General features: G+C 38.8%; 1 protein-coding gene across 9 annotated transcripts; it reads right to left on the bottom strand.

Moving 5' to 3' along the window:
• Positions 1–71,364: 71,364 nt before the first annotated feature.
• pbx3b (pre-B-cell leukemia homeobox 3b) lies at positions 71,365–127,917 on the bottom strand. Of its 9 annotated transcripts, none has more exons than XM_030143597.1 (11): positions 126,773–127,917; positions 126,119–126,198; positions 84,040–84,281; positions 82,923–83,113; positions 81,717–81,852; positions 80,880–80,909; positions 76,907–77,072; positions 76,239–76,316; positions 75,688–75,800; positions 74,673–74,762; positions 71,365–73,043 (listed from the first exon to the last, which is right to left on the bottom strand). In XM_030143597.1, the coding sequence occupies exons 1-11, from the start codon at positions 127,018–127,020 to the stop codon at positions 72,951–72,953; spliced, it is 1,467 nt and encodes a 488-aa protein (XP_029999457.1). In that variant the 5' UTR covers positions 127,021–127,917; the 3' UTR covers positions 71,365–72,950. The 9 variants fall into 9 exon arrangements, with proteins under 9 accessions (XP_029999457.1, XP_029999458.1, XP_029999462.1 ...); XM_030143598.1 differs by having other exon boundaries at positions 126,119–126,192; positions 126,773–127,916; XM_030143602.1 differs by lacking the exon at positions 75,688–75,800 and having other exon boundaries at positions 126,773–127,916.
• Positions 127,918–144,179: the final 16,262 nt, after the last annotated feature.

Raw genomic sequence — 144,179 nt, 5'->3', positions numbered from 1 at the left:
AGTTCATATAGGCTTCTTGCAATTTAGCCCGAGGATTTTTAGTGTCTGTTTTTTCCACACTGATATGATTCTGTATTGTGCTCTTCAGTGAGGAGCAAGGTCTTGTGATGTTCTCAAAATGAAAGCACAGTATTCTTTTTCCTCTGTCAAAATCTCATGACAGTGTACAGCCATAACCACTTTGAAGAGAAATCAACACCAGCCTTAGAAAACTTTCCATATTCAGTTTGCTTGTGTGAATTTTTAGGCATGGATTTACTTTTTTTTGCATGCAGTGTAAAAAGGAGATGTACTTCTGTCATTCCATTCTTCAGGTATACACTGCTCTGCAACAGTTAAAGTTAAAGTTTAGACACCCTGTCTTTCTATGAGGGCTTGTATTGCTTTCATAATATGTATCAGATATGTCACAGGAAATCAAACCTAGATCAAAACCAAAGCTGACTGTCGAGGAGAAACAGGGAAACATCAAAGAGCTTACAGTAGAAAGGCAGAGGGTGGTTGAAGTTGGGTGTGTGTGTGTGGTGGGGAGGAGGGTGAGGAAGGGGGGGCTTTCCCACTTCTTGTTAATTCTCTTCATAAGAGCTGTTAAGCACATTCAGCAGTCATTGAGAATTGTGTCCACTCCCGGGCCTCCGGTGGGACTGCGTGTCCTGAGGTTTACTGTTGCTAGCTTGTCATGTCCACGTCAACAGCACTTATCGCCTTCTGTCTGAGCGCTGAGACATTTCCCAGGCATTTAGCTGCCTGTTTGTCTTCTCTTGATTTCCCCTCCAAATCTGTCACATATAGTCTTCACCTGACACCTCACAGAGTGTTCCTCTCTGAAACACTGTCAAAACAGAAAGATCCAACAGGAAGAGATAGCAGCAGGGAACCACAGATTGCCAAATGTTATACACTGATCAGGCAGTGCAAATAATGACCTGTGTAGGCAAAACGGTCTGGGATGGTTTACTTCATCAACACTCTGACTGCTATCCAAATAAGAAAAAATGAACAGTTTGTGTTCACAGTTTTGCTTTTGCAGTTCTTTAAGGCTGGAAATTATAAAGTGCTGCTTTATGCAGTTCACACATTACGTCAATAACACAGCGTCCAGAGTTTTCACATCACTAAGACTTTCTATGTCCTTCTGTTTTTTGGAGTAAAAAGCACTGGCAAGAAAACAATGCATTTCACAGTGAAGGCCTGGCATAGAATCCAGTACTTCTCTTTGGTGCATTTTTCTTTCCTTGCCTTTCTTCCATGGCGAAAATCCTTCTATTATTTCAATAAGCTCTTGGTTTTAATACATTATTGATCTTAAGGTTGAACTACGGGCCATTGCATTACCAAGATTCTAAAGCCCATCATGGCATGACACTCATGTACTTGTGAAAAATTATACCAATTATAATATCAACCAACAAATACCTCAAAAAGCAATCAATTGTCACATTGGAAAGCATTTTGTCCCACAATGCTATTGGCTTTGTGGTTACACAGAAGGAGGGGGCGTTGGATGTTTAATGACTTCCAAACACTGATTTCTCTCTTTAAAAAAAAAACACTTATTACTATTCACCGGGAGATGGTTTTTCTCTGAAGCAAGTCTTCGATTATCTCTGATGCTGTATTTTGAGGGAGTGTGTGCCAATAAGACAATAGCATTTACCATTGATTGGCCTTTATGAGCAACGAAGGCTCAACACCATCATGTGCACTTAAAAGCCTACATTAAGGCAATGAATTATGATTAGTATACAACATACCAGTGCATTAGGAAAGGATATATTCATTTTAATTCTGCAAATGCCACAAAGCATGGGGCTAAGGGGCTGAGTGCTTGCGGGGTCAAGTGCAAGCCGTGTCTTTGACAGTGGCTGCCTGCCTGTGTTTCCATATCACACCGTTCAATCATGCAGTGCCCTCATGCAGAAACCTTTAACGCAATGCTCTTAAATGCAGAGGAGCTAAGCTTACTGCCTGCTTCACCACCAGCAACCTCTGAGGAAGTATTTGTTGTGGACAGTGGTGTAGTCTTTGTTTGCACACAGTGGGCATAAAGGAAAGAAAAAACAGTTTTAATCTGCTGATAAAAACTCACATTAAGGAAATCAGCCATCCAGTGCTATCTATGGAGAACTAGATGGTGTATGAAAAACTACAATTAAGGTCACCTTTATTGTTTCCAATCTAAATCATCTGTGTGACATCTAAATGACATTTTAATGAAAATTTTAGACAGGTTATTTTGAATTGTTTCCTAAAAGATGCAGAAGGTTGAGCAGTGGTGAATTGCAAGTGTCTTTGGGGGGACGGGTGGCTTGACGGGCGTACAAAATCTGAGCCAAATAAATGAAGTGGAGATGGTAATACAGTGTGTTATAGCGAAGAGTGACAAGCCCGTTCCTCCCATGAAGCAGCTGAGCTGGCATTAAACAGACAAGACATCCCGTTCAGTCAGTTATCAGCCCAGGAATAATGAAGGAACAGGCCAGCAGACCAGGACGAGTCACCCTAGTCAGCCAAGTGGAGAATTTAATTTCGTGCAGGTTTCTCTGCAGCCAAGCATTTCCCCATCGGAGGTCCACTGGTGCTTGGGTGAGCTTGGACAACTCAGTGCACCCGACTCTGAGTCTCTGCAGCACTGACAGAGATGTGTGGTGATGGATTTTGGAGAGGTTCGGGAGAGGGTGGACTTAAGTTTGGGTAGCACTGTTAAAGAGGTGAGAGAGCGATGACAAGCCAACTTCAGAGAAAAGTAAGAAAGCGATCCCTCGTGTTCCTCATTTTCCAGGGTATGGGTGCATTATTAAATCAAAGACAGTGAAATGAAAAATGGGTCCTGTCTAACCCAATGATATGTAGGAAGGAAATAATATTGTCTGTGCTTTTAATGGTACCCCTATGCAACCAACCACCCCACCTTTTGACATGGCCACTTGGTCACTTAACCTTAAATATTTTAATTAAATGTGATTGTTGCAATATTGAAAATGTAAAAAAAAAAAAAAACTATACATAATTCCAGCTATTCGTATCTGCTTAAAAGCTGTTTGATTTGACCAGTATCTTAATAATTCAATCTGTGACTAAATGGATTGCATGCAGGCTTTATTTCCTTTATCATGAACATCATATTTCTATCCAAAGCCTTGGTCTTGTTCTGACATTTGTGGTCACATGATCCTGTGTCGCTGAACTAGCTGACAACTGATGCCCGCGTTCCTCCCAGCACCTGCAGATTTCTATCCTCTAATGCTGCCACAGGGTGTGCCCTATGTACATCATATACATTCTTGCATATATGCAAGGTCTGCACGTCACAGTAGCCTTGCAGCCATGTGAATACACTGGTGATTTCTGAACGTAGACTGAAAATCTGCTTTTCGCTTCCAGTGACTGAGTTTGAGTATCATTTACATCAGTTGGACTTTTATATACAAGACCAGAAGTGAAAAATGTTTGTGTGCATGTACGAATTTAAAAGAACTTCTGTATGATAGAGTGAAATGCGGAAATGTTGGTGTATTTGTGTCCATGTATGACCTGTTTTATAAGTAGTATTTTCATTTGTCTCTGTAGAGATCCACATCAAATGTACCTGAAATGACAGTATAGCTATTTAGTTTGCATATGGGGTTTTGGATAGAATAGAATAGAATAGAATAGAATAGAATAGAATAGAATAGAATAGAATAGAATAGAATAGATATTTATTGTCACTGTCACAGGAACAATGAAAATCAGTTTAGGAGCTCTGTTTTATTTAGCAGCAAAACACAGAGCAAAAAGGACAGTATAAAAACATCACACAAAATACTTAAAAAAAAATATAGGCATGTGCAAAAGCTCCAGAATGAAATATTAAATACACATATGCTACGAAAGTACAACTAGAACTACTGAAATATACAAAGCTAACTATGATGAGATATATGTGGGCTATTCCACCGAATGGGTGCCATTTGCTTGTTATAACTCTTCCAAATTAAACTTCATTTTTTATCTTTTTTCAACACTGAATCTAATAACACATATATTTAATTATTCAAAATGTGTATTGGTGCATCTCAGGCAACTTTATTTAATTTTTTACAAGGTTTTTAAGCGGAGCATGATTGCATTTTTCTCAGTCCTGTTACCAAAACTCATGTGACATTTAAAAAGCACACTTAAAAGCTTGTCAACTAATTCCTTTGTTTTCCTCTCAACAAAGTGTTTATTTTAAAGAAATGGTTGATTACATGTTAAAATAATTAATATTTGTGACTAAAAAATCGCTATATATGCACGCAAGTTGTAATTTTCTTAAAACTGCAAAGTCATTTTTTCGTTTTAAAGGAGACCCAAACCTCAAATTTATCAAAATTTTTATGATACAATTCATTAAATACTTGGACAAAGAATGGACTGCACATAATTGAAAAAATCCGGTGGTTTATCTTTGTTTTTTAGAAAAAGTTATTTAGTCACAGGAATGAACACTGGGTAACAGGAATGAGTGTGAGTGTGTGTGTGTGTGTGTGTGTGTGTGTGTGTGTTAGAGTGGTCCAAAAAAATTTTTTTTCAGATTCTCTGGATTAGAACCCTGCATTTGGTTCCATATCAGGCCAAATTACTTCGGTCCAAATTTTATGCAAATTAATTAATATTTAGAGGTTGCACAGACACGTGCAGATTGCTCTATATACTATAACATAACTAGACAAATGAATATAATAATTTCAACTGTAAAACTTTAAAATCAAGTGGATAGTATTATATTGAGTAACATTCACTAATAAATCAATAAACCAGAGGATGCTACTCACTCCCGTTTCTGTTACTCAGTCCTGTTACTCTTTATTTGATTAACAGGACTGAAAGTAACAGGAATGAATTTTTAGCACAAAATTAGCAAGTTCATGAAATACAGCCACATGGCATTCATGGTAATAGCATGATGACACTGAGCACATTCTTGTGATTTGCAAAAAATATGTATTTTTAAGATAAACAAATAACATCTAAGAAATAATTTTGGTAACAGGACTGAGCATTGAGATTAACCTTCTCAGTCACAGTTACAATATCATCAAATATATAGAAAAAAAAATGAAAGAACTTTGTTTTGACCTTCCCATGGCCTTCAGAAAATCCAGCTGATGTAACTTCCTGCTGAACATGGGACTTGTGGAATATTCCAAATTTTTCAGAGGGGAGAATGTGTTAGGGTAACAGGACTGAGTGAGAACCCAGGGACATGACTAAAATGTATATTTTCAAAAAAATATTATGGATTTCTCATGAAAAAAATGTATTTAAAGCATAGATGGAATATGGAGCCACACAACAATGCAAAAAAAAAAAAACATTTCTGAAGTATTTTAATCATTGTATTTCATGGTAAAGTGTAGCATTAGAGAATGGGGACAGGCAACACATGCTATTTTTCAGTGTTCTAGGTAGTTTTTATTAATGTTTTCAAATAAATATTTGAAATTTGCAATTAGATCAATGTGCAGGACACTTTGCTTAACAGTAACATGTATTTTAGAGTTGATTTTCATGCACATTTATTCATATAATGTCCTGGGGACGGAAATGGCAGCCATTCGGTGGAATGGCCCATGTACAACAAATAAGGATATATACAGGTGCTATAAGGTAGATTAAAAAAAAAAACAAAAAAAAACAAGGTCCATATGTTATGGCTATTGCAAGTGGAAACAGCCATAAATACACTGCAAAGCTAGTTTTAAGCAAACATTTAAAGTAAACTACAAGATAAGTCTGTTTTTTGATTTAATGCCACAATTGTCTTTGTATAAACATTATTTTATAACTGAAACTTTTTAATGTTTTGCCATGACCATGTATGGCTCTCAGCTCTCCTTATCTGAGTCAATGCCCATTTCAATTCCATGCCAAATGAATAATTCTCTCCCATTGTGAAAATATGTGAAATGCCATATTTCACCTAACTGTGCCAGTTAACTGCCATATGTGACCTTTTTTATTTACACTATGTCACTTTTTCTTTCATTACTGTAGCTTTGGACTTTGCTGTATTGAAGTATTTTTCATATGATATGATGTGTCCTGGCATGTGTCTAAAAAACATTGAATTTCAGTTAAGAAATGTGACTATTACAATTTATTTGTATGCATAAATATTTTTGTATTATTAAAACAAGAGCCTCACTGGCACTTTCAATAGCGATTGTTCCTCTACAATAGTTTTTGATCATGCAGGATTTGCATCTTTCTGATGTCAGGTTAAATGTAATCTCAGACAACACAGAATCTTTCATAAGCGATTCTCTAATCTGGGATCGTGCTTGGCTTCAGAAAAGACTGTGGATAACATTATCACCTCTTTCATACATTCAATATTTCATCACATTGTTTGGATAAGGGAACTGCTCTGGCAAATATTGATCCTATCACAGAAAAATATCACAGGATTAAGGAAGTTACTCAGATTTGTTCTATTAGTAGTTATTAGACTTCTTTTTTTGTACGTGTAAAAGAATGAGACAGAAAGAGCCTTCTGTGCTGTGAATCTGTTAAGTGTTGTTAGAGCCAAGTCCAAGGCACTGCCAAGCTTTTGTATAACTGTTAAGAAATTCAGAACAATTAAAAAAATGTGTATACATATTATACATTTTTCTAAATATATACATCCTTATATGTTTCTTATTTGGTCTTACTATTCGTGCAGGTGAAAGGCTGATTTCACACCAACAGTGACCACTCATTTGGAAGCAAACCAAACGCCTGTGGCTGCAAAGACCTGCCCAGAGTTCAGGTTCTTAAAGCGGAAATAATTGCAGAGGTGCACGCTCCATTAAAAGCAACTATTTAATACAATAATCATTCAATTAAAAATCCCTTGTAGCAGCTGCCATAGCTGATTTGGATCAAGTTATTTGTGGTATGAGGCAAAGTGTTTAACCAACAGCCACAACCCAGTTTTTATTACTGAGAGTAATGCTCAATTTTACCTGCATTGTCTACTGTCAAAAATGTACCATGATAATTCTTTGCTTAACGTCTTAGGGAAAATAAATATAAAATGCAGAATACCAGTTCACACAATGATTTGGAGCAAGTTTCATCAGTGTAGAATCTGCATGCAGCAGTGAGATGATGTACAATAGAATGTATGTGCAATAACCATCTAGTCTGGATGACTATAAAATACAGTGACCTTATTATGATTATTATTATGATTATACCTGTAGTATATATATTTTAACTCTTTAAGTCTAGTTCCTACACTTTCTCTGTAGATCTTTTAGTGTGCAGATGTAAGCAGGAACACATTTGGCTTTCAACCAAATTAAAAAAGAAGATTCAATGTAAAAGTAAAAAAACTTAACAAGGTCAAGTGTACTCATGCACCTTTATGTCCACAAAAATATTCTCTGTCATATCAGTAATTTCTTTTCCACCAAGTAATGTCTCAAGTCATAACATTTATACATGTTTGATCATCTGGTTTTATACTTACTGTATTGCTCAGTTGAGCAAAAATCACTTTAAACTGGTTTATTTGTGTGGTTCATAAATACATCTTTTATCCATCTGTAGGACATCAATGACATATCTTTCATATCACTCACAAATGCTTAAGTCACAAATGTTTTTACCTACAATCAATGAACAATTAAACATAAATGAAGCCAAGATCCTAGTTTTTCTATAGGGGCACATCTTTTTTGTGGTGGGGACACATAATATAATATATAAATATATAATATAAAGGCCCATATTTTTAATCTTGATTGTATGTAACCAAACGGAGTGAAACACAGCACAATTGTCGGAAAAGTAAAAAGACTGTGAGGGTGGGGCTTTAGTGTATTATATTTACTAACAAACACAGGTAAATTGGAGTACATGTCAGTTCTAATATTGAAGTAGTTCAGGAAAACTTCAACTTCAAAAGAATGTCACTATATAAGTAAGATGTTTGTCAATATGTCATGAATAGCATCTTTAACAATCAGAACTACACAAAGTTTATACTTTTGTATGTATATGTATATAAAAATTATAATTTTTCTATTGGCTGAATATATGAAAATACATTTCACTGTGCATTTTAGTATGTATAACTGACCATGTAATGAACAAGTCTATCTTATGTATATGTGTATGTACTTTATATGTGCATGGATATTTACAACTGCATACTTACATTTTTTTTCCTTCAAATTAACATATACAGAAAATGCCAGTATTTAACTCGTGCAATTGTAAAAGGATAAAGTTGTTTATTATTAATATCACATTTCATATATCGTAATTCAAACAGGAATTTAATAGGTAAATATATATCATGTACATATGTCACCAACAGTATTTTCAAGAACATTCCTAAGTTTTAATGTCTTAGTACCATTATGACCTCATAAATTTACCTGGTGTGGTGTTATATTTACTGGCAGATTACCGTACAGCACAACGATACAGCATTTTATACGCCTGTGTTCCTCGCCTCTGTTAAACTTTGAATAAAACTACAGTACTGCCACCCCACGATCATATGTTTCATTTTACATTCACTATTTTGGCAAATGTAAATTGCATCCTGTGAAGTTTAACCTCTGCATCCAGAGCTTATGAATATGCATGCAAAAGTCAAATGTGACACGGGAAGTGGTTTCAGTATCTGGTGAAGGCTGCTGCAAGTCAAATGAAGTAACAACTTGTAGACCACTACTAACTCCTCACCCTTCTGTGGTTTTCTAATGTAGTTGCCAGATGTGTCCATGTGCCTCAAGACAATAGTGTCAGCTCACTAACTCTCCAGAATATGTGACAGCTGGGTTCCTTCTAGCAGTGTGTCCATATAAATAAATAGCAAACAATATACAGTTGTACTGTAAGTGAAACATATTTGTTTTTAAATCTCTACTTGATGTATGCTGGGGTATTATCTGTGCATGATGCAGTGTTTTATATGGGTTTACAGGGGTAAATTGCACAAAAGGACATGAATTATTTAGAGTGGGGGATAAATACAAAAAAGAAGTTTCCAAAACAAAAGAATGTTACACCCATTTTACTGTTACTAACCAAATGGCCTTTCAAATTGGAAACGTCAGACATTATGCAGTTGGTTTGCATGCGAGCCCATTCCTCATTACAGAAAGATGCCTTTGTATTTTTATCTTGTTGGGTGCCTTTTTGAGCAAAGGAGCACATTAAGTCGAGTCTTTGTTTTATTGTGTTCAGCAAATTAATAAATGGGGAGCACAGTGGGAAAAATAGATATGAAAATGTGTACTTTGCATTATTGAAAAGCCCATCCACTAAAGGTTACCAGCAGCTATTGTAGTACAATCTGTGAAATGTAATTAGAGTGTGTGAGAGAGAGCTGCACAGATAAAGCTGCCTCTGCCATTATGGACTCCCTCATAACATTTTGCTTCCCCCTGAAACTTATTCTCTCTGAACTAATTTTGCATGACATATTGCATTTCTGCTTCAGCTATCATGAGGCTACCTGTGAATTAAACTAGGTTTGCAATACAGCAAATTTCCAGATTACATTTTGGACATGCAGATATCTCATATTTGCTATGATTTATTAATTCAAGCCAGACAAAACTCACAACATTACTTTCAATTGTTATTGCTGGTGCCCTGTGTACACTGATATGTAAAAAATATCAGATGGATTGAGAGGAGGAAGAAGTGTTAGGAAGAGTTCTGAAATAATGAAAAGAAAAATGAATAATTTAATTTACTTTTAGGGTTACTCATGCTCTATGAAGTACATCTGCATGGATTGCATTAATGTCTTCTATACACAATTAAATAAATAATTAAATGCAGTGCAAGAAGTATACTGCACAGGGGCATAATGTGACACTGGGTAGCATATACTGATTGCTGAATCTTTTAAGAGTTATAGTTGTCTTTTTAATAGTGATTACATTAATTGTGATTTAATACATGCTGACTTTGCAGAGCTGTATGTATATTGTTTTGTTTGTCTGGACAAAAAGGCCCCTTTTATGGTTTGCATCATTTAATTTTGCAGTAAAATGTCAAACTGGAGTATTTAGAGATGTACCTCTCTGCTTTTCACAGTATATACACATAGAGTTAAATGCATGAAAATGATACATAATCACATTTGCATTATGGTAGGATTTGTGGAATTTCTATTGTGTAATGACCCAATGAATTTTTTGTTCCATGCATTTTGTTCTTAGATAAGCCAGCTCTTCCTTTAATGGTCCCTCTCCATGAAAAGGATGATAATAGAAGCCATCCAGGCCAAAAGTTGAGCAAAAAGGAGAAATGATTAAGGAACCTTATTAAAAGCAACCTTGTAGATTCAGACGCGTGATGGAGAGCACATTATGAGGCCTGATCCTTTTCAAATGACACCACGGTTTCCCGAACACGCCGAAAAACCTGATTAGGGTGACAAGCACTGAGTGATACTGCAAACCTGTTAATAACATGAAAATTAGAAGGGGCTCATGCAAAGAAAGGAGATTAATTTAGCTGGAGTCCATCTTGCGCAAATTGCGAAGTTGTGAATATGTTTTCAGATAATGAGCCTTCCTACTTGTCAGCTCACTTGTCATTTTCTGTAATTAATGTTAAGGAAGACTCCTTCCTGATGGTTCATATTACTCATGTACCAGGAAAATTTCTCCCCAGAAATAATTTACATTTATTATCATCAGTCTGTTTGTGTGGTTTATTTCACAGTGGAGTAATTTATTGCAGCACCATTTCGCTCGCCTTGATTAGTCACTCGTCAGACTGAGATGTAATTTTTTTTCTTCATATGTCTGGTCCATGGAAATTGAAAGTGTTGTGGCTCAGCATGGCTCCTTCTTTGCTTTACCTTTACCACTGTTTTCTTTTTATTTGTGTGCATGTATTTACCTCTTCAGGCTCTGGGTTTTAAAAAAATATTCCTTTTTCTTTTCATCCACATGCACATTCTTGTTCCCTGGAGAATACGACACAAATATTTAATGTTGAGATCTATTTCATACAAATGCTGACGAAGGTATTCATTTTATAATGTGCAGTGAGTGACCTGCTGAATACTTGCTGAATGGCATTATCTAAATTTTTCACTTAAGACTTATTTTGCCAGAGAACAGACGAGGTAAACGATGGCTCACCAGACAGTATAAGATTCTTTCCAAACACAGAAATTATATCCATGATTACATTGGCACCTAATATTTTAATTTATCATACATAACTTCCGTCTATGTAGAGTTGAGGATAATGAAATTACACATGTGATTTCTTTACACAGTGAAATGTATCCCCCTGAGTCCCCACAGATACCAAAGAAACAGATTTACCCCTCGGTGGTGTGACCATAACTCAAAGAAATATTCATTTAAGACAGATATTTAAATCAGCCTTGCTTTGCTACTAAGCTTTGCTTTTCTTTGTGCCAGTAAATTTATAAGCCCACTTCTTAAATGTATTATTCATCCAAGCATGTAAATAATGCATGCCTGGTTCCACAGTAAATTAACCCTTTACCTTACCAGGGATACAGGAGTCATTGTTTTGAAAGGCAATTATGTCATTTAATTAATGTTGTAATTAATACTGTAATTAGCTTAAACACCCTGCAACCGGGTGCCACTACTAAGCTGTCTTAATTAAATAGATTGAATGGTTTCATATCTTTTTGCACTGTCACGTTGCTGGGTGCGGAGAAATATGCCATAATGTGCCATTTGCACATTTCAATACAACTTTTTAAGTCAAACAAACAGAGAGAGCTCAGCAAATGTGATATGTGTGAAACAAGGGAAAGAAAGGTTTCTCTATTAAGCCTCGTCCTGCAAAGAAAACTCCTGCATTTGGATCGTAATTCTAAACTATCACCGTAAATTCTCCATCTGTCTATGTTACCTGCTCGGTCACAATTTGATAATCTATCACAGTGGGAGTCATTGTCTAAGAAAATTATGAAACAGAATAAATTCAATTCCCAATCCAGCTTTCAAACTAAAGGTAAGGGAGTTGTGTTTTATTGCTGCAGTACAGCAGCGGAGCAGGCAGACAACTAATCCGCTAGTAGAGAGTTTTTATCCTTGCCCAACCTGACAGTGATAGAAAGTGTTTTCCCCAAACTAGAAAAATAGTTGGGAGAGGATGAAATAGCAAAGAGGTCAGTGAATACTGAAGGATTTCCAGTCCACTCAACTCTACTGGCTGCAGGTCCAGCTTTGTATTCATGGGCTGTGAGCATCGGTACAGCTCATCTATTGTGCATGTGTATGTCAGAATCATTTTTGAAGCCAGACGCCTCTGCACTACTAGGAAGCAATAAGGAGGAACTCCCTGCTTGTAAAATTAATTCTCCTTAGTATGTCAGAGTGTGGCTGAAGATCCAGGAAGCTAGAGAGGGAATATAAGCTGCTTTAATGCCCAGGATTTCTTATTTCTGCTGGGGGATGTTTGCATTATATTTTCTCTCGTGATGTAAAAATTCAGATAGGATGAATAACTGTAAACATTTTAAGTGAATTTTCCCTCTGCATATGTATCATATGTGCATCAGTGGCACACGCAGGCTTTCTATTTAGTTGCATGTGATTTTATCAATGTCATTAGACCATTCATTGAACTAAGTGAGGAATCCATCAAAAGCTGACAGGAAGGTGTAGACTAATGGCTGTTAGGCTGTAATATTCTTTAATATGATTTTTATTTGCCTTAATTTCATCTTCTTTTACACAGGTCCCAAATCGGTAGAGAGCTGTTGAACACACAAACATACACAAATGGCTTTTATAGGAGGTTAAGTCTCCATGATGATTTATTCCGAGCAAAAACTACAGCTTTCAGTAAACAGAAGAGAAAAGCACATTGTGTGACAATTGTGTTTCACTGCGGGGACACATGAAACAAATTAGGACAAGTATATATTATGTCTATTGTGGCAAGCAGGACAGCAATTTGTGCACATGCGGAGCGTCTGCACCCTGTTTTTATCTCTTCATACTCCTCTGCATTTGGAGCCACCTTCATCATACACTCCAACACTCCAAATTAAAAATAGCTCAGCGGGTTTCAATTTTGTGCTGACACAAACCTAATTTTACACCTCCTTTCAGTAGTTTCCCCTGCTCTTACACTTCATATCCTCTGAAACAATCAACCGCGGCCCTGAAATTGCCTGAAACATAACAAAACAAATGAAATGGAAATTAATTTTTTGCAACAGGATTACCTACCCGTGTGACTATTATCTTTCCCTGCTGTTTATCTGAAGCAAAAGGAGAAGATAATTTTACAATTAATGGCAGCAAATTCAGAACCCTACTGTAATCATTAGATGACACATCTTGAAGAAATAGCCCTTCATATTGCCTTACCCTGAGCTTCAATAATCTTGACCCTGGGTATTAATGGATGAGTTAATGGCCTGCAGAAATCCTTTAATTTATGCCAGGGTGAATTAAGAATAAGTAATGGATTCTGCTTTTCAAAATGTCCAGACAAGGCATTTCCGTTCAGCCTATCTGAGAAATCAAATTATCATATTATCTCTTTGAATGGGTCTTCTGAAGCCATATTTCACAATATCTGATGGAAATAGTTTTGACATTCATTACAAGACTCCTGCTTTATTGTGGCTTGCTACTACATGCTATGACAAAGGGGGATAATGATTTTCCAGCCAGAGATGAAGAGAATGGAAGTGAAAAAAATAGATCAGAAATGACAAATCAAACTTTCAGTGTCCTAATGTAAATACAAATGTAATTATGGAAGTGTAAATTGGTTTGACTCTCTGGAGTGAGGCCACATAGCCTTTGCCCCTTTCTTCTCAATAAATTCTAGGAGCATGTGACACACATACACAGGGGATCTTAATAATGAAATGCGGGCATCTCATTAGTTTTGTAACATAATGTTTGTGTCTAAAGATGCACTGTGACTTAAATAAACAAAATGAATTATATGTTTTTCATAGCCACTGTACTGCCCTACTTTAGAATATTATAACAATTTATAAAATCAAGTTGGAATTCAGAGTAATTATTTATGTTGCACCTCCATATTCTAAATTCACTTTTAAACACTTTTTCTATGTTTTGCATGTGAATTAAAGATAGAGAAAGTGACTCTTTTTTTTGTCAAATAAAATTGCTGCTGTCTGTTCTGTGTGGTCATTGAAGTAAAATTTGATGTTTGTAGAGAGTCCTTGCTCTGAAAATGAGGGGAAAAAAGTGGCTCAAACTGATCCACAGGGAGTGTTTAACTAGGGCATTCATGCTCATACAATGACATCTGCAATGAGGTGCAACTGCAATACACGTGCATGAGTTTGATTTGTTGGGTGAAGCTTCTGAAAGAGCATTGAAGGACAGGGTTTGTTTGACTATTGCCACCAGTGTTTCTGGAATTGCGTACTGCACTGTTAAGTGATCCAAAATTCACCAGATATCGTGTTTAAGGTGGTGTAAAATTATATTAAAATTTATATTGTGGACGTTTGTTGTAGAAGTTACAGGTCAGCTTCAACATCTGCATAATTCATATTTTAAAAAAAATTCTGACACAGACTCTTAATTAGAGAAAATTTATAGCATTTCATATATTTTCCCTGTATTTTATCCTAACATTTACAACCTTTAAGATCCTGTCCTTACCTTTTTCTTTGTATCATAATGCTGCCTGTATTTGGATCAGTCTCTATTAGTCTCTGTGATTTGTGTATGATTATCTATTTGTTTTTAAGGTGAGGTATTTGCAGCAGCCATTTCTGGCTTCTAACCTCTATAATGTAATAACTTTTTTTTTTCATTTAAAATTGATATCATCACATTATATGTAATATGCAATGAAGATAAACAGTTTACAATACTATGGTTTCTTATGTAATCCAAAACAAAATACAATATACAAATATTAAATCATTCAGTTACCTCAGTAAAGTTGCTGTGGTGAACATTGAGAACACAAAAGTTCTTTATTTTTAATCTTTACACTCTGTGGAACATCGAAATACTCCCAAGACAACGGTGAAGAGTTACCTATAATCTGAACACTGGGAACATCTGTAAAATCTGATACAGTTTACTACAAAATAGGTTTCCTGAGAGCAGATAGAGTTACAACACTGACTGATCTTGCTGCCATGCAGTCCCTTGGTTCAAGTATGCCCTAGAGTTCTAAACTGCACTATGTTGTCCACTATGCAGTGCTAAATAGTAAATATTAGCCTATGTCATTTATGTGTATTTTAACTGCCTTTGCATTTACTGCATGTAATGTAATGTCAGTTTGGTATGTTTAGTGGCAGAGTGACAGTTAATTATCTTTATATCACTTTTATTTTCAAAGGGAAAGTAAACACACATATATCCCACATACATAAATATATCAAACTAATCTTAAATATAACTACCTAAGAGTCCAAGTTAACATTTTAATTAACACTATAATTTCATAATCTTCACCCCAGAAATAAAAAAATGTTTTCAAAAATTGTAGAGCCCAAGAGCTGCAATGCAGATCTGTGATCAGATCACATCTGTAATCAGTGTTTGCTTATTAAGGAGTGTTTTTGCTCATAATCTGTCACATCACCTTTAATTATACATAGTCCTAACCTACATCAATAAAAAAAAGTATTTTACCGAACATCATCAGTGAAATGGGAATGTTATCCTTCGTAGCATCCTAAGATACCTTACCGGTTATAACTGCTTCATCAAGATAAATACACACATTGACAGTGTTAAACACATGCAAAAATAACAGTATCTGATATAATACTGACAGTTAATGTGTCAAAATGTTTTAAAAAGCTGCCATGTTATGAACTTACCATTGACAGTTCTTGGTAAAATGTAGAAACAAATAGAGTTCTATGTCAAGAGCATCTGCGTTTGTAACTGTCCACGGTCCCCATAACCCAGAAACTGGCTGGAAAAAACATCAAAATATCTTATACCAGTCGATGTTTTCTAGCACTCTGGGCACTGCGAGACATAACATCAGCTCTTTAAACATCAGTGCAGTTTAATACAACAAACCCTCCAAAGCATTATGTGGGATTTATGCAGGGCTGTTGTAATGGATTGGATAAGATAATAAAGGTGGTCCTATAAACTAATAGCTGAGTGTACATTAACATGCTTTAACTTTTGCAGGTTCCCATCTCCTCTATTACGTCCCTGCCTGTTGTGCTCCCGTGAATTAAGGACACTCTTGGGGGCTTCACATGCAGCCTGTGCTTACAGCCAGGCCTGCATTTTTATTGGATGATGTCATACTTGTGTCACTGGGAAGAAGAAGTTTGATGTGAGCCGTAACACTGTCAGGGAGTTGTCCTGCGATGATGAAGTCATCTTTGCACTTGGGAGAGACACTTATTTTTCAGACACATGGGCTCCAAAGGTTGTTCAACATCTTGTAAGTGAACCCCAGCCATCATGACCCCCACATGCACACACAAACTCACACATACTCTCCTGTCAAACAGCAACACAACACTGGCAGTTATTTGGGGTTTGTTTGTAATCTTTTCGGGCGCTTTGTCAGGCAGGCGCAGTGATATTAGTGTGAGTGCACAAAAGCCCCCGAGTGGTGTCACGCACAATTAATGTCCCCAGGTAGCAACTCCATTAGTCTTATGAACTCAAGTCGCAGTGGGGAATGCTAATGGTGGAGGTGCCGTAGGGCATTAGGAAGGAGTGCAGCCTAAGCTACCACTTTACCCTTCGATTTGACCAGTGTGCACCTCCATCTCACTTTAGAGCCCTACAACCAACACCCCCCAACCTCGACACTTTAGCGAGACACACTGTCAAGTAGCAAGCAGCCTCTGAAGAGTCCATTGGCAATGTGTGCCACTCACTCACACAGCTGTGCGCCGTTTCGTTTTAATGATCATTTATATGTCTGAGGCATCTTATCCAAATGTCTCCAATTACATAATAGCACTGTGTATTGTGTCACGCCAATGAACCCTTTGAAAGTCCATATTTTCTGTTCTATGTGAAAACACTGCTACATGGTTAATCATTGTCAGCTTTCATAAATGTTGACTTCCATCTCAGCAGCCTCAAATCCCACATGGTCACGTGACCTCCTCCACTGCAGATTCCCAGCTTGACCTTGCTGGTGTAGAAGCATGGAGCGGTTCATTTGATCTAACAGGCCTACAGCTGAGCTAAACCCAGCGGTGAGGCCTGCCTGCTCCCCTGCTCCATGCCCGCTCTACCATGGATGTATTTAGGAAGCCTGGTAGCTACCTTTACATCACAGCTCAATAGCATCATGTTGCCTCCAAACCTACATGTCAATTCCGTGTCACACAGTCCACAGAGCGAAAAAAGAGGTAGAGGTGGTCTGTGATAAAGAGTGAGCTGACAGAAAGCAGAGCAATAGAGAGAGAAGCACTAGTAATTTTGGTAGAATGAACCCACATCTCCAAGCAACCTCCATCCAGGCATGAAAAACACAAGCCTGCCATGACAGTGACTGCAAATGGAGAGAAGTCACTCTGAGCCTATTCACAGCCTTTATTACATTATCAATTACAGATTATAAATGTACTCCACACCGTCTGGTTCTCTACGCCTTACTCCATCATGTTGTGCCGTCATCACTCAAACTGAGGCCCACACGGGAAGGCCGGCAGAGCTCTCAGGTTCCTAGGCGCCCTCTCACCGTTGCTATGGAATGCAGTGGCTGTTTTATTGCTTCTGGCAGTAATTGCACTTACATTTGACGGTCTTTTGTTGCGATAAACCCCACAGCTGGCTTTCTGTTAGCTCCTGCTACAATAGACTCGCAGAGCTCTTATAGATGTGACAGCTTACGAACCTCAAGCCAAATGCTCATCTTTTTACCTGTTGTGGCTTCAGGGTGAAGGTAATCATTTGCTAAAGTGTGTGTCTCAATAGTATAATGACTCCTCTTTGTTTTTATTCAGCAGCACAGGTCCTTGACCGCTGTATTAAAGTGTCTGCTGCAGTCATTTACTGGAAGGATCAGAAAGTGTCCGCAGCTGCTTAAAGTCCACATCTTTGATTTTATGGCCTTCCTATGAATGAGCCAAGCAAGTGTTCATATTGATTTGCACATTAAATATATTAGTAATAAAACAACATCCTGCTGCAAACCAATTGTAAAATCAATAGTAATTGGAACCAAAATATTATGAGTTCTTGGTCTGCAGTCTTATTGTCTCTGTAACTGACCAGTGAAATCCTGTATGTTTGCGCGATAAATGCGATAAATATTGATAACAATGTCAAATGAATGTATGGGTGTAATTCTGAGAGCCTAAATATAAATTGAATAAACCCTGGAAAAAAATGGTCTGTGATGGAAAAACAGGAGGTTAACAAAGCAAACCAGAGCTGAACCTGATGAACTTGTACAGAAACTGTTATCGATCCGCAGAAAATGAGAAATTTTGAGAGGGGCATGCAGTTTGGAGATGCTATGAGATCCTACTTTACACCAATTCACGCCACCCGCTGTTAGGACCCCAACATATTCCTTGAAATGTCCTGATGTTGGTTCCAGCTTCGTCTTGGACTTGAACGAGTATTTTGCACCAATTATGATTATGAGTACAAATAAACATCTTGCTCTTCTCAGTGCTAAAATATTACTAAGATTAACGGTGTCATAGAAATGTTATTCTGCTCTACCTGATTTCCTGGGACCTCTGTGTAGAGCAAAATTATGCAGACATTCATTAGAAATATTGTAGCCTGTCACAATCAATATAAGTATACAGAGAGCTGTTACTGAGAATTACGTAATAATTAAATATTTCCAGCATTTTGGGTAAGATAAGTAATTTAGTTATAATTTCACACATCGATAACAGAGTAACAGTACATGAAAAAAAAGTTTCTTCCCTGACAGAATGTGAAACTAGAGGTATACTTTTAATAGAAAGGATGAGACACTGCTCCTTTTATGCTGTGGCTCTCCTCTGGTGTGGGATCCTGTGGAGCAAGAAAACAAAGCATGAGGTGTGTCTTATTCTCCATAGATTGCCCTGGGGCCAAGGAGTGAGCTTGCTGCCATCCTGGAGGCTTTGAGTGCTTTATAACAGTGTACACAAAGGACTAGCTTCCCACAGCCCACTCATTAACAAGTGGGCAGCAGTGAAGGCAAAGCCGGAGAGGGGCCTTCCACTGTCCTGCCACCACACCTGCTTCCACATTCACAGAGCCAGACTGGCCCAGCATGAAGGATGACTTGCAGTGCGCTGAACTCCAGGGAAAGCAACCCGGCTCTCCTGTCTTGTTTGTTTGATAATTCAACAGTTTCTGACAACAGTCTACACCTCAGGACCACAAAAATAGCTGAATTCTGCAGCTTTGTCATCATCAGCAAGCAATGGAACTTAACAGGGAGTTTACAATCCAGAGAATACAGTTATTGCTTGGTTACAGTTTGGTATTTTTGCTTCAAACACTAGTAATAATTCAGGGAAAAATTAGCTAACTCAGCTTTATGGACAAAATGTGGACTGTGAGAGGTTTCTGATTAAAAACTCGGATAGTTTTATCCTTCATATTGTCATTAAAGGGACTTTTTAAGTGGCACAGTGAGGCCAGCTCAGTTCTAAACTCATGTCTAAGATGATGCAACTAGAGAACCAGCACATACTGTCACCCCCTTCTGGTTTCTCATCGTTCATTATCCTTGTGTATTTTTGTAATTTTTTCTTTTATCCTGTTCCTGTAATACATGCTGAAGACTCAAATATCAACATCATTCATAAACTTAAACTGACAAATATTTTCTAATCAGTATGAATGATTATGTTAAGTGTGGCAGTGCTTGGAATCAGATGCGATTTGTTAAGAAATAGTTTAAGTGTTGGTTTGGGTTGTCAAAGTTTATTCTTTAGATTATGTGGATTTGGTTGTAACACTGGTCTGGTCTGTGTCCTGAAGGTGTCTGTGCTGACCTCCGTCTACTGCAGGTCATACACTGATTTATAACCAGGATTTGACGTTTCAGGTGCACAAAGTAACAATAGAGTGAAATGTCATTTTTTTTTCTACCTCTCTCTATTTTTTTTGGCAAGACACTGAACCCTACATTGCTCCCAGTAGGGCCTGGCAGCGCCTTGCATGGCAGCAGTAACCCACTGGTGAATGAATGTGTGCATGAATGGGTGAATGTAAAGCTTTGTAAAGCGCTTTGAGCACCATGAAGGTGTAAAAACTGTGCTATATAAGTGCAGTCCATTTACCATTTAAAAATCTCTAATCTCTGTTGCAAACTAAAATGCTGTTTACATGTGGATGAGATGCCCAAAAATATCCATTTTGCATTTTAGTGTGGATGGGAACACAAATAACACAGAAACAAAAATCTTTAGAGCCTTGCATTTCATATCAGAAATAGCCTTCATAATAAAATTGCCCAAAAATCATATGTAGAGTTGATAACAATGTGAGCATCCAACTTAAAATTATACATACATTTTTTTACACTGCTGGACAAGGTAAAGTCTCCTGTTGATGAATAAACACACTATGTACACACCTCTACTCATGGCACAAGCAGCCTATGATGTTCTGTAAGATGACAGATGAGTATGAGTGGCAACATTTACTTTCCCCAAGTCTGGATCAAATACCAAACCTGCTATTTACCCGGTATTCAGTGTCAATGGACACCGACACATCACAGACTGGACGGGGCAAAATTTTGATGGATGTCAGTTGGGACTGCTAGACTTCAAGTGGAAGCAGATATGTGACATTTACTTACAGAGACTGCTTGTCGGCGAGTCACAGTGTTATGTAAATAGCACACCTGTCCACTCATTGACGTGCCTGGCTTATGGAAAAATCTGTCCTTTAGGTTGAAATATTTTATAAGCATACCATTTTCTGCCATCTGTGAGAATATTTGGGAGGTCGAATGAAAATAGAGAGATTGTGCTTTGACAGTTAAGCATAAATTTGCTTTGTATTTCTAATTATCTCCTATTAAAATGTGCAAATCTACCTCTCAGAATTCCATCTAGTTGATTTCAATCCCTGATACTCTGTGAACTTCTAAGCACATTATCAGTCTTTAAAATACCACTTGTGAGCAGTGGTGTACTCTGAGGTATATGGCGGTATACGGCATATACCTACTTATTTTTTCAGTCAGCATTGCGTATACTCACTTCTAACCCCCCCCCCCAAATGCGCACCATTCAGCTGTATCTGAGCCAGACTGCTAATTTTTTCTCCTAGGGTGGTGAAGCCATGACCCGCCCTACTCTGCCTCTAATTGGCTAGTACTCGCAACCTTCACTGATTAGATTGGTTAACTTTAGGCATGAGGACTGATGAGCCAATCAGAAGCAAAGTAGGGCAGGTCATGCCAAGGAAAATATTGCTAACTAGCACTGGCAACCTCTGGAAGCTGATTGGACACCTCAGGCGCTAGTGCCACCCCAGTTGATTGACAGCTCACTGCGCGTCTCATTGAAAGATGCCGGATTATCAGAAATGCAAATGAGAAGAACGAGCAGAATAAACATATTTCAAGTGAGTGGCATGTTTTGAGAGAACCTACTTTCATGGAATACATAATTCTGAGGTAAGTTTTAAGGTGGTTTCCAAATGAGTCACTGTTAAACTGCTGATCATATGACTGCACATTTAGAGGAAAAGAGATTTTGTCACCAAACTCTGTGAATAGGTTAATGTTATTTAGCCTAACGTTATCCTTTGTTTGTCTCATGTTGAATATATTTACATTCATGCAGCTGCTTGTGTGACCAGTAATATCTGCAAACTGCTCCTGATCAAGTCATGATAATTTTATAATAGTGAGCAAATACTACCGACAGATTTTTGAGTAGCCTTAACTAAATAGAGTAGTCTGACATGTCACTGTTTCTAAAACAGGGCATTTTTGCTGGACTACTAAAAAAAAAAAAAAAAGTTAAAAATTTAGAGTATACCCACTTCTCCAGGGACCATTACGCCACTGCTTGTGACTGATACACTGATTACAACCTCGACTAGTTCTTTTCTGTTTAGCTAAAATAATGGTATTAACAAAGACAATTGCAGAATTGTAGAGGATTCTTAAATTCCGCTACAGTCCAGGTTCCAGGTTAATGCTTGGGTTAGAATAGTGGAGAAAAACACTGACAAGATGGTGATGAATCATAAGACCATCAATTTCATGACGAGTCCCTTCACAAGCAGACCAGTCAGGGAAATTTACATAGTTAATATGTTGTAATAATCTACAGCACAGGCATGGGATAGCAGATAAAACAAGAATGGAGTTTTTACTTTTCAAACACACTGAGGTGTATTGGTTTTACTCCATAAACAATGAGCTCTCGTTGCTGTAATGGCTCTTAGGTGCCCCACTTGTGTCTTTCTAATTACTTTGGTTTCATCTGGTCCTACAGAAATCTGGCGAAGAGGAAAATCCATACTCGATAACAATGAAAAATTCATATTGTTTTTTTTCTCATCCCTCTCTGTCTCTGTTTCTGTCTCTCCCCCTCTCACTCACTCACATCTCGCTCTCTCTTATTCTGTGATATATTTAAATGTTAATAACCATTCATTCCTGACACCCTATCTACCAAGTCCCAAGTTTAACAGGAAATCTATTTAATCTGAAGAATCTCATTACACGATCATGGCAGCAGCTAAAGCCCTGACTATTGTCGATAGATGTGAGGTAGGGTGGGAGGAAAAAAAAAAAAAAAGGAGAGGGGTGGGGAGGGGAGGGGAGGCTCGCAGAGAAAGAAGATGATGCACAGAAAAAAATGAATTCAGGAATGGATATTTAATTTAATCATTGTGCATGAAGCAACATAAAGGAGGCATAAAGAGCCTTGCTTCTTCCTTCATTTGAGTAGATAATGATTAAATGTTTTCTATTGTGCTGTACAGCTGAAAGGTTTAATCATTCCCTGAGCCATAGAGAAGAGGCGAACAAGAAAAACATCACACCCTTTAGTGCATTTGACAATATTCTAAATATGAACTTCTTTTAAGGCCATTAAAAGATTATCACTGATTTAACAAAATGCCTGTTCAGAGCATTAGCCACAGACGGTTCCCCAAACCCCTCCGAACACCATGAGCTTCTATTATCTCATCCACCCAGCACTATTTAATTTCATTTCCATGAATATGCAATGAATTTAATTTTGAACACTATTTTCATCTGCTCCTGTAATCACAAAAAATGCCAGTGTAATTAGTTTCTAATTACTTGGTGTAATTGTTGTAGTAATCATTTTAATTACCCAAATGCAGAGACATTAGATGCTAAAAGGAAAATAATCTGCTTGTACCTCCTACTGTGTCTCTCATTCTCCTGAGTTTGATATCTAGATTTTGACATGGGCTGCTTCACAGTCAAAGACAGAAGCAATAGAGGGCTGCTGTGTGTGGATGTTTTATAGCACATGATAGGAAGGCATGTACTGTATAGAAGAGAGTGCGAGGGAGAGAGGGAGGGAGACACAGAGGCAGACAGACGGGACCAGACTTACATTGTAGCATCTCTGCAATCTGCTCAGTGGAAATTTGCATGCCCCGAAAAGCCATTAAGTTAAAATATACAGTTATTGTACCTTTCTGGGACCAGCGCCATACAAATGCTTATTGCATGTGCTTATAGCTCAGTCTACCAGATGGTAAATCATGAAATTTTATGAAATTATTGCACCAGTGAGGTGTTTTGAAAAGGAGCAGCTGTGAGGGAGATGGGACATTATAAACACTCACAGGTGTTCTGTCTTTCCCCACCGCCAGCCACAACATAAAAAATTAAATTATAAACAAACCAGCAAATGTTGTAATCTCCTTCACAGATACACTACTTACAGGAGAAATTGCTTAAACTAAGCAAAGAATTTAATTTTAATTTGCATAAAATATTTATTGTGGATAAGAAATTTCATAGCAAGGCCTACTCATCTGCCAAGTTTGGAAATTGCCAAAATGTACATTCCACTAGCATCTCAGCGCCATGGATGAAGATCCATTAGGGAAGGCTCTAATGGGCACTTCACCCAAGCACATATGGGCAAGTACACCTAATAAGAGGGAGCTGGTCAGTGCCAAACACCACAACAAGCTTGTGTTTCTCATTAAGATTTTATTCCTTCCTTAGTATTTAATTAGCCAGTCTAGCACAGGGACCAAGGAAGATAGCTTCACATCTACTATGTTGCCACCTTCCAAGTCTCCAAGATGTAAACTGGAGGTCTCCTGCTCCCTGACTTACAAGTAGTGTATTATAGGAGTACTTGTTGCTTGGAACAGAGTCTGTTTCTCGCCAGAAACCCTGTGGCTCCGAGGCACAATGTGCAGCCTTGGCTTCCCTCAGATTGTCTTATTGCTAACACTCAGCTGCATTTTCCTCTAGTGTTGAAGTGGGAATTGAGGTGATGACAGCACTAACATACTGATCAGAGAACGTTCATATACACGACTAAAGACAATAAACTAAATGTTAATAGGCAGGAGTAGTCAGTGTAGTCCTGGTATGAAACATAATGCTTAGTATCATATGTACGCTCTTAACTGAAGGCTTTCAGCGATTTCACGACTTCAAAAAACATGGTCCATCAAGTGTAGCTCTGTGACACTCGGAATTGTTTGGGGTTATTTCCCCATCATTTGCCCAATAAATATTTTTCACCGACATGCATTTATTGTGTTTGACAACCTGTAACATATTCAAATGAGATGCATGTGTATTCTTAGGCTTTCTGAAAAGGCTGGTGCCTGGGCATGGAGTTGTGCTGCGAGGGTAGCTGGGATAGTCATGCATATTCAAATCCACTGCTGGACATGGCTGCCCTAAATAGGCGAAGAGCGTGCAGCACTCAAGGGTGGTTTGTTTTCCGTGTGTTTTTTTCCCCCACGCTTCATTTTCTTTCACTTCTTGTAAGCACTTCGAATGCATACTGATCAGGGTCCTTTAATCTATCTATCTATCTATCTATCTATCTATCTATCTATCTATCTATCTATCTATCTATCTATCTATCTATCTATCTATCTATCTATCTATCTATCTATCTATCTATCTATCTATCTATCTATCCATCCATCCATCCATCCATCCATCCATCCATCCATCCATCCATCCATCCATCCATCCATCCATCCATCCATCCATAAACATACGTATATGCTGTGATTTCCAATAAAATTGAGATAATAAACCAAACACACATTAGGTTTGTCATCTTGAATAAACCAGGAGTTTTACAAGGGTTTACATCCTGCGATTACGCCGTATGAATCCAAACTCACTCTCAACTTATTCTTCATTTAATTGCAGCCACATTATTTTACTCCTGAAGGGATAAACAAGGACACAATTATTCTCTAAATAAACAAGTTGAAATGATGAATAGAATGAACAAGTGCACGGCTGATCCTTTAGGAAGAGAAAAGCACATTGTGGCATTTGTTTATGAGGCTTTAAACCCGAGCAGCTTCTCACACCACCAAACAAAGCCTTTCACCAGGAGAATCTCATTATGACTCGTAATGACAAGTTCACCCTTTGCAATTATTCGCTGCCATTTCAAAGCTATCTAGTGGGGTGAGGATTCAGTTTTGTGCTTGGTTGGCCATAAACCTGGCAAGGTAGTACAGAGGAATGGACAGTGATATACTCACAAACTGCAACGCTGCTGACAAATAAAACTGGACACGTAGAGAATTAGTGTTGACCTTGTCTTGGATGTTCAAGCAGTTTCTAAATTACAGTTTTTAAATCATATTGTAATTGTTGTTTTAATAGGACATTTTCAGATATTGTTCACAGTAACTGCAAATTTACAGCATACAATAAAAAATTCTTATGAAACAAAAATCTTTTAGGCTGTTGGCAAATGGCAGATAAAGAATATGATAATCAAATGTGCTTGCAAATTCCCTAAAACTCATCAACAAGAGCTTTTAATGAAATAACATCCTTAAATGAACACTGGGAGACAGTGAAAAGTGAGCAATGGCTTTTCAGGGTAGTTTGAATTTTTAATTGCCTGTCGGGAGAATATTAGATAAAGCTTGATTAGAAATAAATTGAAAATCTCTGCTGAATGCATCTGATAGAGGCACTAAAGGAGACAGGCAAGATAGGCAGGGCATCCATAAAAAAAGCCTTTGAAGACACTGAAAGCTGACTGATTTACTATCTATTAATGTCTGAAACCAATTAATGTGCCTTCAGTAAAGCCTTTCAGTCAAAACCATAGACTGTATGGTTGAAATAACAACGTCTAAATCCTGGAATTAGATCATTTCCCATACATTGATGTTTATTTGGTCGGGTGTTCCCTTTCTATACATGCATCTTCCATTTGTGACCTTTGACTTTTCATGCTGATTATGAGTATCTGTGGGCAAGGGTAACACTGTATTTGACCTGAAGGTCTATCAGAAGCAGAGAAAGAAACTGAACCACAGTGTAACAGTCACGGAAAATGTTCAGTTATTAGTAAAACATTTTGATTTTGCTGCTCAGTTGGATTGTTTTAATTTCTTCACATTATACACCAAATAAACATTTATTAGGTGCTACATGTATTTAGTAGTGAATAAGAAAAACATTACACCTACTATTCAATAAAGGTGGTCCGTGTTTTTCTTTACTAAAACATGCTTAAGAGCGATAAATTTAATGTCTTTGATGAGTAATTTTTACAGCAAATATTTACACTTCTTATGTGGCATCCAAGAAGTTAAATTGAAACAAAATATGTCAGATATTAATTTTCCATTGTCCACATTGTCTACAATGAAGTCAATACGTGCATAAAATGTCTTTTATATTCTGTATAATCTTGACATGTCTTTGTACATTTATTGTTATAAGATTTATGATGTATTTAATAGTTTCTAACACGATGAATTTACCTGGGCCTTTTTTCAACTCTGCTTTAATAAAATATTGAAGCTCTCCTTATTTTTGACTTTCCTTATATTGTATTATGTTCCCTATTGTTAAATATAGTCAAGGTAAAAATATTAAAAATATGGGTTGTTATACCTTTAACAGCCACTGGGTCGTATTTACCCCTATAAGAATGCATTGATTTTGGCACCTTTTACGTTTAAACATTGTAGATTTTTAAGCTGCAGCATTTGTTTGTGTATGAGCTGAAAAATTTGTCAAATCATTTATGAGTTTACAATGGAAAAGAGAACTGACCATTAGCAAACATGCAAATATTTTCTTCAAATACCCATTTTCACTGTCATTTTACATTGATTTGTACTGACTATGCAAAGGGATTAGCGTACTTAGAGACATTTCATTATATAACCAGACAATAAAAATACAGACAAGGACTAAATCAGTGGCAGAAGATATATTGAAGAAATGTTGTATGGGTAAATTGGACCTGTTCGGCCTTTTTTGGGGTGTATACAGCAATTTCTGTCTTTGGTCTGTTGTGTATGTTATGTGCTCATAGTCAACAGCCTGATATTTGTGAATGGACTGATATCGCAGGCGGTATAAACACTGAAAACCTACACCTGAAGTAAAATGTTGTTGTAAAGACGACTACTCAAGCTCCTCCTGAAGTAATGTTTTTAATGATTATTTTCAGAAAAAAGCCGGCAGTGAAGGAGACCATCTATATGAAATAACTACTTGCAGATAACAGAGGCCATCACAGTGACAGGCGGGTCAAGAGGTCAGCAGACTGCAGAGCATGTGCAGTGGGCTGTGTGAAATAAAGGACACTGGGGACAGAGCTCAGCTCATCTGACCAGCCTCAAAATACAGGCTGTTCTTTACTCACAGCACAGGAAGCCGAATAAACAAACCTGAGAGGAAAATACAGCGTCTACACAGTGTATTTCACTGGATACAACAGGATACTAATACTAGAGCATTGAAGAGCATGTAGGAAGTGAGTTATTAGTTTTCATCTTGTGTTGTTTTGCTTTGTTTATTGTATTGTGTGTCCTTTGGGTATTGGAAAAGAGTGGCTTTAGTGCAGAATATACAGGATTATCATTCAGAAATATTATGTTAGTAGTTTGTCTTCTTCAAGATGAGTTGTGGGCTCCATTGTTTGAGAGCCATCACAATTGAAGGAAGTCTAGTGAAAGAAAGCAGCTGTTTTATTTATTCGAATCACTCTAGCTACATTGTTTAGTGCTTGTTTTCTATCTATATTGAATTCTGCCTCAATCCAGACAGACGGGAGAAAAGCTACAAAAAAATGTAAACCTTTTTTTTTCTCGTGCGTGTGTGTGTGTTTTGTTTTCATCACAACAGTTGCATGGGCATGGGTATATGTGGAGAAAAAAAAAAGGACTATTGTTCAAATGTGTCTGCGCTGTTTCATATATCATTGATTAGACAAAATAAAAAAGCCATAACATTGGGTCAGGAGAACACAGGGCATGGGTGCTGACATTCTATCACAGCAGACACATATTGACTGGTGCTCTGAAAGTAGTCACTCACTCATCAGTGTGAGGCAGGCTGATTGAGTTGCCAGCAGCCACTAAATGAGGCCTCCATCCACTGTGGGTCGAAATGAACTGCAATCTTTTCAGACCTTGTTGCAGCCAAGAGACCAAGTGAGTGTGTGCAAGAGAGAAAGAGAGAGAGAAAGAGAGTGAAGGGGGGAGATTTTAAAACCCAGGAGGATTTCAAATAAGTTTACTGAAAAAAGAGGAGAGCTCGAGAGAAGAAAGCCATGAAAACAATGCAACTGGACTTCAGTCAAGATGCTCTGTGCATATTATTCCAACAATATTTTTCTGTCTGGGTGAACCGGAGCACTTTTTATATTTTCTCCTCAGCATCCTTACCCTCAATCTCAACTCGGAACTCTCTTGGTATTGCAAAGACAGAAAGCATGCAGTTAATTATGGCTAATGAAAGCTTGTTTGAGCAGAAGAGGAGGGGTGTACATTAGAGGAGAGAGAGTCAAGCGGCTTGAACCCGAGGGTTCCACGCACAATTTGTTTGAACCTGGGTCCTCCTCACTCTCTGCATGCTAATTTACCTTGGGGCTGCACCGCCTGTTTTTAAATATCGTTAATTGACTTAAGAGCTCATCAACGTGCTTCGTCTTCATTAGGTTAATGAAAAGGCCCAGTGTTTATTTTTCGTAACAGATTGTGGCAATGACATAATCTAATCCGTTACTTCCACTTCCTGAAGGATTGAGTCCTTCTGATGTGAGCTGTTGGAGCCATTCAGATGTTCTGTGTTTGTCGGTGTCTGTCTCTGACAAAGCAGAGACGGGGGAGGAATTAGAATAAACACATTTAGCCCTTGGCATGAATCTATGTTGCCCTTCTCTAATCGACAGTGTGAACTAACAAGAACGTAATGGTAGTTTTGATGTGTGAGTTGTCGGGGAGGCTGGGTGAAAAAGAGGTGACAGAAAATAGAAGGATTGCAGATTTGTCTCTGTAATCCTAATGGGTTGAAATAAATCAGCCATAGTGGAATGTCCATGACCCATGTTGTGAACCTAAGGGGCCTGGTAAGATCTAAGAAAAAAATAAAATATTTCCTGCACTTCTAGGGGCAAGTATGCACTCGAACACCGTGGGCTGAAATTATACAAGGATGCAAATAGCACAAACATTCTTTTTAGTATTTTTAGCAGTTCAGCTCAGAAAGCATCCAATGTTTTCTCATATTTTTGGCTTTACAAATTTGTATATTATACTTGCAATTGCTTGATGTCTTCCATATCAATCACTTGTATGATGTAGACCTCGTCCAGGGTTTGTGGTACTAAACCCCTGGTCTTCAGCAGAGGTTGTCAAAATTAATGCAAGTATTGAACAAAAAATGTTGTTATTGGGTCAAAACACATAAAATGTAAATGTGCATTAAGCTTTCAGGTGCTCATCAAGTGCAGGATAGAATGCATGAATGGGATAAAAAAGACTATTGCAAAGAAATCAATCATCAATGTGTTGTAAACAAACGGTATAAAAATAATAAATAAATAAAAATAAATCGAATAAAAACAGCCAGTCTGAGCCCAAGTGACAGACATCGCTAGTGCATTTCCAGGACAGATATGTTTGAGCCAAAAATTTTAGTGTGTCTAAGAATATAAAGGGGAGCACCAACCCAACACATTATTAGCAAACCTACATTTCTTTCTTTCTTTTTTTTAAATGATGTACACAAAGCTCAATCATGCTATAGCATTTATCCATGACAGAGATTTACTTAGCTACATGTCATTGAAACATATTGGCCCATTACCTTTATTATTAGAGACAGACAATGCCATATACATTAAAAATTAATAATATGTGTAAAAACATGTTGGAATGATGAGCATGTTAATAAATAAAAGAATGGACCATGGTCCAACACTGTCATTGCTACCCATATTAATTATTCTTTAATGTAGTATGTGGACTGTGCAGATGCTTATGGATTTACTGGCCTTTCCACATGTATATTTATAATTAGAATATGAGTAACATTAAATCTGTGACACATTGTAACCATTTTATTGAATGTGTGATGAGATATGTTTGTAATTCACATGGTCTGAGAGGATGTGAGACTTTTGCTTCTATTCCTTGCCTGTGTTTTCAAGTTACAAAGGCCCTGTCCATACGAAAGCAGTTTCGGTTGTATTCGCAAAAATTTTGTATCAGATAGGCCTTTTGTCCACATGAAACCGGTGTTTTCAGTCACTGAAACTGCAACTTTTTGAAACCAGGTCCCAGAGTGGATAACTCCGAAATCACTGCTTTCGTGTCTTTGTCTGTACGACCAAACCGCAACTTTTCTAACACGATGATGTCATAGCCCTAACCTATCACCCCGGAAAGAAGACGGCACTTCACAACAACAACAACAACAACAACAACAACAACAACAACAACAACAACAACAACAACACTGGTGGACTACAGAATAGTGCTTGTGCTACAACAGCTATTGAGCTTATTGGAAATATTGAATCCAAATCTTCGGCTACTCTTTCATTACAATGAGCAACAAGCAACCATAGCTAACAATATTCACTACATGCTCTTGGATCTACCGTGGAGAGGGGTAACCAGAAGGGCAACCAGGAGGAAATATTGGATCAGACCCGGTAGAACCAAGCAAGCTTTATGTGCATGCTCCACATCTTCTCCGTTTTTTGTGAGAGCATTACAATGCTACATACAGTCCAGGCATTTGTACATCGTTTTCAGGCATTTTCAGTGGTTTCATGTGGACGCAGATATTTCCTGAAATGACTCCATGTTTACGGGGCACTTCTTTGAAAATGACAAAGAAAAAGATCGGATAGGAAAAGATGCAGTTTCATGTGGACATGGCCTTAGAATCTACCCTTGTGATGCCCTGATTTGAGCGAATCTGATATTTTCATACAAATAATTTAATATATGATTGACAACTGTGATTGCCAATCACTGACCAGATTCCATCAGACATGACTTAGATGTGATTTTACCGCTCAACTCTGTCTGAATATGGAAGCTTGGGAAAAGGCCTTTGCTCTTCTATAATGACATGAAACAACTTCATGTTCACCTGCATCCATATTTTATCTTATGATACACAAGTCTGTATAATATAAATAGGGAGCCATTGCTGCCTGTCAATATCAGCAAACACTGAAGACCCCAGCCCTAAATAATTTGCAGCCACTAGAGGGCTTTTTCACCTAAATGTAAAAATCACAGGTATTTCACCATATGTTGTGGTTATGAATGCTCTTAATATCTCAAATGGACAGATTTTATTGGTGATATCAGTGTTCACATGATGTCGATCCAATGCAATAATTTAACTCTAAATGTCCTTCTGCTGTCTTTATGTCAACAGCCCCTAAACGGTGAACTGTGGACAAGTCAAACAAGCAAAGCCAACATTACCCCAGTCTGTCTGAGCAATTGTAACACTTAGGCAAAGCATGCTGATCTTTCTCCTGAGGCCACTAACATTTGAGACCATTTCTAGTGGTGTGGCCCATAAACACTGACATGGTGCTAAAATAAATCACTCCCCCAACCCGGGACCCCCCAACACCTTCTCCTTACTCCTCACTGTCTGGGACATGTGGTCATCAGAGAGCCGCAAAAGCTCATCAGTGAGAACTTGAGAATCCTCTCAGGAGCTGTTCTGGGGTCAGCTCGGCCTCTCCACGCCATAAACAGCTCCCATTGCAGTCAGGTTCATCACTAACTGTTTCCCCCCACACTTCTGCTCACTGTCCATCCTTGTACTCCCTTTCCATAACACCCAATAGCAGACGTTTCCAATAAATCATTTGACCCCTCCTCTTGCTTCTTGTCTAGAAGCCCCTGTCTGTCCCCGACTTGGCCTGAGATGATGCGTTCTGCTGAAGTCACTTAAATAAAAAGATCGCAGTGGGAGACATAATGTGTTAAAGTAATAAGATGGTCTCGGGCAGGTCACGGCCCCTTTCCTTGCTCCAGTGCTCCTGTGGAGGCTCTTTGAGTTAATGGGCTGTGGTCAGTGCACTGGTGAGCCATAAAGGCTGCCCTCCGAAACTACAGCCCTATTCAGAACAGGGGATCCTCCAAAAGCCACTAACTGGCCCATCTAGATAACAGCACACCCAGCACTATTTCCACAGTGCATCTGACACTCCCAGGACCTGTAAATCTCTTGTATTTATCATCTCCTCTTGTATCTCTCCCCCCTGACTGCCATCCTTACACAACTGTCCTTCAGTGTCAGCTGTGAGCTGGATTTCACTATTTGTCTGGTAAAATACAGCGACTGTAATGTACTTTTCTATCGTGTCAGAAATGTGTGTACTGGGACATCTTTGGGAGCAAGCCATGCTTAACAACCACTTTTCCATATGAAATAATGAATAAAATGACTGTGTTTACTAATTAATTCAAATGAAAGCATTAGGATTGGGAGCTATAGTAAATGATCCTTTTGCATTTCAGCAGCAGCAGGTCATTTTTGTGATGGCTTGTGTGACTGAACTCATGTGTGCAGGCTTGCTGAACAGAGGGAGTGACCGTTAATGAATGTAGCTTAGGGGATTAATGAGAAGAAGCAGAGGACGTGTCATGGAGAAGTGTTGTGGCATCATGACGACGACACCGCAGCCCCCATCCTCGTCTCCACTTACAGTGATTACATGTGAACCCCTGTCATGTGCTGTAAGTGGTTTTATGAAATTGTATTAAATGCTATTGTTTATGCCTCACTTTTCAGTTCCTCATTGGTCTTCCACTGTGGTTAGCTGTTTTTTTTTTTTTTTTTCTTTTAATGTTGACTGCTCTTAGCACGCTTCGTTTAAGTCTCACTTCAGGTTTCATCATCAAGGCGTTAGCATGTTAAGTCAAATTAACCAATTTTTCCTCGTGCCAGATTTGTGGAACCTTGCATTTTTTAGTCCAGTGAATCCCTTTGCTTGTGAATGATTAATTCGTATGGTTCTCATGGAGCCTCTATCAGTAACAACAGCAGAGGGTAACCAGCTTTTGCTGAGTTTACCCCCATGAAAACTTGGGCTAATAAAGTTTCTGTTCATTTAAGCCTGCAGAACAATCCAATTGTTGGCTCCATGGTGACAAGCATTAGAGTGGAAGGAAAATGAGGACCCACACCAATATTTTTTAATGTGTGGCTCAGGACAGCTGTAGAAGTTGGCTGATGAAGTTAAGTCAAATTCACCTCGGACCCAAATCAAACAAACATTTATTGCTACACTCCATCACAGTCTCGACCAATTACTGTTTTCTAATCGTACAGGAGGCAATTTGATGTTAGATCAAAATGCACTTTTTATGCTAAATCTCTACACGGAATAATCAATGTGTGAGAAAACTAATGCACTTGTAAAAAGCTCAGAAAAAATGAACTATGCTAAATAAATGGTTTATCTCACCCAAGTAAGTACTTTCTGATGGAAGACTCAGACTAATAGATCCTTATAGGCTAATAGATTCAACTAATATATTCTTTTACAGTACAGTGGAAATACTGGAAAAGTAGGGGAAGAGAATGATGATAACATAAATAGTTTTTCAAAATGATCAATTGTTTGTCAAGTTGAGAAACTCTTTAATCCAACCTGCACTATTATATTTGGCATTATTTGACTGATTATGTTTTCCATTAGCAAAAATATCTACTTCAAGAGACACTGACTGAATACAACCAGTGTATATTTTAATATTCAGTGTTGGACAAAATATATTTTATCCCAGAATACAGGATACATGTCATTATTACATGTAACATTGTGAAAGAAAGTGGTATTAACATAACACCGCCACCTAACTCAGACCCAGGAGTCTCTCTAATGAATGTACATTATATTAATAGTATAGAAATGTGATGTGTGTTATAAGGATATTTAAACACAAAGCAATGTGGTGTCTTGCCATTAGCATCAAATTGGGCTGAAAACCAGTCAAGAATCCATGTGAATTTGCATTTAACATATCCTCATTATGTTCCTGAGATAAAGTAATATCATTTTAGAATAAAAATATCACCACAAAATGTAATTTCTACCTTATCTGTTTTCCCACAGCATGAAATGTGTTAAAGAGATATAACCAAAACAGCAATATCATAAGTATACTGATGCACTGCTTGCATTCCCTACTGCGGTGCAAATATGCTTTTGCTTTTTTGCTTTGTTTAAATTAAGTCAGAGGCTTATGGGAAATTAGTGATGCATTTTAAATTAAAAAGCGAATAATACAGTAATCCATTCACATAATCTATTGATTTTAAGGATCTAACTGTGTTCTGTTTAACACCTATTTAAATAGTAGAAAACAGCTACGCATATTTTCTGTTCTAAATGTGTATGTATGTTGCATGTGTTTAGTTTTGCCCCCAACCTGTATGCCCATACTGTACAAAGATAAGATGAAAGTGGCTATTAATATGGGGAGGGAAGGCATCATAAGGAGCTTTCATTCAGCAGTTTTATGTTTAGCTTCATTTCTATACACCTGGACGAGTCTTTAACATTTTTCTTTCTGTTTCAGTCATGCACAGACAGAGAGAGAGAGAGGGAGGGAGCAGAGCAGCGCACTAGACAGACGGACTGCCTCCCCCCAGCATGGCTATAATAACCTCCTGGTGTTGGAGCAGACTCTCTGAGAGATATCCTTGAGCCTCACCTCCATCTCTCTAACAGGTCACGCCGAGATCCAGGAGATAGTGAGCTATAGTTAAGGTCCAGATCTGCTATCTAGACTTGAATGATGGAGGAAACCATGTGGCGACATGTTTATTGTCACCCAGATGGTCCACAATGCAGTGGCTTGGCGAGCCACATCCGTCCCTAATATAATTCATGGGGTGGCACCATTGTGGGGTGACTGATAAGGCCTTCACTTTGCCCTGCACTGGTCACTTGTCTCAAGGAGACTCCAAAGAAACTTCACTCTGTACAAATGGCGGCCAAAATATCTAATCCCACCAAGGGTTGCACTTTACTGCTAAAACTTGTAGCGAGGTTACATGGCTGAGAAAGGCCATTTATAATACGAGAATTCTCTCTTTAACATTTGGCTCCTTGGAAGGATTCTTATTTAGAGGGAAAAAGCGGTTTCTTGTGAGCAAACAGTGTAGGAAATGTAGAGTAGATGAGAGAGACTAGAATAACTCAGTGTAAGCCCACCCAAAGTGGGAGTTGTGCCTGTCCACACAAAATTAGGCCTCTAGAGAATTCCGGCCTAGCACGTCAAAACATTTTGGCACCTTCGGCTTCGAAGAATTTCACTCTGCAGTAAAGAGCTGAGAAAATGTTATTTTTACAAATGATCAAATTGTGTTGTGCTTGGTGACATTTTGATTGTGAAGGACACCAGTAAACATGGATTTCAGCAGGGAAAGCTAAATGGAACCAAATGCACAATCGTCCCAGAAGAGAGCAGCATGGTCACTGATGAGGAAGATCAGAGGAAATCAGCTTGACGCTGTGGTGACTCCTCAAATCTGTTTCCCATCAAACCACTGTGGGTCAGATTCTCTAGAGAAATTTTCTCTGACAGGGAAAATGAGGATAAATGCATAAAGATATTTAGAAATCTGCTCACCATTATCAAAGCCTTATTATTGCTTATTACTGTGAAGCATGACTCATAAATATATTATCTGCAAAGATCATTTCATCAGGTTGTAATTTTGCAGCATTAACATTGCAACACCACTTGGCAAACGATTATTTTGTCTTGGATATGACCAACCTATTTGGAGAGATGTCTGCAACCACAAAGCCCTTCATTGTCATCTCATATATTTTCAGATTCCTGATAAATATTAATATCCTCATTGTCTTTCTTTATCACCTTCTCCCCTCTTCAGCATCACCTTCTGATGGTTTCCAAGTTACTGCTGCGTTAACAAAACACAAAAACAAATCTGTGCAACTCGAAAAAAAAAAAGAAACACCTGTATGATGCAATGCAGTGCAATCCAGTTGCCCTGCAATGAATACTTGTTTTCATAAAGTGAACTCACACTACAACTGTATCTTAATTGTTTGGGCAATGACTTGACTCTGCAGTACCATCTGTGTCTGTATTCTGTGCTGATGATTCATTTAATTCTTACTGAAAGGTGTATTTAATATTTCTTTCTGCTTCATTACATAGAGAATGAAGGAGCAAAAACTGGCCTGTTAGAGGTCAATCAGGGTCATCATTGCAAATTTTCATATCAAACCAAAAAGATGATCTTAGAGACAGTATGCTGAAAAAGGTCAGTTGCAGACTGAGATTATTCAACTGAAATCAATTGAGCTTTTGAATGAAAGAGGACTGATACAATACAGGTGCAACCACAGTCATGAACCTATTCCTTGGCTCTTCTATTGCTGGTCTTTTTTGCAATATCACACTAAAATGCTTTTTATTTCTGTAAAACATCTTGTATATATGAAGAGTAGTAGTCCTGTTAGCTGCTCTGAGTGTTCAATCATCATGGTAAATGAAGGATTTTATGTCAATATAAGTTAAAAAAGTGACAGTGTTGTTTTTGACAGTGCTAAATATATGATAGTACTAAATATACATAGCAATGGATACTAGGTGTAATAAATCCAGTTAAAATTAAAAGTCACTCTGCATGCAAATATTTTGCTTAATTTGTAGTTAGATTTCCATACTGTCCAGAAATCAACTTGTATAAATTAGCATTACTATGCACTGTCGGGTAAACTATTTCAGATGGTCATTTTTACCAATCCCACAGTGTATTATGCAGCACAGATGTAAAAAAACAAAAACAAACAAAAGATTTAACTCAAAGGAATTGCTGTTTCACAGACAAAAACAGTGTGCACTAAAAATTCAAAAGGCATTCATAAGTGCACTCTGAATCTACATCAACAGCCCGGGCTTATTTCTCAGCAAGACCAATAGTTGGAGTTCTGCCTATCGAAGCAGCATCTTTATTCGAATGGAAAATGAATCCTCAAGGAACATGGCCAGGCGCTTTATTGTGTATGCAGTGTGTGGCCAGGTTCAAATTGGCAATCAATTATCCAATTAAGACTGACAGAAATGCACATCAGGAATTCCAGCCCATCAGTCCAAGCTTCTGATTGGAACACGATTAGAGGGACTTAATTAAACCCTAGGTGCTGGGTGTTTAAACATCATTTGTGCGGCATCAGAGGGCTTGGAAAATATAAATCTGAACTCTACATCCTCCACACCTATTCTCGTCCTGACCAGTAAAGACATAAAATCATGTAAAAATATCCCTTTTATTCCATCCTTTACGTGATCATATTGGTTACTCAAAAGGTGCAAGGAGCATGGAATTATAAAATTAAAATACATGCCCTTGGGAAGATCAGAAGAGATAGATAAATATTTGTGGAAATTGCTCAGTACAATGTAATAACAATAGCGACCATGATATTGTACCACATTAGTCTTAGAACCATTCCCACGGTTTAGCAGGTTCTGAATAATTCAAGGACATACCATACCATAGAGAGCAATATTAGTGTGATGTGTAGAATGAAATGCAGCTGGATTCTGAGATTCTTAGGGGTATTTTCTTACTTGGCCAACCTCTCCTTCTCCTGTGCGGTTGTTTAGTGCTTGTATTGATTTCTGAGCTGTTTCTTCCTCCTATGTCAGACAGTGTGAAATGGAAGGCACTGCATTTTAATATTGGGTTGTGAATTAATCATTTTTCCTGATAGCAAAGCTCAGCTCTGTCCCTGTAGGAGAACACCTTATCACAGCAAATAGGATTCAAAGGGAGAGGAGCAGTATAATCCACAGCTAATTGGATGAAATGGCTGTGCTCTCTCCCTCCTTCCAGGGGCTAGCGTCCATGCAGCCCCCTCCACAGGGATCTTGGAACCACCGAAGAGGTTATTACAGTTTGTCCTAAGGGAGCATTAATACCTTAGCCCTTGTTCAGACATGCAAATAATCTAATTCAAGGTCTAGCTAATTAACAACTTAGCTACAGTAAAGATAAAGAGGCTCAATAATAAGCCTGTGCTTTTTGTAGGAGGGTAATGTACCACCTACCTCAGATACACCAATGTCACAAAAACACAGGAGCTACGCTTAGAAATTAGCAAACAACCTTGTAGTGTAATGAAAAAGAGGGCTTTAAGCAAAATGTGGCAAAATGAATGGGAATGGTTATGTGGAAGTATTTAGCAAACCATAAAGGATGAATAGCCATAACAGGAAAACCAGCATTTCCCTACGAGAGACAGAAAACAAATGAGTTAAAAAAAAAAAAAAAATTATTCAGGTTTATTGCAGAAAATTTAATGTTACTGGATAAGTTATGCATTAGCCCTGGCTATTAACCCCTCACAGTTATGTGCTAACACCATGTAAAATGATATGCATGTGATGTTTCCACCAATCAGATGGATATGTCAACATTTTTTTGACACTTAGCATGCTTAAGTCTAATAAGAGTTTCTCCTTGAGTGCCCATGCAGCATACTATGGGCACTTATTTGAATAGCCTCTGTAGGCTGTTGTCTCATAATAAGCAGCAGAAAATGGAACATGTTTTAAGGCATCTCTGGCTTTTCCAGGGTAAAATGTTAATCCAGCTTTAGCAAGGTTACATGGTCAAGGTTGCCAAATTACAGACAAGCACTAATCACCCCTGCCTTGGAGGTAGTCTGGCTCAGAAGCAAACACTGTGGAACATTGCTCCCAGCCCCCGCTGTAATGCCTCGCCACTCACACAACCACTCTAACTGCCTTTCCTGTGTATGAAACAGTGATTTACAACATCAATTTACATCTGTCAATACCAAATAACTTTTCCTTAAATACATGAAATTTCTGCTCCAAAGGGCTGTATTTGCCCTCTAAGGATGTTACAGACAAGTAAAATGAGCTTATGGTATGTTCTAAGCCTAAAACAACACTGGGAAAACTGACCTTTAGAATTTAGCATCAACAGAGAATTAGCATCAATTAACATTGAGGCATTTCAGACTGGTAAACATGAGCTTATCTTTATTTGGATTGTTTTTAAATTGAGCATGAAAGTGTGTTCAACCAGACTAAAAACATTGACATTTGGAATAAAAAGGACCCAAAAAATATTAGTCTGAGAAGTCAAAAAAAATAATGCTATCCATGTATCATGCATCATTTTCATAGTTCCAAAAACATTCATTTAGTGATAATTTCCCCAAGTGCAGCATGTACAATGAGGCTAAAGTCAGAGTGTTCTCTGTGCCAGTAAACTTCAGCTGAAAATTATTAAAATGTTTGTGAGTGACAGGTTTCTTTATTACCATAAACACAGGCACTGTAGTCTTCTTAAATTAATCCCATATACAGTAAACTGCCCTAAAGCTCACTGGAGCACCAAGGGGGGGATTAATCCGAAGCTGAAAATACTCCCCAACAAATGCACTATCAATCTGTTTGTGTGACATCTACTCTACTTGAGACATTTTAAAACACGTGTATGTTCAGAATGAAACAATATATATGAGGCTGAAGTACTATGGGGTCATCACAAAGTAATGAAAGTCTGACTTTACTGTGGAAGTTGTTGCTTGGTATGAAAAATTTAGGGGAAAAAAATACAAATTATAACAGAAATTATATATTATTGGTAACATTTAGTATGTTTCTGCTAAAAAATATTCATGAAATTGTATAGAAAGAACACTAACAGCCTTGAAAATATATGACAAACTATAATACACACAATGCACACTATCTTGTACTCACTATATGTCTTTTAGTTCCTCTTGTTGAAAAAAGTATTATTTCAAAGGGTTAATGAAAGTATAGCATAAAATATGGTATACCAAGTCTTAGAGTCCAATCACTCTTTTTAATAGCTTTGTAGCGGCCAGAAAATCAAGTATTCATGAAGATTGAGGAAGATGATCCAGTGAACTTCAATTTAATTGGTGCAAATTAAAACAATCCATCTTTTGCAGCTGTCTATCTATCTGCTATCACCACTTCATTGCTCGTCTTGCACCTTGATTACAATTATCTTTTAATAGCAAAACTTGTCAGCAATTTCTCCCCCTTCTGATTTACGTCCCAGGCCAACATAGCATTGTTCCACTCTTATAATTCACGTTTTAGTGTAATGCAGAATAAGCCTCCACTGGACAGACCCAAGATGTATTGACACCATCACCTCATATCTGCTGGGTCCCATGACGTATGGTGAAGTGTCTCTCTGCAGTACAGGCTGCAATCGTTCCCTCATTCATACAAAATGTGCATGTTTGCATGGCCGGGATCTGGTCCCCCTAGACCAGACAGAGAGTGAAGTACATCAACGGATTACAAAATAAATGCATATGCAGACACAATTTTTTTTGCAGTGTCCAATAATGGTTCCAGGCAATTAGACCGAAAGATGACACTCTGACTTTTAATTTGGGGCAAAGTGATCTCTCTCTCTCTCTCTCTCTCTCTCTCTCTCTCTCCCTCTCTCTCTCTGTCTCTCTCTCCTCTTTTATCCTCACTTGCCTCACACCTGATATGCTGAGCTAAGGCCTTTCAAAAGATACATAGCTCTAGTCTTATTTTATCATAAAATGGGATCTTGCCATTTCCTTGGAATGACTGAATGTTGAAATGCATGTCTTAAGTGACTTAAGATTTCATAGGTGACACTGGTGGTGGTGCTTTGGGAATGGAAGGCATCAATAGCTGTTGAGCTAAGCAAAACACTTCAACATCACGTATTTGCAAGACCGACAAAACAACTGAAAGGTATTAAATACTATGAGATGTCAACAAGCTGCATTACAGCTGCATACAGCAATGATAGAGATGAGTGACGCTAAATATCTAAAAATGTTTTAATGAAACAAATTAATGCAAGTGATTATGTACATAAAAACAATTATGTAAAAATCTGCATTTTGTAGGTGAAAACAGCTAAACTTATCAATTGTGTTCTGTTTTCTGTATGAAAATATTAAAGCCTTCCCAGTCATTTCATGATATAAAGTTATACTCTATGCACCCTAATATTTTTTGTACAACTCTAAATTGTGAAATTTGCATAAAAAAAGAAAAAAAAAAAATCAATGTTACTGAGTCTAATGAAAGGTGTTCATCTTACCTGTCCATCAGTCACATTCTGTCAACATCTTTCATTTTGTGATGGGTCAAATTGAAGCCTTTTCATCACTCTATTCTGTACCAGGGCATTCACAAAAGCATACTCATTTTGTTTCATATAACTGCTGCTATGATAATTGGTCTATTGACTTGAATCTAAAATAACGTATTAAAACTCCACAGTGATATAACTACACAGGCTGCAGAAGTACACTAACTGATGGGGGACTTTGGTAGGTTTAAGAGCACTTCAGGGCTTTACTTCAGTGTGAGAAAAGACTCTATGATGGCAAGAGGAAACAGGAAAAATATACTAAATATAGCATACATGTAAATAGATATTTATTTCAAGGCGGGCCTTTATTAGGTGGCAAAATCAGTACAAGAACTAACCCTTTCAGAGTCTGGCATGGTTCTGCAACATGTCTTGTGATTCTCTGTTCTGATGTCCCTGAAGTGCTCCTGCCTCACATCCACACTTGCACATCAGACACTAATCACTTCCGTCTCAGCCTCTTTCATTATAGTAATTTTCACAATCATGCAGTTGTTGGGGTTGGACACAGAATTGTCATATGTTAAATATATAAATGTATTCATGCATACGTTCCATTAAATATGACATGTAGACCACATTGTGTACATTTCATAGAAATCAGGTGTTTGTCTGATAAGGCTGACTAGTTTTTACCTGTAGGTAGTGCTCTGGCTTGAGATATTGATATGTAGAAATCTTATCAGCATAATTTTTGCTTTCAGTGTTTTTGTCTGTTGCAACTGAAACCTAGGTATACTTCTGCAACAGTCTGAAATGTCCTAGTGAGGCCAGACTGAGTGTTAGAATAGCATTCATTAGAAAAAAAAAGATGTTCTCTATAAATCTTCCCTTCAAAGTATCAGCAGCAGACTCGTTGTTGCAGCAATAAAATATATCCAAGTCAAGAATTTCAGCATTTCAAACTGCTGGACGTTAAAGTAAATGAGCCATGCATGGGCAATAATCAGCAGAGAGATTAAGAAAAAAAACAGAGCAAATATAGAACTTCATATCAAGAAATGTGATCAATGGGAGAAAAACCTTTGCTCTCTAGTATTCTATTCCCAATAATTATTCACTTACCAAGCATAATAGATGCATTACACAAGAAGAAGTGCTAATAAACAAAGCCATTTAACAGCTACTGTAAGTAACTAAAATAGATAAAAATTATAAGATATATCAGTGTTGTTGTTTTTCACCCCTAACAAATCATGTGTGCTCTATGTTGGTGAATTCAAGTGTCCCCCAGTCTTTAAAAAAAAAAAAAAAAAAAAAATCTACCTGTGCTTTAGGGAATTGTTCGGCCATTTCCACAATGCCCCAAATAAACTTGGATGTTCTCCATCCATCAGGTGACTACATGGAGAGCTGACCTGTCATAAATTCACTCTGTGGGGATGATGACAGGGCCGGAGCCAATCTTCATGAAAGAATAAAAAAAAATGGCACTAGCGTCCCATCCCCCACTCCCTGGGCCCCCTTTGCAACCCCAAGTCAACCTTTACCCTCAGTACTGGAGAACCATCCCGCTCCCTATCTTTCTGCCTATCTCTCTCTCTCTCTCGCTCTCTCTCTCTCTCTCTCTCCACTCACCTGGCTTTCTTGCTCTCTCTCTCTCCCTCTCTCCCTCTTCCTCTCTCACCCCCTTTTCTCTCCATGGGTAAGCAGGTAATCATGAGCTGTCACAGAAAGGTGACCCATTAATGTGATGGATACGGTGTGAAAAACAAATGGTGTGAAACGTGTGGATTGCTGTCCTTACTGCACCTTGGCCTTTTGTTCTGTCATATCAATATCCACACAGGGCCTCATTACACCGCTGCACTACACAATGAGTGGAGCGCCAGGGTCAAGACTGCGCCACGCTCCCTTTGACTGGCTCCGACTGGGCTTTTCAGCTCAACCTCACCCCAAAGGACTCCCAGGTAAACAGGAAGAGGGCAGCCTCTGGAGCCAGAGACAGCGCACATCATTCCAGACTAAATAAGCAGCCCCCCAGCTTTCCTGTACCCATCAGGGGCCCTCACTCTGTTGCCTATACTGTATGCCTGCAACTGAAACTGAAAATACTGCAGCTACATGGACAAATAATTGAGTATTTGTCGATTCATGTTTTGATATATTCAAAAACATCAAATTTTTTCTTTGGGAGAGATCTGTTTTTTATTGTATGGGAGCCTTTACATAACTCATCTATGTTACAATTATATATATAGAATGCTGATGCTTCCTTGTGTTGCTTTTATGTAGAGTTTTTTTTCCTGCAAACTTTCAGATTCATGGCTATACATCACATTTTGCCAGACAATGGCAGGTCACATAGTGATAATTGAAACTCGACATTGCCAGACTGTGTGTGAACAGCAGCAGAAGAATCAATAAGTGAGACTTATATGAATGTATATGGACTCCTAAATTGCTTCAGGCATACTGTAAGATGGGCACTTAGATTTTCAAAGAACCATACTGCCAGTCAAGGTCAAAAGGGGAAACAGTGAGGAGCTATCACCGTCCTGGCCTCACCCTGCACTGTCCATTACACCTCTCCACTGGCTGGTCAATCACTTATTAAAGACTGAGGCTAATTCCACTGCCAGGACCTGTGATCCACAAAGTAACAGCTAATTGCCGATTAAGAAATATTATAGATTACAATCGACCCGTTTTATGTGCAGGATTCAGACTTATGGACCCTGGAGGACTGAAGCTGAAGCATCAGTTTTTCTGAGCAACCAACTGTTCAGCATACAAGGTAGTGTTATGCTATGAAAATAATTAACTTCAAAGCAGAAAAAAGCACTTTCGGAATTTTCAGAGGAGATGTTCTTAAAATAGAACCTGCGAATGGATTTGACTTGTTGACAGACCTGTCTTTGGTTACATCGTAGATCACAGTGAAGCTGAAAGTGCTACACATTGCAGCAGTCCCCTACGTGTAAGCCACTACAAGGCATGTCGATACACCCTCTGTGTTCCCCCTGAGGTCTACACTGGTGGTCTAGTGGACACCTCAGATGAAACGCTGGAGACTCTATTAAGGACAGTGGTTACGGGCCACAGACTAATCTACTATGACAAACTGGAGGTGTCCTGTTATTTCCAGACCTGGTGATGAATTGAGGGCTGTAGTCCCCCATGCTGTCATGTCAGAGTGGAGCTGAAACAGATTGAGAGGGAGCAGACAGCAGATTGATGTACCAGGCTTCTTTCCTCTCCTCTAAAACCCACAGAATCAGTCCATTAGCCCTCCTCCCATTTGCCTATCATTTTACACAGGCAGCTGCCCCGCACTCAAACCTGAGACTCAACTAGGACTTGGACCAAATGCATGGCAGTATGAAGTTAGCATTATTAATATAAGAAATATTATTTTATGAACATATTCAGAAATTTAAAATATATTTAACAAGACTGAAATAAATCCAAAAGTTTACATTGGCTCCTTTATATAATCTTTGTTCTTTTGAATTAAAATAATATTATACTTATATTAATTATTATATTACTTTACCAGCACTAGCAGTGTTTGCATCTCCCCTTTCTTCACCATTTACTGTAATGCTATGCAATGTCATTCTATGCTATGCCACTGTAATTAACAAAGTCTGCATTCTCAAATAGACCTCCTGTTGTTAATAGTGTGACCTGTAAAACCATTGAACTCTTAACTTTTCAACTTTGTAAATGTTAGTTAGCTATCATTCTGAATTATTTACTGTGAGACTAGAGGCAATCTTCAGCCATGAGGTTAACTATGGTTATCGTTAATGGAGGGATGAAGACAATGACAGTGCTCCATAGTGGGTCCTGGTGTGTCTATCTCCACTCCCCACCCTCCCCCACCCCCTCTTCCCGCGATGACCGCATCCCCACAGTAATGTACCTGTGTGTGTGAAGGACATCCCGACCGGCAGGGCTATCACAGACACAATCTCACAGCACTTTAATAACTTTGAGAGCGGTCAGCACCCTGCGCTTTAATAACACTCCCTGTCAGCTCACCCCACACTGCGCAAAATTGTCTCGTTGGAATTCTTTATGGTGGAGGCCAAAGAACTCTGGTGATGGGGATGGAATATAGCCACAATCAACAGCTTCTACCTCTAAATGGCTTTCCAAGAGTATGTTTTTATCTTTGGCTCAAAACAAACTGGAGAGAAGACAGGCACTTGCTTTATGACGCAGCAATAAGCTTTTAAAATCAGTACTGTCTTAAAAAAAAAAAAAAAAAGTTGGAATTTTCTTTGAAGGTGCCAAATGTTCAATCACTCTTATGGTAAATTGTCAAAACTGGCTCATCTGTCGATTACACAAAGACGGACACTGACGAATGTTAAAACACAATAGATGCAAAATCCCAAAATGGTTAAATACACAGAACTATGCATTGATAACTATCTAAAATTATTCAATATGCACTGCTACGTACTTCAAGAAATTGTTAAATAAAAAATGTAAATGTTTTGGACATTATTTGCATTTTCTGTATCTTATTGTTAAGCATAAATTATAAATTAAGAAAATGTATGCTAGTGTCTGAGTTTGCTGCAGTCACATTCAATGAGTTGTAGGTACTGAAGTTTAACATATTCACTTTCCTCTGACTGCCATCCGGAGCTGCCTACATGCAGAGTTGCCTAGTGAAGCTTCAGTCTTCTTATCAGTATGCAAATATTTGATAATCTGTTAAGGGAGATCACAGCTAGTAGCTTCACAAATGCATGTGTTTATCTCCAGTATAGATATTAAAGGAAAATTCAAGCTGAGCATGTGAAGTGTAAATCACCCTGTGCTGCACACAGTATGCAGTGGTTGTGTTTTAGAGCTAATGATGGGCTCGGGCTGTGTTTTTGTGATGAGTCTGAGATTATAGCTTCTCCTGCAGCAGTGTAGCTGCGTTTTCTGGTCATCACTGCCTAGTACTACTGATTAACATAATCAGCCAACATTAGTTATTCATGTGATGTGCAGAAGCGCTCGGGGGTCAAATCTTTGCCCTGTCTAATAACCTATGTTAAATATTAAAGAAGTACATGGGCTGCCTGATTTACATGCCTCTCATCCTGCCTTTAGATGCACAAGTAGTGAGAGAGAATTACTCTAGGCCTGTGGTCCATTACTTGGACCCAGAATAAATGTACAGTGTGCTGAAAATGCATTGCTTTGAAGATCTGAGGATGGTTTGTTGTGATTTCAGAAGGTACAACAGTATCCTATAATAGATCATGAACAAAAGCTTATGCTAATGTAAACTGAATATAGTATGCATATAGTCCATTCACATACAAACAAGTCAATAGTGCCATCATTGCCCTGCACAATCGCCCTGTACGTGTGTGTGTGTGTGTGTGTGTGTGTGTGTGTGTGTGTGTGTGTGTGTGTGTGTGTGCATTATAAGAGGCTTTTTCCACTTGGCTTCATCTGACTGTCTGACAAAAAGGGCCCCAGTGGGCATGCATGGACTGACTTGCTGCATCTTTATGCCTCCCTTTCTTGATTAAGAACAATGAGCAGAGAGGCTAGCCAAGCGTTGAGCTGCCCATGTTGGGTGAGCTGTGCACTAGTCGAGGGGAAGACCCTAGGCTACAAAGAAGGAAGCTGGTTATGAACCCTGAGGAAGTCATTAGGAGACCAGTGACCTCACTGGTGCAGAGCTGAAAAAGGCTGCCCACTGGCATGATGTCATACTTCACATGTCAACTTTCATCACAACGACATATTGAAAACTCCCAAACTGTTAAACACTAATTAATGCACCTGGAAGGTTTACCTCTATGTGATGTACAGCAGTGACCTCAGTTCCAAATCACAAACATTATCATCACCCACAGTACCTGTAACATATCTAAAATATTCCACTGTGCAGAATCTGAAGTAAGTGGAATATGAAGTTCATAAAATGCACTGTGTGTACAGAGTAAACTCAGTTTCTTGAAGGGTACATGTGGATGATGTAGCATTATGAAACCCATTCTGGATTTTCTGTTATTTTCCTTGTCTTTGTAAAACTTTAGAAAGCAAAATGATTTGCCGTTTCCAAATCCTTTTAAAGACTGCTACTGTCCTGGAAGTCCTTTTCTTAAAACTCAGCCATTCTCTGTGGGAGTTATAAACGTTTCCAGCACTACAAAATAAATACAAACACAGCTACTGTAGCAGTTGGATCTCAAATGTGGCACTATATTCCAATTCCAGATTGGCCCTTTAATGACATCTTGCACTGTGGAAGTGAATGGATGCACAATTTATCACCCATATTCCCTCACCCTGTAGGACCAGGAGGACCAAGCGTGTAGACTAATGAACTGCACTCTCTCCTCTAGGCTTCCCTTTGTAATGATGGAACTACTCAGGCTTTCTTTTTTCTTTCGCTCTTTCTTTTTTTAATTTGGTCCTTAAGAAAATAACAATCCTCCTTGGCCCAGCTCATTACTGCCGTGGCTGTGGTGACCATTAGGAAATGAAAATAACTTTGCTCATTTTGTGTAAAGTAAAGGCCTTTAGGCTGAGGGTCTGAGCAAAGAATTGAATTTCTAAATATAACTTCAGTGCTCACAGGCTGCCCTGTTCTCACATAAAGAAATGCTTTGATGGGCTAGTTTACAAGGCCAAATGGACTACATTGCAAATAGAATAATTGTTTGGTGCACTGTGATAAATAAGAGATTTAAATCCAAACATTAAAATCACATTGTACATTTCTTTAACACCCTGACTGGCGTGACTATGCACGTAAGATATGCTGCGTTGTAAGCTTGGGTGATCTCATCCAAAAATAATTGGGCACACATAGTGGGCCACTCTTGAAGCTTCACAATCTCCCATGCTCCTGTGACGATAAAATGTTAACCTAGCCGAAACAGTGCTCTCATCTGTAGCTCAGATCAGTCAGTCAGTCAAAAATCATCACAAAGAGGATGCCCAGTCATTGTGGATTTATTCTGTAAAAGTGGAAGCTCACACAGCCCAGGCTGCAAGTAGGAAAAGACTGATATCAGAGAAGGCAATACTAATTTAGCTTGACATTTGGTACAACACACTATCTTGTAATAATTCCGATAAACATTCCAATCCGATATCCTTTGGAAATTATAAACGCAAAATAATTAACATATATGGATCTGCATGCCAAATTATGTAAAAACAATAAACTGCTATTGACATTTAAACTGTTTAAAGGTTCAATGTGTAAGATTTAATGACTTCTAGTGGTGAAATGGTACATTGCAACCAAAATAAATACTCCTCACCCACCTTTATAATGAAAAATGTGATAGACCCATAGTCGAGCCTGTGTTTGGTTTGTACATTCTACGTTTTTTAGTTGAGGGGTATTATCTCACATCCACACATTTTGACCCTAATGTTTGACCCACATGCCATGAAACAAAAAGTGTCTGTTACAAGCTACTGTTTTTGGGACGGAGTATATTTTTGTTTTTTATAGGGGTATTTGTTATAAATTGGATATTGTTTATTTTTGATAAGTATATTACTGCTAAGAAATGGACAGTTTTTTTTGTGCATTATTGTTATGGAACGGATAGTTTACTTTTGTTTTTGATATGTGTATTATTGTCATGAAAAGGACAGAGTTTATTTTTGTTTTGTAATATGTGTGTTATTGTTATGAAATGGACAGAGTTTATTTTTGTTTTTGATATGTGCACTATTACTGCTACAAAAAGGACAAATTTTACTTTAATGGGAAATGCTGCTGCAAAGTCTAGACAATCTATCCTTGATATGTTTAGTAATTTTGTGTTTTGTGTAGGAATTTAGGAGGAGATTATAAATTAAACTTCATCCCACTCCTTTTTGAATGTAGGACTTTATTTTATATAATCCTTTTGTGTTTTGGTTTTAATGCAAATTCAAAATAAATGAACAAACAAGCTGTAGAAACATGGCAGCACAAGGTAACAGGCACACACATACTGGTATTATAAGGTGATTAAACACTAATGAAAACATAGTAACAGTGTATATTTTACTTTGTTATTGTAGTTAATTCCTCCAAATCTTTCATTGTTAACATTTAATGAGATAAAACCATAAAATATTCCATTTGTTTTTTGGTTTTTTTTGTTGCAGAGTAGTGCTACAGAGTCTACTCAAGTCAACATTTGTGTTAAAACTTGTTTGGTGCTTGGGGAACATGAAGCACAAGTCTCACCGCTCTCGTACAGCATCGATTCACTCACTCCAAACACAAATGTGGTGGCAAGCCCGATGTATTTGGCAGAGACCAATGTCCAGTGGTTACTGGATGAATGGGCCACAATATTGCACTGAGTGAGTGCACTCCCAGATCGAGGCTGGACTGCTGTTTAAATCAAGCGGGCGGTCACACTCGATGTGTACATCACCACTGAGGCATGGTGAGCAATGAGACGCCTGTACAAGGCCCCTGCCGGCCCATTGCAGGGCTGGAGTGCTGAGGCCCCTGGGCTGCCTAATCAAATCTGAAACCATCACATTCACTAGCCTCTCAGGCAAGAATGCAAGAAAAAAAGACATCACCAATCATACTCCCTTCCCCCACTGCTCTTAAATACCACCATTAGGAAGGCAAAAGAATATGGAAATCACGTAAATGCAGTATTTCATTTTATTTTACCCGTTTCTCATCAGAAAGCAGGTTTGTGGTTAAACAGAGTTTCGAGAAATTGCAGGGCACATGCCTCTGCTTGTTGATCTGGCCGGTGAAAAACATTTGTGATGTACAGTACAGTTTCTGTTTCATCAGCCATATGCAGCTGATAACCACAATCTCCCCTCAATCTCTAACTTTCCAGACCTATGAAATTGATGTGTTTATTTAGCGTGTCCAAGCCAAGGCAGAACCGTAATAGCCTTGTCTAGAGGGTGAAGATGGAATCCCGTCGCTTCACCATCGATGTAGGATAATGGTTTCCTTTGATGGAGATTTGGGCCATCTAAACATAATTAGGCAAGCGTGAACAATGATCTCCATAAAGTGCAGAGTACTAATTAAAACAGTTCAGCATTACAGCTTTTCAAACATGACAATAAAAATAACAAGAGGACCCAAATGGATTGCTCACTGTGCCAATGTTTCCAAGGAAAACACTGTATCACATATTCAAAGGCCATTGAATGCACACTAATGGAAATAAAGCTATGCAGAAAAAATGTAATTATAGAAATATGTGTGTGCATTAAAATAAGTGCTTTCTCTTGATCCCTGTTTCCCCCTGCTGTATGGGCATCTGGTAAGTTAAAACTAATTTTAAGATTAAATCACTGCTTTTATTAGTATAACTGTAGTGAGCTCGGATTTTAGTCTAACTGTGCTTGATTTAAAACATTAATGGATCAAACAGCATTTCATACATATGCTGTTTCATGGAAATCTTTACTTAAATAATATTAATGCACATTATTTTCATTCAGTTTTTGTTTTGTTCACCGCTTTTGTTTCTTCTTCCAATTAAAAGCTTCATAGGTGTTCGGCTAAGCACCATTCCATGAAAACATTCTGATTACTAAGTACCTGCAGTCCATTAATGCTCACTGTCTAAAAGCATTTAAAGCTCAGAAGATCAGAATAATAACCAAAAGGTTCCCACTTGTGTGTGTGATTCAAATAGCCAGTCTCTAGAGAGGCACATTGATTCCTAAATGAATGCAAGGCTAGAGAAAAATGGATTTCTTCCTTAAGATGTGACTTTATATCTCTTCTTTAAATCCCCGCAGCACTGTGTGCATTTGATTACACACTGAAAAGGAGGAAATCTTTGCATCTTTATAAAATATTCATCAGAGTGGATGGGTGAGGCAAGGCTCTGTGGATGGTTGCTTGGTGATGGAGGAAATCTTTGAAAGTTCAAGTGGATAGTAAAAAAGAATTTGGTGTCTGCTGCGTAAATCACATAAGTAGGTCAGAGATTTTAATGCCAAAAGTGCTCAAATCAATTGTAAACTTGTTTCTCTCTTTCAAAGACATGACCCAGCACTACACTCTGAAAAAATATATACTTTTCAAAAACATTTTCATTAACGCTGTGCACCTAGTAAATAGCCCAATTAATCGATTTACTGTTGCGAACCAGCCACAGATATACATACCTTGTTGATACAGCCTCTTTGTCTAACAACTGTGCAGTATCACTCTTTGTTTCTGCAGCACTTTGTTGATCTGATAATTGGCCTTCAAAATGAATGATGAGTAATGAGGTTTTAAAGTACAAACAGTAGGGCAATTAGTGTTGGTCCTCGAAGGAATGCATGCTGGTTGGTTTAATTTTAGTGCTGCCATGGATATGCAGGTATTTCTCTGATGAAGTGGAATTAACATATTTTTACCGAAGCAACATTATGATATTACACCTTACAATTAAATTATCCACAAAGAAAACCTCTTCTAGCTCATTAAGAATACTGTATGCATGCGTGTACCAGACTGAGCTCATCCATCTCTTTTGATAGCCTGCATTACTTCTAGATCTGTGAATATAATCATCTGTGTTGTCAGAAAACTACCTACAGTATACTGGTAAATGCTAGTCTCCTATACTGAAGATTTACTATAGGTACATTATTGATCATGTTGTCCTTGTGTAAATTTTGTTTTAGCAAGACGGCTGTATTTTGAAGGAGAAATAACCAGTGGCTGAAATTCTAAATCCAATGATCCTCAGCCTTTATACAGTGCCAGAAGGTGTCACTGTTCAGTGCAACACGTGCACTCTTTATCCTGGAAAGTTAGAGTCACCTTCATGATGCAATTATATTAAAAATGTACAATAAAACTAAATGAGGAGATACCAGTCATTTACACTTTATCTGTGTGTCTGTGAATTATTTGATGATCTTACTGTGATTTGAAGCAAATAAGGTAAAATAACATGAATAAATATAAAATACTGTTATTCTGAAATTTGATGCGTCATTGATAAATAAAATATGTGCAGTTCTTTCTACATACTCTACTACACATATCACAAAAAAGAAAAGAATAACTTCTAAATCACAAACTAGCATTTCTGAAACAACAGCCCCGTAAGTTAAAAGAGAGAGAAAGAGCAGAGAGAGCAGAAAAGACAGACGTGACATACAGAGACTGAGTGGAGGGCCTTCTTGTCAAAGGAGTAATACCCCTTGCCTGGTATCTTCAAAACTGACTGGATGACAAACATGTCTGTCAGCGCTGTGCCAATATAGTTTAGGGCCTCTCGTGATGGGGCACACACCCAATGACAGAAGCAGGTCATTTCCGCTCCCTGGCATCATAAATCCACCGTCTGGCCCCTGTCCGGCTGCTGATGCTGCAGAACACCACACACAGTGGACCTGTCGGAGTACCATGAGCTACTGCGCTGTCCCCATGGCACGTAGAGACACACACAAACCAACACACACACACACACAAATAGAAACGCACCAGCACAGTGTCCCATCTGCTCATGGATGGCATCTCACATGGTTGGAAAAATATTATCTATCTATCTATCTATCTATCTATCTATCTATCTATCTATCTATCTATCTATCTATCTATCTATCTATCTATCTATCTATCTATCTATCTATCTATCTATCTATCTATCTATCTATCTATCTATCTATCTATCTATCTATCTATCTATCTATCTATCTATCTATCTATCTATCTATTAATCTAAGGACATCTCTCAGATTTTACAAATTTATTTTTCTGCAAAATAACAAAGCTAACCTGCCACATTGTGGTTCACCTGTCCTTTGTGCACAACCTGACAGCTCATATTCCTGTCTACGGTAAAAACTGCACTTAATATACAATAGCATAGCAAGAATACAGCGTAAGCACGTCAGATGGGGGGTGGGGGGTGGGATGAGGGATACTGCATGTAATATATTCATGTTTGCTTAAATCAGGCTCAAGGTTAAAACAACACCTATTTCTCTTGGCGTCACATCTCTTTGGCAGAACATAGAGTTTCGATGTGCCAAACATGACACCTCCACTCACTAATACAAGAGAAATAAAGGATGAATGATAAATAAGTCTGCATTTTCACAACCTTCCACTATACCCCACCCGCGTGATCTTCTCCTCTCCTAGACAGAAATGCAAATAGGTCATTGAGCTTCATCCCCCTTTTGCCCTAACATGCAATGACAGTCTTTAAATTCCATTTTGAAGCCACTATCCAAAGAAGAAATATCGGAAACTCTTCCATTTAGCATGAAAAGGTATTAATGTTTCTCTGCATAAGGCTAGGGATCAAAATATGTGCTTTAGGGAAGCCATGACCGCTTTCAGGAAGCCATGACCGGGGTTGAGCGGAATGCTAAATGCCATACATCCTCAAGGTTATCTCTGAAGACAGAGCCCTTTTGGAATCTGCCTCTGCTTTATTTTCTTGAATGCATGCATCAAGTTAGCTGAACGGGAAAGATGAAGGTGACTCCTAGAACGAGTCAAATGCTTTCTCTCTGAGCACGCTGTCGGTGGTTGTAGGGTGTACACCTTGCTGTGTCCACAATGAATGGTAGTAATTTGGTGGATTTGTACCAGACGCTCTGTCTCAGTGCAGTGTGTGGTTTTGTGTCTGTGAACTGGGATTAGGCAGAGGTACAGTAAGCCAGGGGCTAATACAAAGCACTTAAATGTGAAAAGTGTCATTTCCATCCCCAAGTCCCTGAATATTGAAATTAGGTCATCAGTGCAGCAGAGGCCAATTTTCACCCTCATATATCATGGCTGCCCCTGCACCCAAGGTCTCATTACACCATACATGGTCAATAAGCCATTAACATGCAGCAGACAATGTGTAATGTTCACACAAAGACAATATATCCCCTGTACAGTAACAGTAGGTGAGTCAGTGTTTGTACTATACAATAATCCAGTAGCAATACCATATGGAAAACAGCAACTAACAACCATCAGCTGAAGTATTTCAGATTGTTCTGATGCTGGTATTGGTTTGGAAAGGCAGGGAGAAGCTTTCTTATGCAGCGTCTTTTTTTTCCAACATCAGTTTGCCAGTGTGATATTCATTTGTTGGATGCTGTGCTGCATAAACAAACAACGCCCAAGGCTACCACTGGCTGGTTCAACAACCACAGGCTGTTTTCTCTTTTCTCCACCAAAGCACACTGTAAATTCCTTGTTGGACCACAACATGCTCTGTTATGTTTATTTAACAAATAGCCTGCATGTACTGGCCTTAACCTCACAATATTTACACCCTGCCCCTTAGAATATTCTATTAAGAGTGACAATTGAATGCTTAATTAATTATTAGCAAATAGAAAAATGTGTTAAAATCACCAGATTATGATTGGGATGAAGTGTTTGGATAATGATTGGATGTTTTACTGTATAATACACATCCTGCCTAAGTCTCAGTGATGTAAACGTTCCTTTGTTTGTCAGCATCCTACATTTCTTCTTGCCATTACCCTGCAATAAACTGAAGACATCAACATTCTTCTAACAAACCAAAGGCAGATTGAGGCCCCTGGCTGCCACTGCTGTAACAAATGGGGCAAATCATTGTCACAACCCATGTTTCTTTCTCCTTTAACGTGGTTACATGACTGTGCAGGGACATTTATGGACTGCCTGATCCAGTGCTGGCAGATTAAAACAAAATCAAGCCAAACCCCTTTAAGCCTCTTGTGTGACGAGTCATCCAGCATATTGTACACCAAAAAACAAACATTTTATTAACAATAAAACATTGTTTTATTTTATTTTCTCCTTCTGATTCAATCTATTTTCCTCACCAGTTTTTTCCTGAGTACCTTCTTCTTGCTTGTGAAAATGGGGTTTGTATTGATGAGCTGTGCCCAATATTGATTTCCCATCATTCCTGGTGTGGACATTTTCTGGTCTATTATACTACAGTCGCAGCATATTCCCCTAGCAGCCGTAAAGTGGATATATGGACAACCTGACCTTGGCAATATGGAGATAATGAAATATCCTTAATGACCCTTCCTGAAAGATTTTACAGGCTGGACTATAGACTGCCAACCCATGTACAATAATAGTTAGCGGAGGAGGATTTTAGAGGCCCAACTAAATCCTGAACACATCACTACATGTACTGGGAGGACTGTTAACTTGTCGGTTTTACTAGGTTAATGTAACCATTAAGGGCACACAGTTATATGATAGGAGCTAATATGAAAGACTGCTTTATACTTAAGGGCAGTGTTGGCTATTACTCTCTGACTCACAGGACCATGAGAGAAAATATAGAAACATGGTGTTAGGATATACAAATGCATACAGTACAGTGCAAAGGCTATTTGGTTTGCTGGTTTAATAAAGATGTAATGACCTCATATATGAATTTCTCATTTTTTGTATGAAAATCAAAACTGGAGATGTAGGAAAATATGTACATCAATAAAACAAATAAATTTCTCTCTAACCCTTTTGTTTAGAGAGTTTGAGATTTATTGGATTCATTTCCTGATATTTTATACCATTGCTTGTGCTGCGTCTTGTCATGGGGTCAGAGGTCACATTAATAAATACATTAAAATTAATCATATTAAATAGTAACTTTAACCTTTAGAACCCATTTAGTTCAGTTTTGTTTGGCTGTGCACATATTCCATGTATTGTCTTATTGTATCTGAAGAATGAGAAGTAAATATGTATGCATATTTCAACCCTGCAGAGGTGGACTAAGACTTTTACACAGTATTTAGTAAGACATGGTTTGCACTTTAAACAAAAAAAGGCTGAAAAGGAGACTATAATGGAAATTTCTAAGGATAATAATTTTGAAGCATTTTTGTTTTTTAAAGATACTCTAAGTGCAGCAAACAACGAAATGAATCTATGAACTCTATTGTAGGTATTTAGGTGTCAGAGTTGGTTAGGCATCGGCAGGTGAAAAAGGGAGATCATTATTCACATGTCATGCTGACAGTTGTTTCAGAGATTCGTGCCGATAGCAGCTGATAATCATCCCCAGAGCGGAGCAACAATGAACTTGCCCTACCACTCCACTGTCTTCAGAACACTTCAAACATGCTCCACTTCAAACACAAAAGCAGCCATCTCCTTTGATGTCATTGTCAAAAAATGAGTTTTGTTCCATCGCATTTAAACTCCACCCCCTCCGCTGAAACCTAGACGGAGACGTGTGAGAAACAGATTTTGAACATGAAAAGAGCAGCTGTGTTGTCTGATACAGCCCTCTATCCTCAGGCTGCCATACTTCTCCTCTTGCCTCCGCTACATAGGAAATACAGTGAGAGCTGTGCATTACCACAGTACATAACCTTTATTCAGTTTTACACATGGAGCCACTCATGTTAATGCAAATCATGTTTATACAATGTATGGCGCGGAATACATAACAGACTAAGAAATGGCAAAAGATTCTAGTGTGTTCGAAGGTGTTCAGCAGTATTACATCTCCAGCCGACTCTTTGTACAGCTCCTTTACTAAACGGGACCTGGTTGCAGAGGCAGCTGGCTGAGCATGTCTGCTCCTGATGAAATCTCACTACAGACACGGCTGCTTCATAATGACTATAATCACAGCAGATAAGCAACTAGTGCATGGAAAGAGGGTGGAGATCAGAGGGTGAAAGAAATAGAAGGAGAGAAAAAGTAATTGAATCTTTTGGAGGCACATTCAGATGAAAGCCATTGGCTGTGTGGGAGATGCTTTTCACTGAATGACATTTAGATTACAGAGGTGCCCTGTTCACCATCATGGTCAATACCTCCTTCTTCACAATAGCACTCCTAAGTCTCAGAAAGGCTGCTCACAGAATAAAGAAGGTATTTCAGCAGTGAGGTGGATTACGGGTTCACTATGTGTGATTCTCTCGGGATTTAGGAGGAAAACACTGGTGCTGAATTAAAATACAAGCTCTACTGTAGGTTACTTCTCTGTTTTCATCGTCACAATGCACCTTTGCCATAGTTGTTATATCTGAATAACAGGACATTCAGTTCTTGGTTTGTGTGGCCATTTGAAATATTCATTCAACAGCCTTATCAAAATGTAACCCACGGGAACCCCCCCTCCTCCTCCAACACCCCCACCTGCTTTTATCCTTTCTATCTCCTGTATTGACACAGACCAGCATATTCCTAATATTAGAGGGATCACATATTGCCCCGGTGACACACTTCAAATGTATCTCAGATTAATGATATATCACGGTAAGGGATCTACAAAAACCATTAGTAAGCCTGACACTTTGACGTCAGATTTTAAAAAATTTCCAAGTAATCTTTTTGATTTATGAAAGTATGTCCAGGTTCATCGGGAGTGATTCCAGATTTATCACATCCTGGTTAGAATTATTAATGATTTTCAATTTGTAAATCTGATGCTGCCATGTTCGCAGGAGCTCCGCGGAATCACCAAAAGCTGATATCAGAGTCCGAGGTTTGCTCCTGAAGCATGATTACTTTATCAAAATATTGCTACCTATGACTTACATTTCACTTATTTTCCACTCTTGCAGAGCCTTTTCCTGTCGCCTTCATTTCTCTCTCCTCACGTACGAGTGCCACACACATTTTTCAAAAACGACTTCTAAACACCAGAGCAGCCACAGCTTATGTCATTGCTTGGCTAATCTTCTGAAGTTAGACATTGCACTATTAGTTCCAAGTTCCTGACACATGCACTTTTAAGGACCTACTGTGTCAACATGTCAAATGGGTGTAGCACTCAGAAGGCTGTACACTGCAATCTTTCTCAGTGTTGATGAGAAGCACAGCAAAGATCATCATCACTTTCCTAAGATAGCCAGATAGATATGTGTTGATGTTTGCTTTGATGTCATGTCAATGCAACTTTACAAGTACTTTACTTCTACGTACAGTGCATACCCACCGTGACTGGAATCCGTTGTGAGTGAGGACTCCTTTGTGTGGCATATGCCCACTCAGACATGAATAAGAATGGCACTTTGCAACTAAGCACTATGAACACATAACAAGATGTATGGCTGTGACACCTTTTGCTGAAATGTGCTTTTCCACTGGAACCATTCACAAGTAACCAGTTGACGTGGACAATAAAAATATAAAGACCTTACAGCCTGGCTCGCTTTGTAGAAACACCTCAGTAATTACTTTAAATGTTCGACTCCATAAATAATTACAGGATGTGGATTTTGCCAACGCTTTCTCGCTAGCTGTTGTTCCCCCTCTTTCTTCTTTATGTTGCATCTCACTTCAAAGGAGAATCAGTGGATGTGTGAAACTGTTGATAACCCTCTTCAGTCCCTGTCCTGTTCTCAGATAAATACAGCCCTTCACCACATCCATGATTCATGGCTGATAGTGCCAACACGAATGTGTTAGTAATAGTGTCTCTTTACTTATTCAAAAGACTCTGCCGCATTGTTTCCTCTGCTGAATACCACAGACACTGTGGTGATATTGATCTAATAAACAACATTAAATGAAGTAGAAAAAGATGTGTGAGACATACAAGTACATGCTTGGTAAAATTATACATTAGTCAGAGACTTTTAGGCTTAAGTGTTACATCAACATCACAAAAAATTACTGCAGGTGATTGTTCTTTTCATGTCTTGTTTGTTGAATCGAAGTGAAACCAGTGAAGAAAATCTTCTTGTCGCTGTATTCCACTTCTAGGTGCTCATTTCACATGCTGTAGCTGCATTCTCTATTTGTTATAAAGCCACGTAAGCGTACATTTATGCATGCAAAATTGCTGCAAAAATTAACAAATGATGAGTCTTTTCCATGTGAGAAAGAGCACTGAAATAGTTCTACTGTGCCAGAATCTATTTATCCTAATTTAATAGAACCTTTACTAAATTTTATACACTCCACAATAGTTAGACTGCCAAAAAATGAACTGCTGTGTAAAAAAAAGAAGAAAAATGAAATGTTTTCTCTATTGCCTCTGTATTGAATTACCCAAACCTGAGACAAAATAGCAAGCCTGAAATGTGAATAATGTGGAAAGTGAATAATCTAAAGCTAGAGGTTGTGGAAATTCTTTCTAGAAGACGTGATAATTGTCCTCAGCAGACTTTAAATTTGGTTACAGGTCTAATAAGATCAGTAACAAGCTTCAAATTGCTAATATGTTGTGGAAGAGAGTGCAGTCAGTGCAGACTACATTCACACACATTATAGGCTCACTAGAATGTGTGAGCACACATAATAACATGTAGTAGATGGAAAAGTATCAAGATTTAATCACTCAAACATTTTATCATTTTTAAACAACTAATACTGACTCCCACTTTCATAAACATATATAATACTCCTATTGTAAAAATGGAGGTCGTATGGAGGATTTTGATAATGTCCTGGGGTCACATAGAGCTAAGAATTATAATACTTAGACCAATCAGGGCAAATGGGTTTTCCTTTTAATTGTTTACTTTCATTTTTGTTTCTTTTGCTGTTGTTTGCCAATTGGTGAGTCAGTGTGATACAGTGTTTATTGCTTTTTGGTAAAAAGCCCAGGGGAATTTGTGTATTGCTGTGGAAGTAATTAACGGAGATGGAGGGGTGGCAGCAAAAAGAATTTCAAGGGAAATGACGGCTGACTCCCCACGATCAGACGTTTCCATTTTTCTTCTGTGCTGCTAATTTCTGTGTTTTCCATTAAAGCTGTCTTGAAGTGCTGGGCATCATTTTAACCTGTGTTGTGTACAGCTGTTTTAGACCCTTTATCTAATTTTCTCTTGTGTGGAATGTGTTACTTCCATTGGTCTGAATAATAAACGATGATATTACATCCTTCTTATCCCATGGACACTATGTGTGACTGACTGGAGGCATGCATTTGTCAGTTAACTCTCAGGAACTGACCAGAGTATTATAAGGTTTACTTTGATTTCACCAAGATTATCTAGAAATGACTGAAGGAATGTATCACCTGAGTTGTAAATTGTAAGTGTCATTTTCTGTGCTTTTTTTTTAAACTCTAACATTAGATTAGATTAGATTAGATTAGATTAGATTAGATGCAAGAAAAATATGCATGCATAAAGATCTGCAAAAAACAAACAATACAAAAAAAATATTATTAGTTGTAAATAATAAAACTCTCCATGCTATATATATATTTTTATAAGAAGTATAATTACCGCATGTCAGACCAAACATTGAGATGGGAGACAAACACACACATATTTATTGTCATGTTTATCCTACATGTAGATTTCCTGGGTGTTTCTGTTTAAGACACAGTTGCACTGAATTCGAACAGCGATGTGTTGTAAAAGCCAGATGCTCTGAGAAAAAACAGAGACAGGTTGATTCCTCCTGGGGCGTGAAAGATGGAGGAAGGAAATATGTTCTCACCATCAGAAAAGTTGTGTTGTGAAACACGGTTTCTGAAACCTCAAATCAAGAGTTTTCGAAATCCGGCCCTTAACTGCCCCCTCCTATGCTGACACGCTCCCTTAAAAATGCAGAGGTAAAAGGAGACAGAGCAGCCAGGACTGACAAGGACTTTATTTTACATTTTGGCTCAGAGGCAAACAAGAGTTTTGTAGATTTTCTAGGTAGGATCAGAGTGTGAAAATCGCATCGCTCTCTCCCTGCTCTGTCTGTACAGCCCTGACAGGCTTTGACAAAGGGAGCTGCAAGCTAACAGACTTGACAACAAGTGCCTGCGACAACCATACAAATTAAGGATGACTTATGATGAAGTATTGTGGTCTGAGAGGCAAGACAGAAAGTACCAGGACTTAATTTGTGTCAGACTAGCAATGATGGTAATGAATTCCTGCGGTTGGGCTGGACTCAGTGCCAAGGTCTTGAAATTCATGCAGTGAAGATGCTGCATGTACACAGAGTCCACATCCACAGCACAGTCATTTATTGTTGCGCCACCACTTATACACGTTCCTCTTGTTCTTTTATGCAAATCGATGCTTCGATTTTACGTCGCTGTCAATTTTGTAAATAAGACACAATTTTTGGTCATAACTCTGACCACAATTTTTAAGTTCATTTTATACTATAAGCTTCCCAGGCAATGGAGGCTGATCATTTTATCTATACAGTAAATGACCTTTTATTGAGAATGTCAATAGGAGGATCTGGTTACCTATGTTGAGGGAGAGGGAGGAACTTAATTGCTCCCAGTGAGTGCAGTCTGAGGACTTGATTAGACCTTGAACCACTTCTCATGTTTTTCATTTGTGTGGTGACGACCTTCCTCCTGACTGAAATCAGCCCGGGCTCATTCCATGTCCACTGCTCTCTGGAGATTCATACCCCAGTGACTCCGACTGACTGCTGATTTCTTTCTTGTGAGTCTAAGAAAATCTGTTAGCTCTTTAAAAAGCAGAAAGTTCATTAGACCCATTCAGGAAAATAAAATAATAAAAAAAGAAAACCTATTTTATTGTTTATTTGATGAGAAGTAAATAGCGTAAAGATCCCATCATCTAGATATTTTTCTATGAAAAGCTTAATCTACCTTTAACCCCCCATTATTGTTTCTTGGATTACAAGTTCAAACAATAAATGTGAAAATTTGTGATTTTTACTAAACTAAAAGATAATTTGTATATCTCCCCCATGATGGTAAAACAGTGTGTGAACACAGTGATGTCAGACAGTGTCTTTGAAAGCTGGTTTTACTTTTTTTATTAGATCAAGGTACTGAATCCATGGAAGGAAAAAAAAAAAAACGGAAATCACAATTATAGCGCTCAACTGACCCACCTGCCATTAGCAAGATGAATTAGCTGGGTCCATGCTAGTGACAACAGCTACAGAGGGAAAATGATCCTGGTGCCTCATAGACCTGGGCTCCCAGACACCACCAGGAAGCAGACAGGGGCCACATGGACCCTAGAGACCCGGAGACAGGGAAGGAGGGAGAAATAAACAAGATAAACACATTTACTAAGACTGCTATTGTGTGGAAGAGTGATAGAGCTTTACTTCTTGTGCAATAAAATGAATTATGTAGCATGGTGGTGCAGAATGTAGCACAGATCAGCATAGTGTATAGTGGCCACCACGCTTACACTGCAAACAGGGGGTTTCTGAAAGCATGTTCAAGCTTAATTCAGGAAGATATTAAATGTCTCCAAGGATTTTGATGGATGCACATATACACTGTTGTTAGAGCTTCACAGACGAGCATATAACTACTGATTTATCATGATTAGACACTTATTTAAAGGCAAACTAAACAACTAACATATGGAAATATAATTACATTTATGTCTCAGTGTCAAGTGATATTGCTAAATATGTTACTTGATAAGATGATATCCTCCTGATATATGAAAATATAAGTTTAGACAGACAGTACAGCATACAGACATACAGTGGTCATAATAATACTGGCTACTAAAGAATTAAAATAAGTATATATATATATTAGAAATGTATGTCAATATATAAAACTAGTCCAGTTTCTAAAAGTGTTCATACATAATTTGCTTCATGTATGTATTCACTACATACATTCTCACCTTTATAAAATACTTGGGTTTTTTTTAGTACTTTTTTTTTTTTTTTCAGGAAACGCAAAACACTTAACTAGAGATTGAGCATTTGAAACAAAAACAAAATGACTTACGTAATTATTTTAGGAAATTGACAATAAATAAGTGTATTTCTTGCAAAAAAAACCTTATATCCATCTATTTCATTTGTTGAAGTGGTAATCTACAAATAAATGAATACATAAATAAAACAGCTTTACCTTAGTTAATGGGCAGATTTCCTTTTCTTATTTGTCAGACAGATGGAAAAGGAGTTAATTTTTTTAAGGTAAAAGAATTAACTCTTTTTCCATCTGTCTGACAAATAAGAAAAGGAAATCTGTGTAAGTTCTTGTAGACAGTATGAACCTAATTGGATTTATTTACTGTGGTTTTATCTTTAGTATAGAATTTGCAGCAATGTTTTTCATATTTCCATCACTACATATTTGAAGAATTTGATTTAATCCTCTATTTATGTAGATAATGCCCCATTCATTGCAGTGAAACACTGGTGCAACACCTTGTATACCTGTGGTTAAAATTATAGAGACTTTTATGAAGGCCAAATACAGATTTAGAAATGTGGTGGAGGATTTTGCCCAAGAACTGTTTTTTTTTTTTTTTTAACACATCATCAAATCAAAATGACACAAAGCCAAAAGCCAGGAGATGAAAACTCCTATGATCAGTATCTGCAATCTGGTCAGGTATGATGGCCAGAGGTGGTAGGATGACTGATGGCATGCAAAATATGACATCATGCCAGTGGGCAGCTTTTTTGAGCTCTGCACCAGTAAGGTCACTGGTCTCCTAATGACTTCCTTGGGGTTCCTTCCACTCGGCACACAACCCTGAACACTTGGATAGCTGTTCTGCTCATTGTTGCCAATCACTGGTTTATAATAGTTAGTGTCAAATAGTATGTTTTCTCAATATTATCGTGCATTGATCTATGACCAAAGTATATTCAGATGTCAATAAGATGGTTATTTATGCAACCATCCCGAAGATATCAACAGCAGAACTAAAAGAATAAGATAATCACATTTTTGTGACTTTTAAGATTTAATATTAAGGATGTGAGTATGTAAATGACATGCATCTCGTTAGAAGTAAATCTCCCAATCAAACCCCTTGGAGGGAAAACAGTGTGATGGTGTTTGCTAGCTGAAGCTCCGGTTGTTGGACAAATATGTCCTCGATATAACCGCCTCACATCTGTATTTGTTCTGCTCTGAATCATAGGTGGCCCAAAGCTGTCTTGATAAATAGCTACTCCAGGCAAGTATGGTGTATGCTCTCTGACACTATAGGTCACATAACCTTGTTGTCGGGACTAAGACTAATGCAATGTGAAGTGTCAAGTTATTATACTGAAACTAGACTGTGGAGCGGAACCTGAGCCACTGTGGTGATAGCAAGTAGGTGAAACAAGGCAAGGTGAATGTAAAAAGGTCATAAAAGGAGGAGATACTGAGCAAATGAGAGGGTATGGAAGGGAAAATATTCGACACTAAGTGGGTCTTGTTGGAGGTGAAAAGGGGCACTGAGGTTCTTGGTAGTCGACGTAAATCATAATTGGCTGCTCCGAGCCAGAGCGATGCAAAACACAATGCTGACTTGGTAGTCGCACATGATGCCAGGAAGGGAATGTGTTTGTTTATTTCAGGAGAACTAAATAATGCAGTAATAATCCTCCTCACCATGTCTCCCGAGCAAATGCCTCAGCACCTGTCAAGAATTTGCAGTATGTTGTCTATTGAGAGAGTTGCAAGAAGAAAACATGTTATTATTACAAAGCCAAGTAAACTCAAGTAATTGTCTGCAGATGGCAAAAACAAGCCACAGCTGTTAATACAGTGTGAAACATAAGATATGAAATATAAATGTAGCAGCGAGGGACTGAGAACAAACTGCATCAGACCAAAAGCTAATGACTTCCCATTACACAACGTAGCCTATAGCCACACTGCACTAGACAGTGCATGGAGGAGGAAAATGTGTTGCAAAAATTAGATATTATTTCAAGTAATTACCACAATCAAAGCAGCTGGATGGTAAAATGAACATTTCACCAACTTGTTCTGAAATGCAATGTACAAAAGTATTTTATTTTATTATTATTATTTTTTTAATGATGATGATAATGATGACAGTGAACATGAGCGTTTGATTGTGCGTCACCATAAAGACACGCTTGCTAATTGTTTGCAATGTTACACTCATGAATGACACACTGATGTACACAAAACACAACCAGAACATAGCTCACAAGCTCAGGAGAGCACATATACAACATTTAGGAGTGTACTACTACTACAGTGTAAGTAATGATTGGTATCTGTGCTGCTGGGAAGAAGCACTAAGACAATGGTTTAGGTACAACTCCATAGTGTGCTCATTTCAGTCTAGTTGCACTAAGAACAAATGACTGCTTCAGCCTCTCTGTAGACTCTTAGAGGTAAACCTATTGCTGAAACAACTCTTCGTGTTGCAGCAGCAAACTGTGATGAGGGTAAACAATATGGTTCATCCAGGTTATCCAGCTTTAAAAACATCTCTTAGTGCACAGTTGCTTTACTGGCTCAGAACTGTTTTGAATACCTGCACAAGCTTTTGATAATCTTTCTCAGCATGTTGTCATCCTCCTTTGAATCATCCCACCTACAGCATGTAGCAGAAGATACTTAACAGACTTAATAAAAAAAATAAACATCAGAGACATCATCTATTCACAAACATGCCATCACTTTATGTAGACCTGTCATTTTATACCTCTGTGAAAAACCTGTAAATGAATTAAGTCTGTTGTCTTGTATATTTATTCAATGACCCACTTGACTAATCTTGAAAAACAAATTGGTTAAGCTGCTTTATCTTTTTTTTCCCCCTCGAATTTGACAAGACAATCATTTGTTTTCAGTTGTCAGTATATACAGAAGACAAGAGACAGAAACAAGAAGCTGAAAGAGAGAAAAATACATTAGACACAGGCACAGGACATTGAATTTACATGTTAGGAAACATACATTTGATCAGTATGTCCTACCAGTCACTGCATTTTTGTTGAAATAATGAATACAATAATAAATAGAATTTAAAAATGCTGAAAATTTCCATGATGCAATCAATATTTGCGTAGCGTCTGCATTTTCACTGGTATATTTTCGCTAATAAACGTACCACATGAAATCTGTCACCAGTCCCACTTCCTGTAAATCAGACGTCTGGGCTCATTTTAGCGTCTAACTCTCATGATCTCATTTACTTTTTTGATCGACCTTTATACTTCTTACCTTATCATCATTTAATCTGCATTACACCAACAGTTACTATACAGCCTTGCAGAAATATTGTGTTATTTTAGTTAATAAGAGGTTGTTTTTTTTTCAGTTAACAATTATACTCATGCAAAAATGTGTCAAAAATACAGAGAAGTACAAATAAAATTTAAACATATTTTTAACAATGACTATTTTGACAGTTGCAAGCAAACATCTTTTTTTTGTAATAGTATAGTTTAACTTAATATGAACAAGAACATGAAATATTAAAACCTGATGGGGTTGGTCTGTTCCTCGATCACAGTAGTCACTTTTCCGTTGGACATATGTGCAAAACTTTACCAATATTTACTAAATGTCAAAAAAACAGAAGTGCATAATGTTGGTTTTTCCATTAAATCACAAATGCAATGATTTGTTTATTTATTATCACGAGATGACAAGAGAAGTCATTCCATAAACATTGCAATAAATATAAATATCATGTTGATTTACAGATATATACATTATTATTATATATTACCCCTCTATCCTGTTCTAAATTAAAAAAGGATTTGGTTTCCTGATGTGTCCACACATACCGCATCATGTTTCTTTTAAAACTCTTCTTTGCTTGTTGTAACATCTGTCATTATCCGTTTTTTTTTTTTTTCACATGACTCTAGTTGTGGAAAAAGGTCTTTCCATTGCAGTTTTGTGTGATATACCATTTGCACAACGCCCAAAAAACCACCTCTTGTCAACGCAAAAACGTTTAATTGAAAAACAAGACTTTTGGCAAAATTGTCATTTTTCCATTAGGTCAATTTTTATGCGCAAGTTATATATTGAGGGTCAATGGAAACGCAACTACTGTCTCCGTCAAACCAGGATTCTGACTGGTTTGATGAAAATAAAATGATGTCAGTCACACACAGTCACCTGATCTAAACCCAACTATAATGGATTTTGCTCTATTGTGTTAGAATTCTTCACAACCATCATTAAAACACCAAATACAGTTCATCCAGTAGAGTTCACAGACTTATATGGTCAATGTTAAGAAGCTGTTTTCGAGCCATGTAGTTGTCCTGTTTATTTTCCTTTAATTTGTCATGTGTCTGTATGTAAGTCAACCACATATTTTAGACAACAACAATTTTTCCTATCACTTCATAATTTTAGAAGAGACAAAAATTTCAGCTCATTTTTCTCCGAGAAATTTTGTTAGCAAAGTTGTAAAACATTTCTGCAGCCATAACATTATTAAATAGTTCATATACTGCCATTAATGACAAGCAGTTATTCAGGAGAAGGTCTGCGTGTCACTGTAAAGTAATTATTTTATAGTTATTATTGTAAATTATTATTGATAGATGTTATATTGTTATCAGTATACGGCTTTTCATAAAAAAATCAGGTATAAAATAGACAGGAAACTATGAAGGAAAATTTAATCAAACACAGATGCTCTATATGTAATTATGGATCAAATGAATTTAAGAGCTTTCACTGTAATTATTTGAATATATTGGTACTTGAACCTTTTATGACTCTATATGAAACCATCCTCCATTTTATATATAATAGGTGTATTAATCATAAATGTTGACAGTTTTGGCATTAATGAAGTCTTTATCAACTTCATATACATGCAATTGTTAATTTAATGATTTTTTTTACATCACAGTGGAGAAAAAGAAGAAAGCAGAAAAGAAGAGACACAGGATATGTTTTCTATTTTCCGTGACTCGGTGTCAGTATTTCTGAGCAGCATAAAGGCAGCCCTTGCTTGCTGACACTTGTCTGCTAAGAGGTAAGGCAAACATCTGTCTCCTGTCACTAGTCTGCTTTTTCCCCCAACAACGCACGATAAGCCGCCATCGGCCCAAGAATGAGTCTGGGCGTGATCTTAAAGCAATCAAAATGGGTGAATGGGTCGAACTGAAATGGAAAATGAACTTCTAAAGATGTAAAGAGAGGTAGGATCAAATGTTAATTAACTCCACTGTTTTAAGCTCAAAGGCCACGACAGACTCATCTCTTAATAGAAGTCAGTGCTGCTAAAGAGATCAGTATAGTCTTCGGTCCATTATACTCCTGCTCAGTAAATCAAACTACTGTACACTACTCTAGATGTCTCTGGTATTAGGAGCATCCCATGAGGCCAGCTCTAACACTGCAGAGTCAGAGGTGGAATTCCAGGATTAGCAAATTAACCAGATCTATTACACGCATAGTCGTCGAAATCCAGGAAATTCTGTCACTAAAACATGTTCCAGAAGGCTGATTCGTTCAAAGTTAATAAAAGAGTGATGTTAAACCAACTTAGAGCACAATTTGCAAGTTAAGGTTAAATCCTAATCATATCATAATCATCATTTTAGATTATATTTGCAGTTGCCTTCTCTACATTGACTTGTTGAGCTGTGCAAAGATATAAAAGGATAAATCTGCCTTGTACAAACAATAGGAGTAAATTATTATATATTTGCACAGTATTTTTCTTTTCTTTTTGTTATGTCAGTCATTATCCCAACTTCCAAATACTGTTATAGTTCTTTTTTTGAGTTTCAAGCCAAATTTTTCTACATTTCTCAAAGTTGAAGCTTTAAACTTGTCAAATGTTAGTTGATAGCATACTAATTTATATATAACTCAAAAGTTGGGACAGTTGTTCACACATACACAATCTGTATAAAAACCTCACGTGTACATTTACATTTATATGTTTTATGCCAGTGCTGAATAAAACAGTGTTGAATACTTTAATACAAAGGTGTGCAGCCAAAGATATCACATGATGTATTAAAATTACATTTGTTCACACATCTTGTGTTTCCTTTCCTGGATTATTCACTGTATTGAAATTAACACAAATGTCACCCATTGGTGTGTATAAATGCAGCACAGTTTGTGTCAGTTTCAACATATTCTTGCAATCGAGTGCAGTTGTAATTCTATATTTATGTGCTGTAAATGCCAACACCGACATGTTATATTCCCTAACACATTATTTTATTTCTAACCACCATATCTCAATATGTAACTCTAACCCTAAAAGCATGTCTTACCCCTCAAATGTCATTTAAAGTTGTTAGGGATGACACAAATGTCCTCCCAAAGATACAGAAAATGACCACATTTGTCCATAAAACAATACATACTCAACATCTAAACTAATATGACATTACTCACAGTTTTATGTTACGTCCGTCTGTATGTATCTACAGTTTGATCTAAGACTGAGGCTACACAACAATGCATCGCTTTTTGTCTTGAATTTTAATCAAATACATTTATGCATAAGTATCACAGAAACAATCTATTATTCCAACATATTTGACTGTTTATGTTTCAGGGGGGCTATGTGTAAAATACATTTCATATAGAAACACATTTAAGAGAGAAAAACACACAGGCAGCTCATGAATATCAGTTTTTATCCGACTAACAATTTAATTTGGCAGCGCTGTGATGCAATTACAGCTTTTTTACATTTATAAACACTCTGTGCTTAAATATAGTATAACATGGGTCTGTGAACAATGCACTATAAGTAATAAATCAGACTGTGAAAAAATTACATTTTATATTTAATCTAATATAAACCCTACCTTAACAATATAAATGATATCTTTCTTTAATTTAATTGGCACTAGCTTGGTGTAGATTGCTAATATAATACTGGATTTCCATATTTAATGATGCATGCTTTTCATGGTAAATTTTACTTAGAAAATGTCGTCTTTAATGAACCTTAGAAAAATCTCTAATAGGCATAATCTCAGAAAATGTAAGTTCTTTATTTAAAAGGTTCTGAGGCCAATTTGGCCGAGTGCAGTACTTACAATTCAATAGTTGAAGTCTAGAAAGAAGCAAATGTATCTATTTGTAAAGGTAGAATGAGCAAATAGATTTTAATCCATATGGCAGCGTATAGTGGTACTGGACCTCAAACTGCACACGCTTTCATTAGTCTGTGAAAGGAAATATGTACTGTATGCATATGCACATTTCATTTTATTTGAGAAGAATGGTCATAAAGAACATTACTATAAACTAAGTAGTTTGTGTGGATGCACTAAATGTTTAATAAAACAAGACTTAAATGCTGCAGAATCTCCCTCAAGCAGTATTCAATCATTAATTGCTATAACAAAAACTAACACTATGCAAAGTAGTTTTGAAAATTCATAAGCTTCTTTCTTCTAATTAACTCAAAGGGAACTTTATTCATTGAATTTATATTGCTGTTTAAAAAAAAAACATCTACATCTGCGGCTTGGGTGTGTACGATCAGGATAAAGATATGATTTCTAGAAAAAGGTGTTCAATGAAGTTCTGCAGCGGTTGAGTGGGCAAATATGCTCTCCTGGGAAACCGTCTGTGCATTTCGCTTGATTTAAACTCATGCTACGCAGTTACATCTCTCTTTTCTTTTTCCTGTCTATCTACACTCATGTGTTGATATCAAAAACGTAACCACATACGGCATCATGGATGGGATTATTCTCCTTTTTATTGCCTTGTGCAAATAAAGTGTATTTCTACGCTCTTTACCCTGTCAAGAATCGGGGAAGATCCATGACTGAGAGACACAAACACTGGACACAAGCAGAGGAGGGAGACAGGAATGAGGAACTCTGCTGAGAAAATGAGAATAAATGGATGTCAATTTCCATGTGGAATTGGTAACCAATGATCCATTAAGGCAGCCTTTCCACAATAGACAGACAAAATAGCCTGAATTAGAAGTGCCTGACATTTCAGTTAATTGCACTAACCATGTCAGCTCCACAGTAGCTGCAAACCAGGTTAAGTCTTCACCTTCTTCTCGCTATATGAAAGCAACACAAAGGGTGGATATGAGGCCAGGATAACTGCATGCATATGATGAACAATTACCTGAAATAGGTGCCCAGTATTTTCTCAATTTATATAAAACAGGACTGTATAATTTGCTTAAATATGAAAAATATATGAAAAATGTTAAAGGAGGGTTAGGTTTTTGTTGAGTTTGTATTAAGGAATCCTGCATTTCATCAACACAAAAAACACCACTTAATTTCATGAAAGCAAAAGGTTTATTCATGTTTGAAATTACACAACTACCACAAGGAAGACTTTTCAGTCCAGGGTGTAGTCTGGTTAGAAAGAAACACTAAACATCTTTAATACATTAGAATCACTGCCACAAATCATTTGTCATGACTTTCAGTTTCAGAATCACATACAATAGAAAAAAGAGAAAAGAAGTTTTGAACCCTGTTGAACAGAGCTGGAAATTTACAGTTCTGAATACTGAAACCTCTATGCATTACACTTTTTATAGTGATTTTTTTCTTTTTTTGCATGGTTTAGTAACAAGATGAGCAACATTCAAAATGTTTTTTTTTTTCAATATTTACAACAGTTTTACTGTTTGGTGTTAATTTATCAACAATGTTCGTCGCATCCCTTCGTAAAAGCCACAAACCAACAACTTCTTCGCCCCCGCCCTCCCCATCTATTTTTCATGGTATTAATATTGTTATCATTTTCATTTTTTATTTTTGTCATTTTAAGTTGCGATACAGCAACAGCATTTTATTAAAAGATTAAAATATACATTAGATTACATAGAGAATGGAGAGTTTACAGTGTTACAAGATGTAATCAAAGTAACTACATAAAAACATTAAATAAAGGTAAAAGAAAAAAAACTATGGGGGTGATTTTGTTTAGAGGTAGTAAGTGAGCACGCTAAGCTACAGAAACGTTGGATATGAAATTGAATGAGGTAATAAAGCTGCGTATTGATTGGTGGGATGTATAATTACTCTTAAGCTATATTATGTACAACTTTTCCTGTGTAATGGGGGCTGCTCTTGTGTGCCATGAGGAAATGATCTACTATGGGGGCTTTGTTGATTTCCATAAGCAGTACAAAAAAAAATGTTTACATATGTACATACTAAACATCAAATTATAAAATATGGAATGGTGTCATGTTATAGTCAAGCAATCAATTACGCTTCTTTATGTTCCAGAGTTTGAATAGTCATTTCCTTGTACTAATGTATGTGGCTGTAAGGCTAAATAAATCTTGAAAGTAACTACAAAGCTGCCATTGAGCTGTCAACAGTAGCATTGTTGAGTTGCCGGACAAGATTGCAAGCACATTACAGTCAAAGAAACAGCTGCTCTGATCTACTATGCATTGTAAGAACTCAAAGAGAATTCAATTATCAAAATGGAAAATAGTAATTAAATCAGGAATCAAACAAATTGTCATTTAAAACATCATACAATGTCACTTTAAATATATGTGTGTCATCCGGTGTTTAAAGTTTAAAGACGAATATTGTCCTGAAAGTTTTTTTATGGAGAAACATCTGCTTTGTTTTTGTACATGTGTGTGCTTACCCCTACAACAAACAAATAAGAGCATGGAGATTACAGCTGGAGAGATTAATGAGGACAGAAAGAAAATGCTCAGGAAACATTAGGTGTCCATGATGGAGGATGCAATTTGCATGTGTGGCGTGATAGTGAAAAATTTAATGTACAGAAAAGCAAATCTGTAGTGAAAAGGTTTTGTTTATCCTCTGCAGTTGGTCAGCCAGTTAAAAGTCCACACCCAGCTTGAGGCTTAGATGCATTAATAGCGGATCAATTCGAGGTATCAGAGTGCACACTTCCAGGTCCTTCTGTCGGAGATATTACAGAAGACGGCGTCGTTGCATCTTGCCATCCCCCATTAGCCTAAGACACAAATGGTAAAGGTTGAGATTACAATCACATTCTGTGCAACATGAGCCTGGTACATTTTTATCCTCAAAGTGTAACAAAACACGCCCAGAATGGAAACACAGCTTCACTGAAGGGGGAAAAAAAACACATCTCGGTTGCACTAATGTGTCAGTTGATATTAAAATGTTGTGGATACCACGATGCTGCGTGATTAGTCCAGACTCTGAGCGTTCTTTGAATTACAGTAGCATCAGCAGAGAGACTGTTGGAAATAAATTTGTCTCGTGTCCCGACCAATGGGAGCAGTCCCTGAAATCAGTGTCTAAGCAGATTTCAGCAGCGGCCGACAGCTTGTCGCTACATATTCTCCTGTCAGTCAAGAAGAGGGAGGGCTCGGGCCGGGTGAGGTGGGGAGAGCTGAGTGAATGTGACAGAGCAGGGCCTCTCCAAGAAAGCCAGTCTTAGCCAGCCTGACTTTGCCTTGCTCCAGGCGTGACCTAGCCTTTACTGGATCCTTCTACGTCACCGCCAACAAAGCTAAAGGTTAGTCTATGCTAATACATCTATAAAGCATATTCTGGGTTGCTGCTACAAAATACAAGCTTTGTCTCCATTTGACTTATTGTACAATATTTTACTACATTAATTCTTTTCTTATTCTTTTCTTCTCAGATGTTAATGTTGCGCCGTCAGTGACAGTTTTAGTTCGGATCGCACTGTCCTCTGTTGAGCCACTAGGCACAGGTTTATACTGCACATGGAAGTGAGAAACCTTGTGAGAAAGTGAAAAACACTTGATCCTACTACGAGTTGACATGTCTAAAGAGCTTATAGCAATAAGGCCTTAGTCAAGCAAAAATGACACCAAAAGCACTGAGTGCTGGCATCAGTCTCCACCCTTTGTTTACATATATGTTATACTTAAACGTACATATTTTTACTTTGAGGTGGACATTTCTTTTTAAATTTCAAGATACATTAGCCTCTTTTGTGATTTGAGCTCATTTATGTCACACTATGGATATGTGTGTATATGAAAGGGTTTACAAAACACAGAGAGCAAATACTGAGTTTGTGATAAAGTGAAGGTAAAAGAGAGAGAGAGCTGTCTGATGGCGCCTCTGTCTCTCCCTCTCTTTTCATCCTCTCTCATCAACGAAATTAATCTTTACTCTGATAGCTTCAGATTATGCGCTGCTTTGCAAAAAGGCTCCATATCAAACCTCATCAAGGAAGATGGAATTCATGTCTGGAAAGAGCTGCAGGCGATCACATGTTCATATTTTATCACGAAGATAAGGCTGTGGAAAATTCTGTGAAGCATTTCAAAACAGCTAAATGCAACAGATACCGTACAGCGAGAACCTTTTCATCTCATTTCGGTTTGACTCAAAGTATTATAAGATGTTTAATAAAGTAAAAACTAGAGGTTTCCTTCACCTGTGCTGATATGAATTTTATTAAATGCAACTTGCATCCATTTCATCTGACAAATTGCGGAGGTTGTTTACATTGTTGTACATTTCTACAGCATCAACTAATCCAAAAAAAAAAAAAAAAGATAATTTAACAGAAATAACTTATTTAACACTGCTTTTTTCTGATCAATCTATACATGAAACCGTCAAATCCTGTACTTACATTTAAGCCATGTGGACTATACATCGTGTTTCCCCCAAGAGCATCATTGTATCCTGCCGTCTGACTGATAACATGGCGCAGGGTATCCACCTGAGGGGACAGACAGGGTGGACACGCTGGTCAACTCAGTGTCTCGCAGCAGGCCAACACTAACTGTAAACATGCTCAGTGAAGCAACAGATAGTGACTAGTGTGAAATCACAAAGGGAGTCCTGAAACAGCAAACGCACTAACCAGGTTTGTAACAGCTAATAGATTCTCTAATAAAGAAAAAATAAATAAAATAAAGGCATACTGACATTACAAGCATGCTTACAGCCATTACATTTTCTACAGTGGCTATGGATTTATAACCAAAAAATCAGGAGTGACAAAAACGAAAAGAAAAGAGAGGAGAAAACCAAACAAAACAAACCACTTAGATACTATGGCTACTTTAAATGAGCTTTGTTTTTACCTTAATCATGAATAGCATAGATTTTTTTTCCCTAAGTGCATGGTATCGATTGTGTGTTGGTTGTGTAGCTGCGTTAAACTTACAAAATGGAAGACATCAACAACAAACATTAACAAGATGAAACAGGAAGATAGCAATATAGAATACAGAAATAAAGGGGAAAACACGGTACCAAAAACCCAATACCAACCCAAGAGCTCAAGTCAAAGCCAAATGCATTCACAAAATGTTTACTTGACATGGTGCTCTGTTTGGAATAGTAACCAGGAAATTTGTCTGTAGCGTGATAGCAGTGGGGTGGGATTATATATATTTTGGCTGCCAAAATATTCCATCCAAAGCGAAATAGTCAGTAAACACTTGGTTTAGGTCAATCAGAGGTTTTGGAGGCCTCGCAGTGGCAATTCGAACTGCTTTCACATGAGCAGTATGTTTTTCTTGTTGTGTTTAATTTTTTTATGTGCTTCAGACTGCACTGTGGATGGCTCAGTACACAGGCAAGACAAGGACAGCTCTCTGCACTGGTAGTCAGGAACTGTCCCTGATTGTTGATCCTACCTGTGACTGTACATTGGCTCCGACTTGTGCCCCTTGGTAAGAATCCCCATTCAGACTCTGCATGCTCAAGAACATGTCCCCAGAGTTTGGGAGGTTAAAAGAACCTGAAGAACCTGGAAAGGGAAGATGTAAGTAGCTGAATACATGAGAGGGCTATAAAGGGAAAGCACAAACACACACACGCACGCACACACAAATAAAGCAGACACGCACCACGCACGTGTCTGCATACACAGACCTGACTCAAACCGACACCAAAGAAAACTCCCACAAAGCAAGCAACTACAAGGATAGAGAAGAAAAGGAAGGGAAGCAAAGAAACAACAGAAGAGGACGATATGCAGCAGGACTGAGGAGGATACGGACTGTTTTACAAATGCGGTGGACACAAAATGAAATGAAAATCACATGACACAAGGGACCGGTTCTACATGTGGTTGGTTGCTTAAGCTCCCAATTGTTCCACATCACCTACTTCCAGTCTAACGTTGGCGGGAGGTATCACATGGTAAATGACAAGGACAATAAGAAGCTTATGAAAAGACCAGTACCAGTAAACATGTTGCTTAAAAGAGTGTTTTTGCTCTCTGCAGAATCCAGCTGAAACTCTTCATCTTTCATCTGGAATCCTGGGTGCAAGAAAAAGGGACCACTTCATAAGCTTACCACATCCCGACGTCAGGTCAACCTAGTCCACACTCAGCATTACATTACTCATTATATCGGGGTAAACATGCCTTTTTTTCGGTTTTGTTTTTATATGACTGTTATTCAGTATGAATTGCATATAATACAATTTTGATTTAATATTACTACTGCAGGTAAAATGCTCCCAGCCATTATGTTCCCCTTTATTTAGCAAAAAAGCAGTACCATTCAGTGGAACTACATACCATTACATTACAAATGACAGGAAGTTGACAGAAAGTCTGGGGAAAACAAATCCCATGGCATCATTCTGAATTCTCGCCTTTTTTTATTTTGCCAAAAATACATGTGTTCTCGGTTCACAAGTCAGAAACGCTCTCTTTATGCATGAGTTTGCTTGGCATCAACTGTCTTATAGACAGGAGACACTGTGATCCCCAAGCTGGGAGCAGAGCCTGTCACTCTTGCCTGTGTGAATGGTGCATGAGAGAGTGAGGCAGGTAGTCAGCAGGTTAAGGGCTGATGTGGAGGGCAGATATTTTTTCTGTTGTTTTTTTTGTCTAGTGCCTACCGGAGTTAGGTGTGGTAGGGGAGTTGGCCTGGCTGTTCTGCACTGCAGCGGCTGCAGCGTGTGCTGCATTTACAGCAGTCTTGGCGGCATACAGGTTGGCTTCTTCCTGAAACTTGCCGATATTTTTCTTGTACCGGATCCTTTTGTTGCCAAACCAGTTGGATACCTGTGTGGAAGAGCAGAGGAGGAGGAGCAGAGGAGTCAGACGTCGAGAAGCCACAGCAGCGTGCACTGAGCAGTGTGATTGTTTCAAGATGTCATGTTTGGGTCCATCAAGTACCCAATTCCCAGCCCCTGTAGTAACGTCCACCGGGTACACAAGCTAATTAAGCTGTAATCAGGAGCCACTAGTGTCTTCTCATGGAAGGGAGCATGACATGCTCTTAGTTCTGTCTCCTGGCAAATGCAAAACACTAGGGGCTTCTACTGTACAAGTTATCATATTATATATGTATAGTATACATATGTCATATAAAGTAAATGGTAGAGACTTCCCTCAGAAAAATAAATGTGTGCGTGCTTTGTATTGCACAAGATAAATTAATAAGTCCAGCAAAAGAGACTAGGAAATTGACATCTCATGTTGAAAAATATGTACAGTCAATTATCATCCTTAAATATTGTAATTCAAAGAAACAAATAGAGCCCTTGTAATCTTTAATATTAACATGAAAATGAAAAACAGTGATTTACTGTGCTAAATGTTCATACTTTAATAAGTATATCTATGTATAAAAGCATAAATATCGACGTACCTAATATGATTAAATCACTTACGACTGGCAGCTTAAGTCAATAAAGATCTGTTTATGCAAGTGACTGTATGTGTAGATGGCAAAAAAGAGGGATTCATTGTCATTATTTAATGACAGGAATATAGGTAAAGACTGGCAAACATCTTAGCATATAATATCGGGACAGTCAGTGTTGAATGGTATGTAAAAAAAACTAAATATTCAATCAAAGTAAAATGCAACTCTCAATGCAGAAAAAGTGTTGAGTCTAAATAAAAGAAATAACAACAAATACAAATGCAATACTTCTGAATATTCAGAGCAGTTAGAAATGCTAATTTTGTAGTACTGAAATGATGACATCCAACATCAGTCAGCGACCGAAAAGTTGTATGAGGGGTGAACCTAGTGTGTGAATGCTGGCTCTGCAATAACAGTGGAATAATAATGAGATGATGCTTGCTTTTAATGGTCCTATAAATTAGAGTGTCTTGTCGCTGTGCTGCTGCCCCCCTCTCAGGCCCTGCAGCCCACGGCTGGACCAGCCAAAGAGCAGCTGCCCCTAATGACGCTTTATTTAATTTCCACCCATGTGCTTAAATTTTAATATCCCCAGCAGCCCGCCAATGCTGTGGCGTAAAAACTGACTGGATTTGCAGGACATCAGATCATTTCTATCCTGCACGTCTCTGTGCTCTAAATCTTTAATATCTAGGCAATTAAAATTAATGACCATTCAGGCGAGGCCCACTGTTGGCAGGGTTTCCTTGACATCAATTGTTTGATGGGTTTACCTAGAGGTTAAACTAACAAGCAAGGTTTAATTGGAAGCAATGAAAGCCCTGGCCATCATCCTTTTTACTTAACCTGCTTATAGTGGATTCTAGAGCCAAAGACGATGCAATATACTCGCTCTTTTTGACAGCTCACAAAGTGCCCACAAACCCATAGAAAACATTGAACATGTTTCCTAAAGCTCATCAGTCTGTTTAATTTAACAAAATATTCACATTAACACTATAGCAAACTGGCCAGGATTTGCTTAAAAGACAGTTTCAGTATTTATAAATGGAGGCATTTTTTCTTATTATGTGCAAAGGCTACCACAGATTTACTGTGCACTAGTTGACTTGGAACCATGAATTTGCTTTTGTAAATCAGCAGACAACTGCTACAACTTTGTAATGAAAAACTGATTATTGTAGAAGCAACAGTTAATCAAATTTGTATCATTTTAGCCTGTCCTGTCGTTTTTGATCAAGTTCGTTGTGACTGTGTTCTACCACTATAGGTTGTTACAAGCTTGGACGGACTTAGCTTTGTTGGCATCAAATCCTTTTACACCTCCCTTCTCTCTTCCACACACATTTCTCTCCTGCCCACTGAACTCTGGCTTTAGTGATTCTCGGGTTCAGCTAAATATTGAACAAATGCAGGCACTGTAAGGTGTGGAGCACAACCCAATCTACAGAACTAATTCCCTTTTATCTTGTGGCAGGCCATGCATTCAATTGACTCCTATGTGTGGTGAGAACCAGGTTGTGAGACTGAATTACCTGACATCAGCACCCTCAAAGGCAGCGATTGTATAATGACCAAGCAGACTCTTTGCAAGAACACCATACTGCTGTGTTTACTGTGTCCCACAAGAGAGACTGTGGAGCTGTAGTTAATAATTCAAACTATTTTACCTTATTTCAGGTCAGTACTTCTTGCAAGTCAATGAAATGCAATGCATGATGTGTGTATGATAGCAATACATGTAGGGTTATAATGCCCTAGGCCTTAAATACAAATACAGAGGTGGACCTACTAGCTGTATCATCAATTATACAGACCACATTAATAATGGATAACATCTCAAGTCATAGTTTCTCTAAATTCACTGTGATCTGAAATATTGAAAAGTGTCACTTAGAAAGAAGCCTATAAATTTTGTGTGGGTCAATTAATCTCTACTAGAATCTATGTCTGTAAATAATATCAAATATAACTTCTAAAATACCCCTAAATCCTCACAAAAACCATAATCATCCAATGCCATGGCTTCATTCACTGGCACATGCAAAGGACAGAAGAAATCAGACAGCTTGCTCATTGCACCCAAGCTATTTGCTATAAATAGTATAAATTGGTATCTTATGGAATAGTCTAATAATAAAGTATGCGTAAGAGGATTGCACTTGCATGTTTAAGGACTCGCACGTACACAAATCTCCTGAGGTATCAATGTTCTGGATTCGCTCCCGCTGACGCCGACCGTGCATCACTTGCATTTTAAATGATTGCTGTTCAAATGACGGCGGGTGTTTCGTCAGCTATGAACAATCAAGCAAAGCCACAGACTGATATTGGCATACCATTTATGACGGATGGTTTTTACTTAATGAACTGCTTGTGTAATCAACAAAGCCAGCACCATAGTTTGGGGTGTTTGAAAGATTACTTAGCTGAGCCCTCAGAGCGGCCACAGAGAGCGCTTACTGACTCTTTAAAGGCTGGGAAATGGTGAGGGATAACACACTTATGGTGCACTCGGCATCACGTCGTGCCTCAGACTTTGTTACTCACTTAAAATGAGCTAAAGCACTAAGAATAAGTCAATAAGAATGTCTGCCGTGGTCTCGACTGGTCGAGGAGTACACCACTAATGGGGCCTGAGATGAGTTCGAGTGAATTTTTAAAAGCCCTCTAATTTCTGCATAGACTGATTTGCTCTCATGGGAACTCATACTGTGGCCTGTTTAGCGAGGCACTCAGAAAACAGTGCAGCTCCATTTCTGAGGGTCGGTGCCCATTTCTTTAACCATTATGAAGCCAACGGCGACCAGAAGTGGGTAAGGGGGTGGTAGGGGGGTAAACTCAGAAGATTCAAAAGACAGTTGACGCTCTACAACAAACAAAAATAATGTGGTAAACAATAGCGGTAAAGTTCATGTGACACATTTGTACACACATAATATGGTGATAACATGGGTGTATATTACAATATACATTTATCAGAACAGTCTATGTTGTTTTGTGACTTAAGGGTAAGTACAAAGTAAGAAAATCTAAAAAATGAATTCATCTTTTTTCAATGTACAAGCTTTAAATACTGTAATTTATAACATTAGCATTGATCTGGTGGTGTGAGGGAGGGAGGGTCTGTGCAGTGAAAAACTGTGAGGCTATTAACATTCATAAACAAAGAAGATACAAAAAATGAAAACAGTGGATCAGGAGAAGTTATGACATACCTGTGATACTGTGATGGTGCTTCCCACCCCCTGAAGGCAAAAAAGAATGGGCTTTTACAGTATCTGACTCTTCATGACTACACTCAATATACCCCTCAACACCCCCTCCCCACACAGAAAAAACACTGCAGATTAATCGTTATTGTATGGATTAATGTTTCTCTGATATTGTCTCTCATGAGGACAAATATAGAACAATAGAGTATAAAAATCTAGATAGTAGTCACAATAATAGCTGGAAAAAAAGAGCACATGGTGATAAAACTTTGGACGTGGGGGTTAGGTGTGAGAGATATTGCCTTCAGGTTTCTCCTAAAAATGGCTATAATAAAAATGAAGTGGGAAAATCTAATTTATAAAAATATAACTGTAAATTATAACTGTGGCCATAAACAAGCCTTGTCAGACAATCATACAAATAGATACCCAGGATCATCCAGTGTTTTGAAGCACCAGACTTTAACAGCTTTTTCTTACAATAATGGATGATGCCATTTTTTTTCTTCCCAGCTTATGACCTGAGCGACTGACCGGGCAACAGAGAGAGCACACATGGTGGATGGGAATGAGAGGGAAAAATGGCAGGGGACCCAGCATTGGGGGGCTAAGGAAGGACAGCATAGTGCTTTGATTGAGGCCAAGATGATATAGGCCTCCCCTCCCTGTGGCCCTGCTCAGACTGACTGGGACCAGCCTTGACTGAAGCATCATTAGGCAGTCACAATGTCAAGGTTAGCTAAGGACATTGTGTCTTGATGGTGTGACCTACGGTAACTATCCCTCTAGGCTTTCCCACCCTGATTACCCACCAGCTACTGTTAGATGAGCACTACCCACCTGGGAAACTGTGATGCTGCACTTCTTAGCCAGCTCCTCCTTAGCCTCTTCGCTTGGATACGGGTTACTGAGGTGTGAGTAGAAATATTCGTTCAAAATTTCTGTTGCTTGCTTGCTGAAGTTTCTCCTTTTCCGCCTGAGTGGGAAGCAAAACGAGAGAAAGGCCGAGCAAGCCTATTAGTGGGGACCAGCATTAACTCATCCATTTGGATCGCACAAATTGCACAATCAATCTCACACATAAATGGTGAAAATAATGAGGAATGGGCTCTAAGGGCCCTCAGGAGCAGAATATCGTGTCCTGCTCCAAGACTCTCGTCAAGACAGAGAAGACCAGGCTCTAACCAATAAACTGACAAGGACACGTACACACACACGCACACACACACACACACACACACACACACACAAATAAACAAAAACACACACGCAAAGTCACAAAACACATACAATGTTTAATTTGGTCTGTTGGTCTCCAATCTCTAGTCCAAGCGTGTAATGTGTAGAGTTTAGTGCAGCGGATGGGTGGGCTTCGTGATGGAGCGCAAAGCCCAGTCGGAGTGCATCTCGGTACATTATAGAAATCATGGCATGCACAGTTGAGCATTGTTCCTGAAGTGCCACAGCCCCAGGGATCTCCAGTGGAAACAAGCAAACTCTAACTAGATCTGGGTCCCCTTCCCTCCCAAGGGCACTACTTATCATGTTGTTGAGCATTTGCTTATTTTGCCTTGTTTACTGCATTTCACACAGGCAGTGGGCAGCAAATGTGCTTCCACTTGGGTAGTTTGGCCCGAACTTGTGCCACTCTCCACAGAGCGCCACTGCACCACACTGTTAGTGATTAGAGTAATCCACAACACCTGCTGATGACCTCCCCTCCATCTATTATACAGGACTCGGTCCCCATTTTATTTGGTCTTAACTGCTCTCAGGTGTGAGGGCATGATTGTCTTGAAAATGGATAATATGTGGAACATGGACATAATTAAAATCATGCATCTCTGCAGTGCTCATACTGTGTGCTGTGCCAGAAAACTAAGAAAAAACAAACTTTACTCCTGCACGTGATCTAAAAATGACCTCGTCCACTGGATTTGCCTATATGGGTCGTATAGGTGCAATATATAAAAAAAACAGGTACAAAATACACACACACACACACACACACACACATGCACACATATATGCATGTAATCCACTGACCTGGCATCAAGGAATCTGGAGCGCAGGATCATGACAGCCTCACAGGTGCTCTGTTTCAGTTGCATCTGGATAGAGCTGAACTTACGGTGGATGATTCCCACCATGCGCTCAATCTCTTTGGGAGAGATGGGCCGTGTGCGAGACTGTTCCCTCAGCAGGTTCATCACATGGGTTGTGAATTCGTTACATGCCTGCCAAGAGAGACAGACACAAAAAACAACCCAAGTCAGTTTTGTAAATGTCCCAAGTCACAGCAGTGCAATTTTAAGAAGTTGCAAAAGCCAATGTTGTATAGATTTTTCAGCTAGGAAATGAGTTCTTCGCAAATAAGCTCTTTGTTGAAAGCATCAACAGAGTGCAGCACTTATATATTACATTGATGACATAATAAGTGAAGTCATCTATGAATATAAATGCAGATTTGCAATTTGGCTTGGCCCTAATGCAGAGCGAATTTAAACAGCTTTTTGTTAAACCAGTAGTTCATACATGATTAATTAGAATAACTCATTTACGTAGTGCACACTTTAGCTCATTACTCTGAGTAAAATTCGTTAAGTATTTACATTTAGATAATTAAAACCTGGAAACACCCTTAAGAAAGATGCATTTACTCCAGGCGAAGTGTTGTGTGCCCCCACATACCCACCTCCTTTCTCAGAGAGCACCAAGTAAATTAGTCTAATTTACCTCACTGGCTTGCTGAGGCATCACTGTTACACCTTCTATTTTCTCCCATAATGCCTCTGTGTTTAATGGCAGGCTCAAAATGCTAGGTGAACGGGCTGATCATACTTTCATTTAACACAGATGAGTAAGGCACTCATTGGATCTCTATAATCAACTACAACACTGTGAGTAATACTGTCATTTTTACAAAGCTCTTCCTGATTGTGCATATTCTCAGCAATTTTCTTCCTAATGCAGGGGATAAGCTACAAGTACAATGAGTAGCTCCATTAAACACAAACTTAGGTTTCAAATAGCTGGGGATCATGTGATTATTTCAACATATTGCTTGTTTTAAAAAAAAATGAAACAAAGTTGTGTGATTCACTTATATGTGAGCTAATCCTGGAGTTGTATCTTGGCGTTGTGGTAGCGTAGTCTCCCTTACCTGTTCATATTTCTCCAGCTCTGTGTGATAGATCTGTCTGATCTGGGTGAGTTTGGCTCTGTAGTCGGAATGTTCAATGGAGTTGTCGGCCGCCCCGCCCGAGGCTGCGGCTGCAGCTGCAGCAGCAGCCGATCCACCACCTTTCTCTGGTCCTGCCACGCCCTCTGCCAGCAGCATGTTGTCTAAACGCATGAGCTGGGGGTCTGGGGGGTCTTCCTCCTGAGCTCCTCGGATGCTGAGGCCTGCAGAAACATAGATGAAAATAGAAGGTCAGCTAATGCCATCCAGGAACATGTTCAAATACATTTACAAGAAGTTAAAAATAATCAAATGCAAGCTGAATTTTAAGAGCAGCTAAAAGCATTATGTTTCCACAGGCTGCTTGAGTCGATGTTTCTCCTGCAGGTATACCGGGTGCCTTCTGTGCATGTGCTGTGTTCCTGTCCCCATGTCTTTGCCTGTTCTCTTTTATTTACACACTGCGCTGCACACTGTGTGTACGGGAAGGCTGACATGACAGCAACATCCATAAACTGACAAATGCTCAATGGTGAAGTGGCACTTCTACTCTGTGAAAGGATGCTAAACAGAAAACTATACCTCTAGTAAGTGTCTCTGTCTTTGACACAGTGAATGCTTGGAACCCCTGAAAGTAACTACTGTTCTCCTTATTTTTATTTTCCTATATGATTTCAATCTTGTATTATTTCACAACCCCTATTTTCTAAAATTTTCCTTGCCAGTAATAAAATGTGTTTGGGGTAAATTGTATGTAAAGTGCTCATTCTTGATTTCTGTCTGTGCTATCAGACCCTGCTGTTTATTTCCTCTGTTTTCTACCTCGCTAGTCTTTCAGCAAGTCGTAATCACCCAGCAGATAGCACACATGCACACCTGGATGCATTGGCAATGTAACCATGATACAAGGCTTGACAAAGAACACACAAACAAAAAACCACTGCGGGTCAGAATTACACAAAAAAACAAGCATGGGCAATCCAGTCTAATAAGTGGATAAAAATGTGGCTCAATGGGCAGTAAATACTGAGTGGCTACTCGAACGTTATGATTACCAGAGTTGTTTCAATTCAATAATCCCTCCCGCAATTCAGAGATTTTCAACAGCTCATTACAGCTTCATTAAGATATGGCCAGCCTCTGGATTCTAAATAAGAAGATTAGTGGCTCTATTGTGTCAGCCAGTAGGCATGCAATCAGAGAAGCCCTTTTACCATGCTTTGACCGCCTGACCCTGCACACCACTCTGGAGTAAATACTAGAGAAAGAACACACTCCTATCTTTATTAAACACACAAAAATTAGGAAGCACATCATATTGTAACCACTTCTCTGATGTTTTCATCTCTGTTGGTGCTTTGTTCAGCTGCAGTGCCACTGAAAAACAAATTTGCCTCTATTTATGGATCGGCTGGCTTTGAGTCTTTTAGGTGTAATGGTGTGAGAGGAGTGGATGAATGTGGCTATTTGTGTTGGAGACATTGAGATGCTGGACAAGGCTCCATCAGGCTTGCAGAGCCAAGCCATCCATGTGGACAATATGCCACTGCTCCACTAACCCTCATCCACATCATACTGCATCTGCACCAACACCACCCAAAGCTCTCGTTCTGGACAGACTCTGCGGTTTCTATTCCAGTTTGTGCGGCATGAAATAAAATGGCACATGATTCAAATGTTGACTGACCAGATGCCTGGCTACATATCTCAACATGCTCTAATAGCTGGTGGTTTGTCCACCACTACAGTTCATATTTTCCTAATTCAGTATTTCCTCCCACTCTCTGATTCAACACAAGCTCAGCGGGCTGCACTTTCCTTTGTGCTGCCGGTGGTGGTAAGTATGTAGGCACGTTTTTCATGTCAGGTATATTAAATATAACTCTGGGACGCAGCGTACATTTCCACACCAAACCCAGTTGTCACTTTCACTCCACTCACTCTATATCCAGGGGAAATGCAGCTGAGGGAATTTACAGGGCTTTTCAGCTAAATGGGCATAAATCACTGGTTTCATTCAAACTAAATAATCACAGGCCATAAAGAGCTACTTGTCTCTTACCATATATTACCACAAAGTTCCTGTGTGCAATAATGCAGCCATTCACAGCAAAGGAAAACAGAGCGAGACATTAGAAAGTGACATGTAATCCTGTTAGTCCACTGACATGTGGAGTGGCCGTGACATTTTTATCATACGTGTCCATTTCTATTTGGGAAATCAGCAGGATAAAAATGATTACTCTGCTGCCCTGAGAAGCAGACGGCCCTGCAGGAGTCCACCAGGGTGTATTTGTGCCACAGCAGCTCCGGCTGGCCATTCATAACACACATGTTGGGAGGGATGATGCGTCTGTCTTGCACTCAAGCACATAAATACAGAAAATTAAAAAAAATAGGAAAACATAGCCTACAGAAAAAAAACATTTTAAAAAACAGTGCAATGCATCTCTGTCTGGATGTCTCTCCCGTGTAGCAAATACCTTTGTTGAAGGAGCCGAAGATTGCGGATTCACTGTCTAAGCTCAGCATCATCACACAACTTCCATAAAATAGGCTCGAGCAAGATAATATCTTTAATTTGCTCTGCGGTTGACAAATCTGTATAGTAACTTGCAAAGCCACAGTCGTATTCTAGCACTGCAATGCTGCTTGCCTTCTCAAATCTTTATCCTGTTTTTGTCTGATGATATGGGTATTAAAACAAGTTTGGGCACCCGAGTTAGCTCTAAGCCACCTCCACAGTCAAAGTGGGATTAATCTCTGTGCAAAGGAAAGTACGGGAATCGTGTCACCTTGGCAAAGCCTGCAAGCAATAGGAACTTGAGAATGAAAAATCTATATATGGCTTAGTTATTTCATATAACTCTAATAATGCCGGTTCACTTAATTACCAGAACGCATACAATAAAATGAGAAAAAAAAATTTCAGAATGCGTAATAGTAATGTAACATGTCCTTAATCGGCCTCATTTGTCATTCAACAATACAGGTGGAGTGGCTGAGAAAAGGCACTTGCCTTTATGATTGTTCCTCATTTCTCCTCTGTGGCTGAGACAAAAGAGACACTGTGATTAATCCATCCCTATCAGTCAGGGGTGGTTCTCCTTTTCATTTTTTACAGGTTCACCGTCAGTATCTGATCCGAGGAAGTAACAAATTTGACAGATAAAGACAATGCAGCCCTTTCTCTCATATACTCTCCCTGTTCTCTGTTTATAATCATTTCCGGTTTGGGGCTGTTGTCTCGTACATCATTCCCTGCTTGAAGCCCTGACAGTGATCTGAGCACTGCCTCGGGCCGCTCTCCTTTCCTCCCACCTCTTTCCCCCTGTGCCCTCTTTTATTCTGTGGGCTTAGCTGACCTTTGGCCCACTGCTTGTTTACTCTCATCACTGAAGTGTGAGCAGGAGAGCCATAAAGCCAGAGCCCTGCTGGGTTAATGTGGCCTGCTGAAGAGGGAAGGGGTGGCTCTAGGCTTCTCTACCTTATTCTTCTGCACTGTCAGACGCCAAACAATACACTAGAAGAGTAGTGCTTTTTGTAGATAAAACCAAACATTCTTTTTTTTTTCTTCTTTTTTATTATTATTTTTTTTGTTACAGAATAGCTCATCTTTTTTTGCGGAAGCTTAATGTTTTTCTTTAGATCACACGCACCTGTCTACTATAGTAAACCGGTCAACTGTTTGGCATGGTCACACTGTTATTTCCAAAACATCCTGTTCATTACAAGTAACCCTGACCTCCTGAAGCTCCTCTCCTCACCAGTGCCTCTAGTGAATGTCTCCAGCCACATATTGACACTCTGTTCATCTAATTGCATTGATCCACAAAGGTCTCCCAAAGCTAACTAATCGAAACAGAATTTATTTTCTGTCAATATTTGCAAAGGTCATCTCTCTTAAAGCCGTGCAGTAGACTTATGAGTAGGGAGGGGTGGGAGTCGGAGGAGGACTGTGGCATGTAGCCTGTTACTGAGGCTCGTCCAAGGTGAGCTTTAACTCTGGCTTGGCACTCAGGATCCAAGGCTTCTAATCCACCGTGTTATTAAAACCCGCTGCCAAAGCAACACACTAGAGACTACAGAGGGCTTAGAGTATCCATTTCACAAAGAGGCCAGTGTCACTACAGCCGCGTTCCACGTCTCCTTTGACTTCATATCATCTCTCCTTTGTCATGGTGCCTGGATCAGTGACTTTCAGCTCCAGAAGCGGGGAGCTGGATCAAATTACCATTGAAAATCTTTTGTTCTGACAAATGAAACATAAGGATCCTCTTTCACTGATGTTCTTAAAGTCTTTTTTAAGCTTGGCCTACATCCACATGGCACAAAGAATCTGAGAGAATGCCTGCGGGCTCTCTCTTGCATGTACAGTAATTAACATGCCATTAACACATTAATACACATTAACTATTCCCAATGTTAATGGCAGAGTAATTACCATACCTGATACCACACTGTGGGGAAGCCAATGCACATTTGCCACTTTTTGTTTCTTTCTTTGTTGAGGGAGCAGAAAAGAATAATTCAGAAGATTGTTCTTTTTGCTTTTCATCTAACAGAATAAATAGAATTTTGCCTGTGTTTGAATTGTGAGGTTGTGTCTCAATTTCAACAAGTAAATAATACTGTCACACATGTAATGCAACAGTTGTGATTTTATTTTAAAATCATGCCTACAACAAGAAAATGCATCATTGTGAACCTCTGAGGATTGGCTTCAGGGGGAAAGCTGAAATACTGGAGGGGACAGTGTGTCTAGTGATTAAATGCAGAGTAAAAGGAGGCAGGGAATAGGCCCTAAACTGGGGAATCCCTGTCTAGAATGATGATGTATTTCCTCCCAGTGCGGTGAGTGATAAGCTAATCAGCCGCGCTGACAGTGAAGTGTTACAGCCCCCCAGTGCTGGGTCAAGACTTCTCCCATCATACACCACCAGCACACACTAAACAGACAGCACATAGACGTGGTGGTCGGGTCGGGGTGGGGTGGAGTGGGGTGGAGAGTGACAAAAAGTGGCTCTGGTCAGAAAAGAAGATCTCTGTCAGTTCAGGTAGCCTTTGTCCCTCGATGATGATGCGCTTCTCTCCCACCAAAGAGAAGGCTGAGACAGTGGGCGCAAAAGGCAAGTGGGGAAGAGGGTGGAGGGGCTTGCCACTCTCAACCCACGACTCCCAAGACATGTGGGGAGTGGGGGTGGGTAAGGGGGAGGGAAAAGACAACCCAAACAAACATCTTGAAGACATTTTGCCAAGCACACCAAAATTAATCACTGTCCCACGGTGGCACTGACATTTGTGGGAAGTGACACACAACATGACAGACTAGAGGGAGAGGATGAAAGGAGAGTGAGGAGGGGTGGGAGGGCTGGGTAAACAAGAGCCACTGTCACTCGCTGTGATCATGTGTGCATGTGTGTGATGTGTGTGTGTTTATATGTGAACGTGTGAGTGCCCGCTTTGTTTCCTGCCCTCTAAGACTCGATGTGGGCAAACGGCCAAGTAGTGTAGTGATGGCTGACCAGGCCTGGCGGTCGGCCGCACGCAGCGGTTGGGGAGACTGGCCAAATGAGTGGACAGGACCTCCGCTACAGATCAGCACTCTGACTGACCCTACAGGACACATACAGCATGGGGCTCCAACATAGGGCGCACATGGTTCACATGGTCTGCTAGTCACAAATCGAGCCACATTCACTGAGACACTCAAGTGTTATTCAGTCGGACATCCTAAATCCAGGACAAACATAAAGAATAATTTATTCAATGCAATAGTCAAAGAATATTTTAATCTCCGTGCAGGAGCCTACATACAGTACAACCTGAGACACTTATTGCATCTTGTGCTTCTATTTATATTATGTTAGCATGTTTTTCTTATTTCCTTTCTTCAGTTTCATTTTATATTTCATGTATTGATGGTCTTTAGCTGCTAGCCTCAATTTGCTGCAAAGATAGGCTGATTTGTTATTCAGACCCCAAGCAAATAATGCAAATGTGGCACTGAAAGCCACTTACGAAATACCCAAAGGCAACTAATCACTCCTTCTCTCATTCCAGGCTTTCTGCAGCCTCCTAATTAGAAGATGGAGATTGCATGAAACCAGGTCACACAGCAGGTCCTGTACACACCGATAACCAGGCAAATACGTAGGCAAAACTTCATCCGCATCTAGCCAAGCATGCATTATTTTAAAGGCTAGAGGTGAAAAAATAATGCTATTCAGGTTATTAATCCCATATATTTCACTGTATGCTTCCAAAGAAAGGATTTGAGCTTGAAGCATTTTGTGTGGCCCATGTGTTTTGTAGTTGTGTGTTTTTCTGTGTGCATCTATGTATGCGTGCGTGTCTGTGAACGTGCATATACTCGTGTCTGCATGGGTGCGTGTGAAGGCTACATGCTCACATAAACAAAGAAATGGCATTGGTAGCATACAGCCAACCATGATCCACTGCCAGAGAGATTATTTTTTACAGTGGCATTTCTGCAAGAGAGTTGACAGTCCATCATTTAGATTTTGCAGTGTATCCACGAAAAGGCTGCATTGCCTGAAGCAGAAGGAGCTGCTCTTTCCTTCAGTGTCTTTTATAGAGAGAATTCAGCTCCAAATTGTAAAGCCGCAACCCTTTGCTAGCTGTGCTAGCGTGCAAGGACTCCGCTACAAGGAAACAGGTTATGACACTAGACTATGACTGCACTTGACATGCTGATTTTCACCGCATCCTATGTGAGGACTGATAAAGTTCACAAGAACACATCCACCTCCAGCGCCTAAGGTTGCACGCACCTGAACAAGAGCTCTGTCTTTGGAAGAATCTTGAGCCTTATGTTGCAGGTTACTGCTAGGTCTGCAGAGTGCAGTGGAAGGAGTGGCTGGGCAGATCAGGCCCAAGCCAAACAACAGCTTGTGACAGAAGCAGGCCAAAGCGGATGTTGAGACACGCAGAGACCTAACAGGCAGCCGGCTTGCCATCCACTCTTTTTCAGCTCTCCTTATACTCAACACATCACTTCAGATCCATTGCAACTGTCTCTTAAAGAACACAGCGAGAACAGAATAAGCAAACGAGTGAATGACTGCGGTGAGAATATCATCTCCCAACTGTCATTTCACTAGTTGCATATTTTGATAGTACATCTACTGATGATACTTCACTTTGTTGTGTGACATTCCGTGAACAAGGTAGCAAGAAAAGGTTATTTGGCACTAATTATTCCCAGCATGTACTTTACACACCATTTAATGAGTTGGACTGGAGGCGTGGCTATAGGCTGTAACTTGCTTCCCCAGTTATCCAAGATGAACTGTGCAATCTCCCTCACGTCACCCCTGTCATGTGTACCAGGTCCCCCTCCACATCCAATACTCTGCTAGGGCTTCACTGGAGCAGAGACAAGGCGCCACTGAAGCAACACAACATCTCCCGTAGCGTCTCTGCACACCGGCAGGGAGAGATTGGGGGGTTGGGGGGTGGGGGGATAAAGCTGGGAGCTCACTCTCATAATTACAATAATTAACAGTTGCAGATTTAATTGGAAGGGAAGGCATTAACAGGAGGAACATTGTGGCGGCGCGTGCAGAGGGAACCTTTGCTTGCAAGAAGCTTTTGTCTTCTCTGTACCTAATGGTGCCTTGGCTGCGGTTGGCGAGTGCTGACACAACACAACACAACACAACCAAGCTGAGGGTTCAGACGGTGGGGCTTGTCAGGACTCAGACTGGAGGCAGATAATTAGGTGCCAGGTTAATGAGAGCACAGGCTCTTGATGGCATTTGGTTACTGTATGTGGGCAATTAATGACTTTGTTTTTGTGTTTTTATTGCCCACTTGAGTGGAAAACATAATACATTATTCACCTCAGGCCTGTGTGTGGTGTTTGATGGAGTAGCAGTGACTCTGGCTAAATAAACTGTTTCATCCATTGTTGTGAATGGTTAATTCAAAACAATCCTGTTTGTATAAAAGCTAGCAAAATGCAATCTCAGTTTGCTTATGGCTACCTCACTGTCTGACCTTTTCAGAGCATAGCCTACTTCCTCCTGTTGCCTGTTATGATGTCAAGCAAACATAGACACTGCAGGTCAAGCATGGGACAATGTAACCACAAAACACACCACAACAAAAAAACCCAAACCCTTCGGCCATAAGCGTTCAGTTAATTCAGCGTATCGCATTTCATAATGTATTTGTGAAATTCCATACCCCTAGAAAAGCCCTGCTTCCATTCTAGAGGATTTATTGGCAATGAATCCACTGAGGGTCTTTAGACATCCTCTTCTTAACCCAACCACTCGACGGCTCCTATTTTGGAGTTAGTTGTTCTCTTGCCTGTGGTGGCCAATTAGAGTGCTATAAGATAAATGGGCACCCACAACTTTGATGTCCATCTTTTTAATAAGCTTTGGTTAAGATGACATCTGTGTGAAAGAGTTCAATATCTTCACAGTGGGAGAGAAAAGAGGTTTATTCTAAAATGAAATATCATGTAAATACTGCTGGAGGTTTAGGCTGGGTGGGGGGATCATGGTGTCGGCTGCGACTCTGGTGCTGGGATTCATTATCTTCTACTGCAGTTGCGCAGATTAGTCAGCAAAGGATGAATTTTAGAGCCTCGTGAAATCCGTGCTTTTGTACAAATGATTCAGATTGAGCATAAACGGAAAAATGTATATATATATATGATATTCAATATGCAGTATGAAAGCAGTGAATTTGTTTTTAGAGCAGAAAAAGACAACTAATTAGATGAAATAAATCAGATTCAAAAAAACAAAAAGGTGCTCCGTGTGTGGAATATGTAGTAATAATGGACGGAAAGCGCAGTGTAACAATATCTAAAATGGTGGGGTAACAAAATGGTGTATGAGTGTCTATGAATGTAAGAGAAAAAGAGTGGTGGAAAGAGAACATATATCTAACCTAGCCTGCGGACGTGCTCCTTTATATGTGTGTGTAACTCAGTCAGGAATAATGTAAATGTCTGGAGAGTCTTAAGACTGAGCAGGACCGTATAAAAGCACCCTGTTTCAGGCTAGTAAAACAAGTCAATAAATACAGCGGAGAAGCCGGTGCTGTCTGCTGCACTCTCCTGAATGAAAACAGAGGTGAACTGCTTATTTTCAGTCTGGCACCAGAGGTTGACAGCGGCATTATGGGTGCTCATACATTCTGACTATCACTCGTCACAAGCTATATCTGTCAACATTACCCTCAAGTGCATTTTAGATGTAAAACAAGCATTCCTTGGGAAGAGTATTTATGACTTTTCATGGTCAGCCGCTAAATGAGCTAAATGCTCTCTACAGCAACGACTGACCAAGGTTATGATGTTTCTCTTTGTCAGTTCGTTCATCAGTTTGTCTCTCTGTTGATTCGCACAGACAGAACAAACACACAAGTATTTTATGCTAAGCCTCAGCAGGCCTGCACTTACTAGAGAGGTGGAGAAGGCAGATCCTTCCTGCCTGTGCCTCAAATGCGAAGCCGATGACACAGACTCACGCAAAATGGAAACACCATTAGGTAGGCAAACACTTCACTGCGATAACTGCTGCCTGATTACAGGGGGAAAGCACAGCCATGGTTCTCCTTTTTTCATACTGTGTCAACACTTTGGGGAAGCAAATATTTCAGTGACTACCCTCCCTGTGCTTTAATCCATATGGTGCGTCCTGTTTGTCGCCGCAGATGTTACCGTTCCCTGGATGGGTTTTTCAGAATAGGAAGAACTCTTCTACAAGCAGGTAACAGTGGAACGCCTGCTCTGAACTACACAATGAACACACAAAGGTCACACACCGTATCACACCGGGGCCAGCATCAATCCTTTATTAAATTACCTAGCTATCTTATTTTCTGTCACAGGACTGATATGAGGGTTATCTTTTTCATTTATGTAGCGGATTTTCAGGGGATTATGCATTAAAGATTAAGGGTGTGTATACCTAACACCTCAGCACAACAAGATGCAATACCTCAGACAGTGCATGGCTGATGTGTGTGAGGAAAAGGGAGGTGCTATAAAACAAATCTTCAGCAGCCAGAAGTGGACAGGGTTTATTCTCCTCAGACAATACAAGCTGTGACTATACAGAATGTTTCAACCCTAAAATACTGTGGTAAGCAATACAAATCCCTTGGACAAAATGAAATGTATTAAACATGTGGATTTCATAAATCTCCCTCTCCTCGGTCTGGGTCAGAGGTATATTCACTGTAGAGCTCAGCAGGCACTTTTCCTCCAGCATTGTTACTCTGAGTAGCAAGTGGTAGCTCCGAGTGGTTTCAAAATGAATGTCAGCAAAAGCTGCACGTGTATGGCAAACAGCATATCCTCACAGTAAAATGGTTCAAATCACTTACCCCTGCAACTTTATAAGAGTATTTCAGCGGTGTGGGGCATAAAGGTCTGCTATAGAATATTCTTTAGTTGAAACACAGATCTACACTGTGGATAAACTGTTTCGAATATCGCATAATGTAAAATGTTAAATATTTCAGGAACAGTTGTGGATGAAGTAGTTTTCCAATTTTACTCTCCATAGCCCAGATAGTGTCAAAAAGGGGAAAAAGCCAGTCAGATCTGAGCACAACACTGTTAAACACCCAACTGGGATCCCTTTAACCTTGAGTAGCATACCAAAGGTAGAGGCAGCCTGGGGCTATGGGGGGACTGGCTACTACAACTCCCAGTGCCATGCTGTTCCACAGTGGGGGCCCAACATGGCCAGATTGCCAGAAAGGCCAGCAGAGGTGGTGCTACAGTGTTAGCAGAAGCTGATCATTCATCTGAGCCGGCTGTAACATTCATTTGAGTTGCTCCACTATCTATTTGTTTTGTTTATTCCGTTTTGGTCTCCTCACTGAGGAGAAAGTGCACCCATGTTCACCTTGTGGGTGTTACAGCATCTGTCGGTGGCTCGTTCATGAGACATTCCCACTAATTATTTAGCTGGCTTGATGGATAATCAGTGATAGTTAAAGATCAGAGGAGCTAAGAAAAGACTGTGTGTAATTATCATTGCTCTGCAGTTCTGACTAATAAGTATAGGACTTCTCAAACCCAATGAGGAAAGCTGCATGGGCACACATTTAAATACACTCTTTTAAATACCCTACCAAGTAAGGTCTATTTTGATTTCCAAACTGCACGCTAGTAAACAAAGTATGAATGATGTATGAACATTATACTTTGCTTTGTGTGTGGGGCCTGGGAGAAAAGATGAATAAAGATGAAAGATAAATTAGGGGGTGAAAAAGAAATTTGTTCCCTCAAGCTTAGGTTAGGGCTGAGGCAAAAACAAATAAGGCCTACAACCTATGAGTCACTTCTATCCCATTGTACACCTCAATCATTTTTCTGACAGCTGACGATTACTTCATCATCGCATAAAGACAGATTAAAAAGTTGTCAAATTAAATATTAAACAGGGACTGCAGGCAGTGGTGAATTTTTAAAGGAATAACACAGATTGGAGATGAAATGAGGCACCTATATGCATATTTTATGCCATAGGGAACAAATGCATATATTTTCCTCTAGGCCACCTACTTTGTAATAAAGAATAGTGAGTGTATAGATGTGGTAATGCAGCACGGCGGAAATGATACGAAAGAGAAATTGGTTTTACATAATGATGTCAAAAGGAATATGGCTCTGCATGGTCATGCGGAATAAAGATAAGATTCTCTTTCTCCGTGAGTGAATATTTTGCTAATGGTTTCTTCATTTCCTTTAAGAATAAAGAAGCCAGCTTTGTATGAGCCCTGAATGAGTTTCAATTGAATGAAGTTAACATTTATCTTTCAATAGCAGAAGAGATCTGTTGGAAATACCCATGTGTGAAAGAGAATACCGAATGTAAAAGCTTTGTCATCTGTTGAAATAAAGAGAAAGTGACAAGTGACAGTAATGCTATCACATTTTTAGCAGGAGGAAGATTTGAAGGAGAGAACAAAGCGGTAAAATGCAACGCAAGAGGGTTAAATCTCTGTAAAGCATAGAGAGGAGGCTGCATTTCACAAAGTCAGCATCGATTGGAGTAAACAATGACTGATCAATACACACATAAAAGGCTCCTTCTAACAAAGACTTACATGTAGATTTCATATATCATAACACACAAACAGACCGCCTGCACAAAGCACAGTCTCCTCAAGCCTGTTGAATTAGCAGCTGTACACCCTTTTCATTAGAACCTATTGCTGTTTTTTTTCTATTCATTACTAGTGCATAGATACACTCCGGTGTCCGTACACACTTACTCATGCAATAAGCATCATTGTCACAGAGCCTTCCGTTCCAAATGGTTCAGCCTCCACCATCTGCAGGCATTCCCAGACACACCGCTTTGAGTCTGCCATAATGATGCATGACTAAGTACAGTTAAAGTGTTGCAGTCTGTTGGCAAAAAGCAGTCAAGCACTTTGCTATAGTGTCACTACGGATAAACCATACAGCTGAAGGCTGACGATGGATAAAAGGCAGTGACAGGTCTAGTGATGTGACTGTGTGTGTGTCTGTGTGCGCATGTGGATTCACATGTATATGAGAGGTTAGAAACCATGGCACAGCACATTTGTAAGTGTACTTAACTAGAATGTGAAATAGGGTTGGACACAGTGAAATAAAATGCTGTGCTGGAGTCTGTTGAAACTGGGACACGGTTTTAAAAGTTATTCCTTCTGCCAATAAGCAGCCATCTCCCTCTGCTACTGTGGTTTTAAGGGAATCACAATCTCATGGATTTGCAAATATTGTTTGTTGTTAGCCAGCACAAGAGAAAATCTTCCAATGCGATACATGTGCATTATTTATAGAAACATATTTATTCCTTCTTGTTGCATTTGGACAGCGTCTCTGAAAAATTATCTTATTTTGGGATTTTTCATTTACAGACGATCCATGTATGTTCACTAAGTCAGTCACACTCCAACTCTTGTGAAGCACTATTTATTTATAACTCTTATTTGGCCTAGTACAACCAACTGAATTTAGCAATAAGGGACTCAAGCCTCAGCTCTCTATCCTCTCTAAGCCAGTCTCTCTCCTCATTTCACTGTCTCCTCCTGTACTCTTCAGGGTAGATATTCAGTGTACAGTGAATACAGAGAAGACAAAGAACTATCTATTATACTGTACTCTGTTTGCCAAAGTCTTTAGTGTCAAAACGCTCCACAGACTTTGTTGCTGCTTTGTCGAGTTCACTGCTGCAGCCGCTTTCATGTAAATGATCTTGAATGTTATTTTCTAAAGAATGCATTTTAAAAAGAAATTCTCATTTCTGCCTCTGCATCTTGTCACTAACCCTTTTCTCTCCTATCTCCTCCCCTCCTTTCCGCTCCCTCCTGCCGCAGCCGTAGACTGCATAATTGATGCAAATACTGTCACATGTGTCAGGAGTGGAGGCTCTTCTAGTTTACTTCTGTGCAACACTTTATCGAAGAACATTAAGTGGAGAAAGCAGCCTCATGCCAGGGGTGGAAAATCAGCTTGTCAGTGGTCTCATTCACACAGCCATCAGAGCCATTGCTTCAGGATTGTTTCATCAAGGTGATTGAGAACAAAAAGTACGGGAGCAAATTCCAGCTTATGTTTAAGAGCCCTGCCACATACATTATTTATATTTGTTGCCCACCCTGGTTTCTTCAGCCATCTGAATACATCATTGCCTAATTCTCAGATGTTCCTTCAGATTTCCTCTTATTTCCTTTCCACATCAGCCACACCAAACCATTAAGCTTGTAGAGCACACGTTTTTGTGTGTGTGACACAGACCTGAAATTATAGATAGCTGCTTTCAAGAACTGCAAGGACCTGATGGGAAAGCTGTAATGGGTGCTGAGTGACTGGAGTGCAGTCAGGGACAGAAACAGGATTTCATTTACAACAACGATACAGAAGGAATTATGTAAAATGGTAACATTCCATGCCATTTAATGAGCCATATTCACTAATGTCTAAAGTCTATGGTCTAGGAGTAATAAAACGCACTGCCTGCCAGAGCTCGGCTGCTACACTGTTTCTGTCTATTTCCAGCTCTGTATGAAACAATGGTGCATAACAGAACAGGCAGACATTTGCAGTTCTTTACCCTGCGCACTGAATGCTCAGCCTTCAGACAGAGTGAGGCGCTTGTCTGCTACCCTTTCCCCTCCTCCCTCTCCCATGCTCTCCCTGTCCTCTTTTTTCTGGCCCTAGTCTGTGCTACAGATTAAGTGACTTGATCCTGCAAACATCTGAAGAATTCAGCTCCACAAAGGGGTCAGACAAAGGCCAGGGGATTGCCTTACAGGTCCTCCTCCATTAGCAGATCCACAGAGGTGTCATCAGGAGGGCTCTGCAGGCAACAAAGATGCCTCAAAAAGATTGCCAATTGATGTTTATCTCCAGACTCATTATTAACACCCTCACAGCCTGCGCCATTTCAGACATATGATCTATGATTAATGGAAGAAATTGATTAACCTGGCACTGTGCACATTTCAAGCATGATGAGTGGTGTTACCAAAATAAATAGATATATTTTAAGGGATGGAAAATGGAATTCTACATCTTAGCTTTTTGTCAAATCTTCACAGTTTTTTGCACAAACAAGTTCTCGCTTGTGAACTGCAATACTCACGCCAAGTAAGCTGCAAGTGCTGACTGTCTCTTTGTTTGCATGTCTCTTGATATAGACAAACAAAAATACCCCATATTTTCTAGGCAATAGCATTTACAAAGAATATCTGGGGCTCCTAGAAAAACATTTCAACTGTAATAAGCTTTCTCCATGAGAGTCTGAAACATTTCAGAGGGCTGCTTTGAAGCTCTCACTATGTTGACTGTTCATATATAGACAGTGCTTGGAAAGCCTGAGCGCCATATCGCTGTAACCTCTCAGTGCTTCTGCATTAATAATTAATTGCCAATGTGAGTAAACACCACTGTAGATACAAGAATGCCCCTAACAACACAAACTCTGCTGCTCCCACTTAAAGCTGTATGCCCAACAAATTTGGCTGGGTTTATGGATTCATGCTAATATTGCATATAAACTATATTCTGTCACAGACATCATGGAGCAGATTCTAGCAGTGGCTTTTATTTATTTATTTATTTATTTTTTATCCCAACTTTGCATTTTAACTACTGAAAAAAAAAAAAAAAGGAAATAACTGTGATTTGCTCAATTCTCTCCTTCTATATATATATATATATATATAACTCCATACAGGAGGCTCAGGTAGGGGGCTTCATCTGTCTTTCTGCAGACTCCCATGTACAGTCAGACGTGCTCAAGAGGAAATTTGGAGGCGTTGCTCTTGTGCAGTTACCCTTTAGCTTACAGGCAACATGCTGTGAGTTTACAGCTAACGCAACCTCATTTATATTACTTATAGTGAGGAATGTATGTGCGGGGCCTGTAGAACATGCTGACCTTGTCACTGTAGCAGCATCCTCCTGCAATAGTGAGAAGCCTGCTGGTGTTCAGGTACTGTTACCCACACACTTTTACTCAGTGGCTTCTTGCTTGTGTTTTTAGTGAAGGGGAGAGCAAGGGCCTGTGAATATAACAGCAGAGTAGTTTCTTATTGAATGGCTGAGCCCTGCCGTAAAACAACATAACATGCCCATTGAGCTCTGATTAAAAGATTTTATTACATACACGATATGAGAGCAAAGGGCAATATCAGGTTTTGAACATCCAGATTGTTTCTGAATACAAGAGAGATCTGGGACTCTGTAATATATGATATAATATGTAGACTAATCATATTACTATGGCTGTGTATGCATCACCAATGATCCTTATTTAGCTTTTAGTGGTGGGATATGACCAGCTATTCAAAATTCAGAAAGCGTCTTTTATCTTACTATAAATCCTCATTATTTCTAATAGCACTTCTGAAGGCTAAAGAGTAGAGCAGAGCATGTTCTCTTTATTCTGCAGCCACTGACAGACATGGCCAAGCACTATGGGTTAATGTAATATCACAGTTGGATGCCTTCTCAACTCACTTACATTCCCTGTTAGCTTAAAAGTCCTCCTGTGAAAAAAAAAAAAGAAGAAAAAAAAAGTATGCACTGCATGAAAGGAGATGACAATTGTGGATGCATAAAAAATTGCTGAAGACCCACAAAAATTCCAAAAGCCATATATTACATTTAGAAAAAGCAAGACAAAGGCAAAAATGTGAATTGTGATGGATTATAGAGGTATAAAAGGTACATTTAAATGATTTTAATCAGGCCAGACATTATCATAATGTTGTACAATAGAGTAATAATGTCTGCAGAAAACAAAAGACAAAAATTCACATCTGTGATATCCATTGGCTCATTTTGTCATGAAGAAACGTTGGTCTAAGAATAGAAAAATGGACTGTAAAAAGTCCATGGTTCATCTACTGAGACTGGCATATCAATTAGGATTGTGAATAAGAGTGTAATTGAAAGCAACAGGAGCAGAAAGAAGCGGAAATTCATCAAGGCAAGCATGGAAAAGCACAAATGAGTTCCAAGCAAGACACGGAGAGCCTCGTCCCTATTCTTCTGCTCTGTCTTTGCCGGGAACACATCCACCTAATCTCTCTCCTGCTATTACCAAACAATGAAATCAGCAACCAAACAACTCTGCCCTGTGTAGTTTCCTTTAATAATTCTAAGGAGGCTAATTGTTTTATTAGAGGTACAAATAAATATTTCTTAGACTGTCTCTCCTTCCAGCCACAGTAGATTCATAAACTTAGTGTTAACGGCACATCGGGTGCTAAAGTGTGCAGCCTCGGGGCCACAATAAGTGGTAAATCTAGTTTTATAAAAGTGAGAAAAAACGGAGCTCAATGTGTAGCATTAACCAATTACTGTTTGCTCATCAGTCACAACCTGTTGAAGTGGTTCACTACCTCTTAACATGTAATTTGGAGAAAACTGAGAGATTTAAGCGCTGTTGAGGTTACAGGTCACCTAACTGGGACTTTTATAGATAGGTTTTATTGGGTGTGCACTCGGCTTTGTGCATGTGATTGCTATCCAGGCTTGAGTTGCCATAGAGAAGCTCTCTGTCCGGCAGCATCTGTGTCTGTCTATAGCCTTATCTTTGCTGGCAAGGAACACACTAGTGCAGGCCTGCCACAAAATCATTGTACCACAGCTCCACTGTCACTAAATGGCACGTTCTCTCAGCCCTAGTCCTCCCTTTCCTAGGCACGGGCTTCTCCAGCTGCAGCCTAATTTCCTGTGACTTGCCTAATTACTGTAATTAAGGATTAATTGCCATTAATTATTCACACATAAGCTCATCGCAAATCATGGGGTAAATGTCTTATGAAAGCTGCCATACAAGCCATGTATAAACACACTAGGATGCTCCAGGCGGCTGAATCGATCACTCAGCCCTCCAGCAAATCTCCATGCCACACTTAGGAAAACAGCGATAACTCTCCCCAAAATCAACAGCCTATCCAGGTGATGGAGGAATCAATTCACATGCTTTATTTGTCTCAACCACATACAGTTGCTTCTAGTAGTGCTTTCAGGTTCGCACAGACTCCAAAGCAGACAGAGAAAAATGAAATATGCTGCAAACAATGACTATTTATATTTTAAAAATGTGCGACGTCTACAAGAGCAACATTAAGACAATAAAAGTGAATTAAACTGTGAGAAAATACAAATAGGAGACTGCCTTCTTCTTCCTCTGTCATTTTATCCTTATGTCAACAATGTTCGATCTGCAAAAAGCAAAAACCTATGATAGATTACACACAGCTGTCTTTATTAAAGTCCTTTAAAAATACATCCAGTAATTTCACATTTTAGTTTTTAGTTTCTATAAACTTTTTGAGACTGTTTCTGAATCGTAGAGAAAAGATGCCTTTAACCCCGGGTTTGAGAAAAGCAAATGTTGATGTCTGAGTGTGGGACCTTCTGTCTTTCGGTGTGAGAGAAACTCAGACATAGTGGGCAAATATTTACACTTGCAAACACTCTGATGATTCCCAAGCACTTTTAGGGAAATAGCTGTTAAAGCTTCAACATCATAAAATCATAATAATGGCTATAATGTAAATCTGCTGAGTATGAAATGTCTTCCATGGGGCCGCATGCAAACAGTATTTAAAATCAGACATTTTTACAAGGCTTTAAATCAGTAGTGCAGCTTAAACATTCCACGTGTTGATAGAAAGAAAAAAAAGAAGAAGTAAACTGTCTGCAAGATCTCACATCAGCGCTGCAGACTTTAGAGAGAATGACACTTACATTCTGAATCTATAACTTTACTTTGGAAAGCTGCTGCTTCAGCAATGATTTCCCTCCTTCAGGTCTTTGTTTCTGTGAACAATGGTCACAGGGTGAGGGGTCGAATGCGAGGTGGATGAGATGAGAGGGCTGTAATTGACGAGCCAAAGGCAAATGTAGCAGATTAATGCAGGAAACATCTTCATTTCTGCTGCATAAGTTTGTGTGTCTGATTTAAACATTTATGTTAATGGGCCTTCTGGCAGCTCTTTAATGCTCTACACTCTCTTGTAAACAGCCTCTTTGCAAATCCATCACAGGGCCATCCTGCAAAATCCAAGCAATACAGCGAGAGGGAACAGATAACACCATTCCAGATCAAGACAAGGGGATAACAAGACTACAGACATACAGAGGCCGTTGAGCCAATGCTGGCAGAATTTCCCCTGATCAGCATTATTGCAGCCAGAGTTTAATTTATAGAGCTGAGCCAGTCCTGTTTTATGCGTTTGTTAGATTAATGTGCAGAGCCATACTTTTTTACAGCTATGGTCTTTGATCAAGTTCAATTTATTGGGATTAACCTGAGGTTCAAGCATGGTCTGTGAGTCCATGTTCAGTCATTATAAGATGCCTCTATTTTCTTTGGGTTTCTATAATTAAACACAAGTTTAAACTGTCAAATCTGTCTCCAACTTATGATGATTCTTTAATGACCCTTTCCAACATATTAATTTGCACTTGTTTTGAAGTTAGTTTTATACCTTTTGATTCGGCAACTTGCCCCTTAAATTAGTATGTGGTAATTGTTACTCTATACGCTGTAATGCTGTGATAAATACTACTTTTCACTGAGACACAAGAGAGGTGCCTGATTGTACCGTGGTGTTAATATGGAAATGTGTTGGACAGTCGACGTGTCACAGCGCAGTGTGTCAGCATGTGAGTTACAAGACCCCACAGCCTGTGTAACTTTCCGTGGACCCTGCTGCCCCCACACATTTCACACTCCCTCCTCCCTCTGTGTGACACCTCCCAGCACGCACATGCATCATCGCGTCATTGATGCCTAATTGATACTTCCCTTTTATTGTCACCTTCCCTCTCTGTTAGCTGACTTAGTTCTCCGTGTCGCTTTGCATTTATGGACTCCCGGCTGCCTTGATCTCGGTAATTAGAGTTTATGTGCTAATTGGTGTAAATACAAAGATGGGAGTTGCAGGCACACACTTCACACTGCGGCTATAAATTGTGACTCTGATAAGTGTAGATTGTTGTGCGAAGGGATAGCAGAGGTGTCGCAAGGAATTGATCATTCTGGATGTTTCTGACAGCCGCACATAGCGTGGCTTTGAAAGTCCCCCTTGCATGTCAGATGTTACACTATTTCTAGTTCGAAGGGTCAAATTCATTATCAAACCATGAGAATGTTTAACCTGTGTAGCTGTTAAGTATTACAACTCACATTTTATATATATTAAAAGTAAGCATGTACTTATCAATATTAATGACAAAAAATAAACATAAATTGTGAAATTCACTATGATAATAATAATAATAATAATAATAATAATAATAATAATAATAATAATAATGTTATCTGTCATATATTTCATTCATTGGGTTGAAACAAGGCTTGTAATATTAAACAGAGGATTAACCAACCATCTTTAATTACCTTAACAATAGCCTTTATAACAATACAGCAGGAACAACGTTCAGCCTTTTATGAGGAAATGGGTGGCGTACCTACTTAAAAAAATACATGATATGATTTTGATCTGTCACAATCAAAGCTACCTGAACCTAATGTTTAGCGATTAGATTCTTTGACAGCAAAAATAAAACAAGTTCAAAGCCAAAACATCAAAACCCCGTCTACACAAGTCTTCCTATTACTGTATAATACATTTCTTAAACCATCTGCTTCAAAATGCTCAATTTCAGTGAAATGTGAGACACAATTATGCAGATATCAAATAGCAAACTTTTGCACTGATTAAAATCAAGGTTCAGCCATGCGCTTTTCACATGCAAACACACAGATGTATGTTTCTTTCCCTCCTTTCATTTCCAACTTGGTTCTTTTTAAACTCTGTGTTGTCAGCAGATGTCCTTCTAACGGAGACAAAGAAAATGAGAGGGGGCTGGATATCATCAGCATAGAAATGAGCCTCCTCTCGATGCCCCTTCTAAGGCACAGCCACAGCGCCGCTCCAGCCACTGCACTACCTTTTCAACTTGCAAATGACAGTGTCACCAAATGCTATCCTTCCATCAATCAAGTCGGGGGGGTCATGAATATACAAAAGGCAAAGCGGAGACTGGCTGCCTCCCGCAGCTCTACTTGGCCCAATTATACAGGCTCAGCTTTCTCCTCTGAGCTTCCACTTTTTGTTTCAGTCTAAAGGGTACAGTCCTAGGCAGCCCCGGGCTTAATCAAGGTAGGTCACGCATACTGGACCTCTCAAGTGGACTGCAAATGCAAGTTAAATGTGGACACCAAATGTCATCTTTCTTTTACATCATTACTGCTGGGGGGTAAAGACAGCAGGGGTCAGTTCCGCACCCCTTTTTCCTTGCACACTCTGCCACATCCCATGTAGTGAAGTCCTCCTCTTTACCCAAACACAAGACCGGTCCTCTATGCCGCCGAAGCCCCCTCCTCCCTCCTCCCAAAGCCTCTCTGCGGCAGCCTGCTTGCCCCTTTCTTTACCCCAGCTGTCAGATCATAGTAGTGAATTAGCATTCTAACGGATACGCCTCAACCCAGGGATGAATTAGCACACAGGAGTAACTAATGACCTCCCTACTGAAAGTGGACCTTATAGTCAATGGCACAGCTGATCAATACCACCGCTTCAGCTCAGCTTACTCTCTCCTTTTAGTTTTCGCCAAAATCTTTCCACAGCCTTAGAAAAGACATTAAAGACATCTTATTTAAAACAAAATCAGGTTATCAAACGAGTCACATTTTTAATTGTTTATTTAAATTAGAAGTCACCACGAAACCCATCAATACAGGTAACCACTGAACACAAAGCCCATTGGTCAATAACGTCTCATTGTTGTAGTATGTATTCATTATGATGGAGAATGTAAACAAGACAAATCCATGTGTTAATGTAAGTAATGTTACCTGATAGCATCAATCACTGGATACAGCAATTGTGCTCCTGCTCTGTGTTGTGAAAGCTGACCAATCAATCATCTCATTAAAAGTGATGATTCTAATTGTTTTTGATGAGTGTGGCACTGATGCAAAGGTTAAGACCATTTTGTTCCATTGAAAGCCAGCTGGTTGAATGAATGCACTGTAAATTTGTCACATAAAACTGTGACGCTGATTAAGCAGGACTTTTTTTACCTGACCAATATACAATGACTTATTTCTAGATAAACAAATGCAAAATCATTCATTCATTCCAGAGGAAAAAAAAAAAGAACTGGCTGTCATTTTGTTTATAAGAATTTAAGACCTTCTAAAAAGTCGCACAAATAGCTGGTAAAATATGTTGTGTTTCAGAGTAGACGCAACGAGCAGTTCTGAACGAGCTTTGATCAGCTTTTTTTGATGTGTTAATGTGTCGGTGGAGGCGCGGCAATCAAATCACAATAAGTCTCAGAGGAGTGTGAGAAAGCAGAGGGTTAATGTGGGCCTATGGCTGAGAAAATAAATTACTCTAAATATGTAAGTGGACGTTGGAATGGGCCCTGTAAGAGCAGAGTGGGTTTGGGTAAACCAACAGTCTGTCTGCAGTAATTTATAGACAGCTATGATAAATACTATTTGTCCATGACAGTCACATGAAATAATAAACCATGGCTGGCTATAAACATTACTAAATCCTGACACTATTGATTTATAATGTCTAACAGTGACATCAAACCAAACAACTGACAGAAACAATGCCAGGGCTTTAGGAGCAGTTTGTCAACTATTAATTCTGTCAAAGGGGGTTTTCGCTCTAAGCCGAGAGAGCTTGTCTTGCAGTTGTCAATCCCTCTGCTGGAAATGACTGCAGCACGTCCGCGGGTAAGGGCCCTAGGCACTGCTCCGTTAGCCCTAATTACCCTCATCCTTGCTTTGGCAACGACAAGACCAGCCTCTATTTAAAATGCATGTTAATTATGCAAATTATTAATTGGGCTGGTGCTTGAGGATTTGTGTTTATGCCCAGATTAGAGTTAATAACTGTATCAAGCTACGTTTTAAGCCTGACCTATGACAAGTAATGCTGAGGTGCTGAAAGGGATATTTTCCAATACATTACCCTCTCTTCTCTTCCAAGTCCATAACCCATCACAGAAGGCTGAATAAATGACACACACATTCTCCAACCAGACTACATGTTGGATCGGTGCACTGTTTAACATCTAACACTGCTGCTCCACGGTGGATTGTTAAATATCTTGTGGCAGCCCAGCAGTTTATATTTGGTAGTAACTAGTATGCACACATAATCACACAAAAGCTGGCACCTAAAACACACACTCAGTCACATAAACAGTAAAGGGTCTTATTTCACGGCAATTCTGGACTAGCTGTCAGGCTAATTGCACACACCTGTGATGGGGACCACACATGCTCTGTCACCACCTGCCATGGAGAACAGTCAACAACAGTCTGCACTCTGGTCACCCAGTTATCAGCAAGTTAAAGCAGGGATCATAGGAGACCCGAATGTCATGTACTCGTTCCAGTCTTAAAATCGCTAATATGCACAGTGGCCATTCACAAGTCAATTATGAAACTGCACACAGCCCTGCACACAACATTAGCTGTTAGGGAAAAGCTGCAAGGCATTACAACCGGTGTATGTATATGTGCAGTATGTAACTGATGAAAACTCCGATTATAGCTGGTTTCAACTGTATGTTCATTAGGGATCTGTTTCAGCTCGGCTCAGTCCCCCCACATCCTTGCTTGAGCTCGGTAAACCTCTGGGAGCTCTGGGACGACTCCCTCAATGGGGTTAAGCTTGAGTTTGTGTGCCGACAGTCATGCATGAACGAGAAGCTGCTGCACAATACCCCAGAGATATGAAAGGAATATCAACTGCCAAAACCTTGGAATAAGGAGACCATATAAACACTTCATTTATCATTGTGGTTAGTTTTTTTTTTTACCTTTAAGGTTGCATCACTTTTTACAGGTCAAGACACTGAACACTGATTTGCAAACAGAATATCATTTGTGAATAACAGGCTATCAAATGACAAAAAAACACAAATAAAAATAACTGGCATCTCATTTATATGTATTATTTTCCAATGAAATGTTATTTTTTGTTGACTTTTGAGAGAACCTTACACTTGTTATGATTAAACAACAGACTGCAGAGAGTGTCAGCCCCAGTGTCAGCCAGTCAGCAGTCTTTCCACTTCCTGCCACGACTGAAATGGTTAAGGGCGCATTAAGCTGTTTTGCTCAATGGCCCTTGACCAATATAAAGAAGTACTGAGATAGCATGTTCTGATTTATGCCCTGTGAAGTCATTATGAATGCATGCACGCACATGTGTGACGACCAATACACTCAGTTGGGAATATAGATAGATAGATAGATAGATAGATAGATAGATAGATAGATAGATAGATAGATAGATAGATAGATAGATAGATAGATAGATAGATAGATAGATAGATAGATAGATAGAAGAAAGAAAGAAAGAAAGAAAGAAAGAAAGAAAGAAAGAAAGAAAGAAAGAAAGAAAGAAAGAAAAAATAAAACATTAACTAGCCTTTGTGATGTGAGATTAAGATGATAAACCTGATAAAAGACAAAATCTGGAAAATTGCAAATAAGTCTTTTCATTTATTTTTAACAGAACCTTTGTTTGTTGGATCTAAATTACAGCTTGATTAAAGTCTAACAGAGAGCTACAGTAAATCCTGTGTGAATGTTTGCTGCTGTTCCTCTAAAATGGGAAATATTGATCAGTATGATTTCCCTGGGTACTAGGGAGCTGTAGTGGAAGAGTAAGAGACATTATTTAAGGGACATGGAGCCCAAGTAAAAAAAAAAAAAAAAATACCCTGACATTATAGACTATGCCTTGAAACATGACTTAGTCTGAGTGGCCTTTGATGGCGAAGCAAAAAGGTAGTTCATCATTGTCTGCATGGGAACCAGGGGGGTGGTTGTCTTGTGTTGATTTTACATTATTAATTTGAGGCACACAAGGTCATGGGGGCTGCTATAGTCATGAGAACCAGTTGTTATCTTAACACAGCTGTCGAGCTGAATCTGCACTGAGTGATTATGCCATTGATTGGTAACCCTGTGAGAAGGTCCACTTTAAGATACTGCTCCAATCCACAGCCATTTCAATGTGTTTTGTAGTAAAAGCATTTTTTTTTTTTCCAGTCTCTGTTAATCAGACGTCGTAGCTCCAAGACTATTGTGTAGCCATGTCTTAGCCACTTTCAATTTGCTGTAAGCGAATCAAATGTAAATGTCAAATTGTTGCGAACATATGTTTATGCAGCAAAAACCTCATGTGTGAGGGGATGGGGGAGAAAGTAAATAGAAAATAAACATTACAAAAACTGTGAAATCTTAAACAAAGGGGTTGAATCCTGAGCAGCTGGCATGGAATGAACTCTTCTGGAGAGGGAATGCCAGTTTCAGAGCGCCCCGAGCATCGATTTGGAGCCAAGGCAGTAAACAGCTTTTATCAGCAATAATGATGGCATAATCCCAGCTAAAGAGGAAAGTAGCATATGGTGCAAAGCTTACAACTGCAATCCCAACAAAGTAGGGGGGATTTTCATCACTTTGTCCACTTGAAAGACACTCTGCCAATTCTTCTTTCCCCTCCTTCTACAGATCATAATCTACACAGCGAAATTAACATAACCAAGATATTTTTTTCATGTATTGACATTATGATTTATGTCATTACTTTTCTCTAAAATTGTACTGCAAATGTCCTGATCTTACATACATAAAGACTCAATAAAGGAACATCCATCGCCCTTAGAGCTAAGAGTAACTCTGTGTTTCTGCATTACAATCCCCCCCATATGCCTATGAAGTATAGCCATCAGCAGCAGATTAAAACCATTTTCACACAGTGCATATAGCTGCCACCTACACTGAAGTCAAACAGTCTTCGCTCTCATATCTGTATTTCACTTGTCACTTTTTTCAGATCCTCCTTCATTAAACCTATCAAGTTTTCCTTTAGATCAGACAACCTAGGCCCGCAGACAGCTCTTTTCCAGGAACAGTGTAACGCTGCCAAGTAGCACTCTAGACTGGCTTCAACCTCTGTCATTGATTTTCCTCCAAGCTGTGACCATTCATTGTTTGTGACATTCTCCTGTCGGCTCTTTAACACCCTTCAACCAAATCAATTTCATATTTTTGTCAATGCATTGCAACGGGATGAGCCAGATGGAAAGGGACGTCACATGATTTAGGATGTCGATTTTCTGGCAACAGTTTTATTTGCAGTTTTTACAAGGCTTAGCTGTCTAAATGAATTTATTTAAAGACATATAGCAGAAAATAGAGAAAATATGCATAAAATATACTCTGTAGAAAGTCATAAGTCACTATTAGATGTCAGTCTTACATTGACTAATCATCCAAGTATTTCTGTCTATTTCTGTTACTAGTTAATTACACTTTGAGTTTGATTAAGTTTAGAATGAAATCAATCTATTTTTCTCTAACTAACACAAACAAAGGTAAATATCAACCATTTCACTGTCTGAATCCCGACAATTGCAAAAATGATTTAATGTCTGTGTTTTCAGAAACTATTAGCACAATATCTATCAGACGTTTGCACTATTGTTGGTAATAACAGTGTTGGTTTTGGAAGTGAAGGTGATGATTTTCTTGGTATTTTTCTACAACACTTTTTTTTCTCCAAACATTAAACAGCTATTTATAAGCAGTAGTAATAGTTATGAACATGTCAAAAGGAAACCAAACTGCATAACATTTCCTTCTTCCACTCTAACAAATGACTAAATTTATTCTTTGCCTCTTCATAAGCCCAGAAGACCATATGGCTTTGCCCTCTATTATACTCTCAATATCACACACTAACAATGACAACAATAATAGCACAAGTGACCTTGACTTCCCGTCTGGACTCTAAGAAAAATATTTGATAGCAATATTAAGTGCAACAATAATGAGATGAATATTCCCTATTTAGTGTAGACAGCTTTAGGACAAATTCTGAAGGGAGAGCTGCCTGCTGCAGCTACATGCTGGTCACTCTTAGTTGTCAAGGCTGATTTATTGCCTCCTAGCTGTTCAATTTCACATTTTGTCCTCGTCATATCCCCGACTCATGATCATTCTGCACTGACCCTTGTAGGGCAAGCAGGGAATATTGATAAAACAATTATCTGCTTGCCGTTCATTTGATTTTCCATTTCAATTACGGATTGGAGGAGGCAAAAAGAAAAGATTGCAGCATTGATTTTTTTTCCTACCTTACAACAGGAAGGAGGCTGGCTTTGATGGGATGCTTTGGTGACATGAAATAGGGGAATGAGAACTGCTTACTAGCTCTAGGCATCCTGCTTCCCTTATACGCTTGTAAAGGCTTTGCTTTACAGACCATATTGGAATTAAATACGACTTAGTGTGGCCAAGTTATTTTTGTTTTATTTGAAAATGTAAAACGATAGCCAGACGAAGCATATGCAGACTCTGCAACTCTGTTCTTATTTCCTACACATCCATTTAATTTGGCTGGAGGTTATCTGACTTTTATTGATTTTGATGAGCACAGTAGGCCTTCTCTCCACAGGGGGACCAGCATGTTCACACTGCTGCTGACCTGAGGTAAACACTGTATACGCCTTGCACTCTGGAGGCCAAAGGACCCAAAGGTCATAGCAGTTTGTCAGTGACACCATTCCATTCTCTCCCCCTTTCTGATGGTCTGCCACTGTCTATTTGTCACTCTAAAATGACAACAGAGTTGCATCATAGTTGTTTTTCCTGCAGCACTGACACAATGCTGTACCACCTCTACACTCTGCAATTTTTACTGTGATGGAAAACTTGGAGTGAGGACAATTTATGCCTTCAAATTGTTTGGGGAGAATTTGAAGCTGCGAGTCAAACTTTACCTTCAAATTGTTTTGGACAATTTGTCTCAAACACTTTAAGACAAGTGTCACAAACACATATAAATAAACCCAAAATGTACCTAATGCACTAAGAGATTCAATTGGGGGAAGTTAAATGCTGAGTTTCTTTGGAGCAAGTCGTGTCAAATGAATCCATTACCACATAAAGTAAATAGATTCTTCTGTAAATGATTTGGAACACTGGTAATGGGTAAAGACCTAATGGGAATCCTGGTAAAATAGCCTTTGGGGAGCCTGGGAAAATCTGCCTCACTGAAGTGGCCGGCTCTTGGCCAAAATCCTGTGTAGAGGGGAAGGGGAGGGGAGGGGAAGGGATAGACTTCACAGAGATGACAGAAAGAGTGGGAGACAGAGCGAGAGAGAGAGAGGAAGAGAAAGAGAGCGGGCACTCTCAAGGAATCTCCACCCATGGATGATGTTAAGTTCCACTGTTGAGCATAATCGCGTAAAAATGCTGAAGACTTGAAAGGGCTGATGATAATGCTATTGCTGGCCAGTGATCCAGCACGGTCGCAGGCAGCAGCAGCAAGGCACAGTGCTGTACTACTTCCTATATCGCAGTCCGCTTCGGCGCACACAACGGCTCCCAGGGGATCTCACATGGCTGACCTTAAATAAGTTTGGCTTTGATCAAAGTTTAGTGCTAGCATGATTGGTCTGCTTGCTACAGATCAGGGGATCAGGGAGATGAGACCTGGGCTAGAAGGTCCTGGAAAAGACTCCTTCCCAAAGCTCCAGTGCCCCCTACCAACACAGGATTATGTTGGGCAATTAAGGTAATGAACTGGCTAACGTAACAGCACATAATGATCCTTTTGATCCCTGTTCTCTAAGGTGCCTCTTGGCGTTTCTTCAACACATCTTCTGGATTATTTTGTCTGTCTTTGTCTGGTTGATATCCACCGCTATATAAAATAATATCACAGGTGATGCAACAGCCTAAAGCAGTGGGAATAGTGGAGGAATTGTCCAGAGTTTAGCTAGCAAGAAGAGGCTTAGAGAAGTAAGCGTGGGCTGGTAATAGAGAAAGACAAGGACGGATGCTAAAATCATTGTATAGAAACGCTCATGTGCATATGTGTTGTCCCCTGCACTGTTTTACAAAGAAGTGAGAGAGTGAATAAACCTTGATTCTATCTGTGGGGCAGTGAAAGCCTACATTCCAGTTCCCCCAATCAACATCCCACCCCATCAGTGTGCAACTTGTCTGCCTGCTCCCTTTTCATTTGAACACATTTTCTAGCCAAAAATTTCACTTCAATCTCACCTCATCTCTCCATACTACATTAACCCCTGGCAATTGCCTTCCAAATGACCCCATTAAGCTGTAATTGCCTCAGCAGGCCTGCTCCCTCGCTTGTAATTCTGTGCAGCGAACCCACCAGACGTTCCCCCGGCATTGTTTCATGTTCTGGCTCCCATCAGCCAGTTCAGATGCTGACCCCCTCCCCATCCCCATCCCCACCTCTTCCCTGCCATGGCCGGAGCTGTTGGCGCTCACCCCTAGCAGTGCCACTGGCAGACTCTCCTCTTTTCCACAGTGAACTCACACAGGAGGCACCGTGCCCTCACCTCCTCCTCAGCAGACACAATCACTATCAGATCCACAACTACAAACATTCACTGCAAGAGACTTTTAACAAAAAAAATAAAAAATAAAATATATATATATATATATATATATATATATATATATATATATATAAATAAAAAAAGCATCCCTACCTTTTTATTATGTCATTCCAAGGCATTCATTTCAAAAATATTTCTTCAAGTACATGCACACTGCAGTCATCTAATGATAAAGGGAGGCAACAAAACAATTTACTTCTGGTTTAGACTTCACCTGTCAATTACAGAATTAATTGTGGCATAATATTTGTATGTTAAACCATCATTTCTCTCTTCAGTTGTCATTAGGATGCTGTTGGGTGTAGAACATACAGTCGGCGGTGACACCCGCCATAGCACCTCCCAGCACAACTTCACCTTTTCTGTTCCCACTAGGGAGCTGATGTCAAGACTGCTCAACTTTTTGACGAAGGCCTCCGTGGATAACTAACGTGCAAATGCGGATAGGTGGAGAAAGCGATCCTGACAGTGATGTATTGCAACTAGTTGCAGGTGTCAAAAAGAAGATGCTCTGCCAGCCATTGGTGTGCATGCAGTGTATATATGCATGCATGCACACGTCTGTGTCCCTGTGTGTGTCTGAGTGCATGGCTCTCTGCACGTCATGTATGTGTATATATGTGTGCGCTTACAGACATTAAATTGTGTGGGTGCACATCACTGTTCATGATGCCTTTAAGGCTTTACATATGACCTGGTATGGGGGGACTTGGACTAATAACCCATTCAACACTCCCTCTATCTCAAGCAGCACATCCTCCCTTCCGCCCGTAACAGATTGGTTAGCATATAAACCTCTCCTCTGCTGCAGATTCATACACTGCCTCTATCTACTATTCAGCCTTTAGTGTAATCTACTTTTGTCCATCTGTAAAGCCTTCTTCTACCATACATTTGTATGTGTTAAAAATGCTCCTCAGAAATATATAACAGCATATTGACAAAATACAGTAACATTGATTTTCCATTTTTATGCTGCGGCAATTTACTGTGATTTGAAGTGAGGATTCTAAATTAATTACAAACCTGAGATGCACAAGCTTTGTCTCAACATACAAACATTCTGAAATGCTTTAGATCATTTCATTCTCGCGTTGCACATTTATTTAAATTCATTCTTTTCCTAAGCAAATGTTCCCAGGAATATCAAGGTGTTTTTGTTGCAAAGCTCTAACTGATCCAGGGGGATTTACTTCCAACAGCCTGTCTCTCCCTCGCCTTTCAACACAAAACTCTGCGCTCCAATCAAAATGAACCACCAGGGACCCCTCTTCCCTCCCCCCTGAGCTACGCCTGCTCCGAGTGCTGTGATAGCAGCCTCTCTGCCATTGATCGCAGAGTTTAGCACAGAGCATGCATGCCACCGTTAGCAGAAAACAAAGACCTCTCTCCCTTTAATAGTGGCGCACGCTGTTAATGCAGCTAACGTCTTCTGTTTTCCTCTGCCCTGAAGAATGAATGAAAGAAAGCAGATAGCAATTAAAAAGGTTAACTAGGGTCCACGTCTAGTCACAACTCATCTTTTTCACACAAATCTTTTTACCTCATAAACAGATTGATATCTTTTGGGGCACACATTCACTTGCCACAAGTGATAAAAACATGCATTCATGTCCTACTCATAATTGTGTTTTACATCGCAAATCTAATTGTAGACACTGAATTCAAAAAGGAAACGCAGCTTTATTGATCCACCTAACACAGACCAGGAGGATCTCATGAATTAGGAATGAGATAAATCACCATTAACCCCAGAGAACCCAGCTTGTGGTCGACCACTGACATACCGCACTGATCTTTTTTTTTAATCTGGATAATTCTTCCTGGCAAAGTATAAATATAACTATTCAATGAATACAGCATGTGTCTGTTTATTTAATCAAGGGCTGATTTACTTGTGACAGAGAATAAATTCTTCTATTTTCTGGGAGCCTCTATAAAATTGCCATCATTTTTAATTAATTCTTAATTAAAATATATTACACCACAGCTTCTACCCATCTCTCTTGATATTCTAACATAATCAATTCAGAACCATTTACATATCATTAATTAAAAGCTTTCCTCTTTCATCCTTAAAATCATAATGAGGGCCGATTCCTCATTAGTAACCTATAAGGGAGAAAATAACAATACAGTAGAGAATGGATGGCGCATTCCACTGTGAGCCCTTTGTCTCAGAGTTTCTAAAAAGCTTTTTTTTCTACTCAATTGGATTTAAGAATTACCGAGTCAATTTTGTAGACTGAATGAAAATAAGTGAAGCAACACAGACTCACTTAATATTTGTTTGTGCCTCCATGCTGCTTTGAAAAGTGAAACAAAGTCAGACAATGTCACCAGCTGAATCTACTAGTAGCACCAAATTATATTTAATCTGCACAATTTCAAAGCTGAATAACTCACAGGTTTTCAGCTTTTAATGATAACAATACACCATTTATTCAACAAAAACTAATTAAATTGTATCTTAATTTAACCAAAAAAATCTTAATTTGACATATTTTTGTGTTTTCTCAATAATAAACTTAACACAAATCATGCTGAATTAGAATTTTTTAAAATATAATATTTGGTTTTCTTTGCAATGAGCATATAAACAAAAACATGGTAATTTAATGAACAAATCTGCATTAATAAAGAATACCTAATTTATGCCATCAGACTGCATAATTTAATTTAACAGTAATTTCAAATGCAGGCAAGTAAAACATGGTCTAACATCATTTATTACCTCAACTTTAAAAAGCCAACACGTTCATGCTATCTTTCTATCTTGAGCTCTCTCTTAAAGAAGAGTAATAATATCAAGTAATGATAGGTATTGTTATGCCGAGGATCAGGCATATCCTGATTTTTATCGCTCGTCTCTCACAGGTGCTCTGGCGTTACTTGTCAGGACTGCATGTCTGGGTCTTCCACATGTCAGATAAAAATCGCTGCACTTGGTGTTTCGGCAGCCTGACAGCAATTTATTTGAATGTTTTGTCACACTGGTGTTGGTGCATTTTGTGTGGGCTGCTCACCGGAATGGCAACAGCTCGTAGCTTCCTGACACTCCACAACACACACACACACACACACACACACACACACACACACACTCACACACAAAACACACACAAACCGACTAGCACAAAATCACAGATGCATACTGTATGTGCTGTGTGTCTTCTTTGGATAATTAAAACTCATGTATGTAAAAATAGACAGGAAAATTGAAAGCATTCATTAATATTTTACACTACAAGCAGGTGACACTATGTCATTAGCACTACCTTTTTTAAAACTTACATTTTCATTTACACCTACATGACCACACATCCAAACAAACCTAAAATAAAATATAACAGCAGCCCATATGTTCAAATAAATCCACAAATGGTCTATTTATACATAAAGCTAACCTTTTTTTTTTTTTTTTTTTAATTGTTTTATCTATATTTTATATCTTATTTTTTCTTTTCTTTTTCTACTGAGTGTAAACACTGCAAGGCAAATCACAGGCAACTCAAAAATGTTAAACACAAACCTTACTGCAATGTTGTGATTCTTGGAGCTGACATGGAATATTGAGTAAGTTAATGAAATCCTCTCAAAGACAGGAACTCTATTTTTACACCATGATAATTAAAGTACGACACAGTTATAATTTACAGCCCTAGCTTAATTGCATAGGAAAAGTAAAATGAGAGAGGTCTATGAGAGGAGATTAAATGTGTGTATGTGTGTGTATGTGCATGTCACTATGTCACTATGGGAGTGTGTGTGCATGTGTGTGTGTGTGTGTGTGTGTGTGTGCATATGTGCCTCTTCACTCAAGAAGAGAGAATATCAAAGAGCTCCCTGTGCATCTAGACAACAGGATTGTATCTTTTAGCATCATGCAGTGTATCAAAGATTAGGTAATGAAATATGCACTGTCCTATTTTTCTGCTACCAGGCCCTTTGACAAATCGAGTACAATCCAAAATCTCCATAAATCACTATTAAAGACAAGTATATCATCACCAGCGCATATATCTTCCCCAGCCTGACCTGTAGACTAATGAGAAAAGGCCCAGACTATCTTGTCTGATTAATTAATTCAAAATGTCGGCTGTTATTCAAATGTGAGGCTGGTGTTATTTGAATAACACTTGACAGCGACGCCTGAAGAAATAATTTCTGGTTTGTGAGGCTGCTGCGGCATTACTGATGATGGCTCATGGAAATGTTAGAAGCCGAGGAGTATTTTTTCCCTCTTCGCCAGTCCTCTCGTTTTCCCTCCCTCACCTTCTCAGTCATTATAGCTCCAAGAAGTATTTCATTACTTCAACCAACCCCCCCCCCCCCCCTTCACAATTATGGCTCTTACGGGTTTTTTCCACTGTCTGTCCTTTCTCTGTGTTTGTATTCCCTCCCACAGCCAGCCCAGATCTACAGGGCAGCGCTTTGGCTCTGCAAGAGACATGCTGGCAAAGAGGAAGGTCATGGTTTTTACAACTGCAGCTCCCCAATGCTGACAGCCCATGCTGCCAAAGTGACACACTCTGTTTGGCTTTCCCACGTTCATAGAGCTCCAGAGCACTTCGTCTTTATCACAGAGCATGCCACACACACACACACACAAACACACACATTTAATCAGCCACTGCGCTGCATTTCCTCTCAATGTGCAAGAAAATCATCACAAGTACAGGCATAATCACAAAGTATGCAGATCTGGAAATTATCCTGTTCATAGATGCATTTCCCTTTTTCTTTCTTTTCTTTTTCTTACAAAACCCTGTGGAATGGGGGTAGGGGAAAAAACCAAAGAAAAAGAAAAGCATGAATGTACGTGCTAGGGCCTAGGGGCAGTGCACACCCCTCTATCGCTTCCCTCATCAAGCATGGATTCTAATCAGGGCTGGGGAGATATAAGATGCTCAGTCATTAAATAAATTAACTCTGCCACTCCATGCTCTCCTTCAGCACCCGCGAGAGGCCCGCCGTGCTCTGCATACTTACAGAGGCTCCGAGCATTACGCACCTCACCTTCACGCCACAACCTAGCAAGCCTGCCAACACACACACACACACACACACACACACACACACACACACACACATACACACACAGGTTAAGAACTAATCTTGAATATTTACAGATAGAACCAAACCACACCTCCTCTGCCTCTATAACTGATAACAAGCTTCACTTTATTTAATTGCATAAAGAAAAACACTCCATGTCATCCCCTGTAAAGAAAACAGGTATGTCCTGCAATTTTGCATGTGCATTTAAAAAAAAAAAAAAAAAAAATTCCAGGTGTACATGACTGATAAATAAACTCCGAAGACCAGCGCTGATTCACAGCATTTGTGAGACAGCGTAGACATGAGTTTTTTGTGGATCTGTGCTGTGTGCTGCCATTCATCAAGAGGAAGCAAGTGCAGTGACGAACAGTAAGAGAGCTCAGTGTCGGCTCGGATCACTGACACAAACAATCAAAGCTGACACAGTCTTCGTATAGCACCTGCCACTCCGGGAACACAAATAGATCAATATGAGGGGGAACTCATTCAGTGTTTAAAACTCATATCCTTGCACCCACATCATCTTCCAGAACCCCATGATGTAAAAAGTGCATGCTTAATACATATCAATCACTTTGACAGAGGAAATGCTTATTTGAGAAGCCAACATGAGGCAAATACACCGTGTCAGCAGAATGTCCGTTGTCAAAACTTGCTATTTGAATTTCCATCGCATTGTGCAGAGACAAATGTCCTTAGAAATCCCTTACATTGCAATTTATATCATTTTAATGCACGCTTTAATTCTCCATTACTTAGAGAGGAAGTACCTGGGAGCGTAGAAACACATTAGAGAAAGTAAGAAATGAACAGAAGGGTCTGGGGATCTCTCTAGCAGACACAATTAAATATTCATGTGTCTCCTCCTAGGACACAACAGATACAGATCATTATCATGGCAACAGCACACCACCATTTTGTTCACATGTTTGGCTTTGAATCAATGTGTGTGTGTATAAAATTTCATATGAAAACATGAGCGTCAGTTGCAAAGTTTATAATTATTAAAATTAGAAATGCGTCGTTTTTTCAGCAAAATAAAATGGATAATTTTTTTTACACAGGTTATATAAATGTGTTTGGAATTATTATAATGAGACGTGAAATTATTCAAATCAGAATCATGGATTTTTTTTTATTTTTATTTATGTGGGTTAGTGTCTCTCAGCTACACACCACAGAACAATACACTACCTCTCCATGTTAGTGAATCATTCCAAAATTCATTACAAACACTCAGTCCTTTCCTGACTCCCGCTTGAGGAAAAAGCCAGAGAAGAATAGCAGTAATGTACTCTGGATGACCTCCACTTTCTAAAGAGAGGAGAAACCAGCCTTTTTTTGCTTTTCAGTCCCCATCAAAGAGGAGTAAAAGGAGGGACAGCATTCCCCTGCTCGGCATCATTAATCATAGCTTTCTGGGAGCAAGCGCATATTAATTTCTGTCATCCCAAACATCATTTGGTATTGTTATGCCACAGCTTAGTCCTCATTCACCAGCAGACGCCGGCCGTTCCTCCTGGTTGAGGGAAGACAGGGCCTGTGTGGCTGTGTTTCAGAGCAAGAGGCCTTTATCCCTGGGGCTCTGACACCAATTAAGCCATTTCACCGAGAGACGAAAACAGGGCCCGCCGTTTCACTGTAACATGAGCCAGCACCTAGATCCTGGCCCCTCGCCATCTTTCCATTACTTCAGACACAAAAATGAACTTCAAGGACTTAAGAAAATAAAAGATGATATGCTTAGTAAATGGTCAAACTTCACTGACCTCTGAAAAAATTACAAACAGTTGGATATTTGTTCACCAGGTAGCAGCCTGTACGCTTTTTCTGTCATCAGTTCCAGAAATACAATTAATTATATTTACTCTGCGTATACTCTTAGATTCAAAAATATCATCAATAAAAAATGTTGGTATCATGCCATAACTGATAAAGAAAAATGCTCAGTGTGCAGTTCCTTTTACATCTTTTTCCCCATGGTTGCCTTTTGGCAGGCAGCAGAGTGGAGCTTGTCTTAGGGCAAAAGCAGAATAATGCAAGGTTTGTTATGAATTAAATATTAGAAATCTTAACACAGCAGCCAATAAGAATTATTTGCCTTATTAAAGCAGCAGAAGACGCTGATTAAATTTTCATTGCATTGCAGTCTTTTTCCCATTTCTGCCTTCAATATATCATTCTAATGTATGAAACATGTGGAACAATGGCATATGGAACAATGGGAAGAGGGGCTTCATTTTCAAGCTTGTAAATGAGGAAGAGACAGCGCAGATTTCCCTTTTTTTTGGTTTTTATAGAACGTTCTCGTGAAAAGAAAAGAAAGGTGACGACAATGTATTATTCTGTGTTGGTGAACAAACACTGGTAACAAGTGTCAGTCTGCAGGGCTGTCTGTCTCTACACTGTGAAATCTTCAAATTGAGACTTAAAATGCATATATTTACACACTGCTGCCTCCGTTGCTAATTCCTGCATCACTATATCTACAAAATCCATCACCTGTAGGAGTTACACCCCCACACACGCTAAAGGATCGTCGAGAGTACAGACATTTAACCGTCTACAAAACATTTAAGTAACAGTATATCTATCAAAGGGTTGAATTACAGAAAAGGCTACCTGAACGAAAACAAAACGAGTGGCGAAAACATGACTGTTTTCATTGTTCCTGCACTTACAAATGATAGGTCATTTAGTTGTCCACATGTAATGTGTACAGAGTAAATGAACATCATGGTGTCTATTGTCCCATGAGGAAAACTCTTCCCTGAAACACTAGAGCTAATGAAATAGGGACCTATAAATAGCAGAGTCATTACTGAGAGAGGACTTGCTTTGCACCAGTCTTTCACTCTAACCCTTTTTACACTAATAACCAGCTCTATGGCATTACATAGCTTGGCCATCTAGTGACACAGTAATGAACATCATGACACTGGAGACTCACGGAGGGTGAAAAAAACAAATCTTTTAGTCCTGAATAAATTTGAGGCGGAGTTGAAAGCAAGCATATCATGCACAGTGCTAAATACATACTGAAACAAAAGGCCATTATATAATATTACATCCTAATCATAAGTGTATCAGAAGTTAATTTATTTTTGTTGCCGTTGTTTTTCACTGTTAAGATTCACGAAGCACAAAATCTGACATGTTTTTACTTGTCAGATGAAAAGTGCAGGATATCGAAAGTCACTTAAAAGTAGTACAAAATCCAACTTTTGAAAAAGGAAAATTTGGTTGGAGTATGTCTGGAAGGTCAAAGGTCTTTTACTGCTTTGACAAGAGCACAGCTCCACTGATGCATTAAAGAAAAATCTTGCTAACTCATGCCAGAGCCCTGACAAGAGAACAAGTTTAATCGTTCACATCTCTGTTTTCATCAAGCATTTCTTCAAATCAACACAAGAGTGCAATCTATTTCTACAGCGGGTCAACGTTCAAACTAGCTTCTTCCTGGCTTCCTCATGTTTTTATTTTTATATTCAGCGACAGACAGACACCATAAAAAGGAAGAGGGGCATGCAAAGAGTCTCCAACAGCCCTGCTCCTTCTGCTGTAAACTAATTTCAATCAATCCTTCCTTTTTGCATCCCAAGCAGCCTCTGCTGGCTGCCACCGCCTGAAGATAACTATTTCACCACCTCTGTCATGCCTAATTAACAACTCAGATGTACAATTCAGAAATTTCGCAATTAACCTACTAAAATATTGTTGGAGGATGCTAATTGTTATGCCAGTTGCCATAAAGACTCATTTGCATAACGTATGTGCAAAAAACAATTATGAGCTGTTGATCGTGCAGGAGCCCGCAGAAAACGCTTCAAGCTATGCAGGGGGAGCGGGAGAGACATGTGCAAGATGGGTTATCCTGTGTGCAGATGGAGGGACAGCACTGAATCATGGTACAAAAACCAGATTTGAGGAGCTGTACAGATACCAGACAGCACCGGCACAAAGGTATCTATCGCCACAACAAAAAAAGCATTTAGCCTTCCAAATGAAACTGATATGTAGGCTTTGTTTCTTTTTTTTCTCCCTTTCCTCTTTGTCTGGCTCTCCCTGTTTTCATCTTAACCGATGGGAAATGGTGGGTATTTGGGAGCTTCTTAGATAATAGGCACATCTTCCCGGTCCCTCTCGTGCTTTAGAGGAGGAAGCACTAGTGGCCCTGCCATTGAGCCAGTCAGGAACCCAGCTGTGTGTGAGCCATTCGGCACAACACTATCTAGTCACTGCAGCCGCATCACTGGGGCTCTCTGAGACAAAAAGCAGCCAAAGTCAATTGTCTCTCCTGCTGAATAGCTTTCTGTTCTCTGTCAGGCGTTTACTGGAGGTTTTTCAAAACTAATATATACATATGTAGTTTTTTACACAGGCTACATTAGCTTTATATATAAGGTATTTTTAATAAATGTGTGTATTGAATAAATGTTGACCTCATAAAAGCTTACATTTAGCTTATATTTATTAGTACTAATAATAATTGTGTTAATAATAATAATAACCCGTTAGGAATGAGAGGGCTCATTAACTATGTCAGGGAACATTGAAATTAATGTTCCCAGTAGATTTCAGAAATGCTTACCTCCTCAGTCCTAACTCTATTTACTCCAGGTAATGCTTTTAGTCAGCCTTGCATGTGGTTAATTACAGGCTCATCCTGAACTGTATTTAGTTAACACGGTCTTCTCAGCTCAACATTACATATACCATAGGCAAACTAATAAACACAGATGAAAGCATGTTTAGCGGCTGGCAGAAGACAAATCAAATCTGTGCTCCAGGACGCCGACATTGGCTCGGACTGTGAGAGTAGTCCCTCCCTAATCCACTGTTTTAAACACTGGATCGGAGCATTTATCAGGCTGAATCTGCCACACTCTCTCTCTCTCTCTCTCCTACCTCTCCAGACCCCCCGTTTCTGAACCTGACGAGTCAAAGGTCAGGAAAACAACAAGTCAATACGCAGCCAAAAGAAGCGCCATGCAGCTGAGAGAGCTGTGGAGAGGGCTAAGCCTCTCTGTGGCACTCCGTGATTTAGCCTGTAATAGTTTTCTGTAATCTCTTTCTATTGATTAAACCTCACATCAAAGAGGAGTCTTGCTACAGAACCTCTCTTTTCCTGGTCAGAAATACCATATGGAGGTAATCTTTCACCTTTGTTATTCTTGCCGCTCCCACTGCTGCTGCTGTGAGCCTCTCTTCCAAGCATGAGAGCAAGACAAGGGAGTAGCCAGCAGGATAAAACAAACCCAGCACAGAGGAATAACTGCAAAACTCATCTGAATTGTAGGCAATTTTCACTGAATGCATCCATTGTCTTCTCATACAGCCCAAGGGAAAAAGGTACAACATGAATGTGTCCTTTGTGCTAAAACGGAAAGGAAAATGATCGGGAATAAAACAATTTTAATTGCTTTTTTTTTTTTTTTTTTTTTTTTTTTACATATATAGCTAAAGAAAAACACATCACAGACTGAAGGACAAAGAACACTACTTGTCATCCAAATCTCACATTTAGCTTATTTAAATGCAAAACCAAGGAAATTTAGGGGAAAAAACCCTCCTGCTAAAAACACTCAATTTAGTGACAGGCAAATGACTTCATGCTGCCACTTAATCTCATTTCTTGCATAATGCTCTCTAATTAGCATATCAAAGTGAATTAATACTTCTAGGGCATTAGCAATGCAGAAATATGCTGTAGCTCCACAATAGCAGTCAGAAGAGTGCCAGAAACTTCTTAACAGCCTTAAAAGTCTTCAGAATATCTTAATATCACTACAAAATGCACTTGTTTTCCTCTCTTTCAAAAGACAAAGAAAATCAACTCTCACATTGTTCTCATCACCTAGATTTGGCCTCACCATTGATCGCAAAATAATACTTTCATGAAAAATGTGTAATAAAACATCTAAAGCTTTGAAGTCGAACCTTAGCCTCACTATTCATCCGCTCACTAGACAATGCGTCTCGATAACTGATACATGCGCACAGTAATTACACTGATGATTCTTGGACTGCTTTCAAATTTATTATTAAAAGTAATTTTCATCCCCAGCGGATCCCATGGCTAAAAGACAGCAGCCCCTGTGCCATATGAGGGGACATGAAAGGACCAAGGAAGCCCTCTGAACGATGCTACAGGAGCCAGTGAAAGGCTCACTGTGTGCTGGAAAAACAGGCCGGTCAACAAGGCCACCAGACCAGCTGAGCTCTGTCAATGGCTAAGAGGGGGAGGCTGTGACTCTAAACCACAGGTTAACCATGCACACACACACAAACACACACACACAACCTCGTTCTCCCTCTCTTCCTCTGCCTCGTCTCGTTCTCAAACCCTCACACTGAGACACATGCACTCACTCACATCTACATACATATTTTATACTACGGTCACTTATGTCTACTTTTTAATGTTAATTTAAGTGTTTAAACTCCAGAGCCTGTTTTAAAGCAGAGACATTCCCACTGGAGCCGTCAGAAAAGTTTCAACAAACAAACCGAGATAATTTAGGTCGCTCATGCAAAGACACAAATTCCAACTTTCCTTAAATGTAAAATAAATTTAACAATAAAAAAAAAAGTGGGTCGCTGCACTTTCACGCTGGACTACATTTAACATATGCACTGATGTAAAAACATTTTCACATGGAATCAGTGACTGCACGCACATATAGAACCTGGCATCATGTGCGACCTGTGTCCTCTGTTTCTCTTGCTCTATTTCTTGCTTTGTCTGAACTCAACAGGCTCAAACAGCAGAGCAGCTCGGATACACTCTGGACCCTCTCCTGCCTCTGCAGACGCCACCTGTGTTGGGGAAGTTCATAAACTTTTATGATCTCCCCTAAGCCTATTTCCTCATAAAACGCACAAAGGTCACAAATCTGACAGACCATCAGGTTTACTAAATTATACAGCATTGTTTTCTCCTTTTTGTTGCTTCAGAAATTATTCTTTTGAATTATTTTCAAAATTAAAATATGTAACGCTCCACAACATGAATATATGAAGCAAGTATTTCCATTAACACTAATTGCACGGACATGTAAATACAGTACAAAATAAATACAGACTCTAAAAAATATATTTTTCGAGAAAACATAATAAATTTGATCATTTAAATGTATGTGTCTTGCAAGTATTTGGAAAAAAAATTGACAAAACATCTTTTTCCACTGAAGTGAGCACTTGATATTACACTATGAAGTTTGAGTTATTAAAAATAACTACTACAGGAAAAAAATAGGTGGAAAAAAAACAGCTGTAAATTAATCTGTATCTTAAACTATATCTTATATGTGTATATAGTACTATTATATAAATTTGCAGGCATAAAGTTTCCAACCTTGTATGGTCATAAGAAATTGACAGACTTAAGTGTAATCATGTCATATGCGTCAATTTAAAAAATTTTTAAAAATCTAAAAATACTAATCTTTAAAAAAAAAACAAAAAAAACTCTTCTACAAGCTTCAATATTTGCATCCTCTCGACTAAGTGTTTACAATTTTAGAAAAGCAGGAGAGTCAGGTTGCAATTTCATTTACAAGTGAATTATTAATTGAACATGTGTTTGCCATTATACTCTATATTAAATGTCATAATTGTTTGGTTATAAAGCATGAATTCTGTGTGATCTGAACTATGCAAAGCATATGCTACGGGATTTCCCCATCCTGTTCAGTGCCAGAGTAGTGGGGTTGAAAGCTGGAGCTCCCTTTCTGTTTAAATTCTAACATACAGTGATGGAAAAGATGCTCCTGTAAAAACACAAGCACCTTCACTTAAAAAATCACCTGCGCTCTGACAACAGTACTGTTTCTGTAGTGCACAAAGGCATGTTAAAAACAGTGATTGATTGATTTGGGCAGAGGTCCCCTGTAACCTGGATGCTGGCTGCCATAAGATCACTGGGAGGTAAAATTGTACATAAGTTCGGATATTCCCTCTTTCTTTGACTTAAATATTTCTCACACACTTGCACATGAATCTTACCTGTTTTTTCTTTGATTTCACAGAGAACGCTGAAGAGTGCTGGTTTCATTCTGTGACAGTTCAGTCCATGTTTCCTGTTTCAGTATAAGACAAAATAAAATAGTGAAATAAGTTCACTGCTACACATTTTGAACAATTACAAGGACATAACTTAAGACATGAAGTTTACTTATTCCTAGTGTTCCAGTCTATCAGCATCCCTCAAATCTTATTTACTGTAGGTTTCTCAAACTTTAAAAAAAGTCACTTTCTGCTGATTAGACAAATTTTTTTTCTTGCATTTTAATTTACAGTTGTAGTGATGAAATGAGTCTGTTGACATTTTATTTTTAGTACCACTTGTAGTTTTGCTGATTTGTGGCATTTTTTTTTTTTTTTTTAACAACTACAGGACATTTATGCACAGCAACTTTTAACTCAACCTCACTCTGGTTCACATTTAAATAATCAAAAATGCTCTGGTTCCATCACAGACAACTTTCTCATGTTTGATCCCTGTTGAGGCAGTAAATGCACCTCAGTGTGGGATTATCATTAAAGACACTCGACCCTATTGTTATGCATGAGGGAGTTAAGTTAAACGGGCCACATCTCTATAATGATGCGTTCAGTGTTTTGGAGTGCGAAGTTAATAAAACATATAAATCAACCAACTTTGCTTGCGCCTCGTCCAGACTTTGATCAGTTATGGTCATTATTTGATGCAGAATGTCACCAATGTCTTGTTTTCTTCCGTCTCCGTCTGTCCCATCGTGTCCATGTGGAGGCGGCAGTGCCATGCCTCCTTGTACCGAGTGGCCAGCAAGACTGACACCGCCGATCGACTGCATGATCCGGGCTTGATCGTCCATATTAGCCGCTAAAGAGTCTGTGCACTGAGCCACACAAATTGAAAAACTCATATACGAAATGGGCTATAGCATATGCCGCAGACAAGAATAGATGTACGGGATGTGTGGTTCTTCACCGATGTGGACCAAACACGTTTTTTTTTTTTTTTGTTTGTTTTTTTTTTAAAAGATGCAGACTATAAATGATGTTTAGCGTAATTCTTGTGTCCAAGTTGTTGCTGTCCTCTCGCTTTTTTACGCACGTTCCAAAGTGCCAAAACGCGTAAACGTGTTTGTAGAAAAATGCATAAATCGTTCTTTTCTTATTAAAACTTCTTTGTCAAAATTGACGGTCGGTGTCCATCGTATCCCGCACGAATCCTCATGCCAATCTGTCTTTTCTCTGGGGTTTGACGGGTGATATAGACAGAAACGCTCCTTGGTGATCTCTCATTTATTAGCGCTCTTCTTGGGATTCCCGGCGCATTTCCTCTCCAAAATGTCCAAAATCCTCCTCGCGAATCACCGGCAACAAAATATCCAATGTGGAAACGTGTAAACAAATAAAAAATCTTAGGCTTGCAGGTGTTGCCAACTATAAATGTGCAGAAATGATTCCCGCAACAATTGACAGTATTTCAAAAAAATACACAATCTGCGGCATAGGTGTCCAAATGTGACTATAAAAATATGAAATGTACAAAAAGTTGGGATTTTTTCTTTTTTTTTTTAGAAAAAAAGCAAGCGCGACAAGAAATTAATTAGGGTACAACGCTGTATAAAGGCGATGCGCAAAAAATATCTTGCCCTGCTGAAATTTATGAGCTCCAGCCTCTGCCTGTGTGTGTTTTATGTTGTTTGATGGCAGCGGTAGTGAGCGATTGACAGTGTGCCAATGCCACTCACTCAGTGCAGACGTGTCAGAGCAGGGAACAGGGGTAAAAAAAAAAAAAAAAAAAAGAAAAAAGAAAAAAAAAGAAAAGAAAAAAATTTAAAAAAAAAAAAAATACAAAATACGAAATGAAAATGCACGCTCCGCCCTGCAGAGGAGGGGTCTATATTCTTGTCACTTCTCGCCTGAACACCGAAAAACAAAATGTTAAGAGCTAGTACTTAGGATGGTGATTATAATGATGAAAGCACGGCAGAGTCCCCTCTCTGTTTCTTGCAGCAGCGGTTGCAGGGTATCCTCGTTTCCTCACGCGTGCACGTGCAGCTATGTGCATATTCTCTACAAATAATAAAGATTTACCCCTGCTACAACACAGGCAAATACATAATGAGAGTTTTTATACAGTTTGATGTAGAACTGCATAGTCCCTTGTAAGCCTTGGTTCAAGCCAGGCAAGCAGTAGACATGTTTATATTATTGGAAAGTAAAGGTCCTCGACCAATCCCAGGCTAGAATGACGAAGACTGACGATCCGTGTGTCCTATTACTGGCAGATGCATGATGCTGAAAGCCCACCCACTCCATCCCTCCATCTTCACACCGCTCTTACAAAAGGATGGGAACTTCTGATTGGTCGTTGCTACGAGTGACATCCATTGCACAAACAGGCGGCGCTGCTCAGTGCTGCTCCGCAGTTGCTATGGTAGCAGACAAGTTGTTGAGCTGGATGCAAGGCAGCAAATATACTGTGTACCGCTACAATATGCAACTAGATCCAGGATTTGTAAAGAAAAAGAAAAAGACCATTGTTGTTGAGTTCGTCTCTATCATGGGGTTATTCATGATAAGTGTGTAGAATGTTTCTGTGGGAGTATGGAACTGCAGATGGTGTTAGAGGGGGTGATTTGTGCAATACATTTCTATTGTAAAGAACTTTTTTTATTTTATTTTTTTTACACAAAACATGTTTGGCTGTAACCTTAAGTTAAAAAGATAACACTTCATGACCACTGTAAAACACAGTTTCCATCTACTCTATCTATGTTTATGTTGTTGCTTATTTTCATGCATTTATAAAAATCTCCAAGATCATTTCAAGAAATGTGCAATGTTTTCATCACTGCAATTCCATGTGGACAGTCCTAGACACATTTTGGCCTTTCTCTTATTCGGTGACATTTCTTTTTGTGGGGTTGTGCACTGATGAGCCAAACAGAAACTGGAGTCCTGACAACTTTCATCATCATGGCCCAGGGTTTATTCTAAGGAACAGAATCTGCTGAGAAAGCAATAAGTTTTTGCACAACAGGTGTTACTGGTGGTGGTGAACAATTCTACTGCAAAAGGTCTATAAAAAAAAAATAAAATTCACTAGTTCCTCTTTTTGGGAATAGCTGGTTTATTCAGCCTGTTGATTATTATGCTGCTACAAAAAGTGTTCTGTTGTTATATTACTGTTAAATCATAACTTTTAAAGACACACTGTAGAATTTTCTTGATTAATGCTTAGATTTTTGACATAATACTCTGGACAAATAATCACCTCTATCAACATGAACAGGTCCCTGCAACTTTTAGTGTTTAGTACAGGATGCCTTTGGGTCAGATTTAGAGAGAAGAGTTTTATGGCAAAAAAAAAAAAAAGAGAGAGATAATGCCTGTTGGTATGAAATAGAAAAAGACTAAAGTGGGATAAAAGAGCAACAGCTACAGAGATAAAATGTCAAATAAAATCCTTGTCATGCTCAGTAAAAGTAAGCAGAAAACCTCTGCAGAATGAGACATGGATTAAATGAAAGTGGAGAATCCTTTTAAAAACCAATAAGGAAGCTGTTGGATTATTTCTTTTATTCCAGTGGATGCAAATTTGTGTAATGCTGACATAATGTTTAAACAGTGAATGATTCACTTAACCTGTGCATTTCTAAAGAGAACAGACAAAAGCTGCACCATGTGACCAGTGTGAATCCTAAAGCATTTCATTATTTGTTGCATATCAGGACAAATATGTTACTTCTGAGCACAGTGAGTAAAGATGGATATTAACATGTTGCCATTATAATAAAGTAAAAAAAAAAAAAAAAAAAGACTCTCAAGTATGACGTGGTCTTTTCCCAGGAAATGAGTCGGAGCTGAGCAACTGAAGGAGGTACATTTTATTTTAAGCCATGAACCAATCAACCAGTGTTCAGTGCCCTGTTGTCACCTGTCTGGTTTTCCATTTGCACTTCAGGGTCTGGGATGATGGTGTTTCAAGCTGTCTCAGAATAAAAGTAGAAAAAAAATACACTTAAATTTGGAAAACTGCATTTAGTTAGAACAAAAATTAGATCACACTTACAGATATTTATTGTAATGAATAAAAACATCACTGCATAATGTGCCATGATTAAAATTAAAAAAAATCTGTCACTGAAATTTATTGATGTTTACAACACATCAATGAATAATATATTAGACAATTTCAATACGTAAAAAAAAAAAAATCTAAAAAAAAAAAAATCACGTGTCCGAGGGCTGTGTGGTTCTGCTCATTCATTTGACCTTGAAGTACCGGAGCGACACACTCTTGAGTTTAGTGAATGGGAGTCCCAGGACTACTGCATTTATCATTGAAATACTGAGCTGTCAAGTCACACTACATACCTGTCAAAAAGGGCTCAAAGGTACAGCTCCGGCTCCTCTCCTCTGTTGCAGTGCATGATTCTTCATTGTATTGCATTGCAAGCCTATTCACTGTTGTTTTCAGTCATATGTCAACATAATTCATTTCCATATATGACAGCTCTTCACAGTAAGACCAAGGAGTTTACATAACTGAGGAGTGAGTCTATGCACTGATTTTTGCTTTTCCTTTTAACACTTCTAAAAGCACAAACATGTCCTAAAAATGAACCAGGTCAGTTTGTGAAAAAAAAAAAAAAAGAATAAATATTATGTGTGATTTGACAAGTTGTCTCCACATGTACTGTTCATTAGGATAAATCAAATGACAATATTTGCACAAATGAGCTAAGCAAGGCATAAGAATAAGCACCTAGGAGTGTAGAGACAACACTTTGTCATCATGCTTCTCATTGTAACATCTGAAAAGACCCACAGGTGCTGTAGAAAGTGACTGTGTTGTCATATTTCATTTAGGCATCCTTCTGCAAAGCTGTAATTGCCTAATTAGCTTGTTAATTAGGAGATTAGCATTTACTGATAGAGTGGCTTGCTCTGTTGTGATGAGAGTAATACAGATTAAGTGAGAAGTTATGGGTGCATGATTTCACAATTTCGCTGTCCACAAAGGGGTCACAAATCATTAAAAGATTTGTGAAATCGCTTCGTGTTGTACATCCGAAGATGGGGCTCGTCTTTCTCTGAGCTCGGTCCCTCTGTCAGAAATGGCGTTGATGATGGCAGAGTCCTGATGAAAGAATGCAGCAGCGTCGTGAAGGCAACCTGTCACACGGCAGCGAGATACCTCCTGGTCTGAGTGTCGCCTGTATGATCCCCTGTTGCTCAGGCAGATTGGAGGAAATGACCGAGCAGACGGTGCCAGAGACATTACTAACCCAATTATGAACCGTCTTTCATTTGGTTTGGATACTTTATTCTTATTTATTTCCTGGTATTTGTCGCTGGTATTCATGCACTTTGTCTTCATTACTGAGATACCAGAGAGATGAAGCCTGAATATTTGTTGGATCTGCTTCTTTGTTGTGGTAATGAAACGCGCCTTTAAAAATTCCCATATATGTGTCAGAGCTGATAATCAAAGGTCAAAATATCAAGCGTCTGCTTCACACAGAGTAGTCTGCTTTATAGGTAACAATGTAGGCAATGATATATCTGCTAATGAGTTGTTAACTCCCCCTGTGGTTATTAAATGATAAGTGTTAGTTTGGGAGGTAAACTAATAAACCATTAAGAATGTTAAATGCACAGTTGGAGAGTTGATTCATCTCATGTAGTGTTTGCTGGACATGAGTAAATTAAGCGACTTTGTGCTTTGATAGTCTGGACTGAGAGGAAAAATGTTGGTGATAAACATCCCAAAGAAGCAGCTCCTCTTCATAAACAACAAAAATCAAAGTGGCCTCAATCAATACACTTACTGTAACTCCAGCTTTCTCAAGAGGCAGCGCTCCGTGTCCCACCACGGTCATACCGGACAGGTCTTCAAGCTGGATGTTGCATAAAAGGTCAACCTTTTGATAAAGTTGTAATCCCAACAGCGCAAAATATCATATCTAAAGAATCTGTTTCTTTAGGAAGTCAAGACAGATGTGAGAGATCAGAAGCAGGCAGTAATCAGGAGGGGAAGGTGAGAGGTACACAGCTATACTGCTCACTGCGATCAATCATACTATACTTGTCCTCCCTCGACTCTCGCTGTTACTGTCTCCACTGAATGCACTTCTCTCTTTGCTTAAAATTATTACACAGGCCATAAACCCAGAGAGGTGAGTGTCCTGTTAATGTGGGTACATGTAGTGGTTGCAGTAACCTTTAAGATTGGCCATCGGTGGTGGCTTGGACACGGGCCATATATTCTAGTCAATACCAGACACAGATTGACTTGAGGAGGCATTTTAAGGCTTTACATTTTAATTGTCATCCAGGCTGAAGCCCAAATTGATTCCCAAGAGAAGAATAACATCAGACGTTGATTGCAAGACTTTCGTCATAAAACTTGCAGATTTCTAGAACTTTTATGCAGTAAAAAGCCAGAAGGAGGTGGGTCACATAGAAGAAAATTAATGTTAGAAGCAGTAATTAAAAAGCATACTTTTAGTAATATTACAAGGACTTTTATTATTTATTTCTCTGCAAAATCTTAAGTCTCCACTGAACTTTTGCATGTCCACCACACTGACTTTGGATTTTATCTCACTTGCTTTATCTCCTTCATATATTTAATTGTAAAGATTTAAACATTAAATTTTACAACTTTTTCTCCCTTCAACATCAATTTGCCTGGTAATGAAGAGAAAATCTCCAAAGAGGTCATAGTGTAGCGTGTCTAAATCACTGTGGCCAGACTGCCCTCAACTCAGCTTGAGTATTGACATTATGCCAGCTATGACACCATAACTCAGCCCACTGCGATGGTCATTTGATAAATGGCATCATAAATTGTTGACAAAACAATTTGTGATGTATTATGTTACCGATGGGTTGTACTGCTTATCAAATCAAGTAATCTGGCAGGGCTCTCCATTCATCAGCATAATGCAAGCGCGAGCTGTAGATAGTGATGACTTTGTTGCTTTGTCGACATACAGTTCAAATGTAGTGTTGCTGGAAGCAGAAAGTGCAGCCAGCATCACAGTTTCATTATTTTTATGAGGCTCTTATGGAGGTGCAGTGTTACTATCTTTTCCCTCAATTGAAGAGAAGGCTGTAGTATGAGCAGTAGATTGTGCATTGTTCAGAAATAGCTTGTCTTATCTAAAAGAGTTATCATATCAAAACTCTTCAGAGCTTGAAAGAATTACAAGGTGCAAACAAACACTCGAGCTGGATAAAAAATTAATGAAGCTCTACCAAAAGAAGGCAAAAATACATTTTTTTTTTTTTTTTTGCACATGACAAAATTTCTCTGTAAACCCTGAAAATACATTCAGTAGAGCCAGAGCTCAGTGTTACTTTTAATAAATGATGCCTTTACTTCTGCAGCATAAAAATGACCAGATTACATGAAATGAAAAAATTATGAGCTATGCGAAAAGGCACTCTTTTTAGAATTAGTTCCAGATTCTGGAAAGTGGAAATTCATATGCATATAGAAATGGCCACAAGCTTAAAATCCCCTTTTATAGCAGTAAGCAGTGTAATAAGGTTTACTTTAAATATCGCAGTTTGACATGCTATGACACCACTTGCCAGAAAGCAGTTAAAACAGTTGTTTTTTTTCTTCTTGCCAAACATTTGTCATCCATTATTTCTCTTAAAAACATGCCTGGCAGAAAATAATCCTATTGCACCTAACAACTCATTGGTGAGTTCATTAATGTCTGACTAGTGACAAGCTGTGACCATTTGCACCAATAGCTGTCTTTTTTTTTTTTTTTTTTTTTTTTACATGTCTTGTATGGAGAGCTCAAAGAAAAGATAAATGAAAACAAAAAGAAAGAACAAGAAAGATCAGGTACATCTCAGCAGTCATCTTAGTTTGTGTAATCAAGAGAAATCTAATAAATGCTCAGAGTTTTTTTTATTATTATTATTAATATTATTTTTAGCTTCTATGAAGTCTCTAGATTGTACTTTTTTATTGTCAGCTTTCTTCAAACATGTTCACGTGAATATGTCTGTCTGTGTCCCGTTCGTCTTGTTAGGAAAACATTCATTTGAAACATAGAGCACAATATTTATGAAGTACACCAACATACAGTCTGTGTTGGAGCCAATTTCCCTCTGAAATATTTGATCTTAAAAGCCAATGCACAATAGAAGCCTCCTGCTCTTGATCAAGACGCAATGTTGTGTCTTTTCATCATGCCGTTCTTTGCTGGAAGTCGCCTGTCCATCCTTTCTCTGACAGTGCCATTTCTGTTTGGTTGGCAGTGGGCGACCCTTGGGCTTCAAAGATACATTGAAGTTCTGCAAATAATCTGTCAACCATGAAGACCAGTGTCTATAACAACATCTGTCCACCACATCTCAACAAACCTATTCATGAATGCACCGTTTGTTGTTGACATGATGGAAAATGTTTTTTGTCATCAGAGTGTTTTAGCGCGGTGAAGCCCCCCCAACGAAACCGCTGCTTCTTCCTTATCATTGTTTTAATGCAGTTTGTCGAGGAAAAGGGATTAGATGACCCACTGGTTTGTGACATTTAGTATCCACTATCTCACCGAGGAGGCGCTGGGATTTATGAAATGGGTCATACACATGCACATGAGTCTTACTTAAGCCTCCTGTTAAAGCCACATGACCTTAAGAGAGAGGGAAACGTATCACTGGAAAATGCTAATGTGGTGCATTTGGTGCACATTAATTCTGTGCATGAATTCGACACATATTTCACTCCAGAAAAAATAAAAAAAGGAGCTTTAGAATGATGCTTTCTTTTTTATATATTAAACATTAAGGGAATTTGCTCTTTAGCAATTAGGACTATGTGTAATTTGTCAACTGATGATGTCACCGTGGCTGTAATTATTTTTCTTGCGATGATATGCGAATTAGAGAAAACTGCTGATTTGAGAGGTTTTCAGTGTGTCAGAGAGTGCACCTAAAAATTCAGTAATTACTGTGTCAGTCTCCCAGAGGGTTGGTAGAAGGTTAGTGATCATAAGAGAACGTGTCGAGGTTTTGTTTTAACTGGGGAGCGCGGAGGGATAACATCAGCAGCACCTCGCTTGCCATGGTTGGTGAAATTTCTTCCACATTTTGAGTCTCGTCTCTTTTCTCTCCCCAACTCCGACTGCAAAATTCTCTGGAAAGTGTGCTGCACTAAGTTCTCAAGGTTAATGTTTCTCTGGAGCCTTTACCTTTGGCCTTCTGCACAGATCACTGCAATTAGGCCTTTCACTTGTGAATTAAAACTGTTTGAAATGTAGAGGTCTGCTTTCATCATCTGACCCTGTGCCCTGAAAGAGGCAAAAAACACAGAGTTCAAAGGTGTCATAATAAGGGGCCGGTATTATAGTGAATTCTGAACGTTGCATAATTTGATGTGACATTTTTGCCTTTTTTTTTTTTTTTGGCATATGTGCACATATTTGGTGTGTCTGAGGGGGTGTTTTGCACTAATTTGTTGACTTGAAGAATGCAATGAGTTCAGGGGCAGAATCGCTGCTTCTGAGCAAAAAACAATATAAACACATAGTATCTGAAATGTCACATAATTTACTACATCTTCAGAATTATTGCACTGCAGCTGCAGATTGTTTGCTAATGAAGGAAAATAAACATCTGTGGCACAAGAATAAAAGGAAGGTATCATATCTAACTGTGACATAATGTTAGAAAAGTGATTGATGAAGACAACGTTAATAAGATTGACTTCAATTGCAATTATCCATGCTAACCATGTGTCTATTGATGCACTGGGAAAATAGCACACATTTAGTATGCAACTCAATGTATTGGAAGGCTGCTTTGGAGGTGAAGATGGAAGAATGTTGCCTGTGTGAGGAGCGATAGCACAAGTAGTCTTGTTGATCAGGAACAATTTTTTGCCATTTCATTGTGCTGTGACATATCTTTCATTAAGGTTTAGGCATTAGCTTAAACTAGAACCAGTATCCAATAGTAATTAACTTGAGTATATCGGTGAGCCATTATTCACATTAAAGTAACCTTTTAATAGCTGAGCCTTTAACTCCACTGCAGGTAATGACTTTAAAGAGTGCTTATTAAAAGAGAAATGGTAATGAGCTTTAATAAAGCAGAACAACTTTGAAATGAAGAGCGCTTTTCAATAGAAAAGGATAGAGGGATTGGACCTGTGATTCCATTAACGAGACTAATGATTCTTTATCAGCCCTCTTATGTGTACATGGAGTTAACATTAACAGTGATTGAGGATGGGTTTCAGTGAAAAGATGGGCCTTTTCATTGCCCTTTAAAAGATCAGATAAGAGAAAAAGAACTTTAGTAATTTAAATCACTGGGAATTGATAACACAAGTGCTACGACCTCAAACTCAGCAAGTGGAGCAGAAATCTCCTTCAGCACTTATGGACTGTAACAATACAGCACATCTGTAATTATAAAATGAATCTGTCTCATTATGTGTGAAAATGAAGCGAATGAAAGGAAATAGATTAAGTGATAAGAGTGTCAAAATTCAGCTTAGAAAATGTTGGTTATTTTATAATAAAAAGAATCTATATTTATAAAGAATCAGATTTCTTCCATGTAGAAATTTCAATAGTGTATAAAGTGAATATTAGTTTTAACAATAGGTCTTTTGGATCGTACATTATGGAGCCAAAATACAGAGAGAGAGCCAGAAGGCAACAATGTAGAAAAGACAAAGCATTAAAGAAACACAGGGACAGAGGGAATGGAAATAATTAAATCAATCTTTGGCGAGCAGCTGGAGCAGGACTCCAGCTGACAATAGCACCTGGGTGTGCAGCACAGGCTGCCTGGGGCTGCGCTGGCTACCCTCACTCCCTTCTCCCCGACGCCCCCCACCAAAGCCCACTAACGGCCCCCGGCCCCTGCTGAAGCTCAGGCTGGTACACCCCCACCCCCTTCTCCATGTTTTCAGACAGAGGCGGCATCGTCACTCTGACGCTTACAGCCTAATTAAAGGGATGATTTGTGAAATGCCATCATTTTATTCAATTAATCATGAACACAAAGCTATAAAACCCATCATCTAAACATATTTGCCGTGTACCTAGTAGATTAAGGTACATTAAAGAAACAAGGTTGTGATCTATTTTTTAAGAAAAGAAAAAAAGTTGACAAACCTGATATTTAAATCCTGTCAATCTGAGTAGTGTGTCAACATCACTGCTGCAATACAAATGATTCCCTCTCACCATTAGTGACAACAACTTGCTCTGTGTTCGTACATCACTTTGCTTTCTTTAAACAGAAGCCAAACATACATGTCTAAATGAATGACTTTGCAGAAACTCAAACAAATGCTCTCCTTCTTCCATGTTCCTCCTCATCTCAACATGTTTTAATTAGTAGTGAAAAATGAGTTCATTTGGAAGATAAATAACATGAGCCGTGCATGTCTGTTTTTAGTTGGCAGGGCTAAAGATGGGTGTTTTTCCCTCCATTCTCACTGAGAGAAGAGAGATAATTTGCATAGCTTATGAAGCCTGCTAAACGGAAATCCTGCTCGTTTTTTAATTCTTTATAATAATATAAAATTATAGGGTCTCCTGCAAAAAGAGGAATGATTGTGGAGAGGATTTATTGAAAACATTCGCAAAATATTGCCATATGTGCGCTGTAATCATGTCTAATCCTGTTTGATTTAAATGTTAATTAATAGCTCTATTTAGTGATAAATAGTAAACAGTAATCCTTTTCTGTTTTGTTTCTGTCAGTCAGTGAGTTTCGGTGATTAAATCTGTGAGTAGCTCCTATGGGTACATTTTGAAAGCACTAACCTTGTAAGGTTTCAGAGATTTGTGTCTTTTCTTACCAGCATCAGAAGTTAAAAAGAGTCTGAAAACAAAATGCAATGAAATGTATGTTTTGTGTAGCCGCTTCACATTTGAAATATTTATAAATCCACCATCCAGCATGGTCAAGGTGAGGTGCTGACTGAAACATGCTCGAGTTTTTAATTGTTTTATTTTCAGCTCGCCTTTAGGAGAGTCTTTTAAGTTTTCCACCTTGAGGAACTGCCCATGGCTCTTTTTCTCTTTTTGCCTGGGAGCATCATCTCTATGAGAGTTCAAACTGAAAAAGAAATCAGCATTTCACTCTGAAAGTTCCTTATATCATCTTTATTTTTTATCATATTTCAACAGTGCTAAACAACTTTACTACGTGCGGGAGAAATTACACATATCATCAATAAATATTTATTCAGTGGTTGTGGTGAGCAATGGGTGAGAACTCAGGTGTAATTTGGTTTCAGTCTATCAAGATTAATTTTGTCATGAACATGATGAATGCAATGCGGGGCAATGCTCCGATGCATCAGTGTCATTCCAGATGAGATTTTTCATGGGAGTTGAGAGTTTCTAAGATTAAGTGCAGTATTAGTCAATGTTTTTGGGATAAGACTTCACACTAATTTAGTGAAGAGCAACAACCTGCAGAGGAGGCTCCATTAGCAATGACAATGAACTACAGCTCTGGTGGGAAAATCTGATTAACGCCGCTTGCTGGAATTGTGAACTCATTTCACTGGTTGGGCGATAATTCCACATTTGCAGGAATACCAGCTCATAAAGTGTCTATGTCCGTGCCAAATTCTCTCTTTACCGGAGGATTGTCATATTTCATGAGTCCCCAGAAGGCAACGCCATTGTTAGTTTTGACACTGAATTTATAGATGTGTCAAGGGAGTACAAATCAGTCCCGAACAACATATCTCAAAACCCATATCAGAAAAGAGGTATTTGTTTATGAAATCAAAAATATGTTGGATCTAATTTGTGAGGGAATGTAATGTGCCAAATTTCTAACAAAAGCAAGAGCGTGCCTGAGGCAAAATGAAATGCGAAGTGGGTAAGAGTATGCCTGTAAGATTGCTGTTTTCTTGAAATATCTGCTCTCATCAGGATATTGAATAGTTGAAGCATTATCAAGTTTTTAGTGCTCTCTATGTGTTTTAACTTTATTCACAACATAGGAGGATTGACCTTTCACTACGAAATATCTCTTCATTATTTCCTTTTTTCAGGGAAGTTTCTCTATTGAGATCAGATGTTCTGAATATATAACACTGACAAGCTGCTGTCAGCATTGATTTCCATTTCTCCCAGAAATATGGTGTTGAAATCCTCTCCGGGCAGATAAGTATCTTTACACATGACTGCCAGATTTGATTGCCTTCTGTAAAGGGGACTGTATTGGAGTAACTCTCAATGCATGCCAGAGTACATTGTATTCGTCTTCTGTTATGCCATACTATGCCCCTCACAGAACCCTCATCTAAATAAGAATATTTCTTCCATGCTTCGCTGTCTTCAGAAGGATTGGTGTGCAGCAGGGCTGAGTTGTTGGATATACAGGGGGGATCCACTCGCTGCTCACTCTAACGGAACATGTGACCTTAGCAAACTGCAGATGTCGGCTCGTATTGCTATAAAAAGTCTTTTTTTTATGTACTGTGCACTTGGAATGTCTCTTTTATCCTAAAATATGAGCAGCCTGTTTGAGAATCAAAGCTGAGAATCAACTATTTACAAAAGCCACAAAACGTAATGTAATACTCTCTGCATAACCACCCTACTGCAGCACCCTGTTGTGCTCTTAAATGTATGTGTTTTTGCTGCGTTATTTGCAAAACAAAATCCTTGTCAGGGATATAAAAAGACATTTATGAGCACATATTCCCTGTGGTCTGTATTATAGGGTGTCATATAGATTTCCATGTTTAATTCTGCACCCGAACAACAATGCAACAGCTGCATTGGAGATATTCCACATTCATCTAAGGGCAGAGAAATGGGTTTGGAGTGGGAGCTCAGTTTAAGTTTCATCATGTTTTAACAATTAGCTTTCTTACTTTGTAGGAATAAAATCAGGGAATGAGATATATGCTCAGTGCTAAAAGCAGGATTTCTGTTTTATAGTGTTGGAGCTGTGATGAGTGTGGTATGTTGTGATGAGGGTACTAGGTTTGATGGTTGCTGCTTCACACAGTGCAATAATAAATTTGGGACTATGGGGGTCTGACATTGTCTGCGCTCGGTATAATTAAGCGGTGCATTAGAAAGAAGGTTGGAATAAAACATGAGTATGTAAATGCAGCCTGGAGCTGATGTTCTAGTGATTATTACAATGCAGATAAAGCATTTCTCACAACTGCCTGTGTCTACTGAAGCCTCCAAAAACATCTGGACCTTTTAATTGAAAAATGGCATGGTGTTTCACTGTGCAGCTTTGTGCTAAGTGAAGTTAACAATTAAGACAAAAATGTAATTGATAAGAATTGCGTTGCTTCATTATTTGGTGTTCTCGTCAAGAAAATTGATTTATCAATTATTTACAGGTCACAGAGCAGAGGCCAAGCATTTCTGTTCTCATTGCATCATCATCACGAAACATACAGCACAGAGCTCGATGCATCTCACAAGTTCCTCCACATGAAATCAATCATAACATTATGCTCAAAGCTAATTACTTTTTGCGCTGGTACATGTTAAACAGAGATCTATGCAGCTTTGCTCTGTTTAAGGCAAACATGGACAAAAATAAAAGTAAAATCAAAAACCAACAAAAAAAAAAACATTTCAATTCACAATCACATTAAAATATCTTTTTTGACAGCCACTAATAAGTTATATTTTTCTATATTTGTGTTGTTGATATATAGTTTTGATTCATTATCGTATAAAGTAAGTGATTTTCTTGAGTGCAAAGTTAAACGGTTGAGTTTTGAGTTATGATATTAAGAAAACAGAATTCTGATGGATGATGACAAATGTTTCCTCTTAATAAACAGTTTCCTTTTTAAATAGCTTTAAGTCTGGACAAATGATCTTACTCCACTCTGTACGACAGCATCACATATATAACCTGCATCAAATCCGCACCAAAGCAACGTAATGTTTTCACTGGGTGAAATATTCAAACCCAGCACATCATGTTTTTATGACTGCTTCATTCAATCACGTGGAAATATTCAGATGTCTTGTGAGTCATCTTTAACTCATTTTTCCAAAGTTCACTTTAACTTATTTGGAAATCCAAGACTTAGATTTATCCCTGCAAGAGTTTAGACTTTAAAATAAGTTTTTGGAGTCAAACACTAATAAAAAGTAAAGCTGATGTTATGACAGATATGAAGGACAACGTTGCCTCGCACTTATTCATAATAATTATAAAAGAAAAGTCACACACATTATGTGTTATTTCAACAAAATAATTAAATGTCACTAATTAACAATATTGAAGTGACAAAAATATCACTCTTGAATACAAATGAAAATCAAAAACAGCGTAGGTGACATATTTCATTATACATAAACTCAGCCACTTAATATGAAATGGTTTAAACAACAACAGCAATAAACTTTTTATAGTTTGGTTTTAAAAAAAGGCAAAATAAATAAATAAATAAATACTTGAGAGTGCTTTAAAACAGCAAAGAATGCAACAGCATGATTATAGAAAGGACTCATTGTTAATAATATTCAATTGACACATTTATAGGAAAATATAATTTCTTTGGATATTTAGTTAAATCGTATCATAGTCGTAAATAGTGACCTGTTAGCGTGTAAATACTGCACCTGAGAGGTTTGGACTGTTTTGACCAAACTGCAGCTTCCTTTTCAGACTACTGGCAAGGAAATGATATTCACTGTAAATAGCAGACCGGTCCCAGTAACACATGTGAATGCTTGAAGTCTAGATCTGATCTGACTGAAAAGCCTAAGTCCAGTCTTTTTGATGCTCTGCGAACATTCCTTCATCCTCCCCTGTCTGAAGTCTGTAGATTAGTGGGCCTGGGGCAGAGGCTGTTCATCTGCCAATATGGCACCAGCCTGAGTGATGGGCATGTGGCGATGTCACTAATGATCAGACCATAATGATTCGCTGACAGGGGAGGAGAGCAATAGATTGTCACTGGGGGTTGAGTTAAAGAGGGGCCCTAATGATCTGCCTGCAAACACTGCCGGAGCACCTCCTATATCACTCCATCTCTTTACTATACTACTCATCAGGTTCCTCTCCAATGGAGGGAGCCACTGTGTTGTGTCTCAATGCCATCTCGCAACGCACTGTAAACATCTGTCACCTCCATATCTATATTTCATGCTATTACCTTTTAGGCCTTGGGCTGCGTGCTGTAAGCCTCGGGGTACTTGATTTCCGCCAGCATGAGCTTTCAGTGGAGGAAGGATCAAGTCGTAATCATGGTGCTGCATGGCGGTGTTTTAGCAGCGGGTGTCCTATATACCAACATCCCAAGTGGTTCCAATTCTGTAGCACTCAGCGAAATGAAGAATACCTTATGACCTCTATTTTTATCAGATGCTCTGTTACCCCTGTCTCCATTTTCTGTCTCTACTATAGTTCTTAACCTGCCATGAGAATAAACCTGACAGGTTAAAATATATGCAAAGCCATAGATTCTCAAAGTTTACAAATAGAAAACAATAATTCACCACCCTGTTTTGTTGGCATATTATACATTTTTTTTTTGTTTTTACCTCATTATCCGCATATACAAATTAATTTTGTTGCAACCTTAAATAAATCTTGAAACATTTTTCTTGTGTTGGTAACTAATTACATGACAATAGCATTGCTACGTTACAAAATAAATATAAATGTAATCCATTACAGTTACGACACATGAAACTGTTTGATCACAAAGCGCTTTTTACTATGTGATATTTTAACATTTTTGGTAAAAAAAAATAATACTATGAAGAACATAAGTTGAAATTTCTTCTGGTGGTTGTGCTTTAAAATGAATTACATTATACTGAATAATCAGTCTGACTGTAATCACTACTGTTGTGAGGTTTACACTGTCTGATTTTTCACTGTAACACTGCAATGTTTGATCATTTCTCAGCATCACTCGGCAAAAATTCCGTAATCATCATATTGTATTTAAAATTATATGAGAGGAAAAACAAATTTGAGTCACTTTTCTGTTTTTTTGGCTGTAGAAAATCTACCATGTGACACAGACTTGGCTAATCACAGTCCAGTGTTATTTTCAGGTAGGTAGGGGGGTTAAATATGTGATTGACAGGTATAATTACCCATCACTGATCAGATTCGATCAGCCATGGCTCTATTCCGAGACTCAACACAAAAACAGCGGTGTGAGATGTTGTCAGGTCATTTGTATTTAAATATAGTATTTAGATTTGGACTGAGTATAAAGAGCTGCAAGAAGAAGGTGTGCATTTTAGGGTGTCTTCTCCCCTGTTTTCAGAGCCTGTATCTTTAACGTCTACCAGGCCACCCATGGCTCATTTAATCAGGGTTACATTTAACTGATGTAATTTAGGTTGTGAGGTCATGTGTTAATCACATGGGGTAAGGACCTCAGTTCCACAATGAAGCCAATGTAGACGTAACTCAAAGTTGTAATACCACTGTAGTTGGCTCCAAAAAGCCTACGTTAAAATGCACTTTAAAAATACTACATAAATACTTTTTCTTTCAGAACTTATTACTGTCTCATCTGACTTTAATGCCTGCTGTGTCAGACTTTGTCTGTATGACAGGTCAGTTGCCGCTGAGTCACACTAAATAAAGTTTTTTTAATAAAGAGACTGTGAAGACTTTCTAAGTGATCTTGAAAAAGTCTCATTTTTAAATATATGCCTGATTGTAGTCCACAATTTAAAATGAGATTATCAGTGCCAGAATAGGTTATTTCCAAATGCTATCTCTCAATTTCCCTGGTCGGGTTGGACAGGACCGGACTGATTTATGGCAGATTTACGTCACTGTGAAAACACCACACTGGCGGGCAGAGTTTAGCAATGAGAAGTAAGCTGAACAAGTGAAGAGTAAGATCTGTCCTTTTTCCTAAAGAAGGGGATTTCTTGGATTTATTTTGTTGTAATGGTGGACACTGGAACTGGAGCTGGACTGGAAGAAAGAAAAACGAAAGAAGAGTAGAAGAAAGTTAAACAGGAGACCGATAGAGCACAGGCTAAAACATGGATCAACCTGGGTATTGCTTTGAACCGATGGAGAGAACTAAGGGAGTTCA

The sequence above is a fragment of the Sphaeramia orbicularis genome, chromosome 9, assembly GCF_902148855.1.
Source record: "Sphaeramia orbicularis chromosome 9, fSphaOr1.1, whole genome shotgun sequence".
Taxonomy (NCBI): Eukaryota; Metazoa; Chordata; class Actinopteri; order Kurtiformes; family Apogonidae; genus Sphaeramia; species Sphaeramia orbicularis.
This window is presented reverse-complemented; position numbering and strand designations above follow the sequence as displayed.

What these genes read in the sequence shown, in the direction of transcription:
- pbx3b (XM_030143597.1), bottom strand. Translation starts at nt 127,020, where the DNA reads ATGAGTTTTTCAATTTGTGTGGCTCAGTGCACAGACTCTTTAGCGGCT. An exon ending in TCCAGATTCCTTGATGCCAG is followed by an intron (nt 81,853 to 82,922) that starts GTCAGTGGATTA and finishes CTTCCCACTCAG; the next exon opens with GCGGAAAAGGAGAAACTTCA. An exon ending in TTTAAGCAACATGTTTACTG is followed by an intron (nt 75,801 to 76,238) that starts GTACTGGTCTTT and finishes TTCCCTTTCCAG; the next exon opens with GTTCTTCAGGTTCTTTTAAC.